The 121,355-nt window shown below is 49.8% G+C and overlaps 2 protein-coding genes across 15 annotated transcripts; both read left to right on the top strand.

Moving 5' to 3' along the window:
• The first annotated feature begins 6,918 nt into the window (after window positions 1-6,918).
• On the top strand, window positions 6,919-83,592 carry OGDH (oxoglutarate dehydrogenase). Of its 6 annotated transcripts, none has more exons than XM_022593100.2 (23): window positions 6,919-6,988; window positions 20,209-20,457; window positions 34,948-35,139; window positions 36,921-37,023; window positions 51,280-51,395; window positions 54,535-54,689; window positions 54,829-54,975; window positions 55,373-55,592; window positions 55,969-56,148; window positions 60,251-60,379; window positions 68,552-68,731; window positions 69,072-69,224; window positions 69,922-70,024; window positions 70,199-70,327; window positions 70,674-70,824; window positions 71,065-71,192; window positions 71,361-71,539; window positions 72,013-72,084; window positions 72,671-72,799; window positions 73,383-73,455; window positions 81,901-82,064; window positions 82,258-82,412; window positions 82,510-83,592. In XM_022593100.2, exons 2-23 carry the CDS (start codon window positions 20,236-20,238, stop codon window positions 82,628-82,630), a joined length of 3,201 nt encoding a protein of 1,066 aa, XP_022448808.1. In that variant the 5' UTR covers window positions 6,919-6,988; window positions 20,209-20,235; the 3' UTR covers window positions 82,631-83,592. The 6 variants fall into 6 exon arrangements, with proteins under 6 accessions (XP_022448808.1, XP_089773986.1, XP_089773985.1 ...); XM_089917860.1 differs by lacking the exon at window positions 6,919-6,988 and adding an exon at window positions 12,762-13,026; XM_089917859.1 differs by lacking the exons at window positions 6,919-6,988; window positions 36,921-37,023 and adding exons at window positions 14,767-19,313; window positions 36,699-36,789.
• Window positions 83,593-93,397: 9,805 nt separating this feature from the next.
• Window positions 93,398-109,345, top strand: ZMIZ2 (zinc finger MIZ-type containing 2). 9 transcript variants are annotated; one of them, XM_089917867.1, is made up of 19 exons: window positions 93,399-93,546; window positions 99,633-99,767; window positions 99,928-100,042; window positions 100,361-100,563; window positions 100,810-101,035; window positions 101,267-101,530; window positions 101,686-101,862; window positions 102,537-102,614; window positions 102,804-102,972; window positions 103,590-103,734; window positions 103,810-104,020; window positions 104,660-104,765; window positions 104,965-105,122; window positions 105,788-105,855; window positions 106,104-106,172; window positions 106,444-106,688; window positions 107,004-107,098; window positions 107,183-107,352; window positions 107,437-107,547. In XM_089917867.1, the coding sequence occupies exons 2-18, from the start codon at window positions 99,718-99,720 to the stop codon at window positions 107,315-107,317; spliced, it is 2,514 nt and encodes an 837-aa protein (XP_089773993.1). In that variant the 5' UTR covers window positions 93,399-93,546; window positions 99,633-99,717; the 3' UTR covers window positions 107,318-107,352; window positions 107,437-107,547. The 9 variants fall into 9 exon arrangements, with proteins under 9 accessions (XP_089773991.1, XP_089773993.1, XP_022448820.2 ...); XM_022593112.3 differs by lacking the exon at window positions 107,004-107,098 and adding an exon at window positions 108,372-109,345 and having other exon boundaries at window positions 93,400-93,546; window positions 99,630-99,767; window positions 107,437-107,676; XM_022593111.3 differs by lacking the exon at window positions 107,004-107,098 and adding an exon at window positions 108,372-109,345 and having other exon boundaries at window positions 93,400-93,546; window positions 107,437-107,676.
• The last annotated feature ends 12,010 nt before the right edge of the window (window positions 109,346-121,355 follow it).

Below are 121,355 nucleotides of genomic sequence, written 5' to 3' on the forward strand. Positions count from 1 at the left end.
ATTAAAAAAAAAGAAAGAAAAACCGAAAATAGCAAGTGTTGATGAGGATGTGGAGAAACTGGAACCTTTGTGAACTGTTGTTGGAAATGTAAAATGGTGCAACTACTATGGAGAATTGTATTGAGTTTCCTCAAAAAATTAAACACGGAATTACCGTATGTCCCAGCAATCCCACTTCTGGGTAGATCTCTAAAAGAACTGAAAGCAGGATCATGGAAAGATATTTGCACATCCATATTCATAGCACTATTCACAATACCCAAGAGGTAGAAGCAACCCAATGTCCATCAATGGGTGAACAGATAAGGGATAAACAAAATGTGACACATATATACTATGGAGTATTATTCAGGCTTAAAAAGGAAATTCTACAATGTGCTACAACATGGATGACCCTTTAGGACATTAGATAAGTACAATGGTGGTTACAAGGGGACTCGGGGGAAGGGGAGAATGGGAAGTTGCCTAATGGGTACAGAGTTTCCGATTTGTAAGATGAAAAAGTTCTGGAGATCTGTTTCACAACACTGTAAATGTACTTAATGCCATTCAACTGTACACTTAAAAAAGAGAGAGAGAGACAGAGAAAAGGAGGTGGCCGTGTGATCACAGAGGCAGGCATTGGAGTGAGGCAGCCACAAACCAAGGAATGCCTGGAGCCACCAGAAACTGGAAGAGACAAGCAATGAAATCTCTCCTAGACCCTCTGGAGGGAGCACAGCCAGCTGACAACTTGATTTCGGACTTCTGCCCTCTCTAGTTGTGATAGAACGAGTTTCTGTTGTTTCTAATCCAGTATGTTTGTGGTAATTTGTTATGGTAGCCACAGGAAACTAATATAGCGAGTGTCTGGTCAGATGTGGGATGGGATACAGAAGAGTGGCCAAGGAAGGTTCCCTGAGAAGATGCTGTATGAGACCCTTAAGGGGCAGGTTACATGGATACCTGAGGAAACAGTGAAAGCCCCAAGGCTGTTGTGTGTCTCGTGAATTGAGGAAGCTCAAGGAGGCCAGTGTGGCAGGAGGAGAGAGAGTGAGGGGGAAAGTAGGAGGAAACGAGGCCATAGATGGGCGTGAAGACTAGGTAGGGTTCTTAGACCATTTAAGGACCTTGGAAAATAAATGAGAACCTCTTAGTTGAGTTTTGGGTAAGGAATGACTTGATCTGTCTTAGATTTTTTTTTAATAAATTTATTTAATTGTTTGTTTACTTTGGGCTGCGTTGTGTCTTCATTGCTGCGCGCAGGCTTTCTTTAGTTGCGATGAGCAGGGGCTACTCTTTGTTGTGGTGCACAGGCTTCTCATTGCGGTGGCTTCTCTTGTTGCGGAGCATGGGCTCTAGGCACACGGGCTTCAGTAGTTGTGGCTCGTGGGCTCTAGAGCACAGGCTCAGTAGTTGTGGCGCATGGGCTTAGTTGCTCCGCGGCATGTGGGATCTTCCTGGACCAGGGCTCAAACCCGTGTCCCCTGCATTGGCAGGCGGATTCTTAACCACTGCGCCACCAGGGAAGTCCTGTCTTAGATTTTTAAATGATCCTATTCAGGCAAAAGATACTCATTGTAAAACGTAATCAATGAATACAAAATATTTTTGTAAGTTATGTTTAATTTCAGTTAGGCCTTTGTCCATCTTGCAGTTTACAGGAAATTCAGAAGTTAGAAGACATCATGAGGCAATAATAAGGTAAATCCAGAATATGGAACAATTGACTCCAACCTTTCAAAAACTAAAGCCAAAAAAGGGGTGGGGGGAAGTGGGAGAAATATAAATACTAATTTAAGAAACTAAAGATGGATAATACTAATTAAGACATGAACCTTGATAGGACCTTGGTGTGGTAGAATGTCTGTGAAGACCTTCTCCAACAATCCCTCCTATCCCCATGTGCACATGCTGCTCTTCCCACTGAGGAGTGGAATCCATTTCCCCTCCACCGGAATCTGGTTTTGACCCTGTGACTTGCACTGACCAATTCAATGCAGTGGAAGAAAAGCTGTATGGCTCTGGCGCCTGGACCTTAAGAGGCCTTGTGGCTTCCATTTTCACTCTCTTGGAACCCAGATGATATGAGATCCAGCCTGAGCCACCAGTTAACAGAATCAAGCTCTTCTGGATCCTTCAGTCCAAGAGGAGCTGCCTCAGTCAATACCATATGGAACAAAGATGAGCTGTCCCCACCAAAACCACTCTATGCAGTTATGCCACTGGAAAAAATGAAGATACTCTTTATGAACTGATATATTTATAAACATTTCCAGGGTATTTTGCTAAGCTAAAAAAGCAAGGTGCCGAAGACAGTACATAGTATGCTATCTTTGGTGTTTGTATTTGCATGAAAAATGCTGGAAGAATATATAAGACTATAATATAAGTGGTTACTTATAGGTAACATGAATATTCAGCAAACATACATCAGTATGGCTGTGCTGTGTAAACTACAGAAATACTTCTGTCCTAGTTAGTAAATGGCCACTCTCCAAGCCCCTGAATTCCCTCCATCTCTGCTCTCCTCCTGGGATACCTGATTGCTCCATGATCCAACAAATAAAGAGTTACCCCTGGCAGGGAAGGGGTCTGCCAGGCCAGCAGATGACGACGTGGATGGTAACAGGGGTGGTGCAAGGGAGACTTTGCAAACTAGACCTTTTAATATCTTTCTGATTTCTGAACCAAATGGATGTGTTACCTAGTTAATAAAATATATTTTAAAAACAAAAGCAGTGCTACCGTGATTCTCTATCACAGCACCTTGTTTTATGGATTTCAAATCATCAGTCTTGTTGGTTTACCCTAAAAGGTCAGCACTGTGACAATACGGATCCTGCCTGTCTGTTGTGTTCACTTCTGTATCCCCAGCACCTAGACCCAAACTGGTAGAAATATTTGTTGAATGAATGCAGAATGTATATTTTGATGAAAAAGCATACTGAACAAAAGCCACAGGATGCAGTGAAGGCAGTGCTCAGAGGAAAATTTATAGTTGTAAAAGCCTGCATTAAAAAAGAAGAAAGAAATCAATAACCTCACTTTACACTCTGATGAACTAAAATAGAAAGAATAAAGAAAAAAAAGCAAACTAAACCCAAAGTTAGCAGAAGGAAGGAAATAATAAAGATTAAAGTAGAGGTAAATAGGGAATTCCCTGGCAGTCCAGTGGTTAGGACTCTGCGCTTTCATTACTGAGGGTGCAGGTTCAATCCCTGCTCAGGGATCCTGCAAGCTGCACAGCACTGCCAAAAAAAGAACAAGAAAAGAAAAAAAGGAAAAAGAAAGAAAGAAAAAATGGCAAAGGAGGCTATCTTAAAAATTATATTTAAAAAAGTAGAGGTAAATAAAACAGAGAATAAAAAAGCAATACAGTCCATGGAAGGTATAAGTTGATTATTTGAAAAGATTAATAAAATTAACAAGGCTTTAGTTAGACTGACAGAAAAAAAAAGGAAGATATAAATCACTAAAAAATCAGAAATTTGAGGCATTACTACTGACCTAACAGAAATAAAAAGAATAAGAGAGGGCTTCCCTGGTGGCGCAGTGGTTGAGAGTCCGCCTGCCGATGCAGGGGACGTGGGTTCGTGCCCTGGTCTGGGAAGATCCCACATGCCGCGGAGCGGCTGGGCCCGTGAGCCATGGCCACTGAGCCTGCGCGTCCGGAACCTGTGCTCCGCAACCGGAGAGGCCACAACAGTGAGAGGCCCGCGTACCACAAAAAGAAAAAAAAAAAAAAAGCTTGACATCATTAGTCACTAAGGAAATGCAAAACAAGACGACAATGAGATCGCCTCACACATAGTAAGATGGCTATAATACAATTTTTAAAAGAAAATAAGAAGAGGATGTGGAGAAATTGGAAATGTCATGCATTGCTGGTGGGAATGTAAAATGGTGTGGCCACTACGGGAAACAGTTTAGCACTTCCTCAGAAAGCTAGACATAGAATTACCATATGACCAACCACTTACACTCCTAGGAAATACACAAAAGAATTGTAAACAAGTACTCGATGGATACTTGTAAGCCAATGATCATTGTAGTGGAACCATGAAGCACCCTGTGGGACCTTCCCAGGAACAGACCTCAGTGTCCCCTGCCTCTTTTTTTTTTTTCCTATTTAATTTTATTTATTTGGTTGCACCGGGTCTTAGTTGCGGCAGGCAGGCTCCTTTAGTTGCGGCACATGAGCTCCTTAGTTGTGGCATGTGAACTCTTAGTTGCAGCATGCATGTGGGATCTAGTTCCCTGACCAGGGATCGAACCCAGGCTCCCTGCATTGGAAGTGTGGAGTCTTAACCACTGTGCCACCAGGGAAGTCCCTCCCCTGCCTCTTGTTCGTAGAAAAGCTTTAGCCTCCTAGGCCCGCCCCATGTTCCAAAGAACAAATTTAATCAGAGAAATGCGAAAATGCAGAAACAAAGGAAAACAGTCAAAACAAGACCAAATAATAATAGTTTAGCCATAAAACAAAGGCAAGGAAGGACCTTTAGTTCCTCCTCAAGGGCCACAGATAATACTCTGAACAATCTCCCTGTTTTGCAGATATGAAAACCCCCACTAGGTGGAAGAAGTTAACTCCATGCTGACCACAAGCACATAGACCTCAGACCAGTTGGAACCAGGTTGATGTTGCTGACTTCCGAAATACCACCTAGTTACTCCACCACCAACCAATCAGAAGAATGTCCACGAGCTGACCAGGCACCCTGCAACCCTCTCCCCTACCGTTGCCTTTAAAAACCCTTTCCTGAAAGCCCCTGAGTTCTGGTCTTTTGAACATGAGCTGCCTTTTCTCCTTGCTTGCCCTTGCAATAAATGCTGTATTTTCTTTCACCACAACCTGGTGTCAACCCAGTTTCGCTGCCAGTCTGGTGAGCGGACCCAAGTTTGGTTCAGTAACAGTAGCAGTATTCACAAAAGCCAAAAGGGGGAAATGACCCACGCATCCATCAACAGATGAATGGATAGACAAGGTGCAGTATAGCGCTGTAATGGAATATTATTCAGCCATGAAAAGGAAGGAAATTCTGACCCATGCTACAGCATAGATGAACCTTGAAAACATGCTAAGTGAAATAAGCAAGACATAAAAGGACAGATAAATACTGTATGATTTCACTTATATGAGGTAGGTGGAGTCATCAAATTTATAGGGACAGAAAGGATAGTAGAGGTTACTAAGAAACAAGAGGGGAGGGTAATGGGACTTTATCACTTAATGGTTACAGAGTTTCTCTTTGGAGTGGTCATGGTGGCACAACATTGTGAATGTGATTAATGCCACTAAATTGTCCTTTAAAATGACAAATATTATTTCTTTTATATATTTTACCACAATAAAAAGAGAAAGGAAAAAAAATACTGAAGTTTTTTCCTTGGTTCCTTCACTTTCTGTCTCCAGATCCTTATCCCACATATCAGCCCAATTTTGTTCTTACAAGCACTTATACTTCCTACATAAAAAACAAAAAAGAGAAAAACACCTCCTACTTTGCCTTTCCCTTTTAGAAATTTAGAAATCGCTCTAAGTCTATCACACCTGTGAGCAGGTGGCAAAGTCCTCAGTTTGAATTTCAGCCCAGATTCAGACACTTGTGTCCTCTATGGAGCTTTCATGGTCAGATCCCTATGGTCAGATTGCTGGCCTTTGTCACCCCAGTATCCCTGGCTATGCCACATGACGCAGCCCTTGTCTTCAAGTTTTGGGGAATAAACACCGAAGAACAATGCAAGACAGGATGGAACAGCGTTTCCCTAACGTCAGTCATTTGGATGCCACCTTCCCATACTACTATCTAGTTAATATAGTCTTAAAATGGACAATTTTATTACAAAAGAAAACTTTTTAAATTATATTCTTTTTTTTTAAGATTTTTTTGATGTGGACCATTTTTATAGTCTTTATTGAATGTTACAATACTGCTTCTGTTTTATGTTTTGCTTTTTTGCCTGAGGCATGTGGGAATCTTAGCTCCCGAACCAGGGATCGAAGCCGCACCCCCTGCATTGCAAGGCGAAGTCTTAACCACTGGACCACCAGGTAAGTCCCCCAAAAGAAAACTTTTTATTACTGTAAATCAGAAAACCAGTATCACTTGCCATAAATGTCAAAGATAAACTGTCACAAATCAGGAAGACAAAGTAACTTAAGTTCTACCTATATTATTATCCACCAAAAGTTTTCAGCCTAATTTCTTATCTCTCTTTGTCAAAAAAGGGAAAGAAGAAAAAGTGGAGCTAAGGATACACCAGCACGAAATGAGGCTTTCTCCTTGCTGTAATGAAGATAGAAGAACTGCAAGGGCTTTCTCAGTATGTGATTGACTACAATTTACCATATTTCATCAAATCTGACCGTTTTCCCCCCACATTTTGAAATAGAGCAGCATCTTACGATCGAGGTGTCCTAGTAACACTGTTTTTTCTTTTTCAACAGTAAGTAAAATAAGCTCTGAAAGCAGATGACCATTTGTATTCGATGAAATGGCATGATACACCGTCCATGCACCACGTGAAGGTCCCCGCGATCCCGCTGCGGGAAACCGTTGTGTCGGCGCTCGGGCTTCCTGGTTCTCACTCCCCCGGGCCACTACCTGCTGCGCCTCGAGCGCGCATTTGCCGATCAAGGTCCCTTTCTGTCTGGCAGCACAGACTAGGTCAGCTCTCCATCAGAGGACTCCTGACAGCCCACTGCAGGAGACACTACTTAGCAACGTGCAGACCCCCTTTTCAGACCCGTCACGCGTCCCGGTAGGGACCGGCCGGACGACTCCCGGCCGCAGCCTGGGTGTCTGCACTGCTCCCCCAAGAACGCGCCAAGAGCAACGAGGCCGCAACTCTGTGACGTCAAGACCCCGCTCACGGATTAGGGGCGGCCCCTCTCCTCCCAGGGCGGGGCGGCGTGCTGACGCCACACGCCGGGGCGGGGCCGAGAGTTTGGTGCCCCGGGGTGGGGTGTCGGCGCCTCATTCGGGTGGAGCTGAGCCGGAGACAGGTAGGCTCGGGCTGCAGCCGGGCTCGGCCGGATTTGGGAGGCTCCGCGCCGGTCGGGCAGGAGGCGGGGGTCGCGGCAGGGAGCAAGGCCGCCGCGCCCTCGTTGCGGCCGGCGCCCTGGTGACAGGGAGTGAAGCTGGCTGGAGCGGGGCTGACGGGGGGAGGTGGGTGGGACGGGGCCTGACAGACGGGCGTGGCAGCCAATGGCGCGGCGGGCGCCTTCTGGCGGGCGGAGATTGGCGGGTGCGGGCGTGCGCAGAGGTCGCGCGGGGCGCGGAGCGGCGCTCCATTGGCTGTAGCGGGCAGGGGGTGGGCCGCACGGCGGATGTGAGGGAATGGGCGCCGCGGCGCGGGTGACCCCCAAGGTCGAGGAGGCGTCACGTGGGAGTCGCCCGGCAGTGTCCTCTCCCCACCCGGACGGATGGAAGGGTGGCACGCCCTTGAAGAAGCGGCTGCGAATTGTGGGCAGTCCTCCCTTTCCAGAGCGCGGAGACGCTGGTCGGCTTCTGTCCGGGCTGATCCTTCGCTCCTGGGGTGAACCCTTGAGGAACGGATTACCCCGCAGTACCCCCACTTCTTCAGTACCCCACCGTACTAATCCTCCCTGTGTTCCTTGGGGTGACTCCCTTGAGGAGCGGATTACCCCTCAGTATCCTCTGTTCAGTACCCGCTATATCCATCCTCCCTGCCCTTTCCTGGGGTGAACCCTTGAGTGGATTACCCCGCAGCATTTACCTTACTCAGTATCTCTACTGTACTCAGGACGCACCGTACCCATTCTCTCTGTGCTCCTCAGCGTGATGCCCCTGATGAGTGGATTACTTTGCCGCAGCATACCGTACTCAGTACCTATATACTCAGGATCCCTCCATACTCAGCACCCTCGGTACCCATCCTCTCTGTGAGCTCTTTGGGGTGACACCCTTGATGATTACAATACCCTGCGGTACCCTGCCGTGCACGGTACGCCACCATACTTCTCTTTCTTCCAGGGGTTTGATAGCTCATGTTGAGATGAAGTGCATTTCCTCGAGGAACACACTAGTGTACCTTTTCCCTTTTACCTGATGTCGGTGTAAGTTGGGTACCGAGACTTGAGACGAGTAGATAAGAAACTGCTTTCTCTGCTTTTTGCCCAGAACAGATGACTCAGGCCTGAGGTGTGAACTCTGTCCTGGGGTTTCTCTGCGCCTTGTTCTGCAGTCCTGCGCTTTGAAGCAGGGACTAGAGGCCCACTTTCAGGTACACTGCTCTGAGCACCTTTAGGATGAATCACCTGGGATGAAGCCTTGTTTGCACTGTGTCAGGACATGCAGCAGTCCAACCGCACAGATTTTTGTGCAAGACCTGCGCGGTATGAAAGTATATAATACTATTCTAGCTTTGCATATTAGCTGAGGACTAGCTCTTGAAAGTTGGAGAAATATCAGAGTATCCTGATTATATTTTTGAGAGCAGTTTCCAAGTTTCGAGTACTTTTTTTTTCCTTAACAGCTTTATTGAGATACAATTCATGTATCATACAATTCACTCTTTCAAGTATGCAGTTCAGTGGTTTGTAGTATATTTACAGTATACAGCCATCACCAAATTTCAGCATGCGGGATCCGGGATCCAGCCCTGCGCCCCCTGCAGTGGAAGCACAGAGTCTTAACCACTGGACTGCTGGGGAAGTCCCAAAATTCAGTTACTTTTAAAGACTAACTTTAATTTCAGAAATATGAATTTCTGTTGATTTCGTTTAAATTTGAATGCACAGTTTATTAAATGTGAAATATTTACCATGTTTATTACATGTATATCTTGCATATACATCTATGTGTTTCACATCTGCTCTTAATCAGTCTTACTCCTCACTGCCCCATTTGACCAAAGTACTGTATCATCTCCATTAAAATTTTTAGGTAGTTTTATTTTGGGATAATTGTACAATTATTGAGAAATTTATTTTAGAATGGTATAATTTTGAGAAATAGTACATGCAAATCTATTATATGCAGTTATAACAGATGGTACAGAGAGGTCTCAGTGTCCCTTTACCCACTTTTCTCAAATGATAACATTTTACAAAAACTACAGTATTATATCACAACCAGGTATTGACATTGATAAGTCAAAATGGAGAACATTTCTATCACCACAAGCATCCCTCCTGTTACCTTTTTATGGCCATACCCATTTCCATCCTGCTTCCAATTCCTTAGCTTGTGGCAACCACTAATCTGTTTTCCATTTCTGTAATTTTGGCATGTCGGGAGTGTTACATAAGGAGACTCATACAGTAAGTAACCTTTTGGGGTTGGCTTTTTTAATTTAAGCGTAATTCTCTGAAAATGCATGCAGGGTGTTGTCTGTGTCAGCAGTTTGTTCCTTTTTATGCATCCAGGCTATTGATGTACCACAGTTGATTTAACTCTCCAACCATTGAAGGACGTCTGGATTGTTTCCGTTCTTTGGCTGTTAAGCTGTTATAAACATTTATATACAGGTTTTTATGTACACATAAGTTTTCCTTTCTCTGAGGTAAATGTCCAGGAGTGTAATCACTAGGTCATATGGTGGTTGCATGTTTAGTTTTTTTTTTTTTAGAAATACACAAACTGTTTTCCAGAGTGACTACCATTTTACATTCCCACCAGTAATGTATTTGTGACCCAGTTGCTCCATATTCTTGCCAGCGTTTGGTGATGTTACCATTTTCTCAAATTTTAGCCATTCTAATAGATGTGTAGTGATTGTGGTTTTAATTTGCATTTCCCTGATGTCTACTGATATTGAATGTCTTTTCATGTGTTTATTTGCCATGGGTATATCCTCTTCAGTGAAATACCTCTTCATGTCTTTTGCCCATTTTGTAATTGGATCATTTGCCTTTTTTAATGTTTCATTTTGAGAATTTCTTATACGTTCTAGTCCTTTCCTGGGTATGTGGTTTGCAGATATTTTCTCTAGTCTGTAGCTTGTCTTTTCATCTTCTTAACAGTATCTTTTGCAGAGCAAAAGCTTTTAATTTTGATCAAGTTCTGTTTATGAATTTTGTCTTTTATGTGTTGTGCTTTTAGTGTCAAGTGAAGAACTCTTTGCCTGGCTCTAGTTCCTCTTACATACTTTTCCAAAAGTTTTATAGTTTTGTGTTGTACATTTAAATCTATAATCCATTTTGAGTTGATTTCTATATAAGGTGTGAAGTCTAGTTTGAGTGGTTTCTTTCTTTTCTTTTCCTTTCATTCTTTCTTTTTTTTCCCCCTCCCCATAGGTATCCAACCAGCAGCATTTGTTGAAAGGCTGTTCTTTCTCCATTGAATTGCTTTTGCTCTTTTGTCAAAAATCAGTTGGTTGTGCTTGTATGGGTCTGTTCTAGAGTTCTCTGTTCTGTTCCATTGGTCTTTTTGTCTATTTCACCATCAGTAGCACAAGTCTTGATTATTGCAGCTACATAATAAATCTTGAAATTAAGTAGATTGGTTCTTCCCACTTCATTATTCTTTTTCAAAATTGTTTCAGCTGATCTAATTCCTTCGCCTTCCCATATAAATTTTAGCATAATCTTGCCTATATCTATAAAAATTCTTGCTGGGATTTTGATAGGAATTGTGTTAAAGTTGTTTATCAATTTGGAGATAACTCCTTTACTATGTTCAATCTTCCAATCCTTAAACAAGGTATGTCTGTTTATTTAGGTTTTTTCTTTCCTTCATCAGTGTTTTCTAGTTTTTAGCATGCAAGTCCTGTACATGTTTTTTTAGACTTATACTATTTCCTTTTAAAAAATTTTTGTTTTCATGTGTCTGTTGATAGTTTGTAGAAATACAGTTGTTTTTTGTATATTTATCTTGTATCCTGTGACCCTGCTGAATTCACTTATTAGTTCTATAAGTGTTTTTGTAGATTCCTTGAGATTTTGTCATAGATAATCATGTCATCTGCAAATAATAGTAGTTTTATTTTTTACTCTCTGATATATATGCTTTTTAGTTCCTTTTCTTGCCTTATTGCTCTGGCTGCAACTCTCAGTGCTACGCTGAGTAGTAGGGATGAGAGTGGACATCCTTACATTGCTCCCAGTTTTAAAAAGATGCGTTCAGTCTTTCACCATTAAGTATGTGTTTGCTGTAGACTTTTGTGGATGCTTTATATTAAGTTAAAATTCCCCTTTATTCCTACTTTTCTGAGAGTTTTTATCATGGGTGTTGAATTTTATCAAGTGCTCATCATATGAGCATGTGATTTTTCTTCTCTAGCCTGTCAGTATGGTAGATTACATTGTTTTTTGAATATTGAACTAGCTTACATCCCTGGAAAAAACCCCATTAGGTCATGGTGTATAATTGCATTTATATATTGCTTAATTCTATTCGCTGTATTTTGTCAAGGTTATTTATTTGCATCTGTATTCATGAGGAATATGAGTTTAAAGCTTTTTTTTCCTTTTTCTTTTTTCTACCTTTGTCTGGATTTCATTTCAGGGACATACTAGCTTCATGAAATGAATTGGTAAGTTCTCCTCCTTGTATTTTCTGGAAGAGATTGTGTAGGTTTGGAGTTAATTAATCTTTAAACGTTTGATAGGATTCTGTAGTGAAACCATCAGGGCCTGGAAATAACGTTTTCTTTTTTTTTTCTTTCTGCACTGCGTGGCTTGCAGGATCTTAGTTTCCCAACCAGGGATCGAACCCATGCCCCCTGCAGTGGAAGTGCAGAGTCCTAACCACTGGACTGTCAGGGAATTCCCTGGAAATTACTTTTTCAGGAGCTTTTAAATTACATGTGAAATTTCTTTAATAGTTATTTCAAATTGGGTGAGTTGTGGTAGTTTGTACTTTCGTTGAGTTTCTCTATATCCTTGCTGACCTCATGTCTAGCTTTTCCATCTCTTGTTGAAAGGGGGGTTGAAGTTTCCAACTATAATTGTAGCTTTGTCTTTTTCTCCTTTCTCTTTTATTGGTTTGATTCACATATTTTGCAATTATGTTGTTTGGTGTGTACACATTTAGAATTGCTATATTCTCTTAGTGGATTAACCGTTTGTCATTAATATGTCTGTGTCTGGTAATTTTCTTTGCTCTGATGTCTACTTTATCTGGTAATATAGTCCTGCTTTCCTTTGATTAATGTTTTCATGGTATATAATTTTGCATCCTTTCACTTCCAACCTTCCTGTATTGTTACATTTGAAGTTTCTTATATTATTAGATCCTGTTGTTTTATCCACTCTGCCAATCTCTGTTTTCTAATTGGTGTATTTAGGTCATTTACATAACATATCAAGTAATTATTGATATGTTAGGACTTAAGTCTGCCATTTTATCCTTTATTTCCTTTTTTGTTTTTTGTTCCTCTGCTTTCTTTATCTTGACTTCTTGTGGGTTACTTGAACACATTTTTAAATTCTTCTTTTATTTATATGTAGTGTTTTTGAGTATATCTGTTTGTGTAACTTTTTTAGTGGTTGTCTAGGTATTATATATACATAGTTTATCACAGTATACTGGTGTCATCATTTTATCAGTTTGAAGTATAGAAACCATATCTCTGTTTACATCACTTTATCCTACTCCACTTAAAATTGTCTTTTAACACATTTTTGACTGGAGACATATTACGGCCACAGGCGTTAGTTTCTGCAAAAATCCCCCAGTCAGTAATGTGTTAAGTATTTCCTTTACAGACATACCATTAGAACCACATCAGATGTGCTGAAATTTTTGCTTCATCAATTACACATCATTTAGAAGACTTCTAGAGGAAAAGGAAATTATATTTACACATATATTGTCTTTCTGTTGTTCTTTCTTTTCTTCATGATGTTGCAAGATTCCTTTCATCATTTACTTTCTGTTTACAGGACTTCCTTTAGCCATTCATTTTGGGTAGGTCTTCTGGCAGCAGATTTTTTTAGTTTTTCTTCATCTAAGATCTTTATTCCCCTTTTGTTCCTGAAGGATGTTTTTGCTGGATATAAGATTCTGGATTAACAGTTATTTTCCTTCAACACTTGAAAAGTGTTATGCCACTTTCTCCTGGCCTCCATAGTTTCTGGTGAGAAATATGCTATTCAAGTTGTTTGTAGTTTTCAAAAGCTTGTGATGGGTCTTGGAGTGGATTTCTTTGGGTTTATTTTGTTTGGGGTTCTCTCAGCTTCTTGAATCTATAGGTTTATGTCTTTTTGCCAAATTTAGGAAGTTTTCAGCCATTATTTGTTTGAATACGTTTTCAGCCCCTTCCTCTTTCTGCTCCTCCTGAGGTTCTGATGACATTTATATTCAGCATTAGGTCTTTTGTTATAGTCCCACGTGTTCCTGAGGTCCTGTTCTATTTTTTTCCCCCAGTCTGTTTTCTCTGTTCAGATTGCGAAATTCCTTTCGTTCATGTCTGTTCATGTTCATGTTCACTGTTTCTTCTTTCTTCAGTTTAACGTATCCATCAAGTTTTTTATTCTGGTTATTGTAATTTTCAGTTCTGTAATTTCCGTTTGGTTCTTCTTTATATCTTCTTTTTCTTTACTGAGGCTTTCTACTTTCATTTGTTTCAAGTATGTTCCTAGTTGCTTGTGGAAGCATTTTGATGCTGGCTCTTTGAAAATCTTTGCCAGATAATTCTAACATCTGTGTCATCTTGGTGTTGGTGAGCTTCCTCTGACACTGCTGGGGGGGTAGGAGGTGCTGCCTGGTTATGGAGGTAGAGGCTCCTCACCTGGACTCCTTGGTATCTGTGGGTAGGGACTCCTTGTTACTGCTGTGTGGGTGTAATTTCCCAATTACACCTTTGGGATTCCACCCTGCCTGGGAAGGGAGAGGTGCTGCCCTGTTATTGCTGGGCGAGAGTAGAATCCAGGCTCCCTCCTAGATTGTTGGGGTGGGGAGGGTGGCTCATTGTCACCTGGTGGGGATGGAAGTCCCTGATCTCCTCTGACACTACCAGGTGGAGTGGGAGTGGGCCACAGTGTTTCTGTGGGGTTGGTTGCAGTAGAGTTGTTATTGTCTAAAAATATTCTGTCCTGCTGGGCTGCCCCATTCCTGGTCCTTTGGCCAGAGAGGGCAGGCTTTTACTGCAGCTTTTTTTTTGGTCTACATTAGTTGGTATTTCTGGGTTGCCAGCTTCTTCAGCATCTAGCCTGGAATATATGAGGCAAAAGGAAAACCGAGAACTCAATGCTCAGTCTTTTGGGACCCCGAGGCCCCTTCCCAGTCTGTCTCCTCTCCACCTTTCAGAGTCTTATGTTTTGTTTTGCATTAAATGAAGCATCTCATGTTTTTAGCTGCATTTAGTGGGAAACAGAAGTCCTGTATGTGCTTTTTAAATTTTTAATAAATATTGACAAGTGTCCTTGCTTTCCATAAAAATTTAATAATTTCTACTTTAACCAACACCTTTAAAAAGTGCCTATTTACCTATACCATACACCACTGCATTCAGGGCACCTTTGGAAACACAGTGCCGGTCTGGGCAGGATGGATCAGTCTTCAGACCCATGCACTGAAGCTTGTTTGGGGTTCCCACTTCAGAGGTGGAAGTCCCCCCCAGCAATCTGGTCAGCTACCCACTCCAAATTTACTTCTGTTTAGTTTTACCTTGGGAACTTCAGCTTTTTAAGACATATCATTAGTTGTGGGGTGGGTTTTTTTTTTCTTCTGGTAGGTTGTAGTCCTTTAGTCATAAAAATACTTTAAAAAAATAAATTTATTTATTTTTGGCTGTGTTGGCTCTTCATTGCTGTGCGCGGGCTTTCTCTAGTTGCAGTGAGTGGGGGCTACTCTTCGATGCGATGCGCGGGCTTCTCATTGCAGTGGTTTCTCTTGTTGCGGAGCACGGGCTCTAGGTGCGCGGGCTTCAGGAGTTGTGGTACGCAGCCTCAGTAGTTGTGGCTCACAGGCTCTAGAGAGCAGGCTCAGTAGTTGTGGTGCATGGGCTTAGTTGCTACACGGCGTGTGGGATCTTCCCAGACGAGGGCTCGAACCCGTGTCCCCTGCATTGGCAGGCAGATTCTTAACCACCGCGCCACAAGGGAAGTCCCATAAAAGTACTTTTAAAGTGTGCAAAGTTCTTTCATGTTTGTATCATAATTACAAAAAACATTGAGGGAGCAGAAGTGATTGCATCCTTCACTTTATGGCAAAGGAAACGAACACAGATCAAGTGATACATTTAAGGCTCACACAGCAAGGAAGAGTCACCTTGCCTGTTTGCCCTGCAGGCTCAACCACCGTTTCTGTGTAATAATGGCAAAATACCTTTGTAGTTTAAGAGTACTCTGCACTACCTCTCAATCCCTCAGTTTATGTTTGATGAGGCATCACAAATGAAAGACGTTGCATTCTCTTGAGATTCTCAGCCAGTAAAAGAAAATTGGTACTTATGCTCTCCGTGTACATAATGTCTTTGTATCACTGCTAAAACTAGAATAATGGATTAACAGCGATAGGTATGTAGCAAGCATTGTTTTCTTGATTCATCATGAAAATCTTAATGAGTCCAAAACCAAAAGAAAACAAAAAACAAAAAGTCTCTCAAGGTAAGTTTTTTTAAAATGGTTCTTAGGCAACACACAATGCTAACAATCATTTAATGATGCATGTGCTTTTCCCTAAAAGACTCATGTCCTGAGAAATGCCCAGGCTGTTTTTGCCTCTTTAATTACTCCTCTGTCTAGCCAGCATGAGGGTGGTAGACGTCAGGAGTCAGTTTATCTCCTCATCCTGTGAATAAGGAGGGGCCTTGGGTAAGATGTGTGCTGCCTGACTGGGGAATGCCCAGGCACAGATAAACTGTTTTATTTTCCTAAGGGCAGAGCACTGAACCCTTAAAAACAAATTTTGCTTTGGTTTTTGGGGTTTTTTTAATGTTATTTTTCTCAAATGTGTAGATTTATACTTGCATCTTGAAATTAATGGGTTACAGATAGTGTCGCTTTGTGTACTTTGTTGATAGGGATAGGCTCGTTTATGTTTCTTCTTAGGCTTTTTTAAAAACAACTTTATTGAGGGGCTTCCCTGGTGGTCCAGTGGTTGGGACTCCATGCTTCCACTGCAAAGGGGCACGGGTTCGATCCCTGGTTGGGGAACTAGGATCCCGCATGCCGCGCGGTGTGGCAAAAAAAATAAATAAAGTTTAGGTTTGGGCAAATCTGTTCACAAACATTTAAAAACAAAAAACTTTATTGAGGTATAACTCATATACCATACAATTCACCCATTTAAATTGTACAATTTAACATTTTACAGTATATCATAAGGTTGTGAAACCATCAGCATTATCTATCAATAGTTTTAGAACATTTTCATTCCCCGCCCCCCCCCAAAAAAAAAAACCCATACCCATTAGTTGTCATGTCTTATCCTTGCTACCCCCAGTCCTGGGCTTTCTGTCTGTATCAATTTGCCTCTTTTGAACATCTTCATATAAATGAAGTCATACAACATGTGTTTTTTGTGTGTGAATGAGTGTTTTCACTTAAAAGTTTCAAAGTTCATCTGTGTTGCAAGAGATATCAACATTTCATTCCTTTACATTGCCTAATACTATTACATGGTATGGCTATACCACACTCTGTATACCCATTGATCAGTTGATGGACATTTGAGTTGTTTCCATTTTTGGGCTCGTATAATGCTGCAGTGAACATCCGTGTACAAGGTCTTGTGTGGACGTATGTTTTTGTTTTTCTTGGTTGTGTACCTAGGAGTTCAGTTGCTGAGTCATATGGTAATTCTATGTTAACTTTTTGAGGAACTGCCAAACTGTTTTCCAAAGTGACTGCACCAGCTTACATTCCCACCAGAATTGTATGAGGGCTCTAAATTCTTCACGTTCTCTCCAACACTTGCTTGTGTTGATTGTATCTAATCTAGTGGGCATGAAGTGGTATCTTGTGGTTTTGATTTACATTTTTTTCCCTAATGACTAATGATGTTGAGTATCTTTTAATGTGCTTATTGGTCATTTGTGTGTCTTCTTTGGAAAAATGTCTGTTCGTATCCTTTGGCAATTTTTAAAAAATTAATCAATTTATTTATTTGGCTGCGTTGGGTCCTAGTTGTGGCACGAGGGCTCCTAGTTGTGCTGCATGCGGGGTCTTCCCTGTGGCATGCAGGATCTTTAGTTGTGGCACGCAAACTCTTAGTTGCATCATGTGGGGTCTAGTCCCCTGACCAGGGATCGAACCTGGGCCCCCCTGCATTGGGAGCGTGGAGTCTTAACCACTGCACCACCAGGGAAGTCATTTTTGGCAATTTTTTGATTGGGTTATTTTTATTTTCATTATTGAGTTGTAAGAGTTCTTATCAGCTCTATGATTTGCAAATATTCCTTTTACTCTTAGACTGTCTTCTCTTTTTTGATGGTGTCCTTTGAAGCACGGAAGTTTTTATTTTGATGAAGTCCAGTTTGTCTATTTTTTTTGTTGTTTGTCCTTCTGGTGTCCTAACTAAGACACGTTGTTTGTCTCAAGGCTATGAAGATTTATTCCATTTTAACTTGGAAGTTATAAAACTTCTAAGAGTCTTACAGTTTTAGCTCTTACATTTAGGTCTTTGATCCATTTTCAGTTAATTTTGTATATGGTGTGAGACAGGGGTCCAAACTTCATTTTTTCACATATGGATCTCCAGTTGCCCCAGCACCGTCTGTTGAAAAGACTATTCTTTCCCCATTGAGAATTTTTGGCCCCCTTGTCAAGTAGAAATATTGTTCTAAACCACAAGTCAGAACACTTGGACTTCTTGGACAACCCGAAGCTTTCATGAAAGTGTTTGAACAATTCAGTGTTTCTACCAAAAATGGTGCACTATTCGTAATGTTGACTCTGGAATTGGAAGGATGGAATCTGAACCTACCAAAATCTGAAATGTATATATACCTGCTGTCTGCTCTGTGGGTCCATAAGATCGTGGATAGAGAACAGCTGTTCCTGGTCTTCCCAGGGTGGAGGCCAGGGATGTTGAGCCATCTGCTGAAGGGCAGGTTTTCCGATGAGTCATCTTAAGGGAAGTTTGAAAATTGCTAGTAACAGTGCTCGGCAGCACTGAGCTATTTGTCAGATTCGGTGACTGTAGATAGCTAGGTAACGTGGTTTGTTTATAGTATCATATTGGAAGGACTGCATTGGGAAGAACCCATGAAACGAGCAGTTTTGTGCTTGTCAGTGTGGTGCCTGTTAATTGGGTATCGCAGCAACTGAATAATGACAGTTAATGGTGGTGATGATACTAATGGAGGTGATGATACTGCTGTGTTCTAGGAGAAAACCCCAGCTCAGGGGCCATCGAGTGTTTCAAGCTGCCTAGATAATAATGACATTGGAGGAAAAAAATGAGTGTTTTCCTTTGGACCTGAATTTTTAAAAAAACGTGGAAAGCAGCAGTAGTAGTATTTTTGCCATCAGTGTCTTTCTTTGTCTGCCTGTTAGAGAAAATGGGAGTATAGTTGGAGGTAGGAAGAACTACTGAAGTTACTTAAGGTTAAAAAGAAAAGGAGTTAAGATTGCATTCTATAGCAAAATATAGGCTTGTTCATCTTTAAATTTTAAGGAACAAGTTTTTGTTTGTTGTTCAGTTTGTTTTTAAAGTACCTGTTCTGCTTTTCCCTTTTGCTGACCTGTCTTTTCTGAGCAGGAGAACAGGCCAGACACTCTCTCTGTCAGTGTCCTTTATGCGTATTCTGATCATATTTGGCTTAAGAGGAAGGGTTCGTATAAACTGTGTAGAGGATAGTTTATGTAACATTTATTTCTGGGTAATTCTCAGCATGTCTCAGAGTTTGGATTTCCTTCAGGCAGGAGTGGAGGTGGGGTGTAATTCCAACTTGACAGCCCGGGCACTTGCTTTAAGGCAGATTTAAGGGCAACCATGTGTTAGGCCAGCAGGCACCGTATCTCAGGGCAGAGGGCTGTGGCGAGCCTCGTCCCTGCCCTGGGGCTCCCTTTCCCTCCCACAGCCTCTTTCGCTTTGACTGGAAGGTGCCGGGATCTTTATGGGGAGAGGAACTGCACAGTGTCCTTATCCCTTCCTGACTGGGTCCCTTCCCGGAGGCATCTGGATTCTGACTCGTGCTTGGAAGTGGTTCAAGACCCCTCTGGGGACAGTCTAAACTCTTTCATGATCTGGTGGGTGCGTCAGCTGCTTTTGTAAAATGGCTAGCGTATATAGAGTTACATACTAGATTTAGTAAAATTACAATCCTCAAACTCAGGGTCTATTCAACCTTGGGGAAAACTTAAACTCAGAAGGGTGACCTGTAAAACAGAAGAGCTAGCCCCTGTCTTCTAGGGGGTTGGTGGGGTTCGTGAAGAATCCTAACATGTCAAGTTGATGACCACAGAGCGCCCCAAGGTAGGTAGACACTTGTGTAGTCACTGCTGCCCGTGCTTCCTCCCACAGAGCCCGCTCCCAGTCCCAGGAAACGGGGCTCAGGACCCCTGGCTGTCCAGCCAGTCCACCTTTCCTGCCAGACAAGACGATTCTTGCTCTTCCCCTGTGTTCTGCTCGCCTTTCCACCTCTCTGTCTTTCCTCCTCCTGATTCTTATATTTAGAATGCCTGCCGTTCCGCCTCTCCAGAGCAGAATCCTCCCTGTGCTCCGCCCCTTCCCCAAGCTTTCCCAGCCGCCGGAAAGGAACACCTGGGAGGAGCGGCTTCTCCCATGGAGTTGTGTTGGCATTTTCTGTGCCTCTCAAGCGCTCAGTGCTGTCGCTGTAATTTTTAATTAAAAAAAATTTTTTTCTGCTGCTCAAAGATAAATTATTTGAGGGTGAGCAAAATATTTTTCCAATGTCTCCGTGTTCTCCAGAATACCGTGAGTCCAGCGGGTACTCGGTAGTCTCTGAATAGATTAGAAAGTATCTTTCTCATTTTACAATTATATTAATCTAATCATTCATTAATCTTTGTTGCCTTTGCCTATAATTGTTTTATACAACGTATAAACTTACAGGGCGTCACATATTTATCATGATATATCGTATCCCTCAAACTAGATTGAAACTTGCAGGGGAAGACCATACCTCTACAGCTGTGTTCTCTCCTCCCCGTGTGGAGCACAGGCCCTGTACATAGGAGGTTGTTCAGTTTGACTACCTCATGCTGTGTCGTGCTCTCTGAAGCAGGGCACGCGGCCACAAATGCATTTACAGGGTCTTTCTCCTCCAGCCACAGTCTGCGAGGTTTTCCCCCAGTAGCCTTGGCTGCTACAATGCTCTTTCTAACTTTTCTTTCTTTTTTTGGTGCAGACAGTCGTGAGAGACTTCAGGACAAGAATGTTTCACTTAAGGACTTGTGCTGCTAAGTTGAGGCCGTTGACGGCTTCCCAGACTGTGAAGACATTTTCACAAAACAGACCAGCAGCAGCTAGGACGTTTGGGCAGATCCGGTGCTATACTGCCCCCGTTGCTGCGGAGCCCTTCCTCAGCGGGACTAGTTCGAACTATGTGGAGGAAATGTACTATGCTTGGTTGGAAAACCCCAAAAGTGTACACAAGGTAAGGCTCAGAGGAGCAGGTGTCTTCGTGTGTTTGGAGTCTTGGCCGATGGTGGCTGGCTGTCCAGGTAAGTGCATGTGTTCTGAGGACCGTCGAGAAGGAAGGCAGGCAGGTGGCTGGAAGCCCCACCGACCCGAGTTCTCTGCGTCAGCCCAGCTCGGCCGTCACACCAGGCCCAACTGGAACCGCCTTCTCTGGAGGGGCGTGTCCCTCTCTCCGTGTGCGGCGCGCTCAAGGCCTTGCTCCCTGGAACAGCCAACGTGTTAAACCGGCAAGGATGTAGAGGGCACTTGCACCACTCCCAGGCTCTCACCAAGGCTGCTGCAGGATGGTGATGCTGCAGAAAGGAAGCCCACAGAAGGAGAGGCCCCGCAGGAAGCTCCTCTGTCCCGCTGTCCTCGGAACACCTGAAAACCATTTCATGTGATTTCTGTATAAATGACATTTTAGATCAGTATGTTCACGTTTTTCTCTTGTATTTGAAAGTAAATTCTGTGAAGGCTTCCTTCTAATTTCTCTGTGTTAACCAGTGAGGCTCTTCCTTAGAGCCTCTCTCTTCACACGTTTACTTGATACAGAGCGTGCCTAGTGGGAGAACTTCTTCACAGCATTTTGGCCAGTGATATTTATGGGTTTTGATGACTGTTTCTTGGTTTTCAGGTCAGGCAGCTGGCCCAGCAGAAGCTGGAGGGTAGATCCCCAAGTTGCTCAGACTCCTTGTGCCCCATTGCGGGGTTTGTGAAGGAGACAGTATGTGTGAGGTGCTCAGGGTCTGCGCAGAGGAAGTGCCCACAGGAGGCTGGCTGTCCTCACTGTTGATCTGTCTCTTTCCTTGTGAATTTCAGGGACTTGTTATCTAAAGGCAGCCTGCTTCCATTGGGCCCTTGAGTGTAAGCTTTACCCTTTTACTCTGAAGCACTAGTGACATTTAGATTGGGTACGTTTGACTGCGGGAGCCACCAGCCCCGTTTCATCAGGAATGCCGCCTCTTGGTCTGAACCTCCTTGCCCAGCAACGTTTCCATGGCAACCTGGAAGCTGCATTGCTCCATGAGCAAGATGAGACCTGGTTTCCTATGGAAGGAGATCTGCGGTATGTTTCCCAAGACTGTAGATAAATGCACTGCCCGGAAAGAAGTGCCTCTGCCTGTGATGTCAGATATTAGCGGTTTCTGAAGACAGTTACTACAGGGTTATCTCTCAAATAAACTTAGCCCAGAGGTTTCAGAATCAGACTTTCATCTTGTGTCCAGGCTGTCCCTTGCCTTCCTTTTCTCAGACGTAACCTCTTTATGGAACGAACCAAGTCTTCTTAAGTTATATTTGGTTTTAGGGAGAATAGCACATGAGTGAACTATTGCAAGTTAACAGGGATCTAAGTTGGGGAACGTCCGTGTGTGAATGCCTGGTGTCACGGGAATGGGTTGCAGTGGTGAAGCACACTGTGGCTCTGTGGTGCAGAGCTCTGGAAAGTGGGGCTGAAAGCATCACAGTGGCTGTTACCATTATTAGTATTTGTATTACTATCGTTATCGTTATTGCTTTAAAAAAATTGTTTAGGGCTTCCCTGGTGGCGCAGTGGTTGAGAGTCCGCCTGCTGATGCAGGGGACATGGGTTCGTGCCCCAGTCTGGGAAGATCCCACATGCCGCAGAGCAGCTAGCCCCGTGAGCCATGGCCGCGGGGCCTGTGCTCCACAACGGGAGAGGCAACAGCAGTGAGAGGCCCATGTACCACAAAAAAAAAAAACAAAAAACAACAACAAAAATTGTTTTTTTAAAAGAGTTATTCTGTAGAGCAGTTTTAGGTTTATAGCAAAATTGAGGGGAAGGTACAGAGATTTGCCATGTACCCCCTGCCCCCCACATGCAGTCTCCCCGCCATCAACATCCCCCACCAGAGTTACACATTTGTTATAATTGATGAACCTACATTGACGTGTCATCATCACCCAAAGCCCATAATCTACATTAGGGTTCACTCTTGGTGGTGTGCGTTCTGTGGTTTTGGACAAATACATAATGCCATATATCACCATTATAGTATCATAGAGAGTATTTTCACTGCCCTAAAAATGCTCTGTGCTCCACCTATTCTTGAAAAGGATTTTTATCACATGGTGTCGAGGAAGGTAACACTTGGGAGTTCTCAGGCTGCGTGGGAGGGTCACCGTGTCCATCTGTCCCAGGGATGAGGACAGTACAGTGAGAGGACTACTGACAGGCACAGATGCAGCCTGCTGAGGAAGAATGCAGAGTGAGGATTGGGTCCTTGGGCTCTGCAGGTCAGAGCAAGCACCTCTTTAGCACCTCTTTGAGAGATTCTGCGGGGGATATGGGTAAAGGATCTCAAAAAAGGACTTTTCAGTTTCATAAGAGAATACATGCAGGTTGGCGTCTTTGGGCCAGATTTTATGTGCTGGTTTCTGTTGTCAGTATTCTCCAGGGGACACAGCGTCTCCTTGAGGGAGAGGGACAGGATGGTGTAAATCAGTGGACATTTACAATGGCAGTGTCCCTCTGCGGCCATCCCAGCAAAGTAGACTTGATCGCCTCTCCAAGTTGAATTAGGCCCAATACCAGTTGTATGCTCATTTTTTGAGGGACAGGATCCAGAGCTTTCATCAGATTTTCAAAGGCATTTGTGACCCACGGAAGGCCTTGGAAATCGTTGGTTTTATTAAGAATGCTTTGTTTGTGCTCTGTGTTAGAAAAAATAGTTTAGGGAGAGATAAAGAAAATTAGGTTTTAAGATTTAGATTGATCATCTTTCTGATCTCTCATTTCTGCATCAGATAAGGGATGTCACATTCCTTGTCCTGAGAGCTGGTTCTGTCATCATTCTCTTCCCTCCCTTTGCAGAGGGCTTATGAGGAACTGCTAGGACTGAATTTTTTTGTGTCCAGCAGAAACAGGACAGATTTAGCATCTCCCCCCTCCCTGCCCTTCTATGCTCTGCTTTCCTATTATTTTTTAAACTTTTTATGGCGTTTTCAAACATACAATAGGAGTGTCAATTACAAATTGACACTTAGCATCTACCTCTACAAGGATCAGATTATGAGCTCTGCAGCTGCTGACCGTCAACACCCCCGAAAGGATTTCAGGGGGTGGAGATCAGGAATGAAGCGCTCTGTGCTCTGGGGAAAGCTGGGAGAACAGGTCTTCAGATAGATATCTTCAGGAGAAGATTTTATGAGCCCAATTCTGTCGTCTCCCTGTATCTAGAGAAGCACTAAAATCCTTCATGGTGCTGTCTGCTCCTCGTGACTAGCAGAAACCTTCTGCAAAAAATGTGTGCTCGATTGCATGGACTCCCCCTTCATGAAAATCAGAAATATACTGACCTTCCCCCCACCTCTTTAGAGCAGTTTCTTGGAGCTCTCTGAAATGCTGTCTCCCGGGCTATAGTCCTCATTTTGCCGCAAATAAAACTTAACTCACAACTCTCACGTTGTGCTTTTTTTTTTCTTCCCCCAGTTGACAGGAGTGTGAAATGAACCTCCGTGAGGAGACCCATCACACAACTTCAGTAGCTCTCTGCAGTTTGCCAGTCTTTAAAAATCTATTCCTTCCCCACTTACTTTTCTGTCATAAATGCATCTGAGTGGCTCTATCAAGGGAATGGTTTCTTCACCACACCTAACAAAATTAACAAGATACTTCTCTAATACTGTAATCTCATTCTCAGTGTATATTCAGCTCTTTGTGATTATCTTAAAGCTGCCCTTTCACGTTTGACTTTATAATTTACTTTATAATTTTGTCGTATCCCTATTTTTAAAGAAAAATTGTAGGGCTTCCCTGGTGGCGCAGTGGTTGAGAGTCCGCCTGCCGATGCAGGGGACACGGGCTCGTGCCCCGGACCGGGAAGATCCCACATCCTGTGGAGTGGCTAGGCCTGTGAGCCATGGCCGCTGAACCTGCACATCCGGAGCCTGTGCTCCACAATGGGAGAGGCCAGAACAGTGAGAGGCCCGCGTACCGAAAAAAAAAAAAGAAAGCTTTTATTTCTAAATGTTTAATGGTGAATGTTATGTTTGTGGTAAAGTAATCAAGCAGTTCAGGGGTGCAAGCCCCTGAGCGCTCCCCGTGCCTCTGCACCCAGTTACCTGGGTCTGCCTTTGCACCCCGTCTCGCCGTCCCTCTGCTCTTCGTCCCTTGGCGTGGTCCTCTCCTAGACAGCCGTCTCTTCCCCATCATTTTCTCCAGTCCGGCCTCTGCGCTCCAGTCTTAAACACCTTGTCAAGTGTAGCTCGCCCCTTGCCCCCCTAGGACCCGTCAGCCAGGGCCTGTTCTGTCAGCGTGCAAAGCCCTCCCTCATTAAGGTCTTGGCCATGTTGGGGACAAGTCAGATGGTGGCATCTTATTTTTGTTTATGTCTTAAAAACAGAGTCAAAGCCAGATTGCCCTTGTTAGTGTTTCACACAGACAGGTAATTGAGAGTTGCTGAGCCCTCACCGAGCCCCTCCTGTGCAGCAGACGCAGGTGCCTGCCCTCACCTCCACCCCCACCACAGTCACAGCGTGGTGTCAGCCCTGCGGGGAGATCCCAGGGTCGGGCCGTGTGCTCTCTCCACCCTGTGGTGCCCTTTGTGCCCCTGCTCACTGAGCCACCACGGCCGTCCTTGGTGCATCGGAGCTCACTTCCCCTGCCTGGGCCTTCTGAGTGACCCCTGCCCACTTCCTAAAAGCCTGTCTTCCTCATCTTGCTGACTGTGTCCATTTCCTCTCCTGCCTTCTGCGGGCCAGCTCCCACGTGTAGTAACAGCTCTCTGGTCCAGTGTGGTCACCACAAGAGCTCTGTGTGGCACTCGACATGCAGATCCTAGACTCTCGGTCCCACCTCTCTGAGCTCGGCCATGCCACCCTTCTGGGCCGGGCACTTCTGCTTCTTCCTTCCATGCTCGTGAAACACAATGCTGTTATTTTCTGTAATTGAACCAGACAAGCAGAGCAGAAACAGACACACGTCGTCCCCAGTATGGGGTGACACCGTTCCTTTTCATTCTGCAGCTTTGAAACTGCCTTGGCTGCACTTTAAAAACTCAGCCTCTGTTCGCCCTAATTCTTTGCTGGCCTTGGGGAAAAGCACACACGTGGTATACTTCAGGGGCTTTCAGTGATCGAGGCTGTTAAACCTCACTTTGAAGTTCCCCCTCCATGCTCAGCTTCCTAAATCAGGATGACTCTCAACCCTGGTGACTTTTTGTGTTAAATCGACTAAACCAACAAAGAACATCTTCCCTAACTTCAGTATAGTATTTTACTCTTAAAGAATTTGTGTTTATACCGTAAGGGACATAAAATTAACACCTTTGGAAAGTGTAAGGGTCCTGAAGCAGTGCCTTCACCTTATGTGTGTAGCGGTTCACAGCTCGCGACAGTTTTATTGGAGGACTGCGTCGACTGGCTGCCAGGAGGTGTGAGTGTGCAGGGCCCGCTAGCTCGCGGGCCCGTGGGGACTTCAGTAAGCCGAGCACAGTTAGAATACAGAGTAAACCCCACCAGCTTCTGCAGGGAAGCGCCAGTTGTTCTGAGTTTTGAAGGGTAAGGAAGGGGCCTGGCCAGGGACAGGGTGGCTGTACCCAGAAGAGGCACGTGTGAAGGCAGAGGGCTGCAGGGGCATGGGAAGGGTCGGGGGGCACTCAGCGAGCACTCACAGAAGCTCCTGGGAGGCTCGGCACCAGGAGCCCAAGGCAGCAAAGTGAAGACCAGCAGTTTGAGCTGCGACATACGTGGAGAGGCCCCGAGATCAAGCCGAGGGGTGTTGGCTTAGTTTGTGAAGCGCTGTGGGAGTGTGGACCCCTGAGCAGTTGGCAGAAAGTGAGGGTGTCAGGCGCTGATGAAGAGCTAACTAAGCCTGCGGTGGCCGGAGGGTGGGCTGGGAGTAAAGGCGTGCTGCATCTTTGGGAGCGTGATTTTTTAATGCCTATCCTTTTATACTGTATTTTAAGCAAGAATCGTGAGCTTTTAAATGTCAGTGATAACTGGAGAGAGAGATCCAGAGCGACCTCAAGGGGAAGGTGGACACCAAGAGCAAGAAAGGAGCGAGTCAACCTCGGGGCCGGGGCAGCTCCTTTTTTTTTTTTGGGTCGCGCCAGGTTTTAGTTCTGGCAGGTGGACTCTTTAGTTGTGGCATGTGAACTCTTAGTTGTGGCATGCATGTGGGATCTAGTTCCCTGCCCAGGGATTCAACCCCGGCCCCCTGCGTTGGGATCGCAGAGTCTTATCCACTGCGCCACTGGGGAAGTCCCTGGGGCAGCTCTTGAGAAGGGCGCAGCGAGCTCTGCCCCAGCCACCTGCCTGGCGCCTCCTCTCTGGGGAAGGGAAGAAGGAGCGCGTTGTCAGCCGGAGGCGTTCTTTGGGGCCTTTCCCAGAAAGGGACTGTGGTGGTGATGACATCGTCAGTCCAGAGCCTCTAGGCCACTCACTCCCCGACTCCGCCTGTGCCAGGCCCCCGCGAGGGGTCTGAAGGTCTGCTGGGCTCTGCGCTCTGCCGTCCATGGGCAGGTTCTGAGTTTAGGGCCTTCTCTCTTAAGTGGTCCTGACTCGCAGAGCCAGAATTCTCTCGGAGCCTGAGGCTTGGCTCCGCTGGGCTAGGTCCTCCAGGTGGGGCCATCCACTAGGCGCATGGGGACCAGATGCCCACCGTGGTCCCGCACAGCCGCCCTTGAGAGTTGCAATTCTGAGTTGACAGAATGCACTGTTGGGTGCGGACCGCCAGGCAGAGGGCAAGGGCTCTCACTTCCTGAGGAATGCCAGAAAAACTGCGCATGAGAGGCGTCACAGGCGTCCTGCGTATAATATTCTCCTGCAGTAAAAGTCTGGTTTCTATGAGCGTTTGTGTAATAAACCAGCCCAAAACTTGGCAACTAGAAACACCACCAGTGAAGTCTTTCTCATGGTTCCCAGCTTCCGTGCAGCTGAGGTTTGGCCAGGCTGCAGCCCTGCAAAGGACCCCCTCACATCTGGTGCTTGATGCTAGCTATCCACCAGGCCCTGCCATCAGCCAGGGGACCAGAGAGACTCCCTCACAAGTCCTCAGTGTAGCTCCAAGAGGAGAAGAGAGGAGAGAGGAGGAGAGGCTGCAGGCCTTGGATGCCCCACCCAGAACTCACACTGCCACTCCCACCCATGGCCTTGGTCAAAGCAAGTCTCAGGCCAGCCCCCAAGGGCTCACCTCCAGTGGAGGAGCCACATGGCCACTGCAGGGGGCCTTTTGTGGACCTGAGAGGACGTGTGGCCACTGGGCAGCCTACCACAGTCCTTTCTATAATGATCTGATGGGGCCACTTCCTTTAGGGCAGAAACCCAGGGAGTATCATTCCTCTATCAGCAGATTCCTTAGAGCAGAGCTGAAGCAGCTTTTCTTTGCTAATCTTGTGTGTTTATTGGCATTTTACCTGCACGCCCATACAGAGAGAAGATAGTAGAACTTGTCTGGAGATGTTCTCTCACCTGTGCTACACTGTGCTTTAAAAATAACAGCATCGCTCTAATCGAGCGCAATTCATTTGGCTTCTGTGGCTGAGGCATCCCCGAGCAGAACGCCCAAGTTTAACTGCTCCCAGTATAAATAGATCTGTGGTGACAGGTCAGGCAGGCCCTGATCCTGGTGCCTCCTAGACGTGGTGGTGGGCAGTGAGCTGGGTCAGGACATGGCCCCGCCCGTCCTCAGCTGGGGACAGTTTGAGCAAGGCCCTGCCTTGGTGGTTGGAGGGGTCTGCAGCCCAGCACTATGCATGTCTTTCCAGACTGCCTAGCCCTGAAGCAGGAACCTTTTGTGCAGGTCTGTGGCTGTCCACCGCGGGTCTTCTCGCCCCCTCACCCCAGGCATCGTCTCGTCGGGACGTTTGGACAGTCCCACACGGTGTTTTCGGGAAAGGCATGGAGCCCAGCAGTTGGCACAGACAGGGCACAGCAGGAGGGTTGTAGACACTGCCCCATGCAGACTTTTCATACACAGCACAGACAAGAATCGCTCAGCTCCACGCCATAGCTGGGCTGGCGTGCACAGAAAGCTAGGCGCTAAGGAAATAATTGCAGAATTTACCAGCGCACTTTCTAAGCTGGAAGAGCCCCTGTGCAGGGTGGGTAGGGAGACTTGCAGCCTCAGAGCAGTGCCAGCTCCCTCCAGGGCACTGGGGTCCTTGAGGAGCGGCACCTCCTCAAGGACAGCTGGCGCTGTCGGCCAGCGAGTCACAGGTGACCATCCTTGGCTCAGGGAGCTGTTGCCTGTCCATTTATTTGACTGAATTAGCCTGGACCCGCCAAACCCTTGTTTGGCCATGTGTGTGTTTTCCTTGGTCACTTGTTCCCTTGAATTTCACGTTTGTGGCAGTTAAAAAGCATTGTCAGTATGAGAACACAATGATATGGTTGTTTGTGACAGTGCTGGCATCTGACGTCCAGACCCGGCAGTCATTAGTTTATCAACTGTGGTGGCCTTTGAGCCTGGGGTTTGGTCCATTCTAGAGGTGGCCAGAGGCTGCCCTGCCCGCTCCCCCGCGTGATGTTTTACGGCAGGGTCCTTGGCAGGGCGCCCAGCAGAGGGTGGTGGTGGCTAGCAGGTGACATCATGTTCTAGACCAGGGTGCATAAGGCGGGTGGGTGGGGTTTGTTCCATAGCTAAGGTGGAGACGAGACAGCAGGGCATCTGAAGGGGACTTTGCACGAGAGAGTGGTCTGGCCAGCCCAGAACCCAGAGTCATAGAACTGAGCAGCTAGAATAAGCATTAGTAATCCTGGGGTTAAGCTTTGATCACCAGCTTCTTGAACAAATATGAGTATACCTACAGGTGCTTTTTAAGGTGTAAAAAGCTACACAAGTACAGAGCTGTCCTAAGTAAGTGCTCCCTACCTTTATAGGCAAGGAATGAGGCACAGAGAGCTGACGCGACTTCCCTGGCCCTCGCCCAGCCTGTGGGGGTCAGGACTGGGGCTCCCAACGCCCAGGAGCGGGCGGGCAGCAGGCAGGCCCACTCTGGTGGGCTCAGCCTGTACGTGGCCCTGGTAGGTCACACGGTTGCACTGGCCCGCGTATCTGACACACATCGGGGGACTTTGAGACAGGGTGGGGAAGGGCGCTTGGTAGCAGGTTTGTGACCCCTCCAAAGCCAAACCCTTCGTGAGCAACTCTCTGTCATGACCTTCTCTGTCATGACCTTCACAGTCAGGAACTTGGCCCTGACACTCTTGCGATCTGCTGACAATCAACAGGGTAGAGTCTGCTTGCCTCACTGAACCACTGACGCCCGCGTCCCCTGGTTAGCACTCCCACAGCCACTGAGGTCAGCGCCTTATCTAAGATGAGGACTCTGGACGGTCCACGGTCTTACAGCTGTCACCGCACCCACTGCTGCACCTGACACCCTGCCTAGCACAGCACTTAGCACCACACCTGACACCATACCTAGGACCACGCCAGACCGAGCACCTGGCATCCACCTCGCATCACACCTAACACTGCATCTGATACCACCCTAGAACCACAGCTAACACCCCCCAGCACCACATTTGACATCCCAGGGAGCACAGCACCTAGCATCACACCTGATACCAGCCCTACCACTGCACCTGACATTGCATCTGACACCACACCTGTCAAGATGTTCGCCTTTGAAGGAGTCTGACCTGTCTGAACTTAGCAGGTGTGTTGAGCACTTACTATGTGCAAAGCACTGGACCAGCTTCCTTAGACGTTACAGAGAAGGGATGTGTTTGCAGCTTTGAAGAGCTCCCTCTAACTGGGGAGAAGAGGACTGGCGGCGGGCGGCAGGGAAAGCCCGTTGGGGCTGGGAGAAGTCTGGGAGGTGTATGGGGGAGCAGAGGAGCTAATGGCTTTTGAAAACAGACCTTCATGTACTACAGTTAAATGCTTTTAGTTATCTAAAATTAAATGTAAGAATTCTGGTTTCACTTCACCCAGAATGTTATACTTATTTGTACTTGAAATCTATCGTGTTTTGGTTTAAGTCATTTCAGCAACAAGTTGATGGCCTTAAACCCATTCATGGGAGGTGGGTGGCCGGCCTACACCTCCGTTGACGGCCAGGGCTGCTCGCCTCTATGGCACGGAGGCCGTGAAGCTCCACGTGCAGGGGGCATGTGGGACCACACAGGCGTCCTCTTCTTGAAGTTTTCTGTTCATTTGGGAAAGGGCCCACTGACCGGTCACTTCAGCCTCGTGGTCACCTGTCCCTACAGCGGGTCTGCAGACACTTGGTTCTGACAGCAGGGAGGCCGCTGCCGGGGAGAGAACCGGAACTGGCAGCAGGTAGACATACGGGTAAACAAAGCCTCAAGTTCAGATGTGTGCAAATGAGGGCTGCGATTATCAGAAGGGGAACCCTCTCCAGACAGTGGCAGAGCCACAGGTTGAAGATGACGCGGGTCAGTGTGTGGAGAGGGGATGAGCGCCCCAGGCAGCAGGAGTGGGGGAGGTGCAGGCTACTACCGAAAGAAGCCGGAAGCCAGTTCAGGTGTGGGGAGGGGAGGGGTGGAAGAGGCATCTTGGAGAAGATGCTGGAGGGAGAGAAGCTCGGCCTCTGAAGGGCGGTGAAACCTACAAGCCAAAAAAAATGACCTTCATTTTCACAGCCTTTTTTTTAAATCAACTTTTTTTTGAGGTCTGACTTACATGAAAATTTACCAGTTTTAAGCTGCGGTGCGAGGGTTTTGCAAAGTGTATGCCGCCAGGAACTTTCTGTCACCCACGTGTGCAAACTGATCGGATCTGGTGGAAGGGGGCTTGCTGTTTGTTGGGGTGGGCTCCTTGGGCGGGCCCTCATCTGAGTGCAGGTACCCACACCTGCCCAGAGCGTGCGGGGGAGGGCCTGCTGGAGCTGCAGGGAAGCGTGCGCAGCGGGGGTGAATTACGGGACCGGAGGAAGCTGCATTCCTGGCATATTCTTTCCCAGTGGTTCCCAGCTCTCTGCAATACTGGTAGGAACCAGTTTTTTCTGACCGCCTCCAGCTTGAGCAGAATTTCAGTCTGTGTCGCTGTCCTCAGCCAATTGAAAATCACCTGGAGTTTTATCCCAAGCACAAAAGAAGGTCAGAGAGAGGAGGCCCGATGACTGCGATTTCCCTCCCCGCCCCACCGCCACCCAGGGGCCTGGCCTGCGCCCTCGGGGTGTCAGCCCTGGAAATCCTTTGATTTCATTGTTTGCTGGCTTTGGCAAGGGTAAGCCAGCCTGAGAGACGCTGTTTATGTAAGGGTTGCTCTGTCTTACTTAACCTGATCAGTATCTCTGCCTGGTGACCACACTGTGTCAGTCCTGCCTGCCTGAACCTCTCCCCAGGAGGCTGTAGTTGGCATTCCAGGTGCTTGGAACATCAGTGTGGTAACTACTCCTACCTCTGTGGCTGCCACTACTGTTCTTGTTATTCAAAGCTGATTTTTCTAAAGAGAGGTGAACTTGTGGTTTTTGCTATGCCTTTTGGCTCTGGGTCTGTCAGCAGCTGGTGCCCATCAGGGTGAGGGGTCGGCGTGCAGTCAGGGGACCCTCTCCATCCAAGGTCTTGTCGTTGGGCGACTGCCGCTGCATTTCTACACATGTGTTCATGCGTTCTGTGGGGAAGAAGACAGTGTTTAAGGCTTGAAGAAAGTTGGGATCCTGTGTGCTGCTCTCCAGAGGCTACTTGGTTTCAGGGTCATGCCCTGTCCTTCAGCCCCCCTGCAGCCCCAGGGTATATGTCTAGAGCAGGACTTGGCGTGGACACACGTAAGGGTGGGGACGCCAGTGCTAGAGCCCGCTGGGGGCAAAGCAGAAACTAGATGAGGTTTTACAAGGCAGGAACGGTGTGCTGTTGGTTCTTGCCGTGCAGGGCTGGGCCGACTCCTGCCGCATCCCCTACCCTATCAGCGGGGCTCCTTTTAGTCCAGGCCCTCGGTTACTGGAGGTATGGGTGGGGGCCAGGGAGAGCCCTGGGCCAGAGCTGCTCCCAGAATGCGTGGAGCTTGCATGGCCTGCTGTACGAGCTCACAGAATCAGAAATGTTTGGGGGTGTCTAGCGTGTCTGCTCCTTAGGCCTTTGTAAGGAACCAGGTGGGTGCCGAGCTTGGGGCAGCCTTACCTTGCCCAAGGCTGCTGATCCTGAGGCATCCTCTCCTTTCTCTCCCAAGAGTAAGTCGGTTGCTTTCTCTGGTGGGCCTCCTGCTTTTACCCCTGTTAGAGGACTCAGAGGGAGAGAATGGTCTTGGGGTTCTAAGCCCTGGGTGTAGAATGCCCCTGGTTGTCAGGTCACGTGATGCAAGGTGCTCTGCAGTCGGTGTTATGGCCTTTGCCAAAAGAGAACCCCAGAGCTCCCTTCTACCATCACCTGACATGCTGAAAATTAACCAGAAAGGTAAAAACAGTAAAACCTTGAATAGTGAGATATGTTAAAACATTTAAAAATTGTTATTGAGATAGAATTCACATGTAAAAATTGTACAATTCTGGTTTTTAGTATATTCACCGTGTTGTACTATCATCTCCCTAATAGTTTGATTTTTTTTAATTAATCTTTTTGAATACGAAAGGACTATGTTCTTATGTAGAATGATATAAACATTCTGGAAAGCTCCCCTCAGAAACACTTTTAGTGAGAGGCCGGGCTGCCCTGTGTGATGCTCCAGGCCTGTGCGCATCCCAGGGGTTTGTGACTGGCGGCAGCATGCAGCCATCTCTCGGACCATCCAAGTCTGTACGTCTACATGTCATAAAGAGCCTGCCTGAAAAAGCCAGAAGACCTTCAGGCTTCAGGACCAGTCTCAAGGTTTCTGCCCAGACATAGATAGACCCATTCGATACCTGCCCAAGCTCCCAGATGAGCCCATCTGGACAACATCTTGGTAGCACTTAACTGGGAGGGTGAACAAAAATCTAGTGAAGTTTCTCCTCTCCAGATTTTTCAAGAAGTCTAACCAGAGTTTATTGACAGAAGAATCTTAGAAACTGGAAAATGCATGGCAGAGAAGAAAGACAATGTTTTCACGTTTCTAAACTCTCTGAGTTTTAATATATACTTTTTGGCAATGGAATTTTATTAAGTCTTAGTTTCTCTGACCTTTAAAATTTTATTTTAAGCTTCATGTCTTTATATGAGATAAACTATTATAGTTCAGAGTGTCTATGCAGATTATAAATTGAATCAGGGAATTCCCTGGCGCTCCAGTGGTTAGGACTCCGAACTTCCATTGCAGGGGGCACAGTTTCGATCCCTGGTCGGGAAACTAAGATCCCACAAGCCGCACAACATGGCCAAAAAAAAAAAGAAAAGAAAAAATTGAATCAAATACAAAATAGCCAAAAATAATAGGAAGAGGAGTTAGTTCACATTAGCACAAAGGAAGTTGAAACCAGTAGTAATACCAGTTACTACCAGTCATGCCAACTGCCTACCAGATTGTGTGCTAAATGCCTTTAGTCTTTACAAAAAAAAAACCTATGAAGAATATATAGATTTTTTTTGTCCTCATCTTACGGATGAAAAAACTGAGCACAGAAATTTAGGTTATTTGCCAAGATCTCAGAGCTCAGATTTAAGGTTCTGCCTCCGACTGCACACCCTGAGCCCTTAGTGACAAGACTATTTCTGTAGGGGTCAGTGGGGATGCTTCAGGCTTCACAGGCCCAAGCTCCGGGCTCTTACGTAAAGGCCTTGATTCTCTTTGGGGTTTTTTTGTTTTTGTTTTTAATATTTATTATTTGGTTGTGCCGGGTCTTAGTTGCGGCAGGTGGGCTCCTTAGTTGCGGCTCGCCGGCTCCTCAGCCACAGCGCACGGGCTCCTTAGTTGCGGCCTGCAAACTCCTAGTTGTGGCATGCGTGTTGGGATCTAGTTCCCCGACCAGGGCTCGAACCTGGGCCCCCTGCGTTGGGGGCGCAGAGTCTTAGCCACTGTGCCACCAGGGAAGTCCCCCTGATTCTGTTTTATGTCCGGCGAGAAAGCACAAGCAAGCAGGCCTGGGCTTCAAAAGCTGTGCCACGCCTTTGTGGTCTGGAAAGAGGATCTAAATGCACTCAGTTCCCCTGAGGAGGCCCAGTTGGGGTTTGAGGACCTGGGGCAGCTGCAGCCCTACAGGCAGGAGGGCCACGAGCATTGGTCTTCCGGATGACTAGGCAGGGAACAGATGGGGCAGGAAGGCCTCTGTTCACCTGCCTTCTGGGCTGCCTGCCATGGAAGCAGTTGGCACCCGCAAGCCGAGCAGAGCTGCTCGGCCTTGGGCCTTGGGGCTTTTGATGGGAGGGCATCTGCGTCGTAGGGTTGGGGTGAGGAGGCGCATCTGAGGGAATGATGGAAGCAGGGGCCCAGCCTCTGAGAGAGCCACCCTCTGGGGGCAGAAGCAGGCTATCCAGAGTAGGAAGAAGTTGACCCAACCAGGCTACTGGTAGATGGGCATAATCAAGGCTTACCTGCCAAGAACAGTTCTCTTTTTGGCTAAAAATGAGTCCTAGGCCTTAGGGGAGCAACGGAGTGACATGTGTGTTCCTTCTTTGTCTTCAGTCATGGGACATTTTTTTCCGAAACACCAACGCCGGAGCACCCCCGGGCACTGCCTACCAGAGCCCGCTCCCCCTGAGCCTGGGCTCCCTGTCAGCTGTGGCCAGAGCACAGCCCCTGGTGGAGGTTCAGCCCAACGTGGACAAGCTGGTGGAGGATCACCTGGCAGTGCAGTCTCTCATCAGGGCCTACCAGGTAAGGTGGCTGCGGCCAGCCATCCGTGACAGAGTGCCCTGCTGACCCCATGAAGGTTGTCGCTTAACTTTCACCCCCACCAAACACTAGGCGCTCTCTCTCCCTGCTCTGTGCTGGAGGGAGGCAAAAATGACATATGACAAGAGAAAAGGAGCCCAGGCAGTCTCACCCTGTTTGAGCAGATCCTCTGCCACCTTTAGCACCTGCCCTTATTTCTTCCCATAGCTTGGCAAGAATGATTTGTGAGCAGGGAAACGCGGTCAGTGCCCGGGCGTCAGGGGAAGTGCCGATGCCCAGGAGGGAGCAGTGACCGGGAGGGGTGTGCTGCTCCCCTTCTCAGTTGCTGGGGCCCAAATGCAATAAGACAAAATGAACCTGTAGGGTTTGGGGACAGAACCAGAGCCCATGGAAGCAGGGAGAGGCAGGTGAGGGGCAGCTGAGCCTGCAGAGGGGCCACCTCTCCAGGAGCATTCCAGTCAGTGGTCAGCCCCGTTGGAGGAGGCTCATGCAGAGCCAAGGGCTTCCATGGCCTTTCTCAGAGCCCAGAAGCCCCTTCCAGGATATCCGCGTGGTGTGGAGAAGAGCCCAGAATTCAGACTTTACCACCTGGTCTATGAATAGTTCTCAGGAGGAAAGGAGGAGAAATCGGGCCCGGGGAGACTCTTCTGGGAGCTCCCAGGACATGGGCTCCCCTGCTGCCTCTTCTGGCATTGCTGCAATGTAGCAGGGGTGTCACACCACAGAGTTCTCTCTCGAATGTTCTCTTTCCTGGAAACGGCCATGTGGACCGTTCCCCTCCGCCCACGGGGCCAGCTGCCACAGGTGTCAGGACAGGTAGCACAGGGTGGGTCTGTCCTGTTGGAGCCTGGCAAGTCAGGCTCTCTCCCCAGGGCAAATGACGAGACGCACGCCATTCACAGTGGGCGTTTCTGTAGAAAGAGGCACAGTTGGTGTGTGCTGACCACTGCCTGACTTATTCAGCCTCAGTCATTTCTGTTGGTCTTTAAGTGACTTCTCAGCAGCTGCTCCCCTTCCCAAATTGTTAGCAAGAAACAGTGGATAAAGTATCCAAGACTTAAAGAAACAAAATTGGAAGGGACTTTACGTGTCTTTTTGCTTTTAAATGGTTCAGATCAGGCACTGAGGTCCCTGTTGCAGCTGTCTGCTGTTGTGCCCCCTGTGCCCTGACCCACGCAGCAGGGCCGCACCCACCCCTTCCTTAGGGACTTCGTGTTCTAAGCTGAGTGGTCTTCGCACTGGAGCTAAAGTCCCCAGCATATCCCATTTCTGTTTATCCAGGAAAACTGTGAAGGATCCCGAGAAGTGGGTCCTTTTAGACTGCCAGGTTTATCAAAACCTGAGGAGCTTATCCCCTTTTTATAAAAGTGCATTTATGCACAATAGTGCTTTAAAACAAACTATTGTAAGGCTTTTTACAAACTGACTTTGTTGTTTGGGTTCATTGTCACTCTCAGGGAAAGGTTTGACCAAGTGCAACTTTTACCCCTCGCCACAGCCCACAGGACCTGCTTAATGACTGCTTGTATTATTGCTTCCAGGTCAGGGGTCACCACATTGCAAAACTTGATCCTCTCGGAATTAGTTGTGTAAATTTTGATGATGCTCCAGTAACTGTTTCTTCAAACGTGGGTGAGAATTAATCTGTAAACACTAATTTTAATGTAATTTTACTTTTTTTTTTTTTTTTTACCCCTTCCCTCTTTTTTTTCTCCTGTCCTTTTGTGTGTGTCCTTCCCTCTCCATCGCTGGCCCATTTGTAGATACGAGGGCACCATGTAGCACAGCTGGACCCCCTGGGAATTTTGGATGCTGATCTGGACTCCTCCGTGCCCGCTGATATTATCTCATCCACAGACAAACTTGGTGAGGGTCTGAGAGCGGCCAGCGCTGCGCTGCGTGGCTCCTCTCTCTGTGTCCCAGCCTGTGGCAGCCAGGACGTCCACAGGCGGAAGGGAAAGACTCTTAAGTTTCCTTCGTTCTGATCACTTGACATTTATCAGTCATGTAGCCTTAGTGTGTTTTGGGCAAGTTATTTTTATCTCAGCTTTTCAGCCAGATCGTATGAGCTCAATTGTCTAAGTCTCAAAATTGGAAAGTAAAATTTGGGGGCAGAAAAGGTTTGTGGCACAGAGAAAAAGATGACCCACCCAGGCAGGCGGGTCAGAAGATATTCCAGAGACCAGCTCGTCTGGCTTCGGTTTCCAGATCTCAGGGCAGTGCTGCCCCAGACGGGGCACTGCTCAGGACCGTTGTCACACACTGTCTGCTCTGAAGCACGGTGTGGCCTGCCTTTGACAGGGTGAATTCCAGAGCAGGTGGTGCAGTTTGGGTGTCTCGATTCTCAAATGCCGGTGATCATACTGAGGAAACTTTGGAAGGCGTCCCCGCGGGCGCTTGTAGTCCCGCTCACCGTACCCCCTCTGTCTTGAGCAGAGGGGCGTGGCTGGGCTCACACCTGCGGTTGCTTTCTCAAGTTAACCTGCTCTAAGTCACCGTGCTGCTAACCTGTGCTGCAGAAATGACGACGTGACTAATTTTTAAATGGCCAGGTTGTTTTCGAGAAACACTGTGCATGCTAATAAAACTGATGGTTACCTACCTGCCTAACGCTGCTCTTTGGGAGGGGACGAAATTTGCCTCCTGAATAACAGTCACTAACGCTTTGTGGTGCCCGAATGCCCTTAGAGGCGTGTCCGAGTTGTGACGTGGGAGGTCAGGCACTAGTCAGGTAAGGCTGGATTTCAAACAGTGTTGGCCCTGGGATTGACGTTAGAGGTTCGTCTCTGCTCCGTCTTCATTTCAGAAACACTCCTAGGTAATGCAGGGTTTCTTCTACTTTGTACCTGCACTTTAGCAGTTTTTGGAAGAAAGATTAGAGAAGCCCTCCTGAATATGATTAAATAGGGCCAGTTCAGATTGTCGGCAGGACGTGAGCTTAATCCTGCTACTTTATTGAGTGGTGACAACTGTGCACCCCAGAAGTGAGCTTCTCTTTGCAGTGTCCCCGAGGACACTTGGAGCTCCTTTCCTCTTCCTCGCCACTTAGTCCCCGCAGCACCCAGGCCCGACCCAACCTGTGCTCACCAGCGCTGAAGCCCCCTCAACACCGTGAGTCCGCACCAGGTCCAGGGCAGAGCACCCCCTCTACGTGAGAGGCCTGCGAGCCCCAGGGCACCAGCTGCCTGATGAGAGCTCAAGGCCCTGTGCCCTGGAGCTGTCTCTCCAGAAAAGGATGACTGCAGAGCCAGCCCGGCACAGGCCACAGAGGCTGGCGTTCCCATGCACAGTCAAGCATTTAAACAAGAAAGGCACAGGGGAGGTGGGGTCTCCTTCTCCCATTCGAAACTGCATCTCCCCTGTTCCTTGTGCCATCCCTGGTTGCTAGTTTCTTGGTATCAAAACGGACCTTTTTTGGTGGTTCCCAGCTCATTAGTACCGCCTGGGGAGCCTGGAGCTCTTCTCTGTCCCACGCAAGACTGGTCAGGGTGGGATGGCGCCCGCCGCAGCCCACAGGCACAGGCGGGGCTTTCTTGGAAGCGCCCCCCAGGCCATCCCAGCCCAGGAGTCTGTGAAGGGTGGGATCCCCCAGGCCTGTTGATGCTGCCTGGCTCCTCAGTTCACAGCTCTCATCAGGGGCAGGGGCAGAGGCAGGACCTCTGTCCTTCCTCCTAGTTCTTTCTTGGCCATCTCGGCCTTGCCTTACATTCTACTCTGGAATAGTGCCCCGAGTGTGCCCCTGTGAGGTTCTGCGTCAGCATGGCGAGGGTTATAAGCCAGAGACAGACAGAGGTGGCCCAGAACTTCCTGAGCTCATTTGAGGAAGACTGGGCATCCTCCAGCGGGGAGCCCTTCAGAAACAGCAGGAGAAGTTGGGCAGCAGCCCCCTCCTGTGCAGGAGAAAAGGTCACTGCATCCCGAGAATTCAAAATAGTGTGACGTGAGGGTCATGATCAATGGGGTTAGTGTAGGAAAGTTAGTCTTAAATTATCTCACCCTTGATGTATGTAGGTCTTTATGAAAACAACTGGTCCAACGTGACCGCTCTGTTCAGGGACACTGGACAGTCCCTAGAGCACTTTCCTGCCCACCATCTTATCTGAACCTCAGGGCCTGGGTTCGAGCCAGCTCCCTATGTGGAAGCCCGGCTCTGCCAGGACTAGCTGTGTGCCTCTGTCTCTGTCTCCTCGTCTGTTAGGTTGTTTCAGAATTAAATAAACTCCTGAGAATAGTGCCTGGAGCTTACTAAGCTCCATGAAGGTGTGAGCCACTGTGATTGTTAATAATCTTTTGAGATAAGTAGCTGCTGGTCTCTCTGGTAAAGATATATATTTAGAAACCAAGAAATGGAGCAAATAACCCAGAGTGGGTACCACAGGAGTTGGTAGTAGCAAGGACTGGGCTGCACCCTGAGTGACGAGGAGACAGGGTAGCTCCGGGGCAGGGACCTGCCAAAGCGGGGGGTCGGCGTGGCCCACGTGTTGGTCTGGGGTAAGTGAGTGACTGCAGTGGCGTCCTGTGTTGCACAGAAGCCTTCCCCAAGCCTGCGTCCCGCTCGTAACACCTCTGAGCTGCCCTTCCTTTCTCCCGGTGGATGCGGCACGATTTCTCCATCCTCTTCTGGGGAAACCGAGGCCCAGGCGGTGATCACCCCTCAGGTATTTGAGCATTGTGCTGTTGCTGGAGCAGCACGAGGGCCAGAGGAACAGCTGCGAGCCTTGGGTGAAGTCAGGAAGCCGTTCCCAAGGGCAGCGCTAGCCAGTGCAGGTCTGCAGGGCGGGCAGGGCTGATGTCCCCTCAAATTTTTTTTAATAAGGTGGAAAATATGACAAGTTTCCACTGAGTTCTTGCCCTTTTCTGACCAATTCTGAGAAGGTTGGGAAACGCTGGCCTAGGTTCCCTATGCTAACATCCTAGAAATACTCATGGCCCCCGCAGTCACTGGTAGAGAGTGTTAACAGGTAGACAGCCGACTTGGCCGACATGCTCCAGCTGCTGGATGGTCCCAGCATGTCAGCGTCACCGTGAGACACGTACACACAGAACATACTGTGAATGCAACAGAAATATCATTGAGATGGTGGGGTTATCGATTATTTTGATTAAAATTTAACAATTAATGTTAGAACAGTTTCTCAGGTGTGGATTATGGTCTAGAATTGTGCAGTGACTGCTTAGGAAAGGGGGGCCTTTTCCCAGGATGTATTATGTTAGGAGCCAGGTTCCAGGTGTCCCCCAGAAGCGCATCTTGATTTATGTCGCATCGGGTGGAGGAGAGTTGAGCTCCAACCTGAGATGCCTGGGCACACATTCCACATTCCTCCCTCGGGAGAGGTGGGAAGTCTCCAGATGGGATCAGGTTTTCTAGCGAGGCCGCTCCTGGTTGGCCCTAAAGAAGGGTCAGCGTGCAGCTTTTGACAGCGAGTCCCTTGGGGTCGGGGTTGTTGCCACCTTAAGTAGAAACAAATCAACTCCACACAGCCTGTGCGCTCTTCCCCCTCCAGGCTGCAGTCCTGCGCTGGCATGCAGTCCTTGCTTCGCTGGGGTGAGGACGGGGCGTGGGGAAGTCTTGTTTCTGGCCTCAGCAGAGCTGCCCTTGGCTGGGTGGGGACATGGTGAAAGTTCTCATTAGCTCTTGCCCTCCATTTCCTCTCCTCTTCCAAGGGCAGCATTTGAGTTAGGTTCCAGCTTAAAAGTGCCATCGTCTGTGGTTTCTATATAAATTCTATAGTATAACTATTCACAGTGACAAAACGATTGAAATTTACTTAAATGTGAGATTTAAACATAATTAAAGGAGAACTCAAAACAAATTCTGTAAATAGAGAGGAAGGCGTGAAACTTATGTTTACCATTAGTGTTTGCAAATTGTCAGTCTTAGGAAATGAGCTTGAGTTAAATAGTTAAAAGGGCAATTCAAAAGTCCAAATTATGGCAACATTTTAGCTAGTTCATGTCCAGCACAGCAGGACATGAAGTCTCCCCACCCTTCTGACCTTCCAGAGCGTTCTTTCTGGTTGAGTTTTGACCCCTTGATGGCTGGGAAGAATGAGCTAAAAATAGAGTTGAATTTTAATCTGCTTTCATAATTTCAGAACAATAGAGAGCAGTTTACTTAGCATTTATTGGCTGCTGTGTGCAGTGAATGTGTGGTGCCACCAGACCACTGAGTGAAGAGTTGGGATCAGGTTCCCCAAGTGACTCAGGAGGGCAGGCTAAGCTAAGGTCATTGTGGGTACATCCCCCTGCAGGGGTGTCCTCCGTCCTGGATGCCCAGGAACTGGCAGACCAAGGCACATCCCTGCTTCTTGCCGGCTATGCTTCACTTAGGAACAACACGGCCAAATCTCAGCCGTTCTCTGTCTCTCCAGCAGAGCATCTTGTGCTCATCAAGAAGTAATTTTTAAAAATGTTTTAAAGTGCTCAGGTGCTGGGAATCCCTTGCGCTTTCTGTAAATGACAACCAGAATATCTCTTCTCTTTCCACTCTCCTTCGGTTTTTGTCTTTTCTTTGTGTTTTATTTTAAAAATATCCAAAAAGTGCAGATAAGAATAAAAGCATCCACGTATCCAGTACCCAGAGTGAACAAATGTAAACATTTTACCGTATTGCCTTTAGATTTTTTTTTAAATTTTATTTCATTAGTTTTTGGTTGCGTTGGATCTTTGTTGCTGCGTGCGGGCTACTCTTCGTTGCGGTGCGCGGGCTTCTCGTTGCGGTGGCTTCTCGTTGCAGAGCACAGGCTCTAGGCGCGTGGGCTTCAGTAGTTGTGGCACATGGGCTCATTAGTTGTGGCTCGCGGGCTCTAGAAAGCAGGCTCAGTATCGTGGCGCACGGGCTTTGTTGCTCCGTGGCATGTGGGATCTTCCCGGGCCAGGGCTCGAACCCGTGTCCCGTGCATTGGCAGGCAGATTCTTAACCACTGTGCCACCAGGGAAGTCCCTAGATTTTTTTTAACAGATGCACGTTTGCAGTTCCCTTTGAGGCCGGCGGCGGGTGGGGAGGTGGCAGGGGAGGTGGGGAGATAGTCCCACAGGCAACGCTTATGGCTCCTTGGCATGGTCGTATGTCTTGATTATGAGGATTGAAGGAAAAAAATGAAGAGTCTTCATCCTTGCCTTAAGCAAAGCATCCATGCTTTTGTGTAGGACCTGGACGTTCCATTATCTTGAGAGCCACTGGCTCTGAGGTCTTTGGTAGGTGCTGCCGTCCTCGAGGGCGAGGAGGAGAGCTTTACCCACTCAGAGCAGGCGTCTCCGTCCTCTCTGAGTCAGAGCTCTTGCCATCAGCGTCCAAGGATGCATTGGCTGGCCTTCCTCTCTACTCCCAGGGCAGGGAGCAGCCACAGTGCCAGTGACCATGCTCTGACCCCTCAGTCATCAGGCCCACCCTCCCAGGGAACCAGCGTCAGGAGGCATTTTGTGTGTCCAGATCAACATCTTGATTTTCACTAGCACCAGGCAAGCTTCCAGGTGTGGGGCAGGAGTGTGTGCAGCTGTGCACGTGTGTGGCTCTCAGCCTGTGTCCTCAGCAGCTGAGTTCCTCCATCCTGGTTCTGCCTTCTCGAGAGGGGAGACCAAGGACCTACCTTCTACTCTTTAGAATCCAGCAGGAGCTTGAGGTTTTGGGCCTAGTCTGCTGCCTGATGCTCCAGTTCTGAGGAATGGGACACAAAAATTAGGCTTTTTCATTTTCTTTTCCCCAGTTTTTTCATCCCAAAGCAGTCTGGACTGGGTGGATTTGGCTTCCCAGGAGAGCTCTGTGTCGGCCACTTGTTCAGGATGGGGAAGTGAGGAGGTCTCAGCTGCCACCACACAGTGGCTTCTCGGTCTCAGGGAGCAGCCTTTCCCTCCTTCAGATTCACCTTATTCCAGCTGTTCATGAACCGTTTCCATGTTTATCAAAGTAGCTCTCAGACCACATATCCCCCCTCCCTTGTTCTCCTTCAGTGTCTATGTCTGTGTGACAGTGTTTGTGCTACCTGTTCCTGCGGTAATGGTGTAGGGTTTTGGGTGTTTGGGGTTTTTTTAAACTAACTCACCTGTCTTTTTCCCTCTGCACTCACCCATGCTATCCCACTCTGCCTCTCAGACCTTGCAGTTTTCAAGGAACGACTTCGAATGCTAACAGTAGGAGGTATGAAAATAACGAGCCTTTCACTTTTCTGGAGCTGAGGACTTCATTTGAGCAGGATGTGCAGCTTTCCCCAGCATGCAATTTGGGGAAAGTTGACACAGCTCTGTCGAGTGTTTTGAAGTTTGTTAATTGTCTTGAGATATGTTTTTCCTGTCATATAGCTGTTATCCAACAGGTAGAGCTACTTACCATGTCATATTAGCTTCTGTCCATTTGTGTTCTGAAGAGCATTTTCACCTCCACGTGTGTCTCACCATCGCTTCGCTGGGCTTCCGTCTTTAGCGTAGGCTGTCTCTAGCTCCTGCTGTAGCCAGCGGGGACCTGAGGCCACACTACATTCTGCATGTTGGCACGTCGTTTCCTCCACATCCTGCACTATGCCCCTGACTGGACTCTGGATTCTTTCAGATTCTGCTTCCTGGGCATTTTTTCCCTTTTGATCTTCCCATGTTTGAAGGCCAACTGAAGTACTGATAAAACGTTACTTAATGAAGTAAGGAGTCCTTAATGACCCTTGGTTCTGGGCAGAGCACCTTTGAAGAATCCAGAGTGGGGTGCTGGGGGTCATCTGCCTGCTGTCACTCACCACAGTGGCCAGTCTTCCTTCCATGCCAGGTGTCACTCAGAAGTTCTCTTTTCCTCCATCTTATAATGTCTGTGAGACTCTAGTTTTGATTAAACTTTTCATTTTGAAATAATTGTATGCAGTTATGAAAAATAACAGAGACGTTCTCATATGCCTTTCAGCTAGTTCCCTCAGTGGTACCATCTTGTAAACCATAGTACATCACACCAGGATACCGACACTGACAGCAGTCAAGCCACAGAGGTCTACATCACTCCAGCGGTCATTCCTGCTGCCCCTCTGTAGCCACACTTACTCCCCTTCTACCCCACCCCCATGTTTGACGCCTGGCAACCACTGTTCTGTTCTCCATTTCTATAATTCTGTCATTTCAAGAATGTTTTACAAATCACAATATGTAACATTTTGGAATTGGCATTTTTCAGTCAGCATGCTTTTCTAACACTAATTTTTTCCTTCTTAATTGCTGAGTAGCATTCCTTGCCATAGATGTCCCAGAATTGTTTTAACCATTTACTCACTGAAGGACCTTTGTGTTGTTTCTTCTGTTCTTCGGCTAATAGGGTCTTTTACAGAGCAAAAGTTTTAAACTCTATAGTCCAGTGTATCAATTTTCCCTTTTATGGATCATGTTTTTGGTATCAAGTTTAAGAACTCTTTTCTTAGCTCTAGATCCTGAAGATTTTCTCCTGTATTTTTCTAAAGGTTTTATAGTTTTGCATTTAACATTTAACTCTGTGATCCATTTTGAGTTCATTTCTGTATAGGATATGAAGTTTAGATCAAGGTTTGTTTATTTTTGGCCTGTGGATGTCAATCACTCCAGCACCATTAACTGAAAAGTTTGTCTTTCTTCTCATTGAATTGCTTTTATACACTTTTATCAAAAATCAGTTGGACTTATTCAGTGGGTCTGTTTCTGGGTTCTCTGTTCTTTCAATAGGTGTGTCCCTCCACCAGCACCACACTGTCTTGATTACTGTAGCTGCTGAACTTTATTTTCCTTTTCGAGAATTGCCTTGGCTGTTCTAGGGCCTGTCTCTTTCCATGTAAATTTTAGAGTAAGCTTGTCTACATTTACAAAAACTCTTGCTGACATTTTGGTAGGAATTGTGTTAAACCTATAGATGAATTTAAGGAGAATTGACATCTTTACTATATTGCCTTTCAATCCATGAACATAGTATGTCTCACTTATTTAGATCTTTGATTTCTTTCATCAGCTTTTTGTAGTTTTCAGCATACAAATTCTGTACATGTTTTGTTAGATTTACATGTCATTACTTCCTGTTTTTAAAAAAATTTAGTGTCCAATCTATTCATTACTAATATCTTGAAGTACAATTGATTGTTTTTATGTTGTGTCCTGTGACCTTGCTGAGCTCACTTATTCTAGGACTTTTTTTTTTTTAGTAGATTCTTTAGAATTTTGGGGGTAGACAATCATCTCACTTGAAAATAGGAACAATTATTTCTTCGTTTCCAATCTGTTTGCCTTTTATTTCCTTTTCTTGCCCAATTGCCCTGGTTGGACCTTCCAGTACCATGTTGACTAAGAGGCATAAGAATGAACATCCTTGCTTTGTTCCTGATCAATGGTGGATTACATCGATTGATTTTCAAGTATTGAACCCAACTTACATGTACTGCTGGAATAAACCTCAATTGGTCATGGTATATAATTCTTTGTGCATATTGCTGCATCTATATATATATGTATTTGCATCTGTATTCATAGGGAATATTGGTCTGTAATTTTTTTTTTCTGACTGTCTTTGTCTGCTCTTGGTATCAGGGTAATTCTAGCTTTGTAAAATAAGCTGAGAAGTTTTCTTCCTACTCTAATTCCTGAAAGAGACTGTGTAGAGTTGGTGTTAATTCTTCTTTAAACATCCAGTAGAATTTCCCAGCAAAACCATATGGGTTTGGATTTCTTTTTCAGAAGCTTTTTATTTATGAATTCGATTTCTTTAAAAGTTAGAGCTATTCAGATTATCTCTTTCATAGTGGGTGGGTAACAGCAGTTTGTGTTGTTCTAGGAATGGTTTGTTTACATCTGAGTTGTCAAGTGTATGTTGTTCATAGTATTCCCTTAGTATCTTTTTGATATCTGCAGGGTCTGTATTGATATCCCCTTTTATTCCTGATACTGGTAATTTGTGTATTCTCTTTTTCTGTTAGTCCTGTTAGAAGTTTGTCAATGTTACTGATCTTTCCAAAGAACCGGCTGTTTCATTGATTTTTCTGTTTTGCTGTTTTCAATTTCATTGATTTCTGTTCTTATCTTTATTTCCTTACTTCTGCTTTCTTTGTATTGGTTTTTTTTTTCCTTCTTTTTCTAGGTTCTTGTGGTAAGATCTTATAGATTACTGATTAGAGCCTTTTCCTCTTCTCTAATGTTTGCATTTACTGCTATAAATTTCCCTGTCAGAACTGCTTTAGCTGTCCTACAAACTTTGACATACTGTATTTTCGTTTCCATTCAGTTCAGTGTATTTTCTGATACCCCTTAATATTTCTTCTTTGACTCATGGATTATTTAGAAGGTGTTGTTTAGTTTCCAAGAATTTGGAGATTTTCCTTTTATATTTCTCTTATTGATTTCTAGTTTGATTCCATTGTTGTTGGAGAATGTACTCCATATAATTTCAGTTCTGCTAAATTTTTTTGTTTTTGGCTTCGTTGAGCCTTAGTCACAGCACACGGGATCTTTTGTTACAGCATGTGGGCTTCTCCAGTTGCATCGCACTGGCTTCTCTCTAGTTGCGGCGCACAGGCTTAGTTGCCCCATGGCATGTGGGATCCTAGTTCCGTGACCAGGGATCGAACCCACATCCCCTGAATTGGAAGGCAGATGCTTAACCACTGGACCACCAGGGAAGTCCCTCAGTTCTGCTAAATTTGTTGAGGTGTTTTTATGGCCCACTATATTGTCTGAATTGGCATTTGTTCCATGGACATTTGGAAAGAATGCGTACTCTGCTGTTGTTTGGTGAAGTGTCCTATAAATGTCCATTAGATCCTGTCAGTTATAGAGTCTTTCTATATCTTTGGCAACTTTCTATCTACTTTTTTAGTCGATTATTGAGTGAAGGGCTTTGAAGCCTCCAGACGAACTGTGGGTTTGTCTATTTTTCTTTTCAGTACTCAGTTTTGGTGTGTTTTTTTTCACATATTTTGCATCTCTGTTGTTTGGTGCACACACATTTAGAATTGCTATGTCTTCTGGGTGGATTGATCTTTTTATCATACAATGTCCCTCTCTGTCTCTAGTAATTTTCTTTGCTCTAATATATACTTTATCTGATGATAATATAGCTACTCCTGCTTCTGTTGGACATGTTTTACATGACATATCTTCTTCCATCCTTTTACTTTCAGTCTGCCTAAATCACTGTATTTGAAGTCAAGCATATAGTTGAGTCCTGTTTTTTTAATCCACTCCGTCAATCTCTGTCATTTAAGTAGTATATTTAGACCATTTATATTTAATGTAACTATTGATATGTTAGGGCTTAAATCTACCATTTTATCCTTCATTTTGTTTGGCCCTATTCATTTCTCTGCTTTCTTTTTCCTGACTTCCTCTAGGTTTTTAAACCTATACTTTAAAATTCCATTTTTATTTATATATAGTCTTTTTGATCATCTCTCTTTGTGTTTTTAGTGGTTTTTAGCCTTTTTAGTGGCTGTTTAGGTGTTACATCACTACATAACTTATCACAATCTAATGATGTCATCATTTTACCAGTTCAGGTGAAGTGTACTTACCTCCCTTTACATCCCTTCCTTCTCTCCATGTAAAATATATAGTTATCTTAAACATTTCCTCTACATATGTTTAGAACTGCATCAGATAATATTACAAATTTTGCTTCAATCATCAAACATAATTTAGAAGACCCACGAGGAGAAGGAAAGTCTTTTATTTACCTGTATTTTTTAGTTCCATGTTCTTTCTTCCTTCCTCCTGTCTGATTCCTTCTGGTATCATTTCCTTTCTGTTTACAACTTCTTTTAGCCATTCATTTAGGATGACAGATTCTCTTAGTTCTCTTCATCTGAAAATGTTTTGATTTCTCCTTCATTCCTATAGGATATTATCACTGTATATAGGATTCTGGGGAAACAGTTCTTTTCTTTCAGCTCTTGGTAAGTGTGGTGCTACTTCCTTCTGGTCTCCATGGCTTCTGTTGAGAAATCCTCTATTATTTTGTCCTCTGTTGTTTTGTCCTCTGTTGAGAAATCCACTGTTATTTGAGTCGTTTTGCCCTCTAGGCAAAGTGTCACTATATTCTGGCTGCTTTCAAGATTTTTTGTCTTTAAATTCAGAAGTTTAATTGTAACATATTTTGACATGGATTTCTTTGGCTTTATTTTGTGAGTTCACTGAGTTTCTTGAGTCTGTGGAGTAAGTCTTTTGCCATATTTGGGAAGTTTTCAGCCTCCCGCTTTCTATTCTCCTTCTGGGATTCATCAACACAACTGTGAAATCTTTTGTTACAGCATCACATGTCCCTAGGACTTTCTTCCGTTTTTTTCCCCCCCAATCTGTTTTCTCTGTCTTCTTCAGGTTGGTTTATTTCTGTTGTTCTCCCTTTAAGTTCACTGATCCTCTGTCCTCTGATAATGCCATTGAGCCCGTTTACTAAGTTTTAATTGGGGTTATTATATTTTGCAGTTTCAAAATTTCCCATTTGGTGCTTCTTTGCATCTTAATTTTTTGCAGAGACTTTCTGTGTCTTTGCTGAGACTTAATTTTTTTTTTCATGTCTCATGTTTTAATTGCTCACTGAAATCATTTGATAATGGCTTCTTCAGAATCTTAGATAATTCTAACATCTGTGTCATTTTGGTGTTAGTGTCTATTGATTATCTTTTCTCGTTCAATCTGACATATTCCTGGTTCTTGTTATAAGTGATTTTTCTTTTTTTTTTATAATATTGAAACCGGGACATTTTGGGTATTATGAGATGGGATCTTGTTGAAATCTTTGTTATAGCAAGGCTCCTCTGAACACTGCTCTGGTAGGGAGGGGCCCACCTAGTTACTCCCCGGTGGAGATGGACATTCTGGGCCCCAAAGTCTCTGTTGACATTAGGGTGGGGGAGTGGGCTAGTGCATTACCTCCCAGAGGGAATGAAAGTTTGGGCTTCTTCTTGGGCCTTCTTTGAAACCTTTGGGTGGGGTCAGAGGTCAGAGTGCACTGCAGCCTGAGAAGGGTGTTGATGGGACTGCAGTGTGTTCCGTATGTTTGGGTGGAACAGAGCAGTTACAGTCTAAAAGTTTTCTGTCCTGCGAGGCTGCCTTTCTCCTGGTCCTTTAAAGAGAGCAGCTTTTGTTGGGGCTTTTTCTGTGTACACCTGTAGAAGTTTCCACATTCTTTGCTCCAAGTCTGGGATATGGGAGCCCAAAAGGAAACCCAGGGACCTCCTTGGCTGGTTGGCTTTTTTCTCCACCCTTTGGCGTAATCTTGCATTTGTTTTATATATGATATCTGGGATTTTTAGTTGCACTTGGTGGGGGAATAGGTAGGCATATGTCTATACTACCTTCCCAGACATCTGTAGATTTAAGTTGTCAAATGACTGAAGAACTCAGAAGCAAGGCCAGCAGTTTTGAAGTTCAGTAGTAGAGCCCAAGAATGATCAGTTCACGGTGATGGAAATGAAGAATCACCCATGTGGTGAGGCCAAGGGCTCTTCATGCTGAAAGGTCACGACAAGCCCACGTTCTCCTCTGGGACACACAGGTCGTTGGTTAACTCCACAATCAAAATGTTCAAACTGTTCCCAACAGAGTGTGCACTCTTTGGATACCCTGGTTCCCTTAGCCCCCACTGCTGAGTGTTCCCATGAGCTAGGAAAAGTGTCCCCCAGATAACTCTGGTTTTCCTCCATAAACACTGAGAGCTGGGCTGTGAAGGGCCAGAGCCATGCTTTATCAGGCCCACGTGATGGCCCATCCTCATTCTTGATAGAATAACAGCAAGAAATGGGTGCATAGCTTAACCAAGCCACTCTACCATCACCACCACCACCCCAAGGTGAAAAAAAGCCAGGTTGCTTTTGTTTTAATAAAACAAAAAAAGGTTGAAAAACATAGAATTTGCTTTTAAAAGTTAAAAAAAAAAAAAAGTGTCCTAGAGCATTAGATAAATAAAAGCTGTGGTTCCCAAGCCAGCTTGATAGGATCATCCAGGGATGTTCATGGCCCATCCATGACCAATTGAGTCAAGTCCTGGCATTGGAGCCTGGGAGTGTGCATTTTTACAAATCTCCCAAATTCCCTAGAGATTTGGATACACAGCTGTGTTTGCAAGCGACTGCTTGGGTCCCTTACTGGGCCCTCTGTCTTACTTACACTTAATTAGGCCAGGAAATGGGAGACTGTCTTATCTTGCACAGTCAGGTGTTAGAGACTGTGGGTGCTCGTTTCACATTTCATCCTGGCGTCTGGGATTGTGAACTGCACCTTGCCTCACTCCAGCCAATATCTTGTGGGTGGGAGCCTAACCTATAGTGTCACTGGACAGTTTTCCTCCAAGCCTCTTCCCCTTTGATAATTATTGCAACATGAAACAAGCGCATAATGCCCTGGAAAGAGCCCCTCCACTCTATCACATGTTTGTCAGTTTGAAATATGCTTTCAGATGAGGAGCACCTTGCACGTGGTGCTCAGCAAATAGCAGTGATAAGTCAGTGATAGTCGGTTCCTTAGCAATTAGTCAGTAAATACGTGTCGGTATTGGACTGGGGAGAGCGATAATCAGATCTGTGACTTATGAGCGCTGTCTGGAGGATGGGTCTTTATGTGCAGTTGGAGGTCTTCCAGGAGATGGCGCCGTCCTTCATCAGAGGTGGCTGTGGAAGCCTCTGCCCTGCTGCCTGGCAGCTCTCCCGCAGGCCACTGGGCTTCTTGGTGACTGTCCCTCCCTTCTCAGTCTCCTAGCTTCCACTCACCACATACAAATGCCATCACCATTAAGACATACATGACCTAGTCTAGTCCAGTTCCTCATTTTCTACTTGAATTCTCTCCTTAACTGTTTTTCATTTGCTTTCTGATTGACTTACCCAGTGCCTTTTCAAACCTAAATCGCTTTGTGTCTGTGGGGCCTTGAAATACATTTTTCTCTAAATTATGAATAATTGGTGCACTGGACTAATATATGCATCATATGAATTTATTCTCCTTTACCTGTGATGCCAGTAATATACTCAGCTTCTGTTTGTTGCTAAAGTTTGTGTTTCTGGCTGTAATATAGTATTTATTTTCATACATAACAGAGGTTTTTATGATTTTGTTCTTCTTTTTTCTCTCCCCTGGGGAGTCCCTCCCCCTTTTCCTAAACTGTGGCCCCCGTATGGCTGTGCCCATCTCTCCTCACCCCCGTAGGGTTCTACGGCCTGGACGAATCTGACCTGGACAAGGTCTTCCACCTGCCCACCACCACGTTCATCGGTGGACAGGAGTCGGCCCTTCCGCTGCGGGAGATCATCCGGCGCCTGGAGGTAAGAAAACACAAGTCGTTTCCAGAAAACTCCAGTGGACTTGCTAAAAACTTGTGTTGGCAGGAGGCCTCCAGACTAGGTTGTTTTTCTCTTGATCCTATATATTTTGTTAATGTAAGGGAAGGGGAATTGTTTTGTTCTGTTTTTTGCTATTTTGTTGATGAAATTCCATGCTTTTTTTTTTTTACAATCAACCATAACAAAATGTAGACTCTGCTTCCGACTTTAAAAAATGTGTCCTGGGCTTCCCTGGTGGCGCAGTGGTTGGGAGTCCGCCTGCCGATGCAGGGGACACGGGTTCGTGCCCCGGTCCGGGAGGATCCCACATGCCGCAGAGCGGCTGGGCCCGTGAGCCATGGCCACTGGGCCTGCAAGTCCGGAGCCTGTGCTCCACAATGGGAGAGGCCACAACAGTGAGAGGCCCATGTACCAGAAAAAGAAAAAAATGTGTCCTAAAGCATTAGGTAAATAAAGGGTGTCATTCCCAAAACAACTTGAATAGGAACGCCTGGGGAGGTTCCTGGCCCACCTACGACCAACTGAGTCAGCTCTGGTTTTGGAACCTGGAAATGTGCATTTTTACAAATCTCCCAGAGATAGGGATACGCAGCTGTGTTTACAAGCGACTGCTCGAGCCCCAGGTTGTACTGATCCAGCATTTGAAAGGGGCAGAGAGCCATGCACGGCTTTCATTTCATCCAGTGCCAGAATCCAGGAGTTGGGCTGTTGTGGACACTTGGACCTGGACTCCAGGGGTCCCAGCCATAGCACCCCCTGTCCCCAGAGGGCCCCACGTCCAGGGCTCTTCCAAGAGAGCCTACCATTCTGACTTGTCCCAGTTCGGAATACCCCTTCTCGTTGTTTACAGATATTTACGTACACTCACCCGATGATGGTGGGTTAGGTATGTTTACACGTGACATGTGCGTGCACTGGGCGGCTGTGTGAGCTGACAGAGCTTAAGTATGTTCTTGGTCCCGTGACATAATAATCAACTTGCAGCTCTTTGAATATTTAGAGCGAGTGCAATTTCTTGGCTTCCTAACGTCTCACTAGAGAGAGAAGCTAAGAATCGGCACCTAAAACTCCCTGCCCTTTTCTCCTGGGGATTGAGCCAAGAACAGGAGAAACAAAATATGATCCAGGGGCCCAGTAACTATGTGTCCAAGTTAATAGCTAAATTCATGCTGATAATAATGGAGACATACTGTTTTTGACCTAATAATTTCCTTTGAGCCTTTAATTGTTCAGTAATGGACATACTGCCCATCAGGCATAAGGAGCACGGGCGTGTTCTCCTGCCTCCATGGGTAAAGGAGGGGGCCCCCTCCCCCTCCCCGCCTCTTCCCTCCCCACTTCCTCCCTCCCCCCTCCTCTCCCCCTTTCCCTTCCTTCATTCTCTTCCCCTCCCCTCCCCTCTCCCCTTCCCCTCCCCTCTCTCCCCACCCCTTCCTCTCCTCTCTGCTAGACTTACAACTCAGACTTGGGTCCCAGGGAAGATGCACCCTTTTTTAAGCTGATGGAGGAAGGTTCAAGGTTCATGTTAACAGACGCTGTGGCTGGGCCATGTTTTCTCAAATGTGTTTGTGTAGAAATACACTTTCTTCTGCGGCTCAGTAGATCAGGGCACTGTCACTGTACAGCTCCGGTGGAAGTGGTGACTCGCGCTGGCTCTGAAGTCAGGGAAGGCAGGCCAGCACCCCCCATCCCTGGGCTTCTTGTGCATCCAGTTTAAAAGTTCCCAGTTTATCACATGAGGTGTCCTCAGGGAAATATAGTTTTGGAGTTAATGAAAACACCTTAAACACCAAGGTCTTTCCCAGATCCATTTCCTCTTTTTGTCCCTAGGCAAGATTTTCCTCCTCTTGGCTAGGATGATAGCGAGAGCGCGTTGTGGTTGGCCATTATTTTGAGTTCAGGCAAATGTCCCTTTGTTTCATTATCATAGAATTAACATGCAGAGGTGCCCACCCCTGCTCTGGTGTCACATCTAGACCCACCACTGGGATCCCAGGTGCATCCTCACCCTGCACTGTGCCAGCCAGTTTCCATGTCTGTTGTGAAAACCAAAGGGGGTCACAGACAGAACCACCAAGCAGAACCTGGCCCTCTAAGTGCTTGGTCAGCATGGCTGCTGCGAAGACGTTGAAAGGCATTTGTGGGCTCTAAAACTTATTGTCGGGAGTTCCCTGGTGGCCTAGTGGTTAGGATTCAGCGGTATCACTACCATGGCCCGGGTTTGATCCCTGGTCAGGGAACTGAGATCCCACAAGATGTGCAGCGTGGCCAATATATATACATATCAATTAATTTTAAAAAATTATTGGCACACCAGGGCATTGCTTTTTAAATTCCTAAAAGCAGTGGTTAAGAATCCTCCTGCCAATGCAGGGGACATGGGTTTGAGCCCTGGTCCGGGAAGATCCCACATGCCGTGGAGCAGCTAAGCCCGTGCACCACAACTACTGAGCCTGCGCTCTAGAGCCCATGAGCCACAACTACTGAGCCCCCGTGCCGCAACTACTGAAGCCTGCGTGCCGCAACTACTGAAGCCCGCGTGCCTAGAGCCTGTGCTCCGCAACAAGAGAAGCCACCACCACGAGAAGCCCGCGCACCGCAACGAAGAGTAGCCCCAGCTCGCCGCAACTAGAGAAAGCCCACACGCAGCAACGAAGACCCAACGCAGCCATAAATAAATAAATTTTAAAAATAAATAAATAAAAGCCTGCTAACTTAAGTGGCCACTGAGCTGTGATATCCACCGGCAGCACAGGGCCTTTCTTTCTCAGGGTGGTGGGCACAGTCTGACCTTGAGGTCAGAGAACCTGTCTTCCCCAGGAGCTTCCCCGTCCCTGGGCTGGTGCTTCTGTCCTCCCGCCATGAGGGGAGCATGTCTCGGCTTAGTGGTTCTCACTGTCCCCTCCCTGCCTATTGGGCTCTGTACTCTGTGGAGGAAGTATTTCATGGCCAGGTTCAGAGTGAGAGGAGGTTGTGGGCCCAAGCTTGGTGCCCCAGGCCACAGCTGGCTCTGTTGCATTTGAAAGGGAGGCCACCTGTTCTGCCAGCCTTCTGGCTGAGTGGGCAGTCAACACACCTGGGGGGACATCCCCTTGATCGTGTGTGTGTGCGTGAAAAACAGATGGCGTACTGCCAGCACATTGGGGTGGAGTTCATGTTCATCAATGACCTGGAGCAGTGCCAGTGGATCCGGCAGAAATTCGAGACGCCTGGGATCATGCAGTTCACCAATGAGGAGAAGCGGACCCTGCTGGCCCGGCTAGTGCGCTCCACCAGGTACGGGGCTGCACTGGTCCCGTCAGTGTGGCACAGCCTGTTGACAGGGGTGGGTGGGTTTGGAGCGTGGCCACAGCCCCACGAGAGCAAGGTTGGCCCTGGTGCCTTGGCTTTTCAGAGTGGCTTGGTTCCTGTCCAGGTTTGAGGAGTTCCTGCAGCGGAAGTGGTCATCTGAGAAGCGCTTTGGTCTCGAAGGCTGCGAGGTGCTGATTCCTGCCCTCAAGACCATCATTGACAAGTCAAGTGAGAACGGAGTGGACTACGTGATCATGGGGATGCCGCACAGGTACCTGGCTGCCCTTCATGCATCCAGAGCACGGGGTGGGGCACTAGGCAAGCAAGGAGGCTGGCTCGCCTGGAACGCACTTGCACCCCTGTCCTGGGACAGCCATCGCCACAGCATCCCCCTCCCTCAGTAGCCACTGTCACACTCAAGGCCACAGTGGTTTTAGGCAGGCATCTTGGCCTCATGCCCTTGTCGGGATCACCACTGAGGGAGGTTAACCTAGAGGGAAGGCTGCTCGGTGACATGGAGCGGAGACCTCAGCTTGAGGCGGCAGCGGAGGCTGAGGGTGGAGCGTTCGCCACAGGCCGGCAGTGTTTCTCCGTTTTCTACCTTTCTTCCTCCCACCTCGTCGTGGCCCTGGGTGCCGGGCAAGCAGAGGCTGAGTGTCCCACATCAGCTCTGCTCTCAGCTCCTCTCGGGCTGCAAACCGAGGCACTGCCTGTCCATCGGGGGAGGAAGGGGCTAGAACAGCATTGCCTGCTGCCCGGAACACAGCTCAGGCCCTGCTCGCCCCTCTGTGCACCAGAGGGCGGCTGAACGTGCTTGCAAACGTCATCAGGAAGGAGCTGGAGCAGATTTTCTGTCAGTTCGACTCAAAGCTGGAGGCAGCTGATGAGGTGAGACACCCGACTTCCTTTAGAAACTAGCAGAGCTCCGACCCACACCAGACCCTGGTTCCGCTTGTTTCTCCGGAAGCACCTGGGCCTGGGATCCTCCATACCACTCGCAAAGGAGGTGGCCGGTGGCCGACCTCCCGGAGAAAAGAGAGATCAGAGGCTTGGCAGCCCCCGCAGTCCTCCCCGCTGGGGTTTGGGACGTGCGCCTCTGGTTGAGGGACCTTCTCCCTGTGCCCTAGGTAGAGCCATTCTGGGGAAAGGCTTTCCATCCTTCCAGGAATGGGGGTTCTGGGAGGAGAAATAACACAGGACAGGGCTGTCGTGAAGAGTAAGCATCTCCATGCCCAGGATAAAGGCTGACTGTTTGTACCTTCAGGGTTCTGGAGACGTGAAGTACCACCTGGGCATGTATCACCGGCGGATCAACCGTGTGACCGACAGGAACATCACCCTGTCGCTGGTGGCGAACCCTTCCCACCTGGAGGCTGCCGATCCCGTGGTGATGGGCAAGACTAAAGCTGAGCAGTTTTACTGTGGGGACACCGAGGGAAAGAAGGTAAGGCCACGGGGGCTGGCCAGGGGCAGCCCTGAGGCCAGATGGTCCAGGACCGGCTCACAGCCTCAGGCACGTCCCAGACCTCATGTTTCTGGAATTTAACAAAATATTCTGAATGGATCTTGAAAGAGTAGCCATAGTATTAATAAATTTATCCGTTACAGATAATGTTTCCTTCCAAGTTGTGACCACCAGAGCTAGGTGGGGAGTAGATTGCTTTCATTGTCACCACACCTGTGGAGAAGCTAGTTTTGTACAGTATCATGGCGGACAAAGAGGCTTTGTCACTGAACAGGAGGAGAGAGTCTTAAGGAAAAGATGTGGGTGAGCCTAAAGGAGGAACTGTAAAACTGACAGATGGGGGGCTTCCCTGGTGGCGCGGTGGTTGAGAGTCCGCTTGCCGATGCAGGGGACGCGGGTTCGTGCCCCGGTCTGGGAAGATCGCACATGCCGCGGAGCGGCTGGGCCCGTGAGCCATAGCCGCTGAGCCTGCGCGTCCAGAGCCTGTGCTCCGCAACGGGAGAGGCCACAGCAGTGAGAGGCCCGCGTACCACAAAAAAAACAAATACTGACAGATGGGAGGAGAGGTGTTCGAGTTTGTAGCAGGGTGGCACCGTTTAGAGTTGGAGAACAGCTCGAGTTCCGGGCGGCCCTGGTACCGGCATTTTCCAGGTGTGTGACGCTGAATGTTTAATGTTGGTTGGACAGCCTACTTACGTATAGAAATCCTCAGTGGATTTTAACTGTTTGTCCTTGTTTAACCTCAAAGTAGAAGTTTGTCTGTAACAAATTGTACAGTTCTTATTACTTAATGATAACCTCAAAGCCAAGCAATAAGAAAAATCAAGTTTTTGTAATGTCTGCATGTGCATTCTGGGGTATGTTCAAAGTCAGCATCACCACCCTACTCTCAAGCATCTCTTGCTCTTCCTAGAAATAGGGTCATATGTGAGGAAGCTAACAGAACATACACAATGTGATGTAAAGCTGCAGGTTCACTGGTAAAGAACTTCAGAAGAGGTATATGGGTGTGGAAGGAAGTGGAATGAAAGGCAGTCAAATCCTCTCATCGATAGAGCAGGTAGTTGTCATATTTAATTAAAGAAACAGCAGGATTTAGGTAGACGGGAAGAAAAGGACATTCTCTGGAGATGAAAGAAGGACAAGGATGGAGGTGGGGTTGTGCTGTGGGCAGAGCAGGGAGGAGCTGGGCAGGGCAGCCTGGCCCAGGGATGCCCTGGAGAGGGGTCAGACTTTTTAGAGGTGGAACCAAGCATTAGTCTACTAGGTTCTATAATTTAAAACACTGTGAGTCTACTCGTGCTGTGTTTGGACGGTTAGAGGGTAACGGGATCCCGACCAGAGGTGGCATTGGGAACAGGAAGTGGTTCCTGCACCACAAAGAGTGTGGCCCATGGGGAGGGTGTCGGGACATGAGAGTTACTTTGCTGAGTTTGGGGGCCTGGATGGTGCCTCAGAAACTCCAAGAGGGTAGAAAGTGGCTTCCTGTGCAGCCCCCGAGACCACCAGTGACACAGTGGCCAGGGACGGATAGGGAGGAAACCAGCATCAGTGACCAGTGCCTCCAGCATTTCTGCTGTCTGTGGCTGGGACCCTTGCCTAGGCATTTGGGGCCAGGGAAGGGAACAGGAGTGCAGAAAACTTTGTGACATCTACGTTCATAAATTACAGACGAAAAGCCACTCCAACATCGCTTGCTTAGAATGCTGGAGACATCCTGAAAAGGAATGAAAGAACTAGGGAGAAGTGGTGGAGGGTGTCTAACATGCTTCAGATGATCACAGCAGTCCATCCTGTGAGGCCAGGAGAGGCTGATTAGCCCTGTGTGGTCACCAGGCACTTGTCTGAGGGAGTGCCCTGTCCATGGGAGTGCCCTGCCTGGCGTGGATGGCCCATCCCTCCAGGGCCCTGCCCCCGCCCCTCTATCTGAGCCCACCCTTGCCCGTGCTCAGCGGGTGGGTCCAGACCCCACCAGTCCTTCACACCTGCTCTCCTGGCTACTCTTCCCAAACCCTTAGGCAATTATCTGATTTCTGTTAAACCCAGAATCCAGGGAGCTGGAGTGTTTGTTACATAACCTTCAGTGTTTCAGAAAAAAACTATGTAATTTCTATAAATGTGGCCAAGGTTCTATAACCTGGTGCAAGACTGAGCCTGACCCAGCTTGGCTCAGGGCTGATGTGGCCCTTGGGGCATTCATGTGGGAAAGCAGCTCCCTAGCGCCGCGGGTGGCCTGCCACGGACGGAGGCCCACTCCTACCTGGGTCCAGATCGGGCCGCCAGGGTGTGTGATTTTAGCAAGCAGCGCTGTGCTGAGGAACACAAGGGACCGAGTGCAGCCTAGCAAGGGGCACAATACAGCTTCTCCAGAAGATCAAGAGAAACAGCGTGAGGAGAGGGGAGGCTGACCCTGAGGTGCCCGATGGCAGAAGGCCGAGGTTGTACAGAGAAGGCTCTGCAGAGAAACGCGCGTCCTGGCGAGCAGGAAGAGGCACCATGTCCCCCAGTCGTTTGGGCCCTGGCAAGGCTGCAATCCTCTGAGGAGGTCCCTGCGCAGACCCGACACTTGTGTCCACTTCCACCTGTCCCAGACAGTGTCCCTGTGTCCCTCAGGGCAGGACACATGGGGTTCTGCTAAAAAAAAAATCTAGATTTTTGTCCCCGAAGAGCACGTGGACCTTCCCTTCCTGGCGCTGCGGGCCAGGGAGGTGACAGGAGTTGAGTAAACACAGCAAGAGGGCGTCAAGGAGCAGGGGTGGCAGGGCCGTGGGGCTGTACCAAGCAAACAGGTCATGTGTTGAGGACAGTGGGAACAGTGTCTCACGGTGTAGGGGGTGTTTATAAGTGCAGAAGGAGGAAGGCCCAGAAATAGGATTGGAATTGGAGGCGTCATAGTTGTACAGTGTACAGATTTAGAAATCGCTGTGTATGTGAGCCTGTGCATCTGGTTTTTGGCTCTGTGCTGAAAGAGCCTAGAAGTGTGATGCTCTAGTGGTGATGAGCACACAAATACTAGTCTTCAGTGCCGTCCTCCACTGAAGGGACCAGGCTCCTTAGAGAAGTGTCTGATTCCAGGGCTGGGCAGGAACAGTGCAGCAGGGGGCTGAGATCTCTGTTGTGCCAGAAAGCACGGAGGCCCCCACGAGCCATGGGGCCTGTCCAGATGGCACGGGACCCCCACGCCGAGTATGGGGCAGCGCTGAGCGTCCAAATAACTACAGATACTAGTCAGTTACAGCCAGTTGAATAAAACAGGAATCCGGGAGCACATATTAATACAGATAAATAAAAGTCGAGAAGAGAAAGCTTTTATGGAATGCCAGCGCGTGAAGGTAGGAGTGACACCTGGCAGCATCCCAGGGGTGCCGCTCAGGCTGCTGGGTGGGTGGAGGTGTGGTAAGGAGCAAGATCTAGAAGTTTTCCTCACTGTTCTCGTTACCGAGGAGAAATGGCGAGTTTAAAGGGAGAAACACAGACTTCCTGGCGGTCCAGTGGTTAAGACTCTGCACTTCCACTGCAGGGGGTGCAGGTTCGATCCCTGGTTGAGGAACTAGGATCCCACATGCCGTGCAGCATGACCAAAAAAAAAAAAAGGGAGAAACAGACAGACAGCTACCTGTCCATGTGATCCAAGTCAACTTCATCCACGTGGGGTAGGCCAGCTCTGGCGTCCTCTGGTACGGAATGCACCGTTCCTGAGTCTGGTCACACAGGACCATCGGAGCCCAAGGCCTGGCCCTAAGAGTGCGTCCCCGTGGGGTCTGGGCCAGCACTGCCTTCCTGACGAGAGGGCCCTGCGTGGTGGGTTCAGGGGTGGTGGCATTGGCTCTGCAGCAGTTGATGGCAGGGTGGCAGGTGCGCGGACATGGAGGGCACCCTCGTGGAGCACGTTCTCAGGGGGAACGGGGTGCGGGGGGGCCTGGGGGTCTTTGTGCCTTCCTGCCGTTTCCTTTCTAAGTTCGAAATTATCTCAAAATACATCATTTTTTGAAAAGTGGATTGTGACTGAATCTCCAGTGTGCCTTGTGGACGTGGTGGTCGGGACCATGTCACATTTGGGGTCTCCTTTGCATGTCTGCAGGTCATGTCCATCCTTCTGCACGGGGACGCTGCATTTGCCGGCCAGGGCATCGTGTACGAGACCTTCCACCTGAGTGACCTGCCGTCCTACACGACTCACGGCACTGTCCACGTGGTCGTCAACAACCAGGTAACCTGGGCTCCAGGCGGGCTCTGGGGTCTTTGCAGCAGAGAAGGCTGTGGAGGCCACAGCATCAATTAGACTTTCTCCTGAGGCTTCTACGCTCACATCAGCCTTACTTAGAATGACATGGTTTCATCATTTAATACATTTGTTGTTTTCTGATTAATAAACTTGGACAAACAGGAAACTTTCTTTAAAGTGGAGAGATTTTAATTACAGTGTTTAAGATCATGGTGTTATTTCAGAATATTTTCTTCCATATCCACAAGCACATAGATGGCTTTCCTCTTTTAAGAAACTGGGTTCTGTACACACAGTTTTATATCCACTTCTTATTTACCACAGTGTTTTCTCATGGCATTATATATTCTTAAAATATTAATTTTAATGGAAATAATTCATTATAGGTTGTTTCATAAAATAGATATTGAAAAGGTGCCAAGGAAAGAGAAAGGTCTAAAAACAACCTGTCTCTGAACTGTGTTTTAAACAGATGACCAAACACAGAGAGTCTTTACTGCTTTTTGGGTAGGGGCTGAGATGCTAACAGGAATGGTCTTCAATCTGGAAGAGTACAGCAAAGATCATTCACAGGGATTGGAAGCCCAAGACACAGGGGGATTTTTTTTTTTTTAAAGAAAAAAGTTTTTCCATGAGTAGTCTCCAGAGTCAGGTGAATTCCATCCCAGGAGTTTTTTGCTTGGTTGATTGCTTGGTTTTTTTTGGTGCAGTTTTTTTTTTGGTTTTTTTGATTATTTATTCTTTTTTTAAAATTAACTTATTTGTTTATTTTTGGCTGCGTTGTGTCTTCATTGCTGCGCGTGGGCTTTCTCTAGTTGGGGCTGCTCTTCATTGTGGTGCGCGGGCTTCTCATTGCGGTGGCTGCTCTTGTTGTGGAGCACGGGCTTTAGGCACATGGGTTTCAGTAGTTGTGGCATGTGGGCTCAGTAGTTGTGGTGCGCGGGCTCTAGAGCGCAGGCTCAGTAGTTGTGGCACACGGGCTTAGTTGCTCCGCGGCATGTGGCATCATCCCAGACCAGGGCTCGAACCTGTGGTCCTTGCATTGGCAGGCGGATTCTTAACCACTGCGCCACCAGGAAAGTCCCTCTCCATTTGTTTAGATTGGGTAATTTCTGTTCCATCTTTAAGTTCTCTGAGTCTTTCCTTTCTCCCTTCCATTCTGCCATAGAGCACCTCCATTCAGGTTTGGGGTTTTTTTCCCTGATTTCCACCCCCCCCGGGGGGGTTTGTTTGTTTGTTTGTTTTTTCAACTCTAAAGTTTCCACTTGGTTCTTCTTGTATCTTCTGTTTCTTTGCTGAGTTTCTATTTTTTCATGTATTTCAGGAATGTTCGTAATTTTTATTGAGGTATTTTTATGAAGTTTGCTTTGAATTTTATGAATTGTAATTTTATGAAGTCTTTGTGAGGTAATTCTAAAATCTGTGTCATCTCAGTGTTGGCTTCTAATGATTGCTTTTTCTCATTCAAGCTAAGATTTTTCTGGTTGTTGGTATAACAAGTGATTTCTTATGAAACCAGACATTTTGAGGATATGTTATGAAACTCAGAATCTTATTTAAATCTCCTGTTATAGGAGGTGTCCTCTGGACATTTCGGGTCGGGGTTGGGGGACACTTGTTACTGCCAGGTGGGGTAGGGGTCCAGGTTCCCCACCCCAGGTCTGTTGATACCCAGGGAAGGGAGGGGACGGAGGGTGGGACAAGGGTGCTTTGTTACTGCTTCCCAAGTAGCCTCCACTAACACCAGGGATGGAGTGGTTGCCTAATTACCAGCAGCCTAGGGGGGCTGCTGGGGACACCGGGCCTTTGCTGGGGCAAGTGGGGGTGGCCACGGTGTTTTCTGTGGGGTTGGCTGCAGCAGGGTGATGATTGTCTAAAAATCTTCTGTACTGCTAGGCGGCCTGTTCCTGGTCTTCTGGCCAGAGAGAGCCACTTTCCTCGAAACGTCTTTTTGCTATGCCTGTTGGCGTTTCTGAGTTGCCTGCTTCCCTAGCCCTAAATCTGGGCTATATGAGGCAAAAAGATAGCCCTGGGAATGATCACAAGTCATTCCTCGGGACCGGAGGTCCCCGGCTGATCTGCTTGCTTCTGTCTACCTTCAGTGTTTGTTTTATATATATAATGCCTTGGGTTTTTAATTGTACTTATTAGCAGGAGAAGGAGGGAAAGGTACATCTCCTCCATCTTCCAGAAGTGGAAGTCCCTATGAGCACTTTTTTCTAAGTGTAAATTCCATTTCTTTAGTAAATACAAGACTATTCAGGTTATCTGTTTCTTCTTGAGTGAGCTCTGGTTACTTCTGTCTTTCATGGAATTTTTTCATTTCATTTAAGTTGTAAAATTTATGAGCATAAAGTTTCCAGTGTTCTCTTATTAGGGTCTGTTGTTTTATCCCTTCTTTCATTCCTAATATTGGTAATTTGTGTGTTTTCTCTTTTTCTCGGTTATATAGATTTGTTGTTGGTTTCAAAGGAACAGCTTTGGTTTCATTGCATTTTCTCTGTTGTTTTCCTGTTTTCTATTTCATTGGTTTCTGCTCTTTGTAATTTCTTTCCTACTTGCTTTGGGTTTAATTTAGTCTTCTCTTTCTAGTTTCTTATTTCTTATTCATTGACTTGAAACCTTCCGTCTTGGCAATATAAACATTTAACAGTATTTCAATTTAAGAATCACGTTACATGGGCTTCCCTGGTGGCGCAGTGGTTGAGAGTCCGCCTGCCGATGCAGGGGACACGGGTTCGTGCCCCGGTCCGGAAAGATCCCACATGCCGGGGAGCGGCTGGGCCCGTGAGCCATGGCCACTGAGCCTGCGTGTCTGGAGCCTGTACTCTGCAACGGGAGAGGCCACAACAGTGAGAGGCCGACATACCACAAAAAAAAAAAAAAAAAAGAATCACATTACACAAATACAGTACAGGTAAGCCTTTGGTTTGTCAAACTTCTTATGACAGAAGGTCAAGCATTTTGGTTGAACTTAAGTGAGACTGTGTCCAGAGGAGAGAGTCTTAGGATGGCATAGTGTCTGGAAAATTACCCTAAAAGGAAGCCGTGACCATGTAGCCCAGAAGATGGAAGACTCCTAGAAGCATAAGAGCTGTTTTCAAACAAATGAATGCTTCACAAAGCAAGGAATATAATGGGCAGAGTCAGCACCAATGCATAGCAATTGCCAGGAAGCAGCAGATTTCAGCTGAATGAAAAGAACTTCCAACAATCAGGCCTGTTCCTTTTTTTTTTTTTTTTTTTGCGGTACGCAGGCCTCTCACTGCTGTGACCTCTCCCGTTACAGAGCACAGGCTCCAGACACGCAGGCTCAGCAGCCATGGCTCATGGGCCCAGCCATCTGCGTCATGTGGGATCTTCCCAGACCGGGGCACGAACCCATGTCCCATGTCCCCCTGCATCGGCAGGCAAACTCTCAACCACTGCGCTGCCAGGGAAGCCCCCTGTTCCTTTTTTTTTTTTTTGCACCGGATAAAATTTAATAGGGTGGGGAAGACACTGAAAACGGGACAGGGAAGAAGGTGCAGAGTCCGGGTTGGGTGAGGGCCTTAGTTAGCCAAATCTGGGGCCTTCAGGCCCACCCAGCTGCATTGGCAGGTTGACGCGGTAGCCCTGAAAGCTGCAGAGCGCCCAGCACATGTGGGAGCAGGGGTAGTGGCGTGGATGGGGACAGCCAGGGACAGAGCTGCAGGGTTGAAGGAAACAGGGCTCCAACCAGGATAGACCATTTGCCTCTCGCGTCCCCTCTGGCTCTCAAACCCAGCAGTTCCACTTTGTGGGGTTTTCCTACTACTACACTCTCTCCCAAATGTCTTCTTTAAAGATATCACTTGGGGAATTCCCAGGCTGTCCAGTGGTTAGGACTCGGTGCTTTCACTGCCAGGGCCAGGGTTTGATCCCTGGTCAGGGAACTAAGATCCTGCAAGACACACAGTGTGGCCCAAAATATATATATATATATATATATTATATGTACATAATATATATGTCACTGCTGCACAGTTAATACCTTAATAAAACTGGAAGAAAAAATAAATGTACAAAACTGAAATAAGTAAATAATATGGAGGGGCATTGTGGGGAAGCTATGACTGCTGCAGCAAGACTAGAAACCAGAATTTCTACCACTACATCAGTAGGGAGCTGGTTAAGTAGTTTATGATGTATCCATCCGTGTGTTACAAGGCTTAAACGAATTAATACATATAAATTAATATACATAAAGTGCTCAGAATAGTGCCTGGCCCATAAATAAGCACTAATGTAAGTTAACTGCAACTGCAGTGTAATAAAACCATTTGAGAGAGTAGGATCTATATATACTGTTGAAATGAACTATAAGGTACGTTAAGTGGGGAAAAGAAGTGCAGAGCAGAACGTGGAGTATAGCTGCATCTCTGTGTGTGTGTGTGAGTGGGTGGGTATGCGTACACCCACCATACGTGTTTAAAGATGAAGAAGTCAGGGACTTCCTTGATGGTCCAGTGATTAAGACTCCGAGCTCCCAGTGCAGGAGGCCTGGGTTCAATCCCTAGTCAGGGAACTAGATCCTGCATGCCACAACTAAGACCCGGCACAGCCAAATAAATAAATACATATTTTTAAAAACTAAAATAAGAAAAATGAAGTCGGTAACAGTGGTGGATATTGGGGAGGGCAGCTGGGGGACTGAGGTCTCAAAACTTCGAAGCAGTTCACTTTCTGTGGTGTTCTAGCTGTAAGGTTCATATTATGATCACTGTCTTACCTGGTCCCTACCCTCATTTCCCTATGGGGAGACCCAGACCCAGATGGACCATGGGATTGATCAAGGTTCTCTGTAAGTGCTCATCAGAATTCTCCCTGGTACATCTTTTTTCAATGTTCTCATCAGTTTGTGACTATTTCTAATCTTTTCTTTAGTCAGTGTAATAAAGGAGTTTATGTAAGAGCAATTCATCATAAAGAAAGAAGGAAAGAATTCTCAGACTTCTGTAAGAACTACAGTTTTGCTAATGTTTTCTTAAATCTTTTTACTGTTTTTGATAACATCAATCATGACATGCGGCCAGTAAGATCTGTAGCAGGAAAGGAAAGACGTGCTTTGCTGAGGCTCTTGTTTCTCTAAGGACACACGTAGGATTTCCTATTCTGAATGTTTCTTCTAAGGAAGCCATCAGTTGCTAAATGCTTTTGTATAAGAATGTTTATGGGCGGGGTGGGGGGGGCTTCCCTGGTGGTGCAGTGGTTAAGAATCCGCCTGCCAATGCAGGGGACATGGGTTCAAGCCCTGGTCCGGGAAGATTCCCACATGCTGCGGAGTAACTAAGCCTGTGTGCAACAACTGCTGAGCCTGCGCTCTAGAGCCCGCGAGCCACAACTACTGAGCCCGTGTGCCACAACTACCAAAGCCCGTGTGCCTAGAGCCTGTGCTCCACGGCAAGAGAAGCCACCGCAATAAAAAGCCTACGCACCACAATGAAGAGTGGCCCCCACTCACCACAACTAAAGAAAGCCGGGACGCAGCAACGAATACCCAAAGCGGCCAAAAATAAAAATAAAATAAATTTTAAAAACTTACTAAAAAAAAATGTTTATCGGGCTTTCCTGGTGGCGCAGTAGTTAAGAATCTGCCTGCCAATGCAGGGATGTGGGTTCGAGCCCTGGTCAGGGAAGATCCCACATGCCACGGAGCAACTAAGCCCGTGCGCCACAACTACTGAGCCTGCGCTCTAGAGCCCACGGGCCACAACTACTGAAGCCCGTGCACCTAGAGCCCATGCTCTGCAACAAGAGAAGCCGCCACAATGAGAAGCCCGTGCAGTGCAACGAAGAGTAGCGCCTGCTTGACGCAACTAAAGGAAGCCCATGCACAGCAACGAAGACCCGATGCAGCCAAAAATAAATAAATAAATTTATTTTTTTAAGAAAAGATTTTTCAGGGAAAAGTTAAAAAAAAAAAAGAATGTTTATAAAAACCAAAGAGTCTTTGTATAAATTTTGGCAAAGCCGTAGGAAGCAGTATTATATAATCATTAAAATATTTAATATCCTGGGGAAGCGGTCACAACATGGTGAGTGTAAATGCAGGTTACTCATGCTGCTAGTAGGAGGGTGAGTGGTACAACCACTTTGGAGAGCACTCGATGGTATTTAGGTGCAATGTTCTGACCCTGTGGCTTAGTTTTCCCTTCTTAGGAGTACTGCAGAGAAACTCAGTGCTTGCTGGAGAAAACCTCCGTAAGAATGTGTACAGTAACAGTGTATTAACCACAAGTTGGAAACAACTAAATGTCCAACAACAGGAGAATGGATAAATGAACTGTGGTATATACTATTCAGTACTTAGATTTCACTAAGCTCTACTACAGGAAGTAGAGGTACATGTTTCAACCTGGATGAACCATGAATATAAATATTGAACAGAAAGCAAGTTGCAAAGGATTTGCACAGCATATAGAGTATGACACCATATGTAAGGTACATAGACTGTATATCTCTATGGTTTAAAAGACATGGAAATACTCTTCCAAAATGTCAGTGCTATGAAAACCCAAGAAAAGCAAGAAGGCTTCAAGATTAAAGGGGACTAGAGAGAGGTGACAACTAATGCAGGGTGATGTGCTGGATTGGATATGGGACTGAGGCAAGAAAGACTGGGTATCGTTAGGACAATTGGTGGAATGTGTCTACTGAGGGTCAGATAACGGTATTCTGTAATATTGAATTGCTTGGGCCGAGAACTGCACTCTGGCTGGTAATGAAATGTCCATGTTTTAGGGAATAGGGACGTCTACTACTTACCTGCAAATGGTTTAGGAAAAATGTGTGTGTGTGCGTGCGTGTGTAATGGAAAGAGCATGAATAAGAAAAGGGGCAAAATGGCAACAGTTGGTGAACCTGAGTAAAGACTGTGTGGGAGTTCTCTGTATGCTTTCAACTTTTCCATAAGTCTGAATGATATCACAATTTTAGTGAACAATAAGCCTAAGAAGATACCATATATTGTTTATGGACACATGGAATACATATTGCAACACGTAGAAACTATGTCCTCCACTTTCAGGGCCGTGCTCTCTGTGTGTGGGCCAGCTGTAGCAGAAATGTATAAAAAGTCCTGAAACTGTTAAGATTTGTTCATTTTGGCTTGTGAGTTCATGGGTGATCATTATAGTATTATCATACTTTCTATATGTTTGAAGTAGTCCATAAAAATAAATTTTCGGTATTTGTTTTCTTTATTTTCCTTTTTATTTTTTTGGTTGCGTCAGGTCTTAGCTGTGGCATGCGGGATCTTTTGTTGTGGCATGCGGGCTCCTCTCTAGTTGTGGCGTGTGGGTTTTCTCTCTCTAGTTGTGGCACGTGGGCTCTGTAGTTTGTGGCACGCAGGCTCTCTCGCTGAGGCGCGCGAGCTCAGTAGTTGTGGCTCGCGGGCTTAGTTGCCCCGCAGCACATGGGATCTTAGTTCTCCGACCAGGGAACGAACCTACATCCCCTGCACTGGAAGGCGGATTCTTTACCACTGGACCACCAGGGAAGTCCCCATGAAAATAAATGTTAAATGCAGGTTATAAAATTACGAATATATGATTAAGTTTTAGTACATCTAAGTGGTGAGGCCTTTAATTTTCTTTTCAAAGAAAAGAATGCCAATGTTAAGTGACCAAAGTGCAAAACTACAGAAATGATAGGATCTGAAATTTTGTATTTATATTTCATGTGTATGCATGCAAAGAAAATCATCTGGAAAGGAAAACATCAAAATATTTACACCTGGTAGAATATAGTGACTTTGTTTAATTTTTCATTAAACTGTCTTCCAAACTGTTGAACATGTATGAATTTTGTTACCAGAATAGGAAAAAAAAAAACAATTAAAAAAAAATAGCCTTTGGGAACTGTCTTAGAGTAGGCCAAGGGCAGCCAAGTGGCCTCCAGCAAGTGGCCTTCAGGCTCCACCCTGCCTGCCGTTAGCCCCGCCCTCACCCTCAGACACATACATTCCTGCTCCTGCCCTGCCCTCTTATCCTGCCCTGCCCTCGGCTCCACCCCCTGTCCTGGTTCCACCCTGCCATTGGCCTGGAGGGTGGGCCTGCTCTGTCCCGCCCCACCTCTGCCCCACCCATGCTCAGCAGCATGCCCAAGCCCCCTGGCCAAGCTATCTGTCTCTTGCAGATCGGCTTCACCACCGACCCACGCATGGCCCGCTCCTCACCCTACCCCACCGATGTGGCCCGAGTCGTGAATGCCCCCATTTTCCACGTGAATGCGGATGACCCGGAGGCAGTCATGTACGTGTGCAAGGTGGCAGCCGAGTGGAGGAGCACCTTCCACAAGGACGTGGTGGTGGACCTGGTGAGTGACCTTAGCCCGTGTCCTGAAGAGAGGGGTCAGGGCTCCCTAGAGCCAGGGCACCTCACTGCCCCTCCTGAGGGCTCCTGCATCTTTGGCCTGGGTGACCTGACCTGGGGAAGAAGGTAGTTGGAATCCTGTCCCGAGATAGCCCCAGGTCACTCTCGTTTCATCTCATGTGACAGTCAAAGCAATTCTAGCGAGTGAAGGAGTGAGAGACAGGACCCTAATTCTAGAAGAGGTAAACTGAGGTGTCACATAGGAGAAATGGGGGCAGGTCCTCGTGGGTCCTGGGTCCCAGCCAACGTGGTCCGTGATGCTGGCATCTCCTGGCTGTGTTCAGGTGTGTTACCGACGCAATGGCCACAACGAGATGGACGAGCCCATGTTCACGCAGCCGCTCATGTACAAGCAGATCCGCAAGCAGAAGCCCGTGCTGCAGAAGTATGCCGAGGTGCTGGTGTCGCAGGGCGTGGTCAACCAGCCTGAGTATGAGGTGCGTCCCCGGCTCTGATCCCAGTGGGCCTTTCCAGAGCCAGGGAGGGACAGAGAAGGCCCACCACAGGGCAAATGCTCACTTTCGCAGAGTAATTAGGATCCAAGTGAGAACACGTGAAATATTTACAACTATAGCATTTCGGTGCATAACTTCTTGGAGAGTCCAGGCTACTGAGGAGTTGCGTGAGGGAGGTGGGACCTGAGAGCACTTCGGCACAAGGCAGTGGCCTCCTTGGCTTACAGAGTCCAGTGCACAGGGGTGAGAGGGCGAGAGGCTGATGAGGGATCCAGCTTGTAAAGGGCCTGCTGTGACCTGGTCAGTTCTGGCTGGTTATGAGTGCGAAGGCCCGTGCAGGGTGACAGAGAAGTGGAGCAGGGCTGCGTATTCAGGGGCTGTGCTCGGAGCCATGAGAACTCATCCAAAAGAATATGGTGAGAGGGTGGGCGGGGACAGGGCTCCAACTTAGAGCAGGATCTGCAGCCAGCAACTGTGGAGAAGCAGCTACGGGAATGAAAACAATAAAACGGAAGCTTCCCACAGACCTCAGGGGTGATGCGTGTTGGGAGGAGAAGGCCTGGAGGCCAGTGGAGTCTGAGCGACTCTGCACTCAGGAAGTGCAGGCGCGCACTGGCTGTGTGGCTGGCGTGCCCTGTGCAGAGCGGCCCTGACGGCTGTGTCGGGCCCGACCCTCCAGGAGGAGATCTCCAAGTATGACAAGATCTGTGAGGAGGCCTTCACCAGGTCCAAGGACGAGAAGATCTTGCACATCAAGCACTGGCTGGACTCCCCCTGGCCTGGTGAGTGAGGAACGCCACCAGTGAGCCCCCTCCCCGCTCCACAACACCCTGTGGGCCCTGGACTCGGCCCCCTGACTTCGGCTCTCGGTCCTGGCCACCGCTGCACAGCATCTCGCGTGTCCACGGCTCCTTGAGGAGTGGCACCTGTGCGTCAGCTTGCCCCTTCCCTGCTAGGCTTCTTCACCCTGGACGGGCAGCCCAGGAGCATGACCTGCCCCTCCACGGGCCTGACGGAGGATATTCTCACGCACATTGGGAACGTGGCCAGCTCCGTGCCTGTGGAGAACTTCACCATTCACGGAGGTAAGGGCACCACCAGGACCTTTGGAAGTGTTGGGCCGAGTCCAGCCAACTGTGTCCCAGCATGAGACCAGTCCTCGCCCACCTTAGGTCCCTGCTTCGTTCAAGGCCGGGGTGGCTGGATGAGGGAAGCCCTCGCCTCACCTCACCCCTGCCCCGGCGAGGTCCTCAGCCGGCGGAGCAGTGGAGGAAGGGATGGGATGTCACGGCCGCTCTGGCCTGGTCTCCACTCAGCTCCCTTCCCCACTCTCCCGGTGAGTCAGGACTCCCCAAAGCTGGGGCCGAAGGAAGCTCAGCTCTTGTCCCGAGAGGGTGTGCCGGGCGGCTGGTGAGCACCCTGTCTCTGCAGGGCTGAGCCGGATCCTGAAGACCCGTGGGGAGCTGGTGAAGAACAGGACGGTGGACTGGGCTCTGGCGGAGTACATGGCTTTCGGCTCCCTCCTGAAGGAGGGCATCCACATCCGGCTGAGCGGCCAGGACGTGGAGCGGGGCACTTTTAGGTAATGGTCCCGGTGCTCTTGTGGGCCCTTCAAAGCATGGGAGATGGAAAGGAAGGGCTCTGGAGTTCCTCTCCCAGAAGAAAATCCCTGCCAGGAGAAAATCATTAGATCCCATTGCTCAGACCCAGAAGCACCCTTTCCCTGCTCTGATTAGACGCTTCCGTTAAGAACGGGGCTTTGTGCTCCCCCGGTGGTGCACGGGGCTGGCTTCTGCCGCTAATCTGTGCTGTTCTCCCTCAGCCATCGCCACCACGTGCTGCACGACCAGAATGTGGACAAGAGAACCTGCATCCCCATGAACCACCTCTGGCCCAACCAGGCCCCCTACACCGTGTGCAACAGCTCGCTGTCCGAGTACGGGGTCCTGGGTGAGCACCCCAGCCTGCGAGGCCCTCCTCCCTGCCGCCTCCCTGCTGCTTCCCCTGCCACCCCTTCCCCCTCCTCCCCTCTGCCCCACTCTCCCCTCCTCCCTGCAGCCCCCTTCCCGCCCACCAGCTGACTCCTGTCCGGTCTTCTCCCTCCCTCCTGCCCTGCAGGCTTTGAGCTGGGTTTTGCCATGGCCAGTCCTAACGCCCTGGTCCTCTGGGAGGCCCAGTTTGGTGACTTCCACAACACGGCCCAGTGCATCATCGACCAGTTCATCTGCCCGGGACAAGCCAAGTGGGTGCGGCAGAACGGCATCGTGCTGCTGCTGCCCCACGGCATGGAGGGCATGGTGAGGCCCCCGCCCCTTCCCGGCAGACCTAGAACGTGGGAAGGGCCTGCCTAGGACCCTGACCCCGAAATTGGCACCGTACGGGCTCTGCTGGTGTTCCCCACCTCCCTTGGAAGGCAAGAGGCAGTTCCTGCTCCGTTACTGATGAGAAGTGGCAGTGCGGACGGGGACCTCCCAGGCTCCGGTGTTCCCTGTTCTCTTCCCTCCTCCTCCGCCAGGCCCTGTGGGGGGCTTGCTTAAGAACCGGGTTTGGAATCCAGGAGGAACCAGGAGTGCTGGGCCCTGTCCTGATGTGGAAACGCCCCCTCCACGCTCCATGTGCAGGAGGAGAAGGAATTAAACTGCCAACAGTAAAGAGACAGTTTGGTGTTTTTCAGACCAAAATGAGCAAGTTGGTTAAGGAAGAGATGTACTGAATGCAACGGTCAGCAAGGGGGAAGCTCCTGATCTGTAACTTGTGTGTCTGGTTCCAGGGTCCGGAGCATTCCTCCGCCAGGCCGGAGCGGTTCCTGCAGATGTGCAATGACGACCCAGACGTCCTGCCGGTGAGTGGCGCACCTGGGCGTCTGTGGGCAACTCTGAAGGCACGACTGCTCTGTGCCTCTCGGGAGACGCAGGTGGGCCCCGAGCCTGCTGGTCTCCACAAAGTGAGAGGCCTTCTTAGAGCACAGAAGACAGTGCCGGGCTGCCTCCTGTCGTCCCTGCTGCTGTAGAAAGCAGAGGCGCTGAAAGCTACAGCAGAAGCTTCTAGGAGTGATACTGCCTGTATTTTGATTCAGGCAAACAGTTTAGAGGAAAGAACTCTGGGGTGATTCTAGTGAAATTTTAAGAGCTAAAAGGAAATTTGGGGGGTTCTGTTTCTAAGGAACATCAGAATTGGTTTTAGGTAGAACCTGTGTCTGTCCCAGACCAGGCAGTAGTTTTCAGAGAAATAGGGATTACATGGGACTGAGAATCCCATTCAGAGCGTGGGGCTGGCTGGCTGAGCTCTCGTCAGTGCCCCCTGTGTGTGCATCTCTGGAGGAGCTGTGGCACCCTAAGGCTGCGGCCGTGAGGCCCTCTGCCTTGATGCCCCCTGCGACGGGGTGCTCAGTGCCGCCTGGCCTCTGGCCCTTTCCCTCCTTGCTCCAGGACCTTAAGGAAGCCAACTTCGACATAAATCAGCTGTACGATTGCAACTGGGTTGTCGTCAACTGCTCCACCCCTGGCAACTTCTTCCATGTGCTGCGTCGCCAGATTCTCCTGCCCTTCCGGAAGCCGGTCAGTTGGGGGTGTCCCAGCTCAGAGAGGCCTGGCCTGAGAACTCCAGGGCCCCAGCCCAATGGGAGGATGGACTTGTGGGCGGGTGGTCGTAGATGGTGCGTTGAGCTTGGAGGAGAGCTGAGCCCCCAGGAAGCAGTCTCCTTGGTGAGGTGTGGAAGGGTGAGTAGGAGTGTGAGTGGAGGGTCCAAGGGGAGAATGCCCCCTGCTGCTGCCGGCCACAGTGCAGGGCCAGGCAGGCCCATGGGACAGGACAGCCCTGGCCACAGGCAAGGACGTCAGGAAAGGCTCAGGGGTCTTCCCCAGGTATAGGGTAGGGGGCACCCAGGGCTCCGAGCAGGCTGGGACAGACCCTGGAGGAGTGGATGCCCAGTGTCTCAGGGCGGAGGAGAGGGGACAAGGGGAAACCGCATCGTTCTGTTTTCCTTCTCTTCACCTCTACCCTGCGGATCCCGCTGACCTGACCGTAGAGCTGGGAGGGCAGCATTAGATGCCTGTTCTGAAGGCGAGGCCTGGGCAGCCCCTTGCTGTCGGCCCTCCTTCTGGAATCCTTAGAACCTGAGCCTGTGCTTCTGTGTTTCAGTTAATCATCTTCACCCCCAAGTCCCTGCTGCGGCACCCTGAGGCCAGATCCAGCTTTGATGAGATGCTTCCAGGTAGGCTTGAGGGGGGTGGGCATTTGGAGTGGGTCTTCACTGCTACTCTGTGGGGGGCTTATCCTTGTCAGTCTCACTCTGGTCCTTGCCACATTTTTTGGTTGTTGGGTAAAGACCACTGAACACGACAGCCTGGATGTCAGAGCTCATGTGCAAATTGGTCAAACAGCATGTCTCGCGTCCCAGTGGGGTCTGTGACCCCTGCCTGGGTGCACCCCCGCAGGACTCTTTCAGAGGCAGTGAAGTGAGCCTGAGGTTAGAGTTCACGCTGCTGCCTGGGCACTGCTCCTGGGGGGCTGATGGCAGCTCACCGCCAGGGACAGAGGAGAAGCACCGGTGGGTAGGGGCTGCCACGTAACATGGCAGCTCAGTGGTGTGAGGTGAGGCCCACAGCACTGAGATTTCCCCCCAGACAGCAGACATCAGGTGGCTGACAGCACACAGTGGCCCCACACAACCCCGGGCTTACAGGGCCAGGGGAGCCCACTTGCTCCCAGCCATGGAGCCCCCTTTAATCTTCGGTCAAGGTAAACCCCTTCTTTGTTTTTTTTCCCTTTTTTTTTTTTTTATTATGGTGAAATATACATAATATAAAATTTACCATCTTAGCCATTTTTAAGTGTACAGTTCAGTGGCATTAATAAACACATTCACGTCATTGTGCAACCATCAACCCCGTCCATCTCCAGAACTTTTTTCATCTTCCCAAACTGAAACTCTGCACCCATTGAAGAACTCCCCCATCACCACTCCTTCCCCAGCCCCTGGCACCCACCGTTCTGCTTTCTGTCTCTGTGGGTTTGGCTGTTCTAGGAGCTGCATGTGAGGGGGCTCATACAGTATGTGTCTTTATGTGACGGGCTTATTTCACTCAGCACAGTATCCTCAAGGTTCATCCATGTTGTAGCAGGTGTCAGAATTTCCTTCGTTTCTAAGGCTGAATAATGTTCTGTTGTATTTTTATACCACTTTTTGCTTATCTATTCATCTGTCAGTGGACACTTGGGTTACCTCCACATTTTAGCCATTGGGGATAATGGCTAAAATTATTAGTACACCTATGAACATGGGTGTACAAATCTCTCTGCAGGACCCTGCTTTCAATTCCTTTGGGTATATACCAAGAAGCAGATTGCTGGGTCATATGGTAATTTTTCAGGCATACCATACCATTTTCCATACTGGTTCACAGCAATACAGGAGGATTCCAGTTTCTCTACATTCTTGCCAACACTACTGTTTTCTGTTTTTGTTTTCTTGGTTTTTGTTTTTGTTTCATAATAGCCACCCTAGTGACCATGAAGTAGTATCTCATCGCAGTTTTGACTTTTGTTAACCTAATGATCAGTGATGTTGAGCGTCTTTTCATGTGCTTATTGGCCATCTGTATGTTATCTTTGGAAAAATGTTTAATCAAGTCCTTGCCCATTTTTTAATTGGGTTGTTTGTTTTGTTGTTGGGTTGTAAGATTTCTCTCTGTTTACTGGATATTGATGCCTTATCAGATATGTGACTTGCAACTATTTTCTTCCATCTGTGTGTAGTCTTCTTTTTTCCAGGCCTGTTTGTGTGTTCATTTGTTTGTTTGTTTATTTGCTGCACCACACGGCATGTGGAATCCTGGTTCCCCAACCAGGGATCAAACCCGTGCCCCATGCATTGGGATTGCGGAGTCTTAACCACTGGACCACCAGGGAAGTCCCTGTGTGTTGTCTTTGGATGCACAAAATTTTTAAATTTTCATGAAGTCCACTTTTTCTCTTCTTTTTGTTGTTGTCTGTGCCTTTGGAGTCACATCTAAGAAATCACTGCCAAATTCAATGTCATGAAGCTTTTCTTTTTAAATAAATTTATTTATTTTTGGCTGCATTGGGTCTTCGTCGCTGCACGCAGGCTTTCTCTAGTTGCAGCGAGCGGGGGCTACTCTTCATTGTGGTGCGCCGGCTTCTCATTGTGGTGGCTTCTCTTGTTGTGGAGCACAGGCTCTAGGTACATGGGCTTCAGTAGTTGTGGCGCGTGGGCTTAATAGTTGTAGCGCACGAGCTCTAGAGCGCAGGCTCAGTAGTTGTGGCACATGGGCTTAGTTGGTCCGCTGCATGTGGGATCTTCCAGACCAGGGATCGAACCCCTGTCACCTGCATTGGCAGGCGGATTCTTAACCGCTGTGCCACCAGGGAAGTCCCAATGTCATGAAGCTTTTGCCTCATGTTTTCTAGTTCTGTAAAACATGCCGTTGGTAATTTGATAGGGATTGCATTGAATCTGTAGATTGCTTTGGGTAGTATGGACATTTTCACAATATTGATTCTTCCAATCCAAGAACATGGTATATATCTCTCCATCTTTTTGTGTCCTCTTTGATTTCTTTCATCAGTGTCTTATAGGTTTCTGAGTACAGGTCTTTTGCCTCCTTAGGTAGGTTTATTCCTAGGTATTTTATTATTTTTGTTGCAATGGTGAATGGGATTGTTTCCTTAATGTCTCTTTCTGATCTTTCATTGTTAGTGTATAGGAATGCAAGAGATTTCTGTGCATTAATTTTGTATCCTGCAACTTTACCAAATTCATTGATTAGCTCTAGTAGTTTTCTGGTGGCATCTTTAGGATTCTCTATGTATAGTATCATGTCATCTGCAAACAGTGACAGTTTTACTTCTTCTTTTCCAATTTGTATTCCTTTTATTTCTCTTTTTTCTCTGATTGCCGTGGCTAGGACTTCCAAAACCATGTTGAATAGTAGTGGCGAGAGTGGGCAACCTTGTCTTGTTCCTGATCTTAGAGGAAATGCTTTCAGTTTTTCACCATTGAGAATGATGTTAGCTGTGGGTTTGTCGTATATGGTCTTTATTATGTTGAGGTAGGTTCCCTCTATGCCCACTTTCTGGAGAGTTTTTATCATAAGTGGGTGTTGAATTTTGTCAGAAGCTTTTTTCTGCATCTATTGAGATGATCATATGGTTTTTATTCTTCAATTTGTTAATATGGTGTATCACATTGATTGATTTGCGTATATTGAAGAATCCTTGCATCCCTGGGATAAATCCCACTTGATCATGGTATATGATCCTTTTAATGTGTTGGTGGATTCTGTTTGCTAGTATTTTGTTGAGGATTTTTGCATCTATATTCATCAGTGATATTGGTCTGAAATTTTCTTTTTTTGTAGTACATTTGTCTCATTTTGGTATCAGGGTGATGGTGGCCTCACAGAATGAGTTTGGGAGTGTTCCTTCCTCTGCAATTTTTTGGAAGAGTTTGAGAAGGATAGGTGTTAGCTCTACTCTAAGTGTTTGATAGAATTCACCTGTGAAGCCATCTGGTCCTGGACTTTTGTTTGTTGGAAGATTTTCAATCAAGGTTTCAATTTCATTACTTGTGATTGGTCTGTTCATATTTTCTGTTTCTTCCTGGTTCAGTCTTGGAAGGTTATACCTTTCTAAGAGTTTGTCCATTTCTTCCTGGTTGTCCATTTTATTGGCATAGAGTTGCTTGTAGTAGTCTCTTAGGATGCTTTGTATTTTTGTGGTGTCCGTTGTAAATTCTCCTTTTTCATTTCTAATTTCATTGATTTGAGTCCTCCCCCTCTTTTTCTTGATGAGTCTGGCTAATGGTTTATCAATTTTGTTTATCTTCTCAGAGAACCAGTTTTTAGTTTTATTGATCATTGCTATTGTTTTCTTTGTTTCTATTTCATTTATTTCTGCTCTGATCTTTATGATTTCTTTTCTTCTACTAACTTTGGGTTTTGTTTGTTCTTCTTTCTCTAGTTCCTTTAGGTGTAAGGTTAGATTGTTTATTTGAGGTTTTTCTTGTTTCTTGAGGTAGGCTTGTATAGCTATAAACGTTCCTCTCAGAACTGCTTTTGCTGCATCCCATAGGTTTTGGATCGTCATGTTTTCATTGTAATTTGTCTCTAGGTATTTTTTGATTTCCTCTTTGATTTCTTCAGTGATCTCTTGGTTATTTAATAATGTATTGTTTAGCCTCCATGTGTTCGTGTTTTTACATTTTTTTCCCTGTAATTGATTTCTAACCTCATAGCATTGTGGCTGGAAAAGATGCTTGATATGATTTCAGTTTTCCTAAATTTACTGAGGCTTGATTTGTGACCCAAGATGTGATCTGTCCTGGAGAATGTTCCATGTGCACTTGAGAACAAAGTGTAATCTGCTGTTTTTGGATGGAATGTCCTATAAATATCAATTAAGTCTATCTGGTCTACTGTGTCATTTAAAGCTTGTGTTTCCTTATTAATTTTCTGTCTGGATGATCTTTCCATTGGCGTAACTGAGGTGTTAAAGTCCCCCACTATTATTGTGTTACAGTCTGTTTCCTCTTTTATAGCTGTTAGCAGTTGCCTTATGTATTGAGGTGCTCCTATGTTGGGTGCATATATATTTATAATTGTTGTATCTTCTTCTTGAACTGATCCCTTGATCATTATGTAGTGTCCTTCGTTGTCTCTTGTAACATTCTTTATTTTAAAGTCTATTTTATCTGATATGAGTATTACTACTCTGTCTTTGATTTACCTTTGCATGGAATATCTTTTTCCATCCCCTCACGTTCAGTCTGTATGTGTTCCTAGGTCTGAAGTGGGTCTCTTTTACATAGCATATGTCTAAAAGCCTGTGTCTTTTGGTTGGAGTATTTAATCCATTCATGTGTAAGGTAATTATCGATATGTATGTTCCTATTACCATTTTCTTGTTATGGGTTTATTTTTGTAGGTCCTTTTCTTCTCTTGTGTTTCCCACTCAGAGAAGTTCCTTTAGCATTTGTTGTAGAGCTGGTTTGTTGGTGCTGAATTCTCACAGCTTTTGCTTGTCTGTAAAGCTTTTGATTTCTCCATCGAATCTGAATGAGATCCTTGCCGGGTAGAGTAATCTTGGTTGTAAGTTCTTCCCCTTCATCGCTTTAAATATATCATGCCACTCCCTTCTGGCTTGTAGAGTTTCTGCTGAGAAATCAGCTGTTAAACTTATGGGAGTTCCCTTGTATGTTTTTTGTCGTTTTCCCTTGTTGCTTTCAATAATTTTTCTTTGTCTTTAATTTTTGATTACTATGTGTCTCGACGTGTTTGTCCTTGGGTTTATCCTGCCTGGGCCTCTCTGTGCTTCTTGGACTTGGGTGGCTATTTCTGTTCCCATGTTAGGGAAGTTTTCGACTATAATCTCTTCAAATATTTTCTCAGTACTTCCTCTCTCTCTTCTCCTTCTGAGGGCCCTGTAATGTGAATGTTGGTGGGTTTAATGTTGTCCCAGAGGTCTCTTAGGCTGTCTTCATTTCTTTTCATTCTTTTTTCTTTATTCTGTTCCACGGCAGTGAATTCCACCATTCTGTCTTCCAAGTCACTTATCCATTCTTCTGCCTCAGTCATTCTGCTATTGTTTCCTTCTAGTGTAGTTTTCATTTCAGTTATTGTATTGTTCATCTCTGTTTGTTTGTTCTTTAATTCTTCCAGTTCTTTGGTAAACATTTCTTGTATCTTCTCGATCTTTGCCTGCATTCTTTTTCCAAGGTCCTGGATCATCTTCACTATCATTACTCTGAATTCTTTTTCTGCAAGGTTGCCTATCTCCAGTTCATTTATTTGTTTTTCTTGGGTTTTATCTTGTTTCTTCATCTGGTACATAGCCCTCTGCCTTTTCATTTTGCCTGTCTTTCTGTGAATGTGGTTTTCCTTCCACAGGCTGCAGGATTGTAGTTGTTCTTGCTTCTGCTGTCTGCCCTCTGCTGGATGAGGCTGCTTAAGAGGCTTGTGCAAGTCTCCTGATGGGAGGGACTGGTGGTGGGTAGAGCTGGGTGTTGCTCTGGTGGGAAGACTCAGTGAAACTTTAATCTGCTTCTCTGCTGATGGGTGGGGCTGGGTTCCCTCCCTGTTGGTTGTTTGGCCTGAGGTGACCCAGCACTGGAGCCTACTGGCCCTTTGGTGGGGCTAATGGCACCAAGGAGTACTTCCCAGAACTTCTTCTGCCAGTTTCTTTGTCCCCACGGTGAGCCACAGCCACACCCTGCCTCTGCAGGAGACCCTCCAACAGTAGCAGGTAGGTCTGGTTCAGTCTCCTGTGGGGTCACTGCTCCTTCCCCTGGGTCCCGATGCGCACACTACTTTGTGTGTGCCCTCCAAGAGTGGAGTCTCTGTTTCCCCCAGTCCTGTCGAAGTCCTGCAGTCAAATCCCACTAGCCTTCAAAGTCTGATTCTCTAGGAATTCCTCCTCCCGTTGCCGGACCCCCAGGTTGGGAAGCCTGATGTGGGTCTCAGAACCTTCACTCCAGTGGATGGACTTCTGTGGTATAATTGTTCTCCAGTTTGTGAGTCACCTACCCAGCGGTTGTGGGATTTGATTTTACTGTGATTGCACCCCTCCTACCATCTCATTGCGGCTTCTCCTTTGTCTTTGGATGTGGGGTGTCTTTTTTGGTGAGTTCCAGTGTCTTCCTGTCGATGACTGTTCAGCAGTTAGTTGTGATTCTGGTGCGCTCACAAGAGGGAGTGAGCGCACGTCCTTCTACTCCGCCATCTTGAACCAATCTCCGCATGTTTTCTTCTAAGTTTTATAATTTCAGTCTTGTGTTTAGTCTTTAATCCATTTTGAGTTAGTGTGTCTGTATGGTGTAAGGGTACAGCTTCATTTGCATGTGGATATCCAGTTTTCCCAGCACCATTTGTTGAAGAGACTCTCCTTTCCCCATTGAATAGTCTTGGTTCCCTTGTCAAAATCATTTGACCATATACGTGAAGGTTCATTTCTGGTCTCTCTGTTGTCTTCCATTGGTCTATATATGTCTTTATGCCAGTACCACTTTGATCTTGTAGCTTTATAGTAAGTTTTGAAATCAGGAAGCATGAGTCCTCCAGCTTTGTTTTTCTTTTTTCAAGATAGTTTTGGCTATTCAGGGTCCTTTGGGAGTCTGTGAATTTTAAGGTGGACTTTTCTATTTCTGAAAAAATGTCATTGGGATTTTTTTTTTAAGATGTATTATTTATTTAGGCTGTGTTGGGTCTTTGTTGCTGCACACGGGCTTTCTCTAATTGCGGCGAGCGGGGGCTACTCTTCGTCATGCTGAGCGGGCTTCTTATTGCGGTGGCTTCTCTTGTTACGGAGCACGGGCTCTAAGAGCATGGGCTTCCGTAGTTGCAGCACGTGGGCTCAGTAGTTGTGGCTCTCGGGCTCTAGAGCGCAGGCTCAGTAGTTGTGGCTCACGGGCTTAGTTGCTCCACAGCATGTGGGATCTTCCCAGACCAGGGCTCGAACCCACGTCCCCTGCATTGGCAGGCGGATTCTTAACCACTGCACCACCAGGGAAGTCCCTGTCATTGGGATTTTGATAAGGATTGCGTTGAATCTGTAGATTGCTTTGATAATATTAACATCATGGCAATATTAAGTCTCCCAATCCATGAACATGGATGACTTTCCATTTATTGGTAACTTCTTTAATTTCTCTCAGTAATGTTCTATAGTTTTCAGTGTACAAGTCTTTCATTTTCTTGGTTAAGTTTATTCCTAAGTAATCTTATTTATTTGATGCTGTTTTGAATGGGATTTTTTTTTCTTAACTTTCAGATTGTTCATAGAAATACAACTGAATTCTGAGTGTTGATTTTCTATCCTGTAACTTTGCTGAATTCATTTATTAGTTCTAACAGGGTTTTTTTGTATGTGGAATCTTTAGGGTTTTCTACATGTAAAACAAACAGATAATTTTATTTGTTCCTTTCCAATTTAGATACTTCTTAGTTCTTTTTTTTTTTTTTTTTTCCCTAATTGCTCTGGCTAGAAATTCCAGTGCTATGCTGAATAGAAGTGGTGAGAACGGACATCCTTGCCTTGTTTGTGTCTTAGGAAAATGCTTTGAGTCTTTCACCATTGAGTATGATGTTCACGGTGGGTCTCTCATATCTGGCCTTTCTCATGTGAAGGTAGTTTCCTTCTAATCCTAGCATTTGCGTGTGTACGTGAATGTGAGCATGTTGTGTGTTGCTTATGTGTCATTAAGGGAACCCCTCATTTTGAATGCAGCTTCCTGAAGTTGGCCTTGTTCGCAGGGGAATGGTCCCGGCCGTGAGCATCTGAGTATTTGCTCTAGTTTCCAGTGTGGCAAGTTTTAGTATTTGTAAACTCATGAGGAGTCTGAGCAGAGTGGTCATGGGATGGTCTTCTAGACCTAGTTGTCCCTGAAGTCTGAGATAGGTCGTTCTGAAGAATGAACTGATGTCCCTTGCTCCTCAAGGCTGGCCTTGCCCCCTGTGCCTGTTAGGCTCTCTCAGTGTGGATTAATGCAAGGGCGTCACAGGCTGGCGAGCGGGGGAGAGCCCAACCCTCAGAAACTAAATGTTCTGGTGTCAGTTGTGGCACAGCCCCACCTCGTGGAGGGAGGGCCCTGGACACCCTCAGCCAAGTCCTGAGCAGACCCCCAGCTGTGGGGATTCTCTTGTAGGTACCCACTTCCAGCGGGTGATCCCAGAAGATGGCCCTGCAGCCCAAAACCCAGAAAACGTCAAGAGACTTCTCTTCTGTACCGGCAAAGTGTACTATGATCTTACCCGAGAGCGCAAAGCACGGGATATGGCAGAGCAAGTGGCCATCACGAGGATCGAGCAGGTGAGGGCAGGTGGTGCCCAGTCCTGGCGTTCCTCCTCTGGGTGTCTGGACCCCAGAGCTCTCCCAGAGTTTCCAGAACATCCTTTAGGGGTCACTGAGCTCCTCACCTGGGACGCCAGCTCCTCTAGGACACCAGCCTCGCCTGGTACTCTGAGCACCTTCTCCTGACAGGAGCTCCTCTCTCTCTCCCCAGCTGTCGCCCTTCCCCTTCGACCTCCTCCTGCAGGAGGTGCAGAAGTACCCCAGCGCCGAGCTGGCCTGGTGCCAGGAGGAGCACAAGAACCAAGGCTACTACGACTACGTGAAGCCCAGGCTGCGGACCACCATCAACCGCGCCAAGCCTGTGTGGTAAGGTCGCGGGCAGTCGGCTGGGGCCCGGGGAGGGCAAGGGGGCCCGCGCCCCTCGGGGGCCTTCGCCATCACCGCGCACTGTCGCTCCCCTCAGGTACGCCGGCCGGGACCCAGCAGCGGCTCCAGCCACCGGCAACAAGAAGACCCACCTCACGGAGCTGCAGCGCCTCCTGGACACGGCCTTCGACCTGGACGCCTTCAAGAAGTTCTCGTAGATGCTGCCTGGGCTCCGCCTCACGACCGCCCCTTGCTTCTCCACTACAGAATAGTGCTCCGCGCTGCCCGCGCCTCTGCCCGTCCCTGTACCACACACGCCCCCTCCTCGCTCACTTAGGAATTAAGCTGCTCCCCCACGTGCTCGGCTGCCCCCAGGCCAGGTGCTCCCCAGGCTCTGTGACTTCTGTCCAGCTGAGCAGCCTTCATGGAGGCAGTGGAGAGCGGGGGGGTGGAGAGGCAGCCCCTGCAGGAGTCCTGGGAGGGTCACATCTGCCCTCACCCCCGGATCACCCCCAGGGCCCGCCTCATGTGGCACACCCTTGTGCTGGCGGTCCCTGTCACCCAGCAGGGTGGCTTCCTCTCCTCAGGCTGAGCCCCAGACCCCTCGGAGGAGCCACCACGGTCAGAGGCTTTGTGGGGTGGGAGGGCTCTGTCAGGACCCTCGCCGTGCAGTGAGCAGAGGGCACTGCCGCGGGCTGGCTGGTGGGAGACGGCCCGAGACTGACCTGCACAGAAAGGGCGGGTCCGCTCTCCTCAGCGTCCACTTCCTCCCCTCGAGAGGGTCCCGGGCCGTGCACAGGGGCCGTGCACACTCCACCCGCCTGGAGCTGGGTGGCACCCGGGCCCGTGGGGTGTGCGTGGCGGGAAGCGCCACTCGGGGCTCTCGGGCCGAGGCGCAGGCTGCTCATCTGGGTCCTGCCCTCCCTTAACCTCCAGTTCCACCTCCTTTCCTCTTTCCTTCTACATGATGGAGACTCCGAAGCATCCTTCTCTCTGCTGTGCCAAAGCTGGTCCGAAGGGGAGAGGAGGGCCAGGAGTGAGGGGCAGCACTAGGCCAGGGGCCAGCTCCCCTGACCTGTCACAGGGACAGATCTGATTTATTTATTTTGGTTAAAAAAAAAAATAACGAAAACAACTTTGCATTGCATTTGGCTTGACCCATAAACTAAGTTATCCTTGGGCCCGTGTGGTGTCATTCTTTCTGCTCCGCCCTAGGCGTCTCCGCCCTGCCTGGTAAGCAGCCCCTTCTCGCTGCAGGGCCTGCGTGCCCGTGGGGCAGCACAGGGGTGGCGCCTGGCCTCGCCGTCATCATTGTTGCAGACTGTGTTGGACACACCATGGTTTCTGAGTGTCCCCTGCTCCCAGCTCCCCCAACACTCCACCTAAAAAAGTACTCTGCAGTCTGTGCTTCAGCCAGCGTGCGTGGTGGGCTCGCCCTGGGACGTTGCTAGCAGCCTCCAGGAGCCCAAGCAGCTCATTGGACCTCTGGAGGGGAGCGGGCCGTGCCAGCGGAGCCCTTTTGAGGCCGTGTCCCCTCTTGACAAGAGCCCCACTGCCTTCAGCCGGCCAGCCTTGGTTTTCTGGTGGGTGGAGAGGTCCCGGCACTGAAAAAGAGCTCAGGGAAAGGCCTGGGTGTGGACATGGGGGTACCCTCCAGCAGTGGGGCCCCCTGCCGTTCACCCCATCCTTTGGGCCACACTCAGGTCCCTTGTCCTTGAAGCCTTTTCAGAATGTCTTCATTTTGTCCTGTGGCTTGCCCAAGAGTCTTCCGGGCCTGGCATGCCTTGGGCAGGTAGTGGCAGGGGAAAAGCTGTCACCTGCCCCTGTGCTTCTGTGTGTGCTCCAAAACCAGCACCCTGTCCCCGTGTCTGATGCGGTCAGCCAGGCAGATTAGAGCTAAAAGGCAAAAAAGGAGTCAGGAGCCCCTTTCCCTGGAGAGAATCCTGGTGCTCTAAGGGGGCAGCCGTCCCCATCCTGCACTCTGTGTGGTGAGTTAGGGTTCCGCTCTTACCCCGAGGCAGAGCACATCGGGGTGAGACACGAGATGGAAGTTCGCCCTCACCTCTTGCTGCTTCTAATCTGGTCGGTGGGTACAGGGGAGCCAAGAGCCTAAGGGGGTCTGGGCACTTCCTGGTGGGGTACCTGAGGGAGTCCAGGGCTCACAGGAGCCACCACCACTGGCCCATCTGCGGGAGCCGAGGCAAGGGACAGGGCGAGGGACTTGGGTCTCTCCCACTCCCACAGCTCTGCGTGGGTCTGCAGATGAGGGGCAATCAGGCCACGCTGGGCCACCCACCAGACAAACGCTTCTCTGGTCAGCTCTGTTCTGCTATGGTTCTCAGTCGCCCCTTTCCTAAAACAAAAAGAGCAATGGTGAGAAGGAAGAAGCCTCACAGTCTAGGACAGCAGCCTATATGCTTAGACTTCCAGAGGCGCCGGACCAGTGTGTGAGAGCGTGCATGTGTGGGCATGTCAGTGTGTGCACGTGCGTGTGTGTGTGTGTGTGCGTGCACGAGAGTGCCTGGGCCACTTGACGTGGATTCCTGGCCTTTCTGGATATTAAAGGCCCATCTGGGCTTCCCTGGTGGCGCAGTGGTTGAGAGTCCGCCTGCCGATGCAGGGGACACGGGTTCGTGCCCCGGTCCGGGAGGATCCCACATGCCACGGAGCGGCTGGGCCCGTGAGCCATGGCCGCTGAGCCTGCGCGTGCGGAGCCTGTGCTCCGCAAGGGGAGAGGCCACATCAGAGGCCCTCGTACCGCAAAAAAAAAAAAAAAAAGGCCCATCTGACAGCCGCACCTGTGAAAGTGTAGGAAGAGGGTCAGCCTGCCACGTCCCTGTTCCCGGGAGCGGCCCCCAGGACAGGTGGGCCTGGGGGGTGCTGGGGGGAGAGGAGGGGCTCGGGGTGAGGCACAGGTGGGTATGAGGCCTTACCCATAGTTCATCCTTGATGTGTCAAGTGTCCACCCACTGGGGTGATTTTATCTCCATTGGAAGTGGAGTTGGAATCAGTGTCAAACCTATTTCTGCCCTCAATTAGGTGGGGCAGTGAGCTGCCCAGTAGGGTAGTATTCACCTGGGACCGGACTACAAAGCTAACCACACCTTTCAGATTTCCCCCAGCTCTTGTCCCCTGGGAGTCCCAGCTGCCACACCCAGCTCATGGCATCCTGAAAGGAATGGGGTCCAGGTCCCTTCCAGCAGGGCTGCTCTGCCCCTCCCCGCGCGGCCTCACCCCCAGGACTTAACCCTTGCACTGTAGTCTACCCTCCCCCACGCCCTCGCCTCCCCCAGGGCCTCACTCCCGCCAGGGCAGACCCCTTCCCCGCAGCCCCATCACCTCCCCCCAGGACCTCAACTCCCTCTCGACCCTTTTTTTAATTGATATATTTGACATATAACTTATTAGTTTCAAGTGTACAACATAACGATTGGAAACCAACAAGGACCTACTGTAGAGCACAGGGAACTCTGCTCAACATTCTGTGATAACCTATATGAGAAAAGAATCTGAAAAAGAATGAGTATATGTATGTGTATACCTGAATCTCTTTGCTGTACACCTGAAATAACACAGCATTGTACATCAACTATACTCCAATAAAATTGACGGCATGATGATTCGATACTTGTATATATTGTGAAACGGTCACTACAATAAGTCTAGTTCACGTATGTCAAACGTTTCCATTTTTTTTTCTTGTGATGAGAACATTTAAGAGTTTGCCCTTAAACAGTTCTCAGTAATAATGATCTTAAGGGGAAAAAAGATCAAACTGTTATCAGGCAAGAGAAGTAACAATAGCAAAGATAACAAATCACCTGTTATCCAGACTCCCAGTTCTGCTTCTTTGGTAAAGACTGGCCTGAAGCACTTTCTTGAGGCATTTTGCAGAATTTAAGCCCCCCTCAGGCGCTCAACCACTAGATCAACAGGAACCTAAGGTTAATGATGATGTTGATGTCTTCTGACCCTCGTGACTTCAATCAAGTAAAGCTTGGACTCTCTCCAATACCCAAGCCGCTACATGAACATGCATGTACTCTTAGCTTAAAACTTCCCCAGGTTTGCTCTTCGGGGAGAAACTGTGTACGGTCAGGCCACTCAAGGTGGCTGTTCTCTTGCTCTCTGTCCATCCCCTGCTCGACCAGTGCCTGCTTCACCTACACGCTCCTCACAGAACTGACCTTCCTACTTGCTCCAAACCCCAGCTATGATTGTTCTTATCAAAGGGGCGGTGAGGGGCGTGCCCCTCTGCTGGTTTCCCTGGTAACCGATGAGCCAATCTGACTCATCAATTCCCCCTATAACTGGCAACCTCCCCCGCCCCCCCCACCTCCAGAGCGTCGACTTCCGCCAAGTCCAGCACGCCCAGGGGGGAGTCGCTCCAGGACCTTGCTCTACAACTGTAAGCTCCCCCATCCATTAAACCATTGATGTCTCTGTGGCTGACTCTGGGCTCTTTCTCAGGTCTGGAAGCTGAACAGGTACAGGCCTCGTAGCCTGTACAGGTACAGGGATGTAGCCCCACATATATATTCCTTGAGGAGGAACTAGGACTCTGTTTTTTATCACTGAACTATTGTTTCTTTTTTTTTTTTTTTTTTTTCTACAGTACGCAGGCCTCTCACTGTTGTGACCTCTCCCGTTGCGGAGCACAGGCTCCAGACGCGCAGGCTCAGCGGCCATGGCTCACGGGCCCAGCCGCTCCCCGGCATGTGGGATCTTCCCAGACCGGGGCACGAACCCGTGTGCCCTGCATCAGCAGGCGGACTCTCAACCACTGCGCCACCAGGGAAGCCCTGAACTATTGTTTCTTGATTGCTTCTCCCTTGTTCCTACACTCCCTCACTATCCTTAAGATTTTTAATTACTGAGACCTGTTCAAGACCAAGCATTCTGGTCTGGCTTAGATCACAAAATGGCTTAGGCTAAAAACGTCTTCTTTCATGTCAAGAAAGCCATGCCTGGTTCTCTTTCTCTGGGACACCCTAACCTATCTGCTTACGTGGAGAGTCTGACATATCTCGTGGCTGTGGTGCCCCCTCACCCGATGAGTCAGAACTCTCAAAACACGATATTGGGGCTTCCCTGGGGGCGCAGTGGTTGAGAGTCCGCCTGCCGATGCAGGGGACACGGGTTCGTGTCCCGGTCCGGGAAGATCCCACATGCCGCGGAGCGGCTGGGCCCGTGAGCCATGGCCGCTGAGCCTGTGCGTCCGGAGCCTGTGCTCCGCAACGCGAGAGGCCACAACAGTGAGAGGCCCGCGTACCGCAAAAAAACAAAAACAAAAACAAACAAACAAAAAAACCCACGATATTGGTGCTCTACCCTGCTTGACTGGTTTCAGTTTCCTATTGCCTATATAAGGAAAATCATGAAGCACCTATCAAATAAATTAGGCAGTCATCAAGAGTATTTTAAAGAATTTTAAATAGTTTTTACCAAATCTACAAATAATGCATCCATCCTTACAGTTTGGCTCATTCCTTCCTATCATTTTTTAATGCCTTTAAAAATACTTTTTTTAGATTTCCCAGCTAACGCTGGGAAATCTAATTTGACACATTCCTTTATTTCTATCTACACACACTTAGTTGTTTTGGTTTAATCATGTGAGCTTAGTTGCTGACCTCATGACCCTTCACCTTAAATACTTCTCCTTGACAGTCTCCTAAGAAGAAAGGCATTTTCCAAGCCCACGATGCAGCCATCACTCTCGGGGAATTTCACATCCATTCAATGCTATTATCTCATCTCTGGCCCTTATTCAAATTTCCCTAAGTGTCCCAATAATGTCTTTTTTTTTTTTTTTTTTTTTTTACCCTTTTCTCTCTTTTTAAAAATCTATTTATTTATTTATTTTTGGCTGTGTTGGGTCTTCGTTGCTGCACACGGGCTTTCTCTAGTTGCAGAGAGCAGGGGCTACTCTTCATTGCGGTGCGCAGGCTTCTCGTTGCGGTGGCTTCTCTTGTTGTGGAGCACGGGCTCTAGGTGCGCAGACTCCAGTAGTTGTGGCTCGCGGGGTTTAGAGCACAGGTTCAGTAGTTGTGGCGCACGGGCTTAGTTGCTCTGCGGCATGTGGGATCTTGCCAGACCAGGGCTTGAACCCACGTCCCCTGCATTAGCAGGTGGATTCTTAACCACTGCGCCACCAGGGAAGCCCCCCCAATAATGTCCTTTTCCTCCATCCAGAGTCCAATCAAGGATCATGGCACTGCATTTACTTCTTGGTCTTTCTGGTGTCCTTGAAATAGAGCAGGACCCTGTGGGGCCCTCTAGGGTACAAAAGCCTTTGCATGTCCCCCGTTTCTTATTTATAGGAAAAAGGCTTCAGCCTCCTAGACCTTCCCTGAGTTCCAAAGGGCAGATTCAAACAGTTACTAATTACGGGAGTGAATGAATGCAGAAACAAAGGAAAGGCAGTCAAGAATTTCTCATGATTCGATTCAGGTTGAACCTTTCTGGCTGGAACTTCCAAATGCAGTTTTCTGTGTCAACACTGAGCATCACACCAAGGGCATAGGATGTCAGCTGGTCCCACACTTGGTGATGCTGACTTGGTTAAGGTAGTGTCTGATCCATGTCTTTATTGTAAAGGTACCTTTCTCTACTCATAATGATTAGTGGCTTGTGGAAGATTGTCTGCTCCATAAATGTTTTTTACCAGCTAGCATCATACAACTTTGTATCCTATTTTTCTTTTCTATTCTTTCTTTCTTTCTTTCGGCCATGATCCCACGGCATGTGGGATCTCAGTTCCCCGACCAGGGATAGAACCCGTGCCCCTTGCAGTGGAAGTGTGGAGTCTTAACCACCGGACCACCAGGGAAGTCCCTCTCATACATTTAAATATTTCAAAAACATGATTTTGGGTGCTGCATAAATTCCAGCCTATGGGGGTGTTTTACTAAACTATTACCTAGGAGAATTGAACTATTGGCTTACTAATGAATGCTCCACAACAGTGGGATTTTTGTCTGTTTTACTAGCTGCCCCATTTCCAGCACTGAGAACAGTGTCTGGCAAATAGAAGCTCAACAAAAGTTTGTTGAATGAATGAATACAGCTTGTGTCCAATTTTTCAATATCATAGATAATGCCACAGCAAGCATCCTTTTATATAAATCTTTGCAGCGTTTATTTTATGAGGATCACAGATAATGATAGTAAGAAGGGAAATGTTTGTTAACAGAGTGAAAAAATAAGGATGCAAAACCACATAAAGGCTATAATCTCCAAACCACACAGATATGCAGAGAGAACCATCAGAGATAAAATAGACCAAAATAACAAGGATTCTCTCTCAACATTTGTGGGTTTTTTTGCGGTACGCGGGCCTTCCACCGCTGCGGCCCCTCCCGCCGCGGAGAACAGGCTCCGGACGCGCAGGCCCAGCGGCCATGGCTCACGGGCCCAGCCGCACCGCAGCATGTGGGATCTTCCTGGACCAGGGCACGAACCCGCGTCCCCCGCATCGGCAGGCGGACCCCCAACCACTGCGCCACCAGGGAAGCCCTCTCTCAACATTTGGACAGTGGAAGGTTTTGACTTGTTATGAACATTTTTCTGTATTTTCTACAATTAGAATATGTTGCAAAAAAAGTAGCAGTTTTTTCTTTTAAAAGTTAGTTTTGCAAGCCGAGATCATGTCAAATTATTGTGCTTAAGAGCCATTCATAATAACTGAAGGTCCTGGTTAAAAACCAAATTCAGGTTTAGGCCACATTAACTGCAGGAAAGAGCAGGCCCACAGAAGCCCCCATGCTGTGCTAGGCGGGCCACATTTAGAATATAGTGTCCCGTTCTTGGTGTCACTTTTTTTTTTTAATTTTTACTTTTTAAAATTATTTTTAGCTGCATTAGGTCTTAGTTGCGGCACGCGGGACCTTCATTGCAGCATGCGGGCTCTTTCGTTGTAGCATGTGGGCTCTTCGTTGTGGTGTGTGGGCTTCTCTCTACTTGTGGCGTGTGGGTTTTTCTCTCTCTAGTTGTAATGGGCGGGCTCCAGAGTGCTTGGGCTCAGTAGTTGTGGCACGCCGGCTTAGTTGCCTCATGGCACGTGGGATCTTAGTTCCCCGACCAGGGTTCCAACCTGCGTCCCCTGCATTGGAAGGTGGATTCTTTTTTTTTTTTTTTTTAATTTATGTATTTATTTGGCTGTGCCGGGTCTTAGTTGCGGCATGCGAACTCTTAGTTGCAGCATGTGGGATCTAGTTCCCTGACCAGGGATCGAACCCAGGCCCCCTGCATTGGGAGCACGGAGTCTTAGCCACTGGACCACCAGGGAAGTCCCGGAAGGTGGATTCTTTACCACTGGACCACAGGGGATGTCCCTCAGTGTCACTTTCAAAAGGATACTGTCTAACTGTCGTGCATTTGAAGGAGAGTGGCCAATCCGTATGGGGTCTGGAAATCCTGTGGCTGTTAACAGTTAAAGAACTGGGTGTGTTTGTCTTCCAACAGCAGATTCCAAGGGAGTAAGTTTCTTCTAATACCTGAAGAGCTGTCAAATACCAAAATGAGGATTCTCATTTTATACAGTTGTAGAAGGGAGATTTTAGGGAGGCAGATTTTTTTCCAGTAAATAAGGGAGACTTTTTTTTTTTTTTTGGCTGCATGGCTTTCAGGATCTTAGTTCCCTGACCAGGGATTGAACCTGCGACCCCTGCAGTGGAAGAGCAGAGTCTTTTATATTTATTTATTTATTTGTTTTGGCTGCATTGGGTCTTCGTTGCTACATGCAGGCTTTCTCTAGTTGCGGCCAGCAGGGGCTACTCTTCATTGCGGTGTGCGGGCTTCTCATTGCAGTGGCTTCTCTTGTTGCAGAGCATGGGCTCTAGGTGCGCAGGCTTCAGTCGTTGTGGTACGTGGGCTCAGTAGTTGTGGCACACGGGGTGAGTTGCTCCGCGGATCTTCCCGGCCCAGGGATCGAATCCATGTCCCCTGCATTGTCAGGCAGATTCTAACCACTGTGCCACAGGGAAGTCCCGGAAGAGCAGAGTTTTAACCACTGGACCTCCAGCGAAGTCCCCTAAGGGAGACTCTTCTAACAATCCACATAATCAAAGATGGGAGTGGGCACCAAACAGCATCTCCCAGTGGCATTGGGAGGAGGTAACAGAGCTGCCTGCAGAGTTCAAATGCAGCACCCTGGTGTGGCCACTTCTGGCCTCTTCCAGGAACCTGCCTGCAACTCCCCCAAACTCACAGCCTCTTGGAGGCAGAAGACAGTCAGGTTCCATGGGGCCTGCCTCCCCCTTCACGCTGTCTCTTCTCGGGGCCAGCTCTCTAGAGAATTCCCCCCTCCCATTTCCCAGCATTCCCATCCTCCGGTCTTGCTTTATTTTTCTTCCTAACCCTTGCCCTGATGGAAACATTGTTACCTGGTGAGTCATTTCCTTCTCTTTGTCCCTTCTAGTGGGGCCAGAGAGGACTTTCAAACGTGGTCACTGGGGCGTTCAGAGCACAGACCAGTGACTGGCACACAGCAGGCCGGCCATATTTGTTCAATGAAGTAATGGTTCTCAAAGGATACAGAGCACAGGGTTCAGATAGCCTTGAGGGAAGAAATTTCAGCAATATTAAAAGTTAATTGTGGGACAAGCCACAACTACGGAGCCCGCATACCACAACTACTGAAGCTCACGTGCCTAGAGCCCATGCTCCACAACAAGAGAAGCACCCACTGGCCGCAACTAGAGAAAGCCCCCGCTCAGCAACAAAGACCCAACGCAACCAAATTAAATAAAAATAAATAAATAAATAAATGAAGAATTGTTTAAAAAAAAAAGTTAATTGTGGGACTTCCCTGGTGGTTCAGTAACTAAGGTTCTGCACTCCCAATGCAGGAGGCCGGGTTGGATCCCTGGTCAGGGAACTAGATCCCACATGCCACAACTAAAGTTCCTGCACAGCACAACAAAGACCCCATATGCCACAACTAAGACGCGGCGCAGCCAAATAAATAAAAATTTAAAAAACAGTTAATTGTGAGGCATCCATTGATAGAGGAATGGATAAACAAAATGTGGTATACACACACAATGAAATATTATTCAGCCTTCAAAAGGAAGGAAATTATGCCAGCTGCAACAGGGATGAAACTTCAGGGCATATGCCAGTCACAAACAAATATTGTATGATTCCACTTCTAACGGGTCCCTAGAGTAGTCAAATTCAGAGACAGAAAGTAAAATTGTGGGTGGGAGGGGGATGAGGAATTATTGTTTGATGAGTACAGAGTGTCAGTTTTAGGAGATGAAAAAGCTATGGAGATGGATGGTGGTGATGGATACACAACAGTGGGAAATGTGCTTAATGCCACTGTACACTTAAAACTGGTTAAGATGGTAAACTTTGATATTGTATTTTACCACAATAAAAAAGTTGTGGGTAATGGGGAGAACATGGTCTTCCTAAAGGAAGGGTAGAAAATAGTTGCAAATAAAGGCTGCTAATAGCATATGAAGATGCCAACTGATCAGAGGTTGCTTCATCTGGCTAGAACTCGAATGACTTTAAGAATGCTCAACAGGGCCGCCCTCTGGGAAGAGGGAAGAACAGCGAGGAAAGCGACTTGTTTGGTTCCGCGTGGTTTTCCTTACAAGACCCTTCCCAGAAGTGGCCGGTTGACGCCGGGTCACCTCCGTAGGCCCCGCCCTCTTATGGGCCACGCCCCGTTCCACCCCTCCTCCTGGACCCGCCCTCTTTCTGGACCCGCCCCGGCGGAGAGCGAAGAGGAAGCGCGGGTGACTCTGCAGACGCCGCGTTTGGAAAGGTGTGAAGGGGGCGGGGAGCACAGGTCGCCCCCAACCCGCCCTCCCGCCCCGCCCCGCCCCCGCCCCGCCCCCGCCCGGCCCGCCGCCCTGGCCTGCGCAGGCCCGCGGCCACTCGCTCCTGAGCGCCGGCTCGGGGCTCCACTGCTCTGGCCTGGGGGCGGGGCCGGCGCGCGGCGTCATGCATATGCATGAGCAGCGCGGCGGCTCCATTGTGCCCTCGGAGCGGGCGGCGGCGAGATGGCGCGGACCGCGGCGGCCCCGGGGCGGCGGGCGGCGCTGAGGGCGGGCTGAGCGCATGGAGCGGCGCGGATCGGGGGCCGCGGCGGCGAGGGGCCTGGCCGGGCCGCTTGGAGGTGAGCGGACCGGGCGGGCAGGTGCGGGCGGCGGGGGCGGCAGGTGCGGCAGGTGCGGGCGGCGGCAGGTGCGGCGTCCCCGGGCCCGGCTCTGCAGCGCCTCGGCGGGGCCCCGGCGGGGCTGGAGCCGGCCCTGCCGCCCACCTGCCGCACCTGCCGCGCGTGCGTTGTGGTCCTGGGCCGACTGGCCCCATGCGCGCCGAGGCGACCCTTCACCTGAGCCTTTGTTGGGGCTGGCCGGAATCCGGCCGAACACCCGAGGGGTCTGGGGCAAGAGGCTGACCCGGGCCCTCGCCCAAGCTGGTCCCGCTGCCTCTTCTCCGCGCTGTGGCCTGAAAGCTCACCTTTCGGGCCCCTCCGGGCCGTGCGCGCCGCCGGCACGCGGATGTAAGGTCCGCGGAGATAGGCTCTGGGGCTGGCGACCCTGACCTTCCAGCCCCCAGCCGTGCTTTTGGTGGAGATACCCTGTTCCCAACAGGACATATTGAAGTCAGGCGGGAGGGTGTCCTGCCCCCCGGCGTGTCTTGCCTTAGCCTCCCGCATCTGTTCCCCGCTGCCCTGTACCCCCCACCGCGCTACCCTGCTACCCCTGCCCTGCTCTTCCGGACCTTCCCCACCTCCCCCCTGACCTGCTCCCCTACAGCCTGCTCCCCATACGCTCTTCCCGGTAGTTGCAGAATATCCATGGTGATGTCTTTAAGTCCTTCGTATAATATTATCTCAGAAGATTTCACAGGGAAATACACAGAACATGTGACTCGATCTGTAAGACAGTTGATAGGGCGAACACAGACTCACCCACCGAATCCTGTCATACTAGAACCAGAGAGCTTCCGTTGAAGAAGCTTGAGAGAGGTAACAGGATAAGTGAAGGAATCTCAGCCTCACCCAGTGAGTACTGGCCTTGGGGACTTGTCACACCCAGAGGGTGGCTCTTGGCTGGGAAGAGAAAGGTGAGATGATGAATGACAGATTCAGAGCCACTCGTGAAAGACTGGTAGGGTATGCCCGGGGAGGATTCCTGATCATTGGATTGATCGCCAAGGGCAGCCAGGCCTCCCCATGGAGTGTCCACTAGCACTTGGGTCCAGGATGGGATCGGGGGCTGATGACTTAAAGGTGGTCACGTGTTCTCCCTTTTCCTAGTCCTAGAGTGGCCACCACGTACCTATTTTACACATTGTAAACTGAGGCCCAGAAGAGTGCAACCCTTCAACTGTTCTCTGAAATGACCCACACCTGGGCCATTCAGAAATGCGCATTCCTGGGCATTTTGGATGAACTCTTTTTTTATTTATTTATTTTATTTATTTTGGCTGTGTTGGGTCTTCGTTGCTGAGTGCAGGCTTTCTCTAGTTGCAGCAAGCGGGGGCTACTCTTCATTGCAGTATGCCGGCTTCTCATTGCGGTGGCTTCTCTCGCTGTGCAGCACGGGCTCTAGGCGCACCAGCTTCAGTAGTTGCAGCACGCGGGCTCAGTAGTTGTGGCGCATGGGCTTCGGCTCTGCGGCATGTGGGATCTTCCCAGGCCAGGGCTCGACCCGTGTCTCCTGCATTGGCAGGAGGATTCTCAACCACTGTGCCACCAGGGAAGCCCCTGGATGAACTCTTAACACTTACGCTAGTCAGTGTGTGGTCTCCCAAGTAGAGGGGCAGGACTTTGAGCCACTGGAGCACGTGAGCCCCCCCCCCCCCACCGCATAGTGTCCTGCGATGCTCGAGCTATCATTCTCCATTCTCTGAGCGTGTCCGGTGTTCTTGTGGCTGGGGCCCAGCACTGGAACCTTGGGAACTGTGGGCCCCCTGCTGCGGGGGGAGGCAGCGAGTCCCTGCCCTCCTGGGGCCGGGTGGTGTGTCGCGGGGCCTGCTGCTCCTGGGTGACTAGGCCGGGGTAAGGGAGCGGAGGTAGAAGAGGGTGGACCCATGTTAATTAATGTCTGCCTTTGGAGACTGTGGTGCAGGCGCTGTGAGGTCCTGGGGAACAAGGGTCTGGGTAGTGAGCTGTCTGTAGCTCTTTTTCGGGAGGAAGATGTAATCTGACCCCCAGAAAACCCTGTGGCGTTCTAGACTGACCTCAAGCCTGGACGTTCTGCCGAGGTCCTGGCTTCCAGCGAGTGTCCGTGTACAGGGAGAGCCCCCAGCCGGCAGGAAGCACACACACCCAAGCTCGCTCTTACCTCTGCCTCTGGGGCCAGGAGGTGGGAGGAGGGTCTGTGCTCACAGCACGCCTCTCCCTTTGTCAGGAGCAGAGGGTCACGGGGTCCCTGACCTGGAGAGTTTGGGGCTTCTCAGGGAGGAGACCAGACTTGGTTCAGGAGCTTGGCAGGAAGTCAGGAAGTCACTGCCCCCGCACAGAAAGCTCAGGGGGAACTGGAAATGTCTGTGGTCTCGTCCACAGCCGTGGGGGTGGAATTCCCCAGAGTCACGTGATGTAGGAAGCTGCCCTGGGCCCCAGGCCAGCACCCTCCACGGGGGGGCCCCCCCGCCCTGCACCTGCCCTGTCCCCCTCCTCCCCAGCTCCCCTGGGCTCTCAGACTGTGGTCCGAGTACCAGCAGCGGCAGCACCTGCAGACTTGTTAGAAATGCACGTCTTAGGCCCCACCCCACCCTGTGAACTCAGAGTGGGGCTGAGCAGTCCTAGATTCCCGCGTGCTCCACCTGCCCTGAGGCTCTGACCCAGGCCGGGGGGCCTGTCTTCCCATCTTCCTCCTGCTTTTCCCTGTCCTTTGCTCCTGGGACAGCAGAGTGGGCCTGGCCAATCCAACCAGCTTTGGGAAAGGATTGCCCTGGGCATCTCTGTGGGGAGAGAGAGCTGGTCGCGGTTGTACATTAAGTAAATTTTTATTTTGAGAGAATTATAGATTTATAAGCAGTTATAAGAAATAACACAAAGAGCTCTGTATCCTTTACTGGCTTTCCCTAGTGGTAACATCTTGCAAAACTGTAGCCCAGTATCACAGGAGGGTACTAACTCCATCAATACAGTTGAGATACATGTATTTCCATCCCCACCTTCTTATATTCCCACTCGCTTCCCTTCTCCCCACGTTTAACCCCTGGCAACCACCAGTGTGCTCTCCATTTCTATAATTTCGTCATTTCGAGGATGTTATATAAAGGGAATCATACAGTGTGTAACCTTTGGGGACTGGCTTTTTCCACACATCATGATTCTCTGGAGATTCCTGCAGGTTGGTGCCTGTATCAGTAGTAGCTCTTCCTTTTTATGCCTCCAGGCTCACAGTTGATTAACTCTTCACCGCTGAGGGACATCTGGGTTTCCATTCTTTGGCTATTAGGAATAAAGCTGCTGTAAACATTCACGTACAGATTTTTATGTGCACATAAGTTTACGCTTCTCTGAGATACATGTTCAGGAGTGCAGTTGCTGGGTTGTATAGTGGCTGCATGCTTAGTTTTATAAGAAACTACCGAATCGTTTTTCAGAGTGGTTGTACCATTTTATATTCCCACCAGCCATGCACGAGAGATCCAGTTTCTCCTAGCCAGCATTTGGTGGTATCACTATTTCTTATTTTAGCCATGGTGATAGGTGTGTAGTGATACCTCGATGTGGTTTTAATTTGCATTTCTCTGATGGCCAGTGATGTTGAACATCTTTTCATGTGCTTATTTGCGGTCTGTATTTCTTCTTTGGTGAAATGTCTTTTCGTGTCTTTTGCCTATTTTCTAATTTTTTAAACTTTCGCGTTTTGGGAATTCTTTATATACTCCAGATACTAGTCTTTTGTCAGATACGGGGCTTGCAGATATTTCTCCCAGTCTATAGCTTGTGTTTTCATCCTCTTAGCAGGGTCTTTCACAGAACAAAAGTTTTCAGTTTTTCCTTTTATGGATCATGCTTTTGGTGTCAAATCTAAGAAAGTTCTTACGGTTTTGTGCTGTACATTTAAATCTGTGACCCACTTCGAGTTAGTTTCTGTATAAGATGTGAAGTTTAGGGTTTTTTTGTTTTGTTTTGTTTTTGTCTTTTGCTTGTGAATGTCCAATAGCTCCAGCACATTTGTTGAAAATGCTGTCCTTCCCCCAGTGCATACTTTTTGCACCTTTGTCAGAAACTCTGTCTGGGTCTGTCTTGGGCTCTCTATAGTTTGTCCCATTGACCTGTGTGTCTGTCCCTCTGCCAATACCACAGTCTAGAGCAGCCCGCGTATATTCTAAGTCCTGAAAGCTCTGCGTGTTGCTCCAGGCCCCGCTCAGCAGGTTTAGGGGGCGTTTCTGGCTGTCGGCAGCACTCCCCGAGCCCAGCCTCCCACTGCAGTGTCACCATCCTGGGGGTTGTCCTCGCTGGGGACAGCCAGCCTTCCCTTGCCTGGCTCGGTGATTCTGGCTCCGAGGGCTGAGTCCAGGGGTCCCTGAGCCCTCTGGAGCCACCAGCCTCCTGCTTTCTTGGCCTTTGCTTCCTGGTTGGCATGTGGTCTGGGGCCCGACTCCTTTGGGAGGGGCGTCAGGAAGGAGAGCAGGGCCAGGCGTGAGGTGGGCAGGCACGCCAGCTGCCTCACTCCTCTTGTCTGACCGGTCCGTCACCTTCCCTCCCAGCCCTGGCTCTGCTGCGATTCTGGGAACCACTCACCCCAGTGCTTTGTGGGAGGCCTTGGGCCCAAGTCACAGCCCCCACTGTATCCCCCACCTGCGCTGGGGCCCTGGTCAGGGACTCGGCCCCCGCGTGCCGCCTTCAGGGCTGTATTTGCAGAGGACATGATTATATAATCCTGCCTCGCTCGGGCTGCCCTGACGGTGAGGCCCTGGTCAGCGCTCAGGAATGTGAGCCTTGGGGTTGGGTGGGTGGCACTGTGAGTGCTGAGGCGGTGGGATTGAGCCACCAGAAGTTAGCTTGCCCAGGTGGTGTGTGCGTGCATGTGAGGCCTTGCAGCCCCTAGAAGGCAGTGGTGCTCTAGGATGGAACCTCGACCCAGAGAAGGCAGACAGGGGCCTCCCCGGAGACCCCCAGACAACCACAGCCAGCATGCCTCTGTGGTTAGGCTGGGTGGAGGTGCGCGTGAGAGGTGGTCCTGGCAGTGCCAGCAAGGGCCCTCGGCCTGGTTGGTGAAGGGTTTGCTTGTGGAGGTGTCGGAGGCGTTGGCAGCCAGGAGGAGCAGCCGGCCGCTGCCTCACTCATTTTCTGAGGTGCTAAGGGGAAGAGAGCCAGCCCCACAGAGTGGGAGGAAGCAGTGCCCCATCCCGGCACGGGCTCACAGATTCCATGCGTGTCCTCCGGCCATGGCTGCTGTGTCCCCACTGGCCCCTTGCCATGTCTGTTGGGTGCCCACCAACCCTCCGCCCTTTGCGCTGTGTATGCGTCCCCGCCTTGTTGGGAGCTCACCGTGCGGGTCACTGCGATCTGTGGGGGTCAGTCTTCCCGCCTTGCCCCTGTGCGCACGTCGCCCTTCTGCTGCTCTGGGGAGAAGCCCTGGGGCTGGGAGGCTGCCAGCCAGGGATGGGCTGCTGGCTCCACACCTAGTTCCGGCCCCTGCCTGGCCCCAGGCTGCAGGTTAGCTGACCTGGTGCCGCACCCCCACCCCCACCCCCACCTCCGGCATGCAGAGGCCCCTCCCCATAGTGGGCAGGCCCCAGACCCTGAGCAGGTGACGCCTGCTGTCTGGCACCCCTAGGCCTCTGGCCTTGTCTGCCCCGCCCCCCCGGGCCCGCCCCCGCCCCGGGCCTCAGGTGGGGTGGAGGCAGGGGATTCTGGCAGCTGGGTTCTGGATGTCCCCTGGCTTTTATGCGTATCCAGGCTTTCGTGTGGGGGGAGGGAGAACGTGGAAAGTTTGGGGGATCAGAAAGTCTGCTTCCAGAACCATTCCGGGGGCTCCAGGTGGCAGGGCCCGGTCAGAAAGGGTCAGTGCTGGCTTCCGGGCTGGGGCTGGGGAGGGCAGAGATCTGCCAGGGTGGGCAGTGCGGGTAGGGCCAATGCCGGGCTTCCCTGAGCCCCCTGAGCGGGCCCCCGGGTCCCGGTCTCACCTGCCCTACCCGTCATCGGTTGGAGCAGAGGAAGGACGGGGCTTGGTGCTGATAGGGGTCTCCCGGCAGCATCTCCGCTGACTTCCTTCCCTCCTGTCCCAGCAGCCAGAGCATCTGAGTCCCACGTAAGCACCAGTGAGGGCTGCTTCCTGCCACCCACAGACCTGGCCTTTAGGCTGCTCCCAAGCCAATGAACCCCATGAACCCCATGAAACCCGCCCTGCCCCCCGCGCCACACGGGTGAGTGGGGTCTCCTGCTGCCCTCCCCGCTTGGGCCCCAGGACACGGGTGGGTGGTAGAGCGGGACCCCTCTGCTCCCAGCCTTCGCTTCTTCCCAGGCGGGGTTCTAGGCAGCTGCGGCCTCCTGACCGAGCCTCCCCGCCTGCCCCTCTCCTTGTAGTGATGGTCCATTCGCTTATGAGGCGGTGCCTTGGCAACAGAGTGCCACTCAGCCAGCAGGATCGCTGTCCGTGGTCACAACCGTGTGGGGAGTCGGCAACGCGGCGCAGAGCCAGGTGAGCCCACACCTGGGCCCCGCCCCGAGGGGCGCCAGAGCCCCCCTCAGATCTCGGAGAAGTGGAGCCAGGGCTTCCTGAGTCTCCCACGTCCTCAGAGACCAGTTCTTCCACACGTGGCGTGGGATCTCCTCCTCCTGTCTTCACCTGGCCTCCACACCCCACCTGTGAGCAGCTGCCCCCCCACTGGACCACCCTCCCCTCTGCCCCCACCTCCACCTCCTCACCTGCCCAGCCTCTCCTTTCCAGCACTTTAGAACCACGGCATGAAGCAAGTTGTTTGGATGGTGTCCTTTGGTGATTCTTGCTTCCTTGTAGGTTTTGGGGAACCCTATGGGCCCCACAGGGAGCCCCCCCGGCAGCTCCATGATGCCCGGCATGGCAGGTGGCAGCTCTGCCCTGAACTCCCCGCAGTGCCTGGGACAGCAGGCGTTCGGTGAGGGCGGTGCCAACAAGGGCTACGTGCAGCAAGGGGTGTATGGCCGCGGGGGCTACCCCGGGGGCCCCGGCTTCACCGCTGGGTAAGCAGGACCCCTCCCCTGGCAGGCGTGCTAGGAGCCCTCTGGGGGCGACGCTGCTAACTTGCTGGGCGCCTGGGAGCTGTGTGACACTGATGTGTTGAACGTTGCATCTCTGCGGCTCCTGCCGGCTCCCACGCTAACGAGGGGGGTGTGTGGGAAAGAATGGGGCTCCCCTCGGGTGCCGTGTACCCCCCCCCGGGAGATGGCAGGGGAGCGCCTCTGAGCTGAGCCGTCTGTCTGTTACAGGTATGCGGGCGGTCCGGGGGGGCCGGGGGGCCTGGGCCTTCCCTCACACGCCACGCGGCCCTCCACCGACTTCACTCAAGCAGCGGCGGCTGCTGCCGTGGCTGCTGCTGCCGCCACGGCCACGGCCACGGCCACGGCCACCGTGGCCGCCCTCCAGGAGAAGCAGAGCCAGGAGCTGAGCCAGTACGGAGCGGTGAGGCCCCGCAGCTCCTCCTGTGCGGCCCGTGTGCGTTGGTGCAGAAGGCAGGGTCTTGTCAGGCAGCCAGGATTGAGGCCCTGGGGACACGCACGCTGTGTGCTGGGGCCAATGAAGATGAGGCGGGAAAGGAGTGGGGAGCTGAGGGGAGAGGACCCAGGCCAGGGGGGGCGAGGGGGAGCCCGCCTGCAGGGGGTGGGCACAAGGCTGGCACCCACAGCGGTGGGTAAGGCCTGGATGGTTCCTCTCTTCTCTTCCCAGATGGGGGCCGGACAGTCTTTTAACAGCCAGTTCCTGCAGCACGGTGGTCCCCGGGGGCCCAGTGTCCCCAGCAGCATGAACCCTGCCAGCGTGGGAGGGCTGATGGGCCCCTCCGGCATGAGCCCCATGGGCATGAACCCCACCCGGGCAGCGGGCCTGGCGCCCCTATATGCAGGGCAGCGCTTGCCCCAGCACGGGTACCCTGGGCCCCCCCAGGCCCAGCCCCTGCCCCGACAGGGCGTCAAGAGAGCCTACTCCAGTGAGGTGAGTGGTCAGGCCCCCCACCCCAAGCGCCCTCAGAGCCGTTGTGTGGAGGGAGAGTCGGCTGTGCCTGACAGGGCGGGTACCGCCCTCCCTCCCCGGGAACAGGCTTCCCCAGCACCTCTTCTCCTGGCCATTTTGCCTCTTTCCTCCTTCAGGTGTATCCCGGGCAGCAGTACCTGCCAGGAGGCCAGTACACGCCCGCCGCCACCCAGTACGCGCCTGGCCCCGGGCAGCCCCCCGCCCCGTCCTCCTACCCTGGGCACAGGCTGCCCCTGCAGCAGGGCGCGGGCCAGTCCCTGTCCACCCCCAGCCCCGCGGGACTGCACTACAAGGTAGGGCCGCTTCTCCCAGGCCTCTGCAGCCCCTGCTGGCCCACGCCAAGCCCTGTGGGACACAGGCGGACCTTGAGGCAGCCGGGGCTGGCGAGTGGGCTCGCGTGTGCTTGGGTGGCCGAGCAACCAGGAGCTTCCCGGGGGCCCTGATCAGCGTAGGGCAGCTCCCAGGAGGGCAGTCCATGTACGAAAGGCCCCTCTGTGAGATTCAGTGTATGGAGCAGCAGGCAGGCACCCACGCCACCTGCGTGTCCTTTAGGGACAGTGTCCCCATCCCCTCTGCTTGCTGCAGAGAAGCCCAGCGAGGGGACAGGCCAGAGGGGCCAGGAGCTCGTGATGGGAGGGGCCCGAGCGATAAGAGTGCCGCTGGAGGGCGGAGAGGAGGTGTGTGTACCTGTGTCCTTTCAGCCTCTCTGTGGCTTCCTCGTAAACCCCTCTGATGCGTGGGGTCAGCTCTTTTTCTGTAGTGGTCATTCTTAAAATTATGAAATCAGCACGTGCTCCCTGTAGATTATTTAGAAGACACGAAAAGTGTATAAAGAAGAAAGAAGCCAACACCCGTGTGTGTGGTGGGCCCCCCTGTCCCCAGCCCTCTCCTAGGGTCAAGTCCAGGACCCTGTGAGCGCTCAGGGGCAGGCGGCAGTCCCAGGCACACGCGGTTTTCTCTCCTGCAGCCCGCAGAGCAGTTCAGCGGGCAGGGTGCCAGCTTCAACGGGGGGAGCGTCAGCTACAGCCAGCCCAGCCTGAGTGGGGTATGGGCGGCGGGGCAGGCGGGCAGGCGGGCGGGAGGCTCATGGGGTGGGTGCCCGGAGAGAGGGCGCCCAGGCAGGAGGAAGCGTGGACTCCCTGCCCGTTCCTGGTCTGACCATTCCCATTGGGTGCTCCAAGAACAAACTCTACCCCTACACCACTCCACCTTGACTGTTTGCTCAACCCCACAGCCCGCCCGTTCCATCCCCGGCTACCCCAGCTCCCCACTGCCAGGGAGCCCCACGCCGCCCATGACTCCCGGCAGCAGCATCCCCTACATGTCCACCAGCCAGGAGGTCAAGTCGCCCTTCCTGCCCGACCTCAAGCCCAGCGTGAGCAGCTTGCACCCGTCACCACCCGGTGAGTGAGGTCTGCTCTCAGGACAGATGGGCAGGGCTCCAGAGAGTCCTGCAGGGACCTTGGCGGGGGCGGGGGGGCCTTCACCTGCATTTTCTATTAATGGACCTCTTTGCAAATCCATCTGAAGCATCCATCTTCTCTGTAGAAAAATAGCCATGTGCACAGTTTTGTGTATGGTTTCAGGGGCCCCCTGAAGCCCACTTCTGGTTAAGAACTGCTTTCCGGGAGACCACTGCAGCAGCAGTTGGGGGTCCTAAAACCCTAGCTTGAGCACTAGGGTGACAGCAGGTGGCCCGTTCGCACCTCTTCTGCCTCCTACCCCCTCTGAAAGCACCAGAGGCGCCATCTTTTTGGGTTGGTGGGGCATATTCTCCAGTCATGATTCAGGGATCATTCTCGGGGCTCCTACTGGAGCAGGACAGAATGGCGGGACACCAAGATCTGTTCCCGTTGGAGGTGGAGGCCGAGCGCAGGGTCCCAGGAGAGATGCTGCCCAAGCCCCAGCCCCATGAAAGGGGAGGAGGGGCCACGGCCCCCACGATGGGGCGGGGGCAGGCCGCTCGGCCTGGTGGCCATCCTGTAGGTGGCCTGCTCACACCGGCATGGCCTGCTTCCAGGCAGCGGCCCCTGTGACGAGCTGCGGCTGACTTTCCCCGTGCGGGACGGGGTGGTCCTGGAGCCCTTCCGCCTGCAGCACAACCTGGCCGTGAGCAATCACGCTTTCCAGCTCCGTGACTCCGTCTACAAGACCCTGATGCTGAGGTGAGTGGGCGCCTGCCCCCAGCGTGCAGCCCCTCGCTCCGCCCCTCACTCTCAGCATCCATCCGTCCCGTGCAGGCCGGACCTGGAGCTGCAGTTCAAGTGCTACCACCACGAGGACCGGCAGATGAACACCAACTGGCCGGCCTCGGTGCAGGTCAGCGTCAACGCCACGCCCCTCACCATCGAGCGCGGCGACAACAAGACCTCCCACAAGCCCCTCTACCTGAAGCACGTGTGCCAGCCGGGCCGCAACACCATCCAGATCACCGTCACGGCCTGCTGCTGCGTGAGTGCCCTCCGCGGGGCTGGGTTGGGGGCGTCATGGCTAGAGAAAAAGGCACTGGCTCTCCTCCTAACCATCCTGGGCCTTGTAAGTAAAGGATCTCAAATAAAAATGCCCTTGCTGCTTTCGGGTTAGGTTCAGTGACTAAATGTGATGCTCATGTTAATTATGTAAGGGAAACTAGCTGAGCCTGGCTCTTCCCTGGAGGAAGCTCACAGGGTCCTGAGTCCCAGCTGACCCTGAGTCTTTGTTAAGGAGTCATTCAGGTTCCATCAGGCTCCGGATCCAGGACTAGAAGAGGCAGGATGCACTTAGCTGCACAGCACTGATCAGCCCGGGTGGGAGGGGGCAGAGGCGGGCAGCCCCGATGCAGTTCTGGGATGTTTTCACTTGGACCAGCGTGGATAAAGGTGGATGCTGTAGGCAGGGCACATTCAGGAGCCTCTCAGATAATTGTGTTCCGACAGAGAGGCCGTGGTTGGTGCAGACACACAGTGAGCTTTCCAGATAGGTGTGGGCCTGGTCCCCTGGGCTCCCCGGGGAGGGGCAGCAGGTGGCCTGCCTGTGCGTCAGCCACAAGAGAACGGGCCTGCGCTGCGCCTCCCCGGGCCGCGTCCCGCTGACCGGGTCCTCCTGTTGCAGTCCCACCTCTTCGTGCTGCAGCTGGTGCACCGGCCGTCCGTCCGCTCGGTGCTGCAGGGTCTCCTCAAGAAGCGCCTCCTACCTGCCGAGCACTGCATCACCAAGAGTGAGTGGCCCTTGCTTTCCTCGGCCCCAGGCAGCCGGCCCCATGACAGACAAGGCTGCCTTCTCTGGGGTGGGGGTGGGGGCTGTGTGCAGAGAGCAGCAGTCAGCCCTGGAACGCCCCTCGGAGGTGCTGAGCCAGCAGTGGCCGGGTCCCGCTTGGCGGCCCTCACCCACGTCCTCCTTTCCCCTGTCGATGTCAGTAAAGCGGAACTTCAGCAGCGGCACCATCCCTGGCACCCCTGGGCCCAACGGAGAGGACGGGGTGGAGCAGACGGCCATCAAGGTGTCTCTCAAGTGCCCCATCACCTTCCGCAGGATCCAGCTACCTGCCCGAGGCCATGACTGTCGCCACATTCAGGTAGGTGGCCACTGCAGAGCTTTGCCAGAACTTCCGTTGCCCTTTAACTGTGTTCAGCGGGAGTGGCCTCTGAGCACCTCGGCTGGCAGGTGACAGGACAGGCCGGCCAGTGGGCAGGTGGCCTGGCTCCCCTGCCTTCTCCCCTCAGACTGGGCTTTTGTTTCTTCTAACATTATTCTAAGCGTAACAGCCGTTTTACTGTGTTCTCGGGGCTCCGATTTTAAACGGCATCCTGGATGCAGGGCGCTGTCCTCTCCCCGCCCTGCCCCCAGGAGCAGCGCCTTTGTTTGTCTCTGCAGAAACGCTCTGCGTGCAGACAAGTACGTGCACACACACCCTCCACCCCCACCCCCACCCGCCCACCTTTTGGTTACATAAACGGTAAACATCGCTCTGCATCATGTTTTTCCTCCACACCACATCCTGGAAGTCATTCCCTGACTGGGCAAAGCTGCCCAGTTCTTGCTTTGGCCACACGTCATTCCCAGGGAGGGCTGCGTAGGCTGTCCCGTCTCTTACATCTGTTAGGATGATGCCGTGGTAAAAGCCTGGGAGCCGAGCCTTCTCACACAGGCAGTAAATAAGCCCCAAGTTCCTGAAACCAGAGAGCATGGCCGGGTTGCCCCGGCCCCAGTGTGAGGAACTGTCTCGCCCTTTCTCTGCAGTGCTTTGACCTGGAGTCCTATTTACAGCTCAACTGTGAGCGAGGGACCTGGAGGTGCCCCGTGTGCAAGTGAGTGTGTCAGAGACGGTCCCCACGGCTCTGGGGGCGGGTGGCACTTTCTCTGAGGCTGTTAATGGGCGTTTCCTTCCACAAGCCAGGTGTGGGGCTCACAGCACAGGCTAGGAGGGATGGAGTGGCTCAGGGCAGCGACGTCACGCAGGGTTACCTCACACCGGGGGCTGAGACATGACAGGGCCTGTGCCTGGGAAGAGGTTGGGCCAGCCCTCTGAGCTGTGTGTCCCCTTGGTTTTCTACAGCAAGACGGCATTGCTGGAGGGCCTGGAGGTGGACCAGTACATGCTGGGCATCCTCATTTACATTCAGAAGTGAGTCTCCTTTCCTGCAACCCCAGCATCTTTGGTCAGCAGAGGGCAGCCCTGGGACAGGTGGGGAGACACCCCATGCTGATCCAGCGTGGAGCGGGCTCGACTCCAGGCTGTGGATGGAATCCACATCCGACCCAGGCCCGCAGCCCACAAGCACGTGGAACGTGCTGGGTGGCCACGAGCATTTGAGTGGGAGGTCTGCCTAAAAATGGCCCAGGGCCAGGAGAGGCAGCAGGACAGGTGGTGACCAGCCGTGCATGTCCCCGCCCAGCTCTGACTACGAGGAGATCACCATCGACCCCACGTGCAGCTGGAAGCCAGTGCCTGTGAAGCCTGACGTGCACGTCAAGGAGGAGCCGGACGGGCCGGCGTTGAAGCGCTGCCGCACCGTGAGCCCCGCCCACGTGCTCATGCCCAGTGTGATGGAGATGATCGCTGCCCTGGGCCCTGGGGCCGTGCCCTTCGCCCCCCTCCAGCCCCCCTCAGCCCCAGCCGCCGGCGATTACCCCAGCCAGGGTGAGTACAGGGGGCTTGCCCTAGAAACAGACGGCCCTGGGCAAATGATCCGTCCTCTCCCACCAGTCTGCTGCCTGTGGACGTGTCACTCCGAGGGCCGCGAGCCTGGGGGCCTGGTTGGGGACTTGGTGGCATAGGCGCAGCCTCGGCCAAGCCGGCGGGGATGGGCAGCAGGGCCTCCGGCTGCAGCTGCACGCACCTCCCCAGTAGTCTGGAACGAAGGTCTGTGCTGGCACACTTCCATGGACCGGCCCCGTCCGACCACGCGTGCGGGAGTGTCTGGGTGCGGTGGGTCCCATTCCTGTCCCCTCGCAGCCTCCTGGCAGTGTCATCAGCCAGTTCCCCTAGCAGCAATGAGAAGAAATGCCCTTTGCCGAATAGCATCTTCCATAAAGTCAGACGTTATCTGGGTGAGCTCAGTGAGTCCTGCCCACGCTGTGGCTGGCCTGTTTCCGTGCTCTACCGGCATGAGCCCCCTGGCTCTCCTCTCTCAGGTTCCAGCTTCCTGGGACCCGGGACGTTCCCCGACTCTTTCCCGCCCACCACGCCCAGCACCCCGACCCTTGCTGAGTTCACCCCGGGGCCCCCCCCTGTCTCCTATCAATCCGACATTCCCAGCAGCCTCCTGACACCGGAGAGATCTGCCCCCTGCCTCCCAGGCCAGGTCAGTGCCAAGGCGGGGGGCTGACGAGCTGTCCACCCAGAGAGCCCCTGGGCCATTTTACTAGGTTCTTCTCTCCTCCTTCAGATGGCACCAGCGGGTCACCTGGACCCGGCCCATAACCCTGGGCCTCCGGGGCTGCACGCCCCCAACCTTGGAGGCCCCTCAGGGCCCCAGCTGCACCATCCAAACCCTCCCCCGGCATCCCGGCAGCCCCTGGGCCCGGTGAATTCGGGTCCCATCGGTGAGCTGGCCTTCAGTGCTGCCACAGGCATGATGGGGCCCCCCGTGTCTGGGGCAGGGGAGGCCCCGGAACCGGGCCTGGACGTGAGTACTGGGCCCCGTGCTGGGGAGCACTTGGAGCCGGGGCTGGGGTGTGGCTTATCTGTCATCCCAGGGTCCACATGCTTCATAGAAGGGAGGACAGTGATACCACCGTGACTTCCAGACGCAGGGAGAGCTGGTCGGGTGACGTCAGCGCTTTTGTTGACTGACGAGTGTGAGGTATCCAGAGTAGCCGTGGGTGATTGTGTCCAGACACCTGGCCCTGGGGACCTGGGTGCCACTGTGGCATGGGCAGAGTCCCCGAGAAGACTTGGCTTGTAGCTGGTGACCCTGGCCTTAGGGTCTGATTTGACCTGTCTGACTCACAGGTGGTATGTGAGCCAGAATCAGTGCAAAAAAGACAGGTGACTGTCCCTTGACCATGATAAATGAATACAAAGTTCAACGTGAAAAAATGTAGAAAGCACAGCTCAAAGCAGAAAATCCCAGGGAGTGGGATCCCACCTTCTGCATTCGCCCTGTTCACGTCAGGGACCCCTCACGGTCCTGGGTGTCCCATGTTGTCCTTGAACAGCTTGTCACAAGTGATGCCTGGTCACAGAGCAGTCTTTCGCTGGAAGAGCCCCTGTGCAGAGCAGGCTGAGGGGCTCCAGTGCCAGCCTGTGTCGGGGTGAGGGGTGTGCCGCATCCTGGCTGGGGACCCAGGCCCAAAGCTGGCGGGTTTGCTTTGTCCTCAGCTGCTCCCAGAACTGACTAACCCTGACGAGCTGCTGTCCTACCTGGGCCCACCCGACCTCCCCACAAACAGCAATGACGACCTGCTCTCTCTCTTTGAGAACAACTGATCCTGTTGACCACCTGGCCGACGGGGACATGCCCGCAGATGTCACACACCCTTCTCTCCTGCCCGGCCCCCCCGACACCAGCGGCCCTCCCCACACGTACACCTGGAGCCAGGACGCGCCCCGACGCCTGGCCCTGGAGGCTGGAGGCGGCCCTGCACTGGCTGGGAGGGGACCCCTGGGCGGTGGTGCTCGCTGGCCCAGTTTGCAGCTGCAGAACTGTTTTTGATGAGATCCCCAGCCCCGCCCTTGTCCCTGCCCCCGTCCGCACCCCACCCATGCTTGTCCAGCCCTGCCTGGTTCATGCACACCTGCTGCCCCTGACCCCCCGACCCCTGCCTGCTCTCACCGGCCTGCATCTTGTCCAGAGTTGACCTTTTTACTTCAATGACCCCTTGGCCCTGGGCCGGTGAGGAGCGGGGCTGCTCTGTCCCGGGGCCCCGTGTCGCCCAGCCTCCTGTGGCAGGGGCTGGGGGCGTCCCTCCTCCCACCCGAGGCTTCAGGCTGACGCTGGGGGTGGGGCCTCTACAGCACAGCAGTGTACCTAGTGTAGAAATGCTGACAGATGTAGGGTGGCTGGGCCTCTGTGCAGCCGGGGGCTCCTGCCCTGGCCGTGTGCAGACCGGGGTGGGGGGGGGGGGCGGCAGCAAGCTCCCTCCTGCTGGAGGCGGGACTTGGACTCGGCTCCCCCAAGTTCCCCTTCTCTGTGAAAGTGAAGAATTGGTCTCGCTGTGTTTTTTAAAACCACACTTCTCCCGTGTCCACCCTGGGGCCACGCCAGGTGGGGGAGGAGCCGCCGCACTGCAGGTGCAGGGCCGAGCTGTGTCCCCTGTCCGCCCGTCTCTATTAAAGGACTCCCTCGTGGTGGACCTGGTGAGTCCCTCCTTCCTGCTCCACCTGCGTCCTGCGCCTGGGCGGGGCTCCCTGCTCCAAGCCAAGGCCCAGCTGTTCGCAACCCCGGGTAAATTTCCTTGTCCCTGGAATTTCCCAAGTTGGCTTTGGCAGGAGAGCTGTTTGGTGAAGTGTCACCAGGGCTGGGAGACGCATCTGCCACCACGTCACTGTGTGGGCTTGCCTCAGGCAGGGACCCAGCTATGGGGCCAGAGGCCTCAGGAGGGGCCGGACCGAGTGCCTTCGTCTGTGTACTAGCTGCCTGAGCCTCCCCAAGGGCCTTCCTGTCCAGCAGAAAAGGCTTATGTGTCCCATGGGGGAGGAGGGAGGGGGCCCCGGACACCTGCCGCCGGGGGAGCGTCCGGTGTGGGCGGGCTCCACGTTGCCTGCTGACATCTTGGAACCCCAGGTGTGGGCCTTCCTGTCCCTCTGCAGCCTTGCTTCTGGCTTTTCTGGCTGAGGGAACGGAAGTGGAGAGAGGCTGAGGGAGGAACGGCGCCCCCAGTGCTCCAGGGAGCAAAGAGGCAGGTCCCGGGGTTTGCCCAGAAGCCCAGACCCAGCAGAGTCCACCCCCAGGGGGTGGGGGGCTCCTTTCTGGGGGATGTTAGGCACAGCTGGAAGCGCTGTCCCACTGTGTGGGGCAGCTGTGCACCCTTGGTCTGTGATGTGCTGGGTAGAGTGGAGAGATCAGGAGATGGGCTGCTCGGGCTACACCCACAGAGAGGTCGGGAAAGGTCTGAGGGGCGCCTCAGCCCCGATGTCACCGTGGCCACCTCAAACAGTGAGGGATGAAAGCAAGGTGTGGGAGTTCACGCGGTGTGATGCCGTTTTTATAAAGCGCAACACTAGCTCTGCATTTCATGGGATCCGCACACGTGCAACAGGAAGGAAAGCAAGGTGGTCAACACAGTGGCCACAGTGCTCCCTGTGGGGACAGCACAGGGGTGCATCTGGGGAGAGTGACAGTGGCCGTGGTGTTCTGACCCTCAAGGGGAGCGGTGGTTTCACGGGTGTTCACCTTATGCTTCGTGCTGTATATCCTTACGAACGTACCAAATATGCAACTTAAAAAGCTAACTAGGCCTGACAGACACAAAACACCCAACAACAGCAGAATACACGTTATTTTTAAGTGTATGTGGGACGTTCTCCAGGAGAGACCACAAGTTAGGCCACAAAACAAGCCTCAATAAATTACCAAGATTGAAATCATACAAAGTACCTACTCTGACCACAGTGGAATGAAGCTAGATAAGAGAAGGGAAATGAAAACTCACAAATGTGTGTAAATGAACACACTTCAACAGTCAGAGGGTCAAAGGAGAAATCACAAATAAATTACAAGATAAAACACTACACACCAAAACCTAAAACACAATGAAAGCAGTGGTAAAGAGGGAAATTTATAGCTGTAAACGTCTATATTTAAAAAGAGGGACTTCCCTGGTGGTCCAGTGGCTAGGACTCCATGCTCCCATGCCTGGGGCTAAGGTTGGATCCCTGGTCAGGGAACTAGATCCCACGTGCTGTGGCTGGGGGTTCGCATGCCCAAGTAAAGAGTCTGCATGCCGCAACTAAGACCCAGCACAGCTGGATGAATGAATGACTACTACAAAAAAAGAAGTAGCAAAAAAGAACTCAGTTAACCTAACTAGGACTGAAGGCAGTAGAAAAAAGAAACTAAATCCAGAGCTTGCAGAAGGAAATAACTGTTAAACAGAGGGAATAGGAAGACAATAGAGAATCAACGTAAGCAGAAGTTGTTTCTTTGAAAAGCAACAGAATGAAGAAAGCTTTAAGCTAGATTGACTAAAGGAAAAGAAACAAATGACTAAAATCTGAAATGAAACTTGGGGAAATTACTACTGACCTTAAAAGGATAAGAGAATACTATGAACAATCGTGCACCAACAAATTAGATAGCTTAGATGAAATAGACTAATTCCGAGAAATACAAATTACCAAAACAGACCCAACAAGAAACAGAAAATATGAACAGACCTACAAGTAAGGAGATTGAATCAATAATCAAACCTCCCCCAACAAAGAGAAGTCTGGGACCAGATGCCTTCATGGGTGAATTCTACCATTTAAAGGCTTATACCAATCTTTATCCCACTCTTGTAAACACTGCAGAGGAGGGAATACTTCCTGAGTGTCTCTTCTCGGCAGCTCCCTGCCAGCAGCACTGCCATGTTCCTGGCCTTCTCTCGCTCCAGGCTCGGTGGCCTGTGTCCTCTCCCTGCAGCAAGGGGCTGCCACCCCTTGCCCCTTTAGCTCTACCCCCTGCAGCCGTGTCCTCCTTAACAACCTTTCAAGCTTGGGTGGCCCCTGAGACCATTCATCCTGCCTGCCACGGGTTCTACGAGACAAGCAAGGACATCACGGCAATGGCTGGAGGGAGAAGTCTCTAGACAGGATCAAGGGAGTGTTTCATGGGCCCAGGGACTGCTAAAGCCTTTTTTCTTTTCTTTTTCTTACTGTTTAACCTTTTGTGTTGGGAGTCATTGGCCACTGGCCTGATCCACTTTTTTAAGCTGACATACAGAACTGAGTTCTGTAAGGTCAATACACCTGTGGAACTGCTGTCCAGGTGAAGACAGATGTTTCCACCGTTCCCCCCACCCCCTCAGCTACTGCTGCTCTGGCCTCTATCACCAGAGGTGAATTTGGCCTGGTCTTGAACCTGATATAAGTGAATCATAGGTCTGCACCTCTGGGTTAACTGACCCTTAAAGCTCATGTTTTTATTTTCATTTAACTGTAAGTTGTTCCTAGTTATGACTAGCAGTGATTAACACCGCTTCCCAGCCTCCAACACCCAACTCTTTCTGGCCAGGGTGCTCCTCTGCTGAAACCCTCTCCATGGGGTGTTAGCCACGACCCAGGTTGCAAGTGACCATGACCCACTCGGGACCATCTTGGGGCAAATTATGGACAAAAAGACCAAAAAAAAACCCAACTGCCACTTCTGAAGAGCCAGGAGCAAAAACGTGTCAGAAGCAAAAGCAGGGTACTGTGCGTGCCCCCTGCGCACAGCACCACCAAAGGGGTGGGCAAACCACCTAAGCTGGACCCCTGGACACACCCCTACCCTCACCCCATGTAAGGAACCAGCTTGGCCCCGCCTGGGGGAGCGGGCAGGGGAAACTGTTACTTGTTCTCTCTCCCCGCTGCTGCAGCAGGGGCCCCAGTAAAGCCTTGCCTGAATTTCTTGTCTGGCCTCTGGTCAATTGCTATTGATTGGGGAAGGCCAAGAACCTGGTCAATGTCAGGGACAGCTGGACATGGGCAGGCACACCCCAGGATGGCATTCCTCCCCTTTCTGAAAGGTTTGTTCTCCAGACCTGAGCTTCCAAACCTGGCTCAAGTTGACTCACCACAGAAAGGCTCTGACTGTCTGTTTGCTTTCCGGTCTGGCTCTGGTTGGCTCAGCTAGGGGGGGCCCCCGTGACTAGAGTGGGATCATGAGCGCTTCCTGAGAGAGGGGGTCAGTTTTCAGAAGGGGGTGAAGGTGGCCCCCAGGTGCCCCAGGATGAGGTCCACATTCCTTAGCCCAAAGCCAGCCCAGCCTGGCCTCACCTCCTCCAGCCAGGCTTCCCGGCCACAGAGACCAGCACCTCTGCCTCCCCACTCCCCACCCTGTCTGAAGATTTCCAGGTTTCTCAGTGTCTTACGCTAGCTCAGGCTTTGGTTGAACTGCCCCTTCCCCAGGGAGCTCTCTGTTTCCAGAATGAGTCGGAGCCTCTTGCTCTGGCCATGGTTCACCTGTGGGTTGCTGTCATGGTCCCCATTGTAGCTGATCAATTACAGACAATTATAGTTTATCTTTGTGAAGTTAAAACATAGTACAGTGAACATCCACACCACCTTTGGATTCACCAACTGTCAATATTTTGCCCTGTTGCTTTACTGTTCCCTCTCACTCCCTCCATATATCTGTGTTTTTTTAATGCACACACTCGCTTTTTTTGTTGCCAGCTTCAGAAAGTAAGTTGCAGAGAGACATTTCATCCCTACTTTTTTTTTTTTTTTTTTTGGCCACACCATGCAGGATGCAGGATCTTAGTTCCCCTACTGGGGATCAAACCCATGCCCCCTGTAGTGGAAGCGCAGAGTCCTAACCAGTGGACCGCCAGGGAAGTCCCCACACTTCATCTCTAAATACTTCAGCACACATCTTGGAAAAACAAGAATGTTCTGTTATAAACACGTTACCATTATCACACCTAAGAAAACGAACAGTAATTCCATAGCTTCACCTATTATATTCAAAGGTCCCATTTGTCCTAAAATGCCTTTTATCACTTCTTTTTTTTTTTTTTTTTCAATCTGGGATTCCATCAAGGTTCACTTTTGCAACTGGTTATTAGTCTCATTCAATCTAGAACAGTCTTTGGCCTTTTTTTCCCCCTTACATTGATTTTTTTTTTTTTTTAACAGTTCAGTCAAGTCACCTTATAGAATGTCCCACATTCACCTGGTTGTTCCCTCCTGGCATTGTTCACTTTCTCCTTTATCCCCTGTGTGTCCTGTCACTTACAAGGGAAGTCTAGAGCGTGGTTAAACATTCTTGGTCAGAGGAGATCATATAAGTTTTTAATTTGTTTTCCCCATGAGACAGTGAACTCCATGAGGGCAGGGAGCAGATCTCTCCTGTGTCCTGGATTATTCCGGTGCCCAAAACATTTGTCAGAGAGATTAAGGCAGGAACGAATGGGGTGGATGCAAAGCTGTCTTCCGGAGGTACATGCGGCCTGGCCCATTCTCCCCGAGGGCCGCCGCGTCTGCCCACCGCCAAGCGCCTCGCAAGCATGCAGAGCTTCTGCCGGCATCTTCTCCACTCAGCTTTTGACTGTCCCCTGCTAGGGATTGTGCCCTGCAGGACCACTCTAGGACACTCAGCAGGTGTCCAGGGAGCATTTGCTGGTTTGATTGAGGAAGAGTTCGGCCATCTGCTTCGATGGCTGGTGGCAGAGCTAGATCTGGGCACAGTGACCCTGCTCTCTAGCTGGACCCCTACCCGCCCCCCCACAGAAGCGGCTCCCTTCCCAGCTCCTCTGCAGCTCCTCGTGGCCCCCTTTGGGTGCTGGGACACTGGCTGACTGCGACGAGGCCACCTTTTCCATACTGCTCTTCCTTTCTGTGGCTGGATGTGGATGGCGGTCAGGATTTGACCACAAGGTGGAGCGGGGTGGCGCAAGCTCTGGTAACGCCAGCTGGACTGGAGAACCAACACTGCTGATGTCAAAACAGGTCCATGTGCCCGGAGGCAGCGTTGTGTGGCATTTTCTGTCTATAGCCAAAACTCCTCCTGACTAAGCCCGCACAGGACCACAGAGCCTGAGGTTTCTGGCGGCTGGTGTCGGTCTGCTATTTTCTCCCCCACCCTCTCCGCAGGAGCCCAAGACAGCAGAGGCCTCGGTGGAGCAGCCGTCACCTGCCAACAGTGTCACCGTCTGCTTGACTTCCTTGCAACATGAGCAGGAAACACTGCTATTGTACAGTAAATACACACTCATGATAAAAAATAAAACACGAAAGCGACAGGAACCCTCATTCATTGCTGGTGCGAATGCAAAATGGTCCATCCATTCTGGAAGACAGTTTGGTGGTTTCTTATAAAACTCAACATACTCTTACCATACAATCCAGCAGCTGGGCTCCCTGTTTTTTTTTTTAAATTTTTTTGGCCACATGGCACACAGGATCTTAGTTCCCCAACCAGGGATCGAACCCGTGTCCGCTGCAGTGGAAGCACGCAGTCTTAACCGCTGGACTGCAAGGAAGTCCCCGGGCTCCTTGGTATTTACACAAAGGAGTGGAAAATTTATGTCCACACAAAAACCTGCACACAGATGTTTATAGCAGCTTTATTCATAATTGCCAAAATCTGGAAGCCACCAAGATGCCCTTCAATAGGTGAAGAGATAAATAAACTGTGGTACAACCAGACAATGGAATATTATTCAGCACTAAAAAGAAATGAGCTGTCTGTTGTACACCAGTAACTTTTGTTATATTGCACATCAATTATGCTTCAATAAAAAAATTTAAAAAGACATAGAGGAACCTTAACTGCATAGTACTAGGTGAAAGAAGCCAATCTGAAAAGAATACATACTGTATAATTCTAACTATATGACATTCTGGAAAAGGCAAAACTATGGAGACAGTAAAAAGATCAGTGGTTGCCAGGAGTTGGGGGCTGAAAGATAACAGGTGGAGCACAGAGGATTTTTAGGGCAGTGAAAATACTCTGCGTGATACTGTAATGGTGGGTACATGCCATTATACATTTGTCAAAACCTATAGAATGTATCGATACAACACTGAGAGAACCCTAATGTAAACGGCGGGTTTGGGTGGCTATAATGTGTCAGTGTAGTTTCATCGATTGTAACAAATGCACCACTCTGGTGGGGGATGATGATAATGGGGGAGGTTGGCCGGGGGCAGGGGTGGGGAACAGGGGATATATGGGAAATAGCTGTACTTTCTCCTCAATTTCCCTATGAGCCTAAAACTGTTCTTTAAAAAGTTTCTTTTTAAAAAGTCTGTTAGGGGCTTCCCTGGTGGCGCAGTGGTTGAGAGTCCGCCGGCCGATGCAGGGGACACGGGTTCGTGCCCCGGTCCGGGAGGATCCCACATGCCGCGGAGCGGCTGGGCCCACAAGCCATGGCCGCTGAGCCTGCGCGTCCGGAGCCTGTGCTCCGCAGCGGGAGAGGCCAAAACAGCGAGAGGACCGCGTACCGCAAAAAAAAAAAAAAAAAAAAAAAAAAGTCTGTTAAACAATTGGTACCTTACATATTATTTGTAAATACGATTCTTAATTATTGTTACTGACTTTAAAAGAAACAAACAGCCTAAACAGGTGGAAAGCAGGAAGGACCCCTATACGGTCTGTCAGAAGTCCTCTGTGTGCATGGAGTCCAGGAAGACATCTGCTGTGTCTAGGGCCCCTCAGAGTCTGGAGTCCTGCCCAAGCGGCCTCGTTGCATTATAAGGTCAGCTGTCTCATCATTGGCTATTTTCAGTGGTAACCAGCAGCCTCCCTTGGTGAAGGGGCCTCTCCCCTACTGTATTTGTAAGTGGGCTGCAGAGTAAGGACATTCGGCATGATTTCAACATGGTTTTAGCCTCCATTGAGGGTCCTCGACGATGCCCACGATTGCACTGCAAAGTGATTTCCTCCTTTGATCTTTCCTGCTATAGGCATGGCCTGGAATTCTGTGAAGAGCGACCCCCCCATACATACGCTTTTGTTATCTAGAATCACTGTGGACTTGGATTTGTTTCTGTCCAATGTGTCGTAACTACTCTCATTATTTTTTTTGATACTTAAATTGACCCGAGTTTGACAGGCGGTACCCTGGCTCCTTGACCCATTTGGACTTGAATACTCTTGCTTTCTGGCCCAAGCTGTTCGGGGCTCACCTTGCCCTTTCCCTGCCTCTGACCTTTGGTCGGGCATTTTCCCAGTGGTCCCTGGTTTCCTTGCATGGGAAAACCACATATTTATTTCTTTATTTTTTGCGGTACGCGGGCCTCTCACTGCTGTGGCCTCTCCCGTTGCGGAGCACAGGCTCCGGACGCGCAGGCTCAGCGGCCATGGCTCACGGGCCCAGCCGCTCCGCGGCATGTGGGATCTTCCCGGACCGGGGCACGAACCCGTGTCCCCTGCATCGGCAGGCGGACTCTCAACCACTGCACCACCAGGGAAGCCCTGGCTCTTCTTTATTGTTTCTATCTCTCTGTTGAAAATCTCACCTGTCGTGACATCATCCACCCTTTGCAGTATATCCTGTTACACATTTACCATGGTTAAAGTCTCTTGTCTTATAACACAGGCTATGTCTGGGTCTGGTTCTATCGATTGTTGCCTTTCTAGATGATGGGTCACATTATCTTGGGGTTTGTTTGTTTTTGTTTCTGGTGTCTACATTTCGTCAGAGTTCTCCAGAGAAACAGAACCGATAGGAGATATACATATTTGTTTGCTTATTATGAGGAATTAGCTCACCTGGTTATGGAGGCTGACAAGCCCCAAGATCTGTGGGGTGAGTCAGCAAGCTGGAGACCCAGGAGAACCAATGGTGTAAGTTCCAGTCCAAAGACAGGAAAAAGCCAGTGCCCCAGTTCAAAGGCAGTCAGGCAGGAAGGATTTGTCACTGAATACCAAGCACAATGTGTAAAGAATAGCAGAGGCTGAAGTAAAGAGTTGGATGCCCAGGAAACGGCACATCCTTCTGTGTTGGCTGTTGGTGCTGGGCTCAGCCCATCTGGCCTGTGGGTGAGCTGAGTCTGGACTTTGTTGCTGCTTTAGATTCAGCTCGCCACAGGCAGCAGGATCAGACCTTCCTTTAGCAGCGCTGGCATCTGAGCATGTGAGGGTCTGTTGTGGCAGGCCCTGTGCCCCTGCACCTTGGCGGGTGGTCTCACCCTGCTCTTTCACCTCCTCAGTGGTCGACGGCCATTGCCTGGCAGTCGGTGTGGCCTGGGGACACCTGTAGTGTTTCTCTTGATCCCCCTGCTCTCAGAGGCCCCATGTGCCTGTCCTTCAGGAGGTCTCAGCTCTCCTGACACACCCCCACTGGTACACGGTGTAGGGCCTGGCATGTCCACCCTCAGCCTCCAGTAGCGCCACGTGCCTGACCCTCGGGCCAGGTCTTACTCATGATCCCCCAGGGCAGATAGTCACTCCCAGGTGCTTACTGCAGAGCCCCTGTCCTTGGAGGGTCTCTCAGGACCCCTGCTCCTCCCCCAGAGCCTCAGGGAGTCTTCTCCATCTCCTGGACCAGCCTCCCGTCTTCCTCATGAGCACTTGGTGATGACTCTTGGAAAAGAGCCAGGGGGTGAGTGTAAAGTCCCCTGTGTCTAGGGCTCCCAGGGATTGACGGTTTGCCACCAAAGGCAGTGGCAGGGCCAGCGACCCATGCAGCCACACAGGGCTCTGTGCTCAGAAGGGCCCTGTGCTTTGTTTAATGCTCTGCCATCCCTGTCTTGGAATCCTTGACCATTTTTGAATAAGGGGCCCCACATTTCATTTTGCTATGGGCTCTATACATGATGTAGCTGCTCTTGGACAGAGGACTGAATGGTCCCTGCCTCAGTTTCCCCTCCTGGTTCTGTCTTCACCTGCTGTAGTTCCACCTTCAGCATTAGAGGAGGAGGCCAGGATGGTCACCACAGGAACTTTGCTGAAATCACCCCAGGAATTTGGAGAACTGAGCTTTGTGAGTAATGTTGACCTTCCCTTGGTGGTCAGACCCACACACACGTCAAAACTGAGTGTGAGTTATCATGCAGCCAAAGTTGAGATCCAGCCAATGGATACAACCTGGGCGCTCAAAAAAAGAAAAAAAATCATGACACTATCAACAGAATGAAAAGGCAACCCACAGAATGGGAGAACATAGTTGCAAATCACATATATGTTAAGGGGTTAATATCAAGAATATGTAAAGTATTCCTAAAACTCAACAACAAAAAGCCAAACAACCCAATTGAAAAATAGGTAAGACTTGAATAGATGTTTCTCTGTTCAAAGAAGACACACAAATGGCCAAAAACACAAGAAAAGATGCTCAGCATCACTAATCCTTAGGGAAATGCAAGTCAAAACCACAATGAAGTACTGCCTCACACCCATTAGGATGGCTACTATAAAAACAAACAAACAGAAAATATAACGTGCTGGTGAGGATGTGGAGAAATTGGTATGAATGTAAAATGGTGCAGCTGCTGTGAAAAACAGTATGGCAGGCTTCCCTGGTGGCTCAGTGGTTAAGAATCCACCTGCCAAGGCAGGGGACACGGGTTCGAGCCCTGGTCCGGGAAGATCCCACATGTCACGGAGCAACTAAGGCCGTGTAACACAACTACTGAGCCTGCGCTCTAGAGCCCATGAGCCACAACTACTGAGCCCGTGTGCCACAACTACTGAAGCCCGTGTGCCTAGAGCCCGTGCTCCTCAACAAGAGAAGCCACCGCAACGAGAAGCCCGTGCACCGCAAAGAAGAGTAGCCCCCGCTCACCACAACTAGAGAAAGCCCGCGCGCAGCAACAAAGACCCAACGCAGCCAAAAATAAATAAATAAATTTAAAAAACAGTATGGCAGTTCCTTAAAAAATTAAAACAGTATTATTGTCTGATTCAGCAATTCCACTTCACAGTATATACACAAAAAGATTGAAAGAAAGGACTCACCCATGTTCATAGCAGCATTTGTCACGATAGCCAAAAGATGGAGGCAACCCAAGTGTCCATTGATGGAAGGATGGATAAACAATGGAATATTATTCAGCTACTAAAAGGAAGGAAATTCTGACACATGCTACAACATGCATGGACCTTGAGGACATTACGCTAAGTGAAACAAGCCAGTCACAAAAGGACAAATATTGTATGATTCCACTCACATGGAGTTCCTAGAACAAGCAAATTCATAGAGACAAGCAGCAGAAGAACGGTGGGTGTCAGGAGCTGGGGGAGGAGATGGGGAGTTAGTGTTCAGTGGGGACAGAGTTTCAGTTTGGGAAGATGAAAAAGTTCTGGAATGGATGGTGGGGATGCTGAACAATAATAGGAATGTACTTAATGCCTGTGAACGGTACACTTAATAGTGAAAATGGTAAACTTTATGTTACGTATATTTTACCATAATTTTTTTAAATTTCAGGATGTGGCATGGTGGTGAGGCGCACAGGGCCCAAAACCAGGTAGAATGGACATCTGGCTCTACCTCTTCGCAGCTGTGTGAGCTTGAGGAAGTTACTCAACTTCTCTGAGCTTCTGTCTCCTCTTGTGAAAAATAGGAAAAATAGGGAATTCCCTGGTGGTCCAGTGGTTAAGATTCCATGCTTCCACTGCAGGGGGCACGGGTTCCATCCCTGGTCAGGATTCCTGCATGCCGTGCCATGCAGCGCCGCCAAAAAAAAAAAAAAAAAATCAAAATAATAGTATCTACTTCAAAGGACTGCTATGAGAATTAAATAATGATCGTAATAATGGCACCCGATATTTTCTGGAATCTTGAATTAACTAACTTAGGCCTCATTTCCCCCTTTTTTGGTCACTGTGCCCCTTTCTGTGTTAGGGAAATTCCCCACCTTATGTGAGAACACCAGACACCACCTTTCCCAGCCTCCGGTGATCTGGGGTGATCCAGGGAGATCGGGAATGATCTGGGCTTCACTAAACAGATGCAGCCCCACCCCGGTCCCGCCCTGCCATCAAATCCAACGTTTGCGGGGGTGGTCCTCCCCCAGGCCAGGCTGAGGTGGGTTTCTCCCTGTGCCCTGATGTGCAGGTTTCCTAAGGGCTGAGAACTCCCAGTCCCTCCCAGTCCATCCCTTTTCTGCTGGGTCAGCAATAGTTGTTGCCTCGGATGCCGCCTGCTGTCTCCCCAAAGCAGCCATCTTGCCTTCCTCCTTACTATCAGAAGCTGGGTGGCTCAGGTGGCAACGTGCCCAGATCAAAATATTCATCTTCCTGGATTCCTGCTGCCAAGGGTGAAAGCCGCTGGGTGGGGCTCCTGGGAAAGCTTTGCAAACAAGACTGTGATGGCACCACTCCCGAGCCTTCTGCCCTTTTCCTTTTCTCCCCCTTCCTCAGTCTTTGCGGCAGTCAGACGATCTTGAACATGAACTTGGGGGGATTCGGGAGGGGAAGGGAGGTGGTGGCACCTGTGAAGCTGTGAAGTGATGGGGCTGGAGCTGAGGACGGGGTGGCGGGGTGAGGAGTAAAGTCCTCTGGGTTCCCTGACGTAAGAATTGGAGCCCTGCATCTTTTCTTATGTAGCAAGACTACTCAGGAGTTATTTTGTTATATTTTAACAACTGATATTTAATTTATTAAACTACAGTTTAAAACATAGTTCTTCGGCTTACACATAATATTTGTCTCTTTATAGGTATGGCAGATTTGAACTCTTTTAATATATCTTCAAATATTTAAACTGCATTTATAGATGTAATACATTTGGT

This window comes from Delphinapterus leucas, chromosome 9, assembly GCF_059928025.1.
Source record: "Delphinapterus leucas isolate spDelLeu-1000000601 "Yukka" chromosome 9, BTC_Dleu_Yukka2, whole genome shotgun sequence".
Classification (NCBI taxonomy): Eukaryota; Metazoa; Chordata; class Mammalia; order Artiodactyla; family Monodontidae; genus Delphinapterus; species Delphinapterus leucas.

Excerpts from the sequence above, each read along its gene's own strand:
- OGDH (XM_089917858.1), top strand. The coding sequence starts at position 19,293 with ATGACCACAGAGCGCCCCAAG. Across the intron at positions 54,690-54,828 it reads CGGCTAGTGCGCTCCACCAG|GTTTGAGGAGTTCCTGCAGC; the intron begins GTACGGGGCTGC and ends GTTCCTGTCCAG. Across the intron at positions 70,328-70,673 it reads GAACTTCACCATTCACGGAG|GGCTGAGCCGGATCCTGAAG; the intron begins GTAAGGGCACCA and ends CTGTCTCTGCAG.
- ZMIZ2 (XM_022593112.3), top strand. The coding sequence starts at position 99,718 with ATGAACCCCATGAACCCCATGAAACCCGCCCTGCCCCCCGCGCCACAC. Across the intron at positions 103,735-103,809 it reads TACAAGACCCTGATGCTGAG|GCCGGACCTGGAGCTGCAGT; the intron begins GTGAGTGGGCGC and ends CGTCCCGTGCAG. Across the intron at positions 105,856-106,103 it reads TGGAGGTGCCCCGTGTGCAA|CAAGACGGCATTGCTGGAGG; the intron begins GTGAGTGTGTCA and ends GGTTTTCTACAG.